At 30.1% G+C, this 144,179-nt stretch overlaps 7 protein-coding genes across 7 annotated transcripts; 4 read left to right on the forward strand and 3 right to left on the reverse strand.

Annotated features, from left to right (window-relative positions):
* Nucleotides 1-26,699: 26,699 nt before the first annotated feature.
* On the reverse strand, nt 26,700-28,642 carry Rsph9 (Radial spoke head protein 9). Its single transcript, XM_011502035.1, has 4 exons — nt 28,393-28,642; nt 28,152-28,317; nt 27,566-27,854; nt 26,700-26,879 (listed from the first exon to the last, which is right to left on the reverse strand). Exons 1-4 carry the CDS (start codon nt 28,623-28,625, stop codon nt 26,719-26,721), a joined length of 849 nt encoding a protein of 282 aa, XP_011500337.1. The 5' UTR covers nt 28,626-28,642; the 3' UTR covers nt 26,700-26,718.
* A 303-nt stretch (nt 28,643-28,945) lies between these two features.
* On the reverse strand, nt 28,946-39,357 carry Ltn1 (E3 ubiquitin-protein ligase listerin). Its single transcript, XM_011502131.1, has 21 exons — nt 39,146-39,357; nt 38,722-38,916; nt 38,036-38,302; nt 37,832-37,947; nt 37,204-37,558; nt 36,839-37,026; nt 36,617-36,752; nt 35,445-36,140; nt 34,841-35,042; nt 34,065-34,434; nt 33,759-33,849; nt 32,686-32,840; nt 32,409-32,592; nt 31,567-31,723; nt 31,128-31,491; nt 30,903-31,049; nt 30,707-30,831; nt 30,364-30,575; nt 29,801-29,992; nt 29,135-29,302; nt 28,946-29,059 (listed from the first exon to the last, which is right to left on the reverse strand). Exons 1-21 carry the CDS (start codon nt 39,185-39,187, stop codon nt 28,994-28,996), a joined length of 4,428 nt encoding a protein of 1,475 aa, XP_011500433.1. The 5' UTR covers nt 39,188-39,357; the 3' UTR covers nt 28,946-28,993.
* A 1,219-nt stretch (nt 39,358-40,576) lies between these two features.
* On the forward strand, nt 40,577-46,661 carry MetRS (methionyl-tRNA synthetase 1). The gene is made up of 15 exons (XM_011502036.1): nt 40,577-40,802; nt 41,179-41,333; nt 41,698-41,814; nt 41,910-42,188; nt 42,283-42,398; nt 42,576-42,692; nt 42,761-42,799; nt 42,882-43,046; nt 43,350-43,626; nt 43,710-44,091; nt 44,386-44,599; nt 44,671-44,907; nt 45,135-45,462; nt 45,923-46,150; nt 46,355-46,661. Exons 1-15 carry the CDS (start codon nt 40,697-40,699, stop codon nt 46,517-46,519), a joined length of 2,925 nt encoding a protein of 974 aa, XP_011500338.1. The 5' UTR covers nt 40,577-40,696; the 3' UTR covers nt 46,520-46,661.
* A 600-nt stretch (nt 46,662-47,261) lies between these two features.
* LOC105364166 (pancreatic triacylglycerol lipase) lies at nt 47,262-60,856 on the reverse strand. The gene is made up of 7 exons (XM_011502038.1): nt 60,628-60,856; nt 58,869-58,995; nt 50,753-50,901; nt 48,370-48,615; nt 48,010-48,216; nt 47,546-47,702; nt 47,262-47,443 (listed from the first exon to the last, which is right to left on the reverse strand). Exons 1-7 carry the CDS (start codon nt 60,677-60,679, stop codon nt 47,386-47,388), a joined length of 996 nt encoding a protein of 331 aa, XP_011500340.1. The 5' UTR covers nt 60,680-60,856; the 3' UTR covers nt 47,262-47,385.
* Nucleotides 60,857-67,392: 6,536 nt separating this feature from the next.
* Nucleotides 67,393-74,507, forward strand: LOC105364168 (nodal modulator 3). The gene is made up of 13 exons (XM_011502039.1): nt 67,393-67,593; nt 68,084-68,488; nt 68,723-68,879; nt 69,373-69,781; nt 70,100-70,376; nt 70,442-70,638; nt 70,710-71,172; nt 71,842-72,034; nt 72,199-72,344; nt 72,489-72,618; nt 72,875-73,249; nt 73,528-73,725; nt 73,799-74,507. The coding sequence occupies exons 1-13, from the start codon at nt 67,439-67,441 to the stop codon at nt 74,327-74,329; spliced, it is 3,636 nt and encodes a 1,211-aa protein (XP_011500341.1). The 5' UTR covers nt 67,393-67,438; the 3' UTR covers nt 74,330-74,507.
* Nucleotides 74,508-77,107: 2,600 nt separating this feature from the next.
* LOC105364169 (N-acetylglucosamine-6-sulfatase) lies at nt 77,108-83,276 on the forward strand (the record flags this gene model as incomplete). Its single annotated transcript, XM_011502040.1, has 9 exons — nt 77,108-77,206; nt 77,542-77,601; nt 78,565-78,771; nt 79,102-79,263; nt 80,189-80,359; nt 81,185-81,386; nt 82,020-82,318; nt 82,667-82,783; nt 83,041-83,276. Coding segments are annotated over 9 exons (1,476 nt in total), but the record flags the coding sequence as incomplete, so codon positions are not given.
* Nucleotides 83,277-135,248: 51,972 nt separating this feature from the next.
* On the forward strand, nt 135,249-141,817 carry LOC105364245 (uncharacterized). Its single transcript, XM_011502132.1, has 8 exons — nt 135,249-135,394; nt 136,465-136,690; nt 137,330-137,489; nt 137,927-138,242; nt 138,746-139,126; nt 139,463-139,889; nt 140,201-140,499; nt 140,995-141,817. Exons 1-8 carry the CDS (start codon nt 135,249-135,251, stop codon nt 141,674-141,676), a joined length of 2,637 nt encoding a protein of 878 aa, XP_011500434.1. The 3' UTR covers nt 141,677-141,817.
* Nucleotides 141,818-144,179: the final 2,362 nt, after the last annotated feature.

Raw genomic sequence — 144,179 nt, forward strand, 5'->3', positions numbered from 1 at the left:
ACCAAGTGCATAATTTTTTAAAACTAAAAGAAATTATACGTAATAATTTTTTGTATTACACTCGAATACAAGACTCGAATACAAATATTTCTACATAAATATAAAACTTACAAATTGTCCAAAGTTCATTTATATTTAACGATATCCATTAGATAATTAGGTCGCTAATCAATAAACCATATGTTATTAAACGTAACGATTTCAAATTATTTAATAAAATATTTCAATTTCGTATATAATTAATAATGTCTACATATATATTTGCTGCACTTAATTGTTTAATTTGATTTCGAAAATGAAATTGAAAGTTCATTACAATGTCTGTTACAATTTAAACATTGTCTGAGTAATTACACTAAATAAATAATTGTAATAAAAACTATATTTTCTATATTTGTTTATATTACATGTGATTGTCTATCGGTATGTGTTTCATTCGCCTTTTGCTTTATGCTTAGTAATGTAAATTTGTGTTACATTATTATTCTTTTATTATTAAACACTGTGATACTGTCTATTTAATCAACTACAAAAGAGTATTTAGTTATTTCCGTCTCTATTTCTATGAACATCTCGTTTACTCAAATGCTACTACATTATGATTATAGGTATTTTCTCGACCTACGGCTTCTCGAAATGCATTCGCTCTACAGGATATATAAGTATCCCACGTGATTGCTTTTGAATTTTTGTTTTTATGTAGTTCTTACACTTTCTTAGAATAGTTCATTCTTAAATACTCAAAGAGTAAACTTATTTCAAATTTAAAATATTGTATTTCAGTGACTCGATTATATTAACGTTACATTTACGCTGAATTTCTCAATAATTTAAAATTATTAAATTAAGCTCTATACCTACCCTCTATGCCATTATTCTCAATAGCTTTGTGAAAATAGTTATTTGTATATTTCTAACTAACTAACTTTATTTAATTTAAAAGCCATATCTCAAACTATATATCTTGAGGCAACTTAGAAACATTTTATATATCAGAACTGACCAGAAACTCATTGGAAAATTTTATTGCAGCCATAGATATATTAATAAAACATTTTTAGTATGTTAAAAATATTGAATTAAAAATATAAATTCATAAAATGAAATTTTCATGAAGTTGTATTTTTTTGCAGAATTATTTTATTTATTAAAAATAATCTTCTGAAAATTATATTCTACATTTTATTGAAAATTTTATTAGCTATTATTACATACATATTTTTTATTAACTTATTATTTATTATTTCTTATAATTTTATTAGTTATTAATTATTATATGGCAATTTATTTAAGAATTTAATAGTGATTTCTCGGTATTCATCGATTTATACTTCAAAAAAGAAGAAAAATGCACGTGGCGCCCGCGCGCGCACATAGTTACACACACTACATGCGTGCATCTATATCAATCTAAATTGTTTTCATTCACGCATATAAAAAAAAATACAATTTTAAAACAAATATATATATATATGCATATACGAGATTTTATATTGATTTATAATTGAGCATCTACTGTGGAAAAAATCGGAGCATCGTTTAATGATAAAAATAATTCATATTTTGTAATGGTACTTTAATTTTATTAAATGTATTTTTATTATTGCATCAAGTTCTTTACAGTATATTGTTAATTTGATGGAAAAATTAAAAAATTCATCTTCACATTTTTTATCATACGCTATCTTGTATATAAAATGTACTATAAATCTTCAATCAGCAATGTCGGACATTAATTTTTTACAATCAACATTATTTTTATATTTTTTATTAAAATATTAATAAAGAATAGAATCATTTTTAAAAGTTTTTTCGACATATTATAAAAAAATTTCTTTACAAATACTGTGGCTTCGTTTATAAAATTCTTTAATTTAAATATACATTTAATTGCAAATAATCTAAAGATTTTGTAATGCTTTTATAAAACCTATTTTCAGAAATATATGCACAATATATAAATTATTAATAATTACACATATACAATTTATACGAGATTGTACATTATTAAGAATTCCTTTTTAGTTTTCGCAATCAATATATACTTCAATAGACGTATAATGCGATATATTTCTATTCTTCATAAATTATTGTTTAGCGATAACTGACGTATTCTTTTTTATTTTAAATGCCTTCAATGTCCGATACTTTTTTTAAATTTAACGATTATGAGATTTATTGCAAAAATTTTAGAACGATACGTCGTAAGATTGTCACGAAGTAAGTTTGACCTTTTTTCTAAATATTCACCGCCTCGAAAGAATCAACACAGTTACAAGAAAAAAAAGAGGACCGAAGAAGTAAATCACCAACACGTATAAACGTACTCGTTTGTAGCTTATAAGATTTTATGTGACGCATGCAGGAGCTCCGAGGGCTTGTTTTAAGATTTGTGTTCATTATCATCTCAAAATAGATGGACACTTAGACCCATTATTTATTTATAGTAATAAAGTAAAATAATCGAGTTACAAAGCCTTAAAATTCTTAGAATAATCAATCTTTAAATTCTATCGACAAATTTTTAAATTCATTTATCTTCATTTAGTAGTTTTATTGTATTAGCTTATTATGCTCACTATATCGTTAATGTTGATCGAGCTTAACACAATATGTGTTTTACTTTTAAAAAATAATGACCAAGTTAATGTCTTTTATTTAACTTATTTTGATATAATAAATTAATACACAAACTTTTCAACTCATGTAAGAGCCATTTTATTAGAGGAATAAATTAATTGGATTTTGTTTTGTTTTCACAATATTTTTCTACGAAAATGACTAATCTGTTATAGAAAATAATAAATGGAATGAAAGCATTTTCAATTATATATAAAAGGTCATACATTCCGCGATTGTGTTATAAATACAAAATGTAATATGAAAAATTAAATTATAATTCACAAAAGATAACATGATTAATAGAAATATATTGTAAATCAAAAATAATAAGTATGAAGTGAAAAAAAAATCAATACCCAGCTTTAAAAGAAGCTCGGGATAGGTAATCATAATAACTTTATATTATCATTAACAATTATCATTGTACTAAAATTATTTTATTATGAGAATATAGAACTGAAAACTATTTCTAATGGAAAAAGATTTATATATAACGTTTTCAATGAAAGTAATCGAGGATACGTGAATATTCAGTATTCATTGATTTATGTAAAATGCTATTTACAATATGCAAACACACTATCTAAATACAATATTCGAAATATTGTTCAAACAAAATCGTGTTATTTATTAAAAACATAGTTTGTTATCTATAGAATTTAGATTATATTTATCCGAGAAAAAAATTTCCAAATTGAAAGCACAACATAAATAATGTAATTTACAACATAAAGCACGTTATACCATCAGATATGTTTCAATTTTTTTTAAAATTTTTTGATAATTTATTATTTATAAGTTATTTAGGACTAAAATCGTAGCATTTAGTGTTAAGAATTAAAAGCACTATTTTCATTTAAAATAAAGATTTTTATTATATTAGTCGAAAAATTATTATTATTTATATTATCTTAAAGCTTTCTACGTGCATATTCTTAAGATATTCTTTGATATAATTTTTTCAAATATATAAAATTTATAATTTTAGTAAAATATTACGAATGTGAATGGCGGTAAATTATCATACTTCTCAAATATCTAATAATGGAACATATAAGCCGTATTCATTACATATTTTACGTTAATTAAATGTAAAATATAATTATAATATTCATTACACTCGTTTATAATTTATCTGTAAAATATGATTTTTCTATTACTCGTATTTATTTATAAAAGCCATAAAAAAGTGTAAGTCAAGATAAAGCGTAAAAAAATAATCTATATTATAGTTTACTTATCAAAGAACTAAAAGCAAATTGCAGATTGAAAATATGGTACAATTCTAATAAATAATTCAATAAAAGTATAGAAGCATTATTTATCGAATAACAAAACAGAATAATGAAAGACATAGAAGTAAAGAAGTTTATACAATAAGAGAAGAAGCAGTAATAAAGAATGTAATAAGTGTTATGATTATAGGTAAAATCCACGTTGCTTTGGAACATAAGAATTAAGGAAAAATAAATATGACACGGAAGATAAATAAAAGTAAGAATAATACTTTCTTATAATGGAATATAAAAGCTTTTTTGAAATTAGTTACAGATTATGTAAATTAATAGTAAAACTTGGATAAAGTGAACGCACCAAAGAGTCGCTCGATACATTTGTTAAAGCATTTACATTGACAAACGGTAAAAGAAAATTAAATAAGTTAAGTATCATAAAAATAAAATAGTTTATTTGACTAAAGGCATATATAATTATTAACAGGGTCAGAATCATGAAGTTTCATAGTTTGATGAATTAACGATAAAATTAATCTAATTATATATTTCATTCTTTTTACTGGCTAAAAAAGCTGATAAGAAAATGAAATTATTATAAAGAAAATTTAAAAGAAAATAGCAAATAATATTATGAAAATTAAATACCATATTTTTTTTAAACAAATTAAATGGTTCGATATAAACTTTCGCTACGGGAATTGGTATCTCTTATAAGAGAGATATTTTTAAAATGATTATATATATATATATATATATATATATATATATATATATATACAACTAAATATATATATATATATTCATAGTTTTCCGAAATAGCCTAAAAATTATAAGATAGTGCAACAAGCTACGGAGGCAAAATATGTAAAGCTTAATTAGGATTGAGATTGTAAATAAATTGAATCAAATAAAGACAATTAAAATAATATAAATGACGTGAATTAACAGCTATGACAATATATTCTACTAGAAATAATTAAAATTAATCTTAAATGAACAGAATGACTACGAGTCTAGTCTAGTCTACTACGCTGGTAGTTGGGTAGAAATAGGTTGGTTTTAAGGGTGATGGATTGGTAAAGATTAATGTTGGAAATTCTTTTGTCTACTTGTCTATTTGTCAATGATTTACTATTAATTATTATAATCATATTGATCATAATTAATATAATTGATTAAATGAATGATCCCACATAAAAGTAGTTGAGATTTAGAAAAGAATATCAAGTATTTCTTTCGTGTGAGTAAAATCGAAGAAAATGGCAAGTCAATGTACGACTCGTATTTCACGGGATAATGTACGAGCGACCGTCGTCGATTACTCTCGTAGCTAATTACTTTCGCACGTGCGAGCGCAGGGAGTTTTCGCGTCTGTAGCGGAATTTTTTCACGCCTTAAACGACATCTAGATATTTAATTAATATCACTCAAGTATGTTAATCGAGTTGAGTGATGCAATCGAGTACGCATCGTTTCGCATTCTTTGTAGCTCTGTAACATAGGCCTACGTCTGCGCTATTACAAAAACATCGTTGATATGATGAGAATTGATAATGGTGATTCCTTCGATTCTAATTTTCATACTAATTTTCATCGTCTCCCGAACTTGGTCGCGCTATTGTTCTTCTTTTCATTAATTTCGCGAATTATTTTCTCGAATACATCGAGGTTTGCCCCTCTTGTTTACGAGCGATCTCTTTTCGCCATTTGATATTTAAGAGCGATGGGCATTATACATAATAGCAGATACAAGAGCTAATGAAGTTGTTGGAGTGTGCAGCAGGCGTGCTTAATGGACTCGGACCATTGATTTGAAAGAAAAAGTAATGTTTTAACGAAAGTGAGGGAAGCATAAACAATTCGAGGCTCTTTTAAAATGATAAAAATTGACGGGATATTTCATGAAACTTCCAATATTCCTTTACTCAGCATTCCATTTCAGATCTATTAACAAACAGTAACATAAAACTTTGTGAAATATTATAAATTTATCAATTAATTAATTACAGCTATCTTTATTGGTATTTTTCGCAATACAACATACGCAAGACGTAAAGTATTTTTAATTTGTTATCAATGACTGTGGTATGCGCTATTCGTGTATTCCATTATCATTATATCTTCAAAGTAATTAAGTATTTTTGCGTTTCAGATTTATTTTTAAATTATCATGTGAAATTTAATGTAAATGTAATTTAATGATTTTGTATTTTACATGTTATATTTTTACACTGCATTGCTAAATTCTACATTTCTTTTACGTTTCATTTTTTAAAATTCCTTTTATATTTTATTTTAAAACATATCTATAATCTTATTTAATTATGATAATTCACTAATAAGTGAAATATACTATAAATCTAATCAATTGCAATAAGAAAATATACTTTATGAGAAAAGAGATATTATACATCTAGTGTATTTAAACTACTAATTACGGCAATCACCTCCCTTCTGTGGTAATATTTATTTGGTATATTTAACGATTAATATATATACATATATATATATATATATTAGAATGTATAATCTTCTTCCATTTAATAAAATGCCATTTATTCGACTGTATAAGGTTGTAGTATACTGACGAATATTATAAAATGAAAGTAAAACTATTACGATCGAAAACTTGACTTTAATTGTCAGTACGTAGTGAAAATCACTTGCATTAATTATAATTTATTGGATTCATTTTCACGTCTATTTCGAAAGAGTTATTAATTAGAACAATTGGCGGCATCGAAGCAATGGCAAACCTCGCCGTCGTTGTAAATCCAAGGAACTTTTGTAAGAAAATAAAATCTCATCCCCGGAGTACAAAAGTGTCGGAGCTTGAGCCCGTTCCACCTTAAACCTGTTTTCACATCGCGAGCTATTGAAAGTTTATGAAATTCCGCGGCACGAAAAGTCAACGCGGGCCGACCTGCGCCTTTGCTAATGCAATTCCCTTAGATTTATATCTCGCTGTAAATTACTAGTCGTAAAAGAAAAGAAAAGAAAAAAAAAAAAAAAACTTATCGCCGTCTCTCCAAACATCTGGTAGGCAAATAAACACCGAAACCTCGACGAGGAATTCCATAACCCACTTGTGTCTAGCTCGATGAGGAGTTTTCCATTCATTTCGTTAGTACATCCGCGACCAGCCCCACGGGCTTTGATGTTCGTCCTATTGGCTGCGCACGCGCCACTTCATTCGCTTTATTTTTAAACGCGGAAGTAAATCCTGGATGACGTTTGGTGTATGATGACCTTGTAGATAAGAGGAAGCAGTGGCTGTATAGTGTGGCTATTTTCGTGACAAGCTGGATGTTTAGATGTAGCTTACGGTCACGGTTTCGTCCAATAGGATCTGATGATGGGCGTAATAAATTCCGTTCACTACGTTTTTACTCATTATCGTGCGAATCTTAAGCTTGCATTTTGATATCTTAATTTGATTCTCATTCCATACACGAGACGATCTTCATTTACACTGTATGCATAGTCAAATAAAATGTGCACAGTATGTGGAAAGGGCAAATATTTCGATAAATTTCTTTAGTTTGTGGTATAGCCTAATTTATGTATGTGTAACAATTATTTTATATACCATACATAATATATTGCTATATTATAAATTTATATAAAAATCAATACAATTTTTTTGTATTTTGAGTACAATAGGCTACCGTCACTTTTATATAAGATATAAACAAATGTTATCTAACAGCTGTTGTTTGGATTATATTACAGTTTATCACATATAATTTACTAGCACACGTCAAATTTGTAAACGTAAACTGTTTTCCCAAAAATCATATTTTACTGTCTAATTTTGTCCTTCTTTCATTGATATTTAACAAATATAATTATTTATTTGTTATCTTATAATTTTATATAACTATTTTTTTATTTTTTTATTTACATATTCTGGTAAATAAAACACATGGTATATTTAATGAAAAATATATATTTATATTTGCTAAATAAATTAATAATTTTCATTTTTATTTAACGCACATATTTAGACACAAACTATAAACATTGAATTTAGTGAATTTTTTCAAAACTCTATTAAATAATTATTATCATCATTATTATCGATGCTTAACATATAATAATCTTTGATTTCATTTCATTTTGATAAAATATTATGTTATATTTGATTATGAATAAAAACTGCAGCTCGTAAATAATAATTCTCTGTAATTCAGTATAATAATTCAAAATAAGCAATTCTAAATAATTTAGTAATGGTAATAATAATAATTCAAAATAAGCAATTCTAAATAATTTAGTAATGGTAATGTTATAATGTGGAAAATTTTAAGTTTATGAAAATATAAAAGTTATCACTGCTTAATCTTGGATTTCCGAGATGTTATAAATATAATACAGTCATTGTGGTAATTACCGAGAAGTATTTCTCATAAAGGATAAAAAAATTGAAATATAGTTTCAGCCACTCGGAGATTTTCTCACGATATCATGACACGATGGTTTTAAAGAAAAATGCGAGATTGCAACGAGCATTCAATCAGTGATTTTTTAACGATAAATGTCGGCATTGTGCTTGAAATTAAGTTGTCATTAAGTGATATTCCCATATTGTAGACGATTATATTGTTGTTGTAATTTTTTTAAAATGTCCGAATCACTGCTCTGCTATATTTTATTAATAATTCGACAAACAAAATGTTATTTTGAAAGTGTATTTTTAAATAAATCACTAAATTATAATTTTTTTAAGTTTCTTTAAAAATATGTTTAAAGCTTAACCAAAGCATAATTATTCAATTATACTAATCAATCTATGAATCATTGACTTTAATATACGTAGTTGCAACTTGAGAAAGCTCGTACACGAAGAATACGTCCGCACATGCGTCTGACAGTTTTTGACGCGAGAGATATTTAGAATGGTTTCAAGAACCAATAAATCCAACTCATAGAGAGAATTTGTTAGGCACTCTTTAGCTTTTTCTGCTCCGCTCTATGTATATTATACGTCCCGCATAATGGAAATAAAATCGGCTGACGCAGTGAGATTTCATTACATTAATTTAGCCAGCCACTAAACTTTCATTATTGAAATAAAATAGAAGATCTAATTGAAATTCAGAGGTTTTGCCGTTTTTGAGTAAACGGTGCAAGTAAACCAATTTAACATATATATTGGATCTATTTAAGTATCTATTTATTTAAAGAGTTAGTAGTATGGACCATTGAAAATGAAAAATCAATTATTGTAATGGTTATAAAGTTAGATTAATTTGAAATTGGAGTCACCTAAATTATGATATATATTTTTTTATCGCCGATAAATTGTACATATATATATTACGTATAATGTAACCTAACGTATAAAATAAGAAAAAAAAATTTTAAATAAAGAGGTTTCATATAATATTAGAATAAAAATGAGAAATGCATTTAACTTTCGCTGGAAAACTTTAACGTTAAGAACTATCATTTACATAAATGAATATTCCAATTCTCCATGGAGGCATAAGTTTCAAATTTTTAATGGAAATCCCTCGGAAATTCTTTGTACTGCCTACCAAATTGGAATCGATAGAGATTCATTGGTTGATCGAGAGGAGCAATGAGAGTTTTACGGGCACAAGCGAATTTTCCGTAGCGCCGTCTTCTCGTTAAAATAATAGGCAATGGAAGAAAAAGAAATGTACAGAGTAAAATTGAAGGAAGGAAAATTATACCATTGATTGAAATGCAAATAGAAGCTTGCCTCGGACGGTTCAGGTACGACAGCTGCTGGGGGCATCGCACGTGGCCCCATAGCCCTTATGGCAGTCAACCACCGCCACCGCCGTTTCGCAGACGGCGGAGAACGAAGTGAGCCACCCTCGCTCGTTCGATCTGCGCTTCTCCTCCAGCCTCGTCCACGGGGAAATGCCCGGGAGATGCTGCTAGTCAGAGTCTTTATCATCCGTGTCTCTATCTTCCATTGAATAAATCGAGCGCCTCCTGATTGACGTGACTGTGAATTAACTGACGATGCACCCCGAAGATTTACGAGATGAAAGATAAATGATAAAAGGATCACAGACTCGACGCTGTTAATGTATATGAGCGTATATGAAAAATATTTGCAATACTAAAAATGATTATCACGACGGATAAAAAATATTTAACGAATTAATAAATACAATGAGAACTGCATATATTACAGCTAAGTAGAAGCTGCTCTCATTACATTACACACGAATAGAAAATGTTAATTATGCATGTTCACTTGAACTGCTTAGCAAAGATCCCTCCTATGTTCGCTGGACCCGCATATATCGTGCGAACGGCCGGCCCTTAAAACCTTCAATAAATATCGTTCGTTTCCCCTTCATTTTCTGTTACATTGTATTCAATCCAAAAATTTCTAAATATTTCCATGACTCATCAAACTGGGTTATTTATCTTAATCTATGTCTCCAGGAAATTACTTTCTGTATATGTCATTTATTAATCCATCTTATTTTTAATGATGACAAATTTTTCTTTCAATCTAATTTTACTGTACGACTAAAATATTATTTGCATGGTTTCTATACAAATTATTATCATTAATATTGTAAAAGTATTATTTTAACGTTCGTTACCTTAATATTATCAAATGCTTATTCTTGACATTTAACATTGTACTTTCGAAATATATTTCTCATGCTTAATTAAATTATGAATTATAGTAAGGCAATTTTTATAATTATTTTATATTGCAGTAATATCTGTTTAAAAAAAAAATAAAAACGATGATACTATTATTTTATTAACTGAGATGTAATAACCTTATTAATTAATGTTTTAGTTACGATTCTTTGATGTTGTAATGGTAAAATTTTTAATCTTTTTATAATCGGTAATACCTTGACAGATCACAGATAGTAAAGAAGTCTTTTAAATTATTTTATTACTTTAGTTATGAGATTTGAGATATTAATAATTGAATGGATATGCAGCCTATAATTAATGAAGAACTTCGTTATTCACGATTCTTTTTATGATCATTTAATAAAAGGTACAAGTAAAGAATAAAATACTCTGGTATTATTATATGAAGCTTTTAATATAACCTTTCACAAGTCAAATACAAATTAACTTTCTAAGCATTCTAAAAAAAGCTTATATGAAATAATTAACTTCATAACTTTTCTTCTACATTGAAGTAAATGGATAATGTATTCAAGTTCAATATTTCGTCGTTTAGAGGAACATTGACATTTACGTTAAATCGACGACTTTAAAAAGGTGAATCAGAAATAAAGGCGCAGAAGAAATATAGGAGAATAAAGAGGAAAAGAAGAATGAAATCGATTAAATGAGGAGAGAGTGAAAAGCAAGGCGCTGGAAGTTAAAATATGTGTTCAAAGAAAGAAAAAGGTGGAATACACGAGACCTTGGAGCAGTTCAACTTACAGTGACAGTGGAACGATGTAATAGCGATTGATAAAAGCTATCCTCAGCTTTTTCGTACTAATGAAAAAGTAGAAGAGAACGGCTGAGAAAAAGAAAGAGTAGAAAGCTCCGTTGACAAAGAAAGAAGCAAATAAACATTGAAACAAGAGTCATGAAAAGATAAAATTTCTTTAAAAGTATAAGCAACAACTTGAGAAAAAATTCCTTTCATATAAAATAAGAAGAAATTCGTTCAAACACGTTGATACTCTAAATTATACTGCATTTGAAAATATAAATAATTTCTTACAAATTGGCCTTTACACTTCAATTTATTATTTGTACAGTAACACACCTACAATAAATATTTATTTATTTTTTACATCAATGATATAATATAAAAAGTAGAGTACTTTCAACTGATATATATTACGGATAAATTGAACTCCAATTTATTTCAATAATCAATAGAAATTAATCTTTTTTTTTATGCATTGACTTACATGTAATCCAAAACTTTTTATGGCAATGGTAAAAATATAAAAATTAATGCAGCATTGCTTACACAAATAATATAAAACAAATATCACTGTATACACAAACCTGAGAATTTTTTATCGATAAATTTTATAAGAAATCATTTTAATTGTTTAATCGTAAGATATTTAATCATCGAAAATTTTTGTATTTAATTAATTTCTTAATACAAACCGCTCGAAGAACGTAAATTATATTTTTTTATTCGTTAAAGTGTCCGTGCACCCACATACGTCCCCACCCACACCCACACACGTATACGTTAAAAAGAAAGAAAGAAAGAAAGAGAGAGAGAGAGAGAGAGAGAGAGAGAGAGAGCGAGAAATGGATTAAAATTTTTTTGTTATAAAGATACGAATCAAAGATTATTTTGATTTTATAATAGTATTAAAATAAATAAATTGAAAATACTCTCATTATTAATACCATATTATGTCCCTAAAAGTATTTTTAATTTATAAAAACTTTATTTTTCTTTAACAGTTAACTGTTATTCTCATACTTAGATTAAATAATTATCTATACGGTTACGAAATATTCAATAAAAAAATCCTTTTATATGAAAATTAAGTCAATTAACAAAGTTTAATTTATCTGATTGTGATTTGTAAAATATTTGTAAATTTTACTGTATAGTTAATAAAGCCAAATCGATCGAAATAAAATTATTTTATTTTATTATCATTAATGTCATATTTTGACACCTTCAACATCGTAGTCTCATATTGATATGACATCTTTTAAATCGATTTCGTATCATTTTAAAACATTAATATTTTTAGTTATGACACTGTGAAAGTATTATTTTACATTATGTTGTAAATATAAACAAAATCTACATTTTTTCAAATAAATATTCGTTTTATAAAAACTTGTATAGCTTCTTATTACGTCTATAAGACTTGTATAAAGTATGTATATATATATATGCATGGCAAATGAACAATTATTTGAATAATAATAATAAATTTCAACAGATAATATTATTATTCATTTGAAACATTATACGATTATTTTCATGAAAAGAAGTACGTTCAGACAGTTATATGTTTTTTAGATACATCATTCGATATGATATATTTGCAATTTTATTACTGTATATTGCAATTTTACGTAACCTATGGTAAAATTAATTTTTTTCTCGATTTATATTTCGATAAATATATTGGAATTCTCACTAATAAAGTATCGATTGAATAGTGAATAGTCGCTATTCAAATCTCTAATTTATTCACTTACTCATACATAAACTGCAATATTTTTCTTAATTATAATATTATATTTCAAAAACTTATTTCTAAATGTGCATTGAGTATTAGTTAGCATATTAGTGTCCAACTATTTGATAATTAAATTATCTAATTAAAAGAATAAACGAACATTAAAGAATTGTGTACCAGAGATGAAATATGCTCTAAAATTATCATTCATAATCATATCTTCTTTTAAAGACGCATAAAAATTAATGCATCTACTTACTCAGTTATTATGCTCATAACTCCAAGTCCCGATGTAAGATTTATTGATTATTCTGAGGGAGAAACACGAGGCGGGGTGTTTTTATATTTTCAAGTGATTTTTAAAGAGAAGGGTCGTAGTGTAGTAAGGAATATTTGCAGTAAAAGCGCGAGTAAAGAGTAAGATCGAGTGAGGGATAGATAGATAGACAGATATATAGAGTGAAATAGAGAGAGAGAGAGAGAGAGAGAGAGAGAGAGAGAGAAGTAAAAGCAAGGAAGGTAGGAACGTGTAGCGTTGTTTTTTTCCCGGGTAAATGGCCAGCGCATCACCATGTAACACAAGAAGTTATTGTTCGTTCTTGACAGCGAAGTAAAGAGGCAGTCGTCAACGCACATACCGACGCCACGAAAGCGGACACCCCCGGGTACTTGGTGATATTGGCTATAGCCGTTTATTATATGTATATTTTGACGGCGCATTCCCGAGCCGCGTGGATGAAGAGCTGATTCGAGGAGGATAATGACGAGTGGACGACAGACCGGCCACACTTTACGCGTTCTCATATTCAATTTACAATTTACTATCGTCGTAATTTACGAGCAGTAAGCTATGGATTTAGATTGAGCTTATCCTCATTTTTTTTATATTCAGGCTGATCTTTCGCTCGATTACTTATTCGGTAATATAGTTTCTCGAATCAATGACCTAAATGGTCTCACTCCCATTTAACCGTACAATTCACTTTAATGTATTTACTTTAATTCTCTTATTTTTTCAGCAAGGATTCAGTACAAGACTACTTTAAAGAATTAAAAAGGAAACATCCTTTATTGTCTAGCGATTAATTTAAATCCATTGGATGCGCTAATTAACTCGAGAATGTGAAGGTACATGATGCATTGGATAAAATGAAGATTATTAATTAATTGATACTTATTAGTACGTCAAAATGCCAAAGTCATGATAAAACTGTTAATACGGTTAATGATAGCAATGGCAATTTCATACAAATGCAGTCGAAAATATAGTACTGAGAGACGATGTATCTTTATGGCTAATACTTTCCAGCATCAGATTAGTTTAAGGGTTAAAATAAGTACTTGAAATATAACATTGTAGCTTATACTTTATTATTGTTGCACTTTAAGTTGTAACAATTGCTCGTTACAATGAACGATAATATGATTTAAGTAATACCAAAAGAAAATTATGTTTATTTATAGTAATAGCAAATTTTTTATAACTTGATACTATTATTCAATTGATACCAATAACTCATTTTTCACAGAAATGCCAGATGTATGAAATATTTCTCGATCTGGAGAATTTCACATTTTAATTACAATATCAATATTGATTCCTAATGAAGTCATCATTGTAAATGTATATATATATATATATATATATATATATCAATTTCATCATTAGCATATATTTCGTTCGATTCATAAATATCAAATCTTAAAAAAAAAAATCCTATGTATCATTCGGTAGAAATATATCTCCTATGTAGTTCTGGCATTATTATCAATTAAATTAGTTAATATATTACAATGCCATTGATATAATCAGACTTTATTAATGATTTTAGTCATTTAAATTGATAAAAAATAATAATTTCTGTCGTCGCTCGTATATCTATTCAAATAAAAATATATTTACGTTGCCAAAAAAAATGGTTTGTACAAAAACCGTATTTAAAAACGCAGATAAATATAGTAAATGAGTTTGAAATTATTTTTATAAATTCTTATAGTAAATGCGATTTTCTTAAAACAAATAAATTTAAACATCGGTTATAAATATTAATTGTTAATATTTTGTATTTGAGCAAAAAGAAAATTTAAAATCGTTTTAGCGATATTAGCTATATAGAATATAAAATGCAAAAATGATCATCGAATTATATTAATTATTGAAGTTTCCAAGATTAAAATTCTTACATCATCAGATTCGTAGGAAATTACGAATACGAATAATACGTGTTTTCGCGATTAAAAGTTTCCTCAATAAACTAAGGTGGTGTTAAGTCATTAATGAAATTATATTTTATTGAAACGACTGTTGACGCATACGTGATTTAATTATTTGTATACACAAATTTTTAATATATTTTCTTAAAATGCTTTATATTCACTTCAATTTAAATTAAATTTCAATATATGTTTTCAACACGCATTTATAGCTGTTCTTGATTTGTATTTGTATATATTTAATTATAAACTTTATAATTACACTATTGCATATATTTTTAAATATATCAGTAATATTAGGAAAATGTAGTTTAAATGTCGTTCATAAGTTCATAAGTCATTCTAAATACACATAATAGGAAAATTTCAGGTAATTAATATGGCAAATGAATTTCTCATGAAATTGTTTAAATTAAAATTATTATATTTATTAAATATTCATAACTTTAATGTGATTAAAATAATTATTTATAAGAGTTTGTCCGGGTTATCTTTATGTATTAGTTAAATTCCTTATGAGAGGAGTAAAGTAGAATTTAATATTGCACGACGAGTCTTTTATTATTTTCATGCTAGTGGTAAAAATTTATTAAATTAAAAGTTTGATTATATCGTAAAATCATAATTAAGGATGAAAAATTAATACCATTGATAGCGAAACAAAATTTTAAGACTTACGAACATCGATGTTAAATTTTTTATTAAATTTCTTAGTGATTTCAAATTTGAAAATGTTAATAATGAAAGTGGCTTTGATAATTCAAATATTGTCATTGATATTAAAAATTTCGATATATTTTTACAAAACAAAGACTGAAATTAGAATGTATTGATTATTATTTAATTAATCGTATGAAAATACTTAGTAATACAAATAAATAGAAATTTATCGTACTCGTGACAGACAGTAAATGTTGATTCGAATATTAAACTAAACGACATAGTGAATACTCAATAAATTTATTTCACGTTTATATTTAAAAGAAAAATTTCCCTCTTAGTAATTATATTATGTTTGGAAAGTAATACTAAAGATCGATGTAATAATTATAATAGTTGTGAATTATTAGCAATTACGTTGGACTAGCGTAATCAAATTTTACTTAAGTAAGGAAATAGTAGAATAACTCACGGATACGATGTAAGGAGAAATAAAAATCCTGAGGATGCAATTTTATTTAGAAATGATTTTAAAAATAAAAAAAAAAAAAAAAGTTTATACTGCAGTCTGGAATTAAATTGAAAAATTTGTTCCGTTGCATCGAATTTGTTAAACGAATTAACCATTAATTAATGAAAGATGGAGATGCCGAGTGTAGATTGCATTGTCTAGATATTTTCTATTTTGATAGTTAATCCACCAATATTTCGGCTTTTAGTATCGAATAAGTTTGAAAATCGCGTGAAAATCACGTGCGGGCGCTGTGGGCAAGGAGGGCGGGCACGCGCATAGTGTGACCAATTGCGTGACGACGGTTATTAATTTTCGTATCGGACTCGGAGCGTTCTCAAACGTAATTATTCTTTCGGGGCAATCGGTCGTCGTCTCGCGCTCGCTATTACCGACCGAGTAGCCGGCCGGAGTCAATCGATACGTGTCTCGCGCACTACCAGCGGACAAAAAGGCTGGCGTAGGGAGTGGTGGGAGGGGACGGAGTCGGGGCGCAGACGCGCGCGTGGCACAATAGCAGGGATATGCGTTTCGTAATTCCACCTGCGTGGACTGTGCCTCGCGAGGCCGACACGCAGCGTCGACTCCGGGGATCTTGGTGATGGGACGAAGAGCCTCGCCGTATAACCAGTTTTTGCGTTAAATACGTTTCTTCACGGCGGCTAAGGTCGCCGTGGACGGACTCGTGAGAGGCTTCGCACTATCCTCGACCATTTCTCGCCTAAGACTCTTTAATTCCACCGCGTTCACTGGTAACTGGATTGCGACTTGGCTGTTGCACGTTCCTAAGGGAACCGGCTCCCTGTTCGCGTCTCTCTCTCTCTCTCTCTCTCTCTCTCTCTCTCTCTCTCTCTCTCCATCACTATCTCTTTCGCAACAATTTACCCGACATTCCATTCCATTTTTATGCCCATTATAGTTGTGACACCGGGTTACGTGAACCCATTACTTTAAGACTATTAAGCGGAGCTTACGCATCCGTCTCGCTGTCGAACTGAATAATTGGTTTTAACTTCCTATAGCGTATCGACCCCGCGAAACTATTTGCTTATTCCGCCGCAAGACAGTCTAAGATTTCTAAGATTAAATGTTCGCTATCTTCATTCCAACGATCATAAATTTTGGAATATTAGACTTATGTTACGTAAGCAATATCATTTAATAATCTATTAAAAATTTTATATCAAATCAAGCATAATAATTCCATGCCATCGAATCATCAGCCGACGATTATCAGTATCGAACAAATTTAGTGTCAATTTTAAATTTCCTTTACATTCTTTAATATTTTATTTTATCGGGTTATTAGCAAAAGAAAAACTATATTTTCATAAAAGGAGCTTTGCCTTATTATTATTATTATTATTATTTACTTCATACGAAAGATTCACACGTGTGGGCGCGTGCGCGCGCGCACACACATTGAAAAAAGTCAAACAGACAGTAAGTGAGAGGATATTTTTAAGCTGCAAATTCTAGCGATATGTTTGATACAAAAAATTAATTAAATTCTGATAATATTGAGCTGATGATAAGAATTTTCGACGTATTTAAAAAGGAAATTTTTCTTTATGCTTTGACCGATTAAAAAAAAAACATAGATATTATTAAGAGATCTAGGATTTAATAGATGATAAATTTATACAGGCTAGATGAATAAATTCACATGATAATTCGTCACATATATTAATGTCGTTAATTACCTCGTGTATGTATCATGCAAGATTTTGATCTTAAGATGCTGCGTTTGTTTTAAAGAATACAATACGCCACTACGAGTACTAGAAATATCGTGGACAACAAGTAATAATAAAGCAAGCAAATAATTTTTTTTTTTTAACTACAAGCGACTGCTCGTATTCGGAAATAAACCATTAAAATACCAGTAAAGTGGCGTGAAAACAAACGCTTGTCAAGGGTCGACGTTGACCCACATTACATCTTGCTTTCTCCTACCTATTATCTCGCTCTCGCGTTCTCCCCTTGACTGCTGCTCGAACTAAAGCAAAATATTTTATTGCGCGTAGTATAGCATCTCCGTCGCTACGCGCAATGTTTATAAATGTCAAAATTTTCATTGGCAGTCGAGGCTCGTTGAATTCGCGTAGGGCAGAAGTTGCGGACATTGACCGAACGTTAGTAAAGGGAACGATGAAGAAATCCGAGCGAAGAAACACGGCTTGTCGGTCGGTCTAACTGAAAAAATTGTTGTTAGCAATCCCAACGGCAGGGGTGGGTACTGCGCGACACCATCGACACAGCGTAAATATCAAATACACGGAATGGGTGGTGGAGTGTGGAGGTAGGGCGGTAGACTTGGTAGGTGGGTGGGGGAGGGGGTAAGAAACATGATTTGGGATTAATAGGATATGCGGACTGAGTCGGATGCTAGGGGATGGAGGTGGAACGACGAGGGTAGAGAGAAACACCGAGACCTATAATGCGATCCTCTTTTCGCGTTTGGGGATAGTCGAAAGTTTGAGTCGAAAGGTTGGTAGCTCCGCGATAATCCTTTCCCCATCTCTCCCCCTCACCCCAACCACCGCCACCGCCACCACCACCACCACCACCACCACCACCACCACCACCACCACCACCACCACCACCACCACCACCACCACCACCACCACCACCACCACCACCACCACCACCACCACCACCACCACCACCACCACCACCACCACCACCACCACCACCACCACCACCACCACCACCACCACCACCACCACCACCACCACCACCACCACCACCACCACCACCACCACCACGACCAACCAATCATCATTCCATCTAGCCGCGCTTGCATAGAATATACTGGTAGCGCGCGTGTGGTAAGTGCGCGTGTAGAGGAGCTCGTACGTATAGGATTCCATCGCGGCACTGATGCGGAATTGCCCCTCGTTCACAAAAAAGCACTGCACGCGCTCTCGTGTTGTCTTCGTTCATCTCGCGAATGCCGTTGCGCGACGCTTTGGATCTCGCCGATGGCACAATTGCAATTGCCAGGCCAAAGGCTTTTAGAATCTCGCAGCACACGGCAATCCCCATACGTTCTCGAGCGCTTTGTATCTCTGTATAATTTCAAAACGTCCCGTTTCGAGCTCCTCGCAGTTTAACGGTTTAACGGCTGTTTTACTTACTTTCGGGCCCCATTCCTTTTCCTTATTTTTCGTTGAACTTATAATACTAAGAAGAGCGCCCGATGTCTATGCTAAACTCCCACCACAATTCTAAAAATGGTAATGGATGAGCGAAAAAAATGCAAAAAAAAAGAAAAAAAAAAAAAGAGAAAAAAAAATATGATAACGTTCGCTCACGTGACTAATTGTTTCTTTCAAGCACGGAACATTCTCGAAATCATCTATGCAACAATGAGTTAAGAAATAGCAACGTAAGCATTTTTTCATTATTTTTTTTTTTCTTTTCGTTTTTTTTTCTTCATTTTTCTTTTTTTGTGGCCAAACTCCACTCTGTACTCATGTAAACGGAATTCAGTTGTAAAATCGACATTCGATCTTATTTATCTAGGAAAAAAATCATCAATATCTTATTTATATTGCAGGTGAGCATCATGGAAATTCCTGGAAATTCCTGGAAATCGACAAAGTGTTTTGGTCGTCTAGCATTCGATTAGGCTTAACGTCAATGCGGACATTGGAGTATCTTAAATGAAACATTCTGCAGTACCTTAACAGCGATTGATTATAACATTAAAAAATCTTACACAGTGTCGAAATATTGTATCCATCGTAATTATTCTCGTCCCAGTCCCAGATCGAGTCATCATCACTTTCGTCCCACATTTTGCTCCTCTTGATACACAAAGTCGGACCTCCCCTTTCGCTATGACAGGATTTTAGAGCTTTTGAGTGCAACGAGTGCAAAAACAAAGGAACTACAATTGTCGTCCCACTCTCGTTGTTTCACGCTCTACTCTAGATTCCGTTAGGTGGCGGAATTACTTTCTTAGGGTGGAGCGAGGGAGAACGTAGTCGCGCCGTAGTGGTGTGCGTAATGACAAAAGCCTTGTAATTACGGGGGACTGATTGCGGCTCTCGGTCAATGGCCTTTCGACTCGCCACCACTCTTTCTCGTTCTTTCTATAGACGTGCCGACCCCAGAAAAGAGAAACCAATAGATTGAGCGCCGCGGGGCTACCGGAGCTAAACGAAAAACACGCAAAAAAGCAATGGGACGCGTCGAACAGGCATTTTTACAGATCGTAGAGCCCGAGTGCAGGCGGAGGAGATGTTTGTAGAAAGGAGCGCCTCTACGGTTAATTGGAGGCTTCCAATTGCAAGGACGTACTATTCGTGGTGCTCACCTAACCTAATTCGGGCCAAGCACGCGCGATTGCGACTGGTAGTACGAAGGGGCGATTGTACGTTCTTCTCAATAAATTCTTCATTTTTTCTTTTTTTTCTTTTTTTCTTTTTTTTTCTTTTTTTCTTTTTTTCTTTTTTTTTTTTACCCACGCGTGGCTCGTGGCTAACTAATCGTATTTCTTCTTGTTCGTAATACGACGGCTCATATGTGGTTTACTTTAACATTTTGTGTCTGACATATTTGAAGGAAGCCGCACGAGCATACACCATTTATCGTCTAAGAGCTCCAGTCATTTTTTAATCTCTTTTCAAGAAACTTATACAAGGATCAAAATTTTGAATACGACGATTTCTAAAAGTTAATTTAATATATTTAATATTATAATGATCACTTAACTAACGATGCACAATACCAAGTGTAAACAAAGAAAATAGATATATATTGTTCTAAATAATGAGACAGCGTTTAAATTGTTCATTTTTATTTATATTTTGATGAGGTTGTGATATGTAAATATAGAGAGGCCTTGATAATAGGAAATTTATTCAAATTTTATCCGATGAAGCATGTAATATTTTCAATTTCATAAATATTTATATATATAATTAAAATAATCGTGTCTTTTAATAAGAAACCGACTGTATTCTAATTTCAATTAAAAACATTCTATTTCAATAAATATAATATTAAACAATTGGAAATTTCGTATTAATAATTAGTAATATTAGGGATTAAAAATTGAGCTATGATTGTGTTTGTAAAGAGAGAAAAAATTAATTTCGATACACGCACGCTTACAGATGATAAATAATATAGAAATATTATTTAATATTATTCTGAAATTTTTAAATTAAATTGTCATTCCCTTTTACGGAATTATTTATGATTATATAGTTTTATGTATATAATAATAAAACTTTTTTACACATATTTCATTTGGTTATGCAAATAAAGTATATTAAGCAGAATTGTTGATAAACTAAATCAAATAAATTATTTTTCCTTTTTTCGTTTGCCTTTTAATTTCTGTATCAATATGTCAAAGAGTTAAAAAAAAGAAATGACCATAGAAGAAGAATAGTTCATAGCAAATCCCTTCATAGAAACTTCAGCGGAGGAAGTAGATTGCAAATTATTTTGCTTGGATTGAAGCGAATTGTAAAATTGCATAAGGCTCGATGATTATGTTAGTAAGCCACAGCTACGTTTGCGAAAAGCTCGTCTTGTGGTCATACAAAGCGTGTCACAGAATTGATAGAAAAGAATTTGAATATGAAAATTACATTATTGAAAAGATATCACGTTATTCATATTTCAAATAAAAGTTTTATGAAAAAAATTTTCTAAATATTATAATGGCATCGATGTTACGAGACATAATCATTTTAAATAAAATTGCACATCAAAGTATAAAAGTTTCGATTCATTTTAAAATTTTCAAAATCATCTCTAGTTTTAAGGATTTACATTTCGATTGACTGCTCAATTCTGTTATTCAATTTACTGAATTCATAAAAAAAATCTTTATAAGCTGAAACCATTACTAAGACTTTATTATAACTTACGAGATAAGTAAAATATAATTTTTTATTAAAGTAATTTTTAGTTATAATTACCATATTTCAATAAAACAAATGCATAAAATTGGAATATATAGTTTAATCTTGTTCTTAAAAATATTTATCTTACAGTTTATAAAATGTTGTATTAAAACATAATGAATGCTTTTACAAATAATAACGAGTAATATATAACGAGAAGTAACTGCTCTATGTTTTTCATTATACTTATTTAATGGAAATAACGAGACCTTTTTTTTTTTTTATTATTATTATATTCGAAGATAATTCGACGATAAAAATGAATTTAAACCAAAAATTATATTGTTTTTTAAAATATATACGTTTTATCATTATTATTATTTTTCTTTTTTCTTTTTTTTCATTATTAAATTACTTTCGTTTTAAACTGTAGCATTGATTTAAAAAAGAAGAGCTTTGAGCGATTAGATTGATTGATTTATAAATTGTCTAGTTTAAATCAATCATTTTACATGTAAATAAATATCAGATCAATGAAGATATAATAGATATAATGAAAAGTAAAATATAATAAACGAGCATTTTGAATATGACTTAAATGTATCTTAAATATCTTAAATTATGCCGGAGAAAACAAATCAAGTAAATTAAATTTCCAAGTTTCGTAGAAAAGAACGATCAAAACAGGGGGTAAAAATAAAACAATACGAATGACAAAGGCAGCAGACAAGGATAAATTGTAAACTGAGAAAATGCAAAAGATATGAGAGAAGAAAAGCGACAACGAAGGATATGTTCTATTGAATAGGAACCGGAACCCAAATGTCCGTGAATGGAATATTGACACGGACGAGTGCATGCGTAAATGCCCGCGCGCGCGCGCGCGCGCGCATATGAAGCAGACGTATAAGTGTGTAGTGAAAATCGCCTCGTCGCCAAGGCTTTAACTTTTACATCTTTTTCAAAGTATCTTTAGACGAGTTTGCATAATATGTAATGATAAACTAATAATATACAAGAAAAATGTATACTCTTATCAAAGACACAATCATCCATAGGTAAAGCAAAATTTAATAAAAGCACAATTGCGCAATCGCAGTCATTGATTGGGTGGCTCGTTGTTGCATATTATATGAAATGTCAACAATAGCCAAGTATGTAATAGGATAAATCAAAGTATAAAATTTAAATTCCAATTTAATACAGCCATTTTTCAATTACGTAATTAATTTTGTATTTTGGGTATATTTGCAATTAGGTGGCAAAAAATTTAAAACGTTTGCTAATCTGTATTTTTCATGTCATATATATTAACGCTAAAGATGCTTTATATTTCAAAGTTTGTATATGAAAAGTAAATTATTTTAATGTGAATTTAATGGCTTATTAAAGTTAGTATCGATAATTAATCTTATTGAATATCGTACGCTAATAATTCTTAAATGTATTTAATAATTTTTTTCATTTATTATACACAATATTATTATATATAATGATATTATATTATATTTTATAAATTTATGCAATATGCAAATCTGTTTTCTTGTTAATTTGGCTTAGTATTTTCTGTTTTATCAAATATTTTTGTAAAAACTTATAAAAAGTGTTGCTTATTATGCTTCTGAGTATAAATGAAATAAATGCACGTTCCTAAACTATTTTTGGAAAAAGAAAAGAGAATCATAAAGATATTCCGTGTAATTGGAAGGGATTAAGTATCGTATAAAATATCTATTGATACGTATAAGCTAATACTACGCCAGATTCAGTACTTATGCATTTTGAAAAATGTACATTGCAACAAAAGGAAAAAGGCTTTTAAGTATTGTCAATTATTAGAAAATAACCATATTGCAAATAAGAGCATGTAATGAGTGTATCTTTACGTAATAAGTTTTCTTAGTGATGAGCGCATGAGGTAGGCAGATCGCGTATTCATAAAATAGTTGCGTAGAGGAATGTAGTACGATTCGCTTGTAAACGAACTTTGTGCAAGTAATTGTCGATCAATAAAAGTAATCGATCGTAATTCCCTCCTAGGGCTTACTCCCGTACCAGCGTCTCCCTTCTTTTCCCGGCTACCCTGAGGCGAGGAGATCGGCTACCTGGGCGCGAGCAGGAATCCTCGCGGTTGCTGCACACCGTCATTCAATTTGCCCTTATGCGCCGATCACGGCGTAGATCGACGGCGCAGATCATTTCGCTCGCGGGTGTATAGTCACTTTGTCGATGTAAACGTATATCGTTCGACCAACGCACATGACGTCTCCCACTACTCGATGGTGTTCTGCTCCCTTCTCTCAACCGCATTTCAGAGGGCTAATGAAAATTTCATTTATTTCTTTTACACATCTCCATAACGTAATAATTATCCATAATGATCCACGGTTATAGAATGTATTTATTAAAATAAAATGAAAACAAGGAAGGAAAAGACGTTATCAAAAGAAAAAGCCTTTAATCGATAAGACTGATTTACATTAGAATGTGAACTTATAAACTAGAGATTTAGAAATCAGCATCTAGCCGTAGGCATTATTTTTATTATCATATTACATTATTATTTTGTAAAGATTGAAAAATACCGTATGCGTTTGATTAATTTTCACAACAGAAAAATAAATAATTTAGTAGCGAGAATATTATGCACGTGAAAACCATACGAACCAAGTTTGTAAATTTACATTTTTATAAATTTAATTTTAGTATGTTGATATTTTAAAAGCAAAATCACTCACAATTTCGATATTTTCTGTTTTTAATACAAATGTAATAAATTGAATTGCAAATATAATTGATTTTTTTTTTTTTCTGAAACAATTGTGAAAATCCACAAAATCCAACTATTGGTTAGAAAGTTTTTTTCGACTACATATAATCAAACGTTTAATTTATTTCTGAAATAAAACAATATTTTTCATATTAAATATTTGTTTATTTTAGTTAATACTTATTTTTAAATGTTGTAAAAAATATATCTTTTATTGTTTTTAAATAATCAATTTGGTAAAGTTATTCATTACAAAGAATTACAGATAATTAATAATATAATTATAGAATAATGAAGAATATATGTTTAGTCATTTATAGAATGCTTAAATTTCATTTTGATCTTTCCACATATGTTTTCTCAATGTTATAAAATTGTTAATTGTAATGTAAAATTATAATTTAAAATTGTATAATTTTTATTCAATTAAAACTAAAAGTTCATCAAAGCTATTTAATAGATCTTGTAGGAATCGTTTTAATTAAAATAATTATTGTAAAATATTTCCTCGATGTATTTAAATAAAATTTATTTTTTATCTTTTCTTTTTTAACAGTATATATTATTATTATAATAATAATAATAATAATTATTATTATTATTATATATAAACGTCCTTGACGTATACATATTTCTAAAATCAGATATACAAACGATATTCAAAATAAATGCCTTTAGGATGCAAAATTGCACTGTAATTTTTATTTATCAATTATTCTATTTTAAACATACGTACAAGATTATTTAAATGCTTTATTGAACTTATACTTATAAATAGTTAACTAATTAATTTGGAACGTTCGGAGTGATTGAATATTGAAAAAATTTATTTATAAATATTACAAAGAGTCTTTTAATTATAAACATTTACACAAAATATTACAAAACTATTAAGTAAATAAAATTTCCTTAAATATATTATATTTAAATATATATTGTATGTAAGAAAATCTTTTTTCATATGTAAATATTTTTATTTCAATCCATATATATATTATTAAGTCAAACGCCTTATATTTCCGTTCTACCACCATACAATGTTGAACAATGAAAGTTCCCTAATGAATGATGTTATGAATTTGAATAAAAATTCATTATTTATTTAGGAATAGAATGTAATTAATTTCGGCAATTTTCAAATTTTAAGGAAAAATACGGGAAACTGATATTAATTGCAGAATAAAATGTTTGTCAAAGAATATAGAAAAAATTTTTGCTCACATAATTTGTTGTTTCTTTCATATTATTGATTGGACTTCTAATATAAATATACACATATAATTCTTGGTTATTTTCTTTTAATTCTTCAAATTAATTTTATTTATGTTTTTATTGAATTCTACGTAATTATGATAATTTATTTTAATTTCACCAATGATTATTATTATTGTTATTTGACAATATGTTTATTTTGTTGTAGTAAAAGAAACGAATAAATATGTTAAGGTATAATAGAAGAAACTTCTAAACTGGTGGTGCTAACAAATGATCGTCTTCAATAAATAAATCTATTAAAAATTATGAAAATATAATCTATACGTAGTTTTATATTTATAAAGTTTATTATTTTATTTAATTTTATTTAAGAGAGATATTTTTAAATAATTAAAAATGTAATAGATCAATAATAATTTTATTTTATTGTACAATATTATGTTATCGATTTAATTTTGCCATTCATTCAATATATTGTTATTTATAACATAAATGGGATATCTATATTTTTCTTTCCATTTCCAATATATAGAAAGCCGTAATGGGGTGTATTTGCTTTATGGAAAAACGTCATACCCGGCCAATACATACTATGTAATAAAATTAAACGTCCACTTTGCTTAAATTGTAGACTCCAACACTCTAAAATGGAAAATGTAATGTGAATATTATTATAACGAGAATTGATTAATTTTTGTTTCATTGCGACATTTTAAAGCATTCGTTAATGCACATTTGTACGATCAAATTATTACATTACATCTGATGAATCTAATTAAAAAATATATCATTATAAAAATAAAAATTATTAAAATATAATTCATATTTTACATTATATTATTATTATATATTATTCTTATATTAATTATATCATACAATTTTCGGTTTTAATAAATATTACCAATTGAAAGAAAAATAAATATAATTTTATATTTTATTACGTAAATTGTACCCAAAATTTCAATATAACATTAGAAACATTACATTAATTCAGTATTACAATTTAGCAAAACATGTTTGTATAGTGTGATTTAATTAATTCATTGACTCAAACACGAAAATTTTCAGATGCATAAAGTTTCTTTTTTGAATTTAATTATTGATTTTTATTAAGTTTTAATTTTAGTAATATTTAATCTCATCATTATATTATAAAAATTTCTATTTACATATAATTATGCTAAAGCTACTGCAGTAAATGTTTGAAAATTTAAATGTCATTAACATAACCAATATGTCTTTATAAGTGCTATCTCGTAAACAATTAGAAATTTTTAATATAAATATTTTATTCCCAATACCGTTCAATAACAAAGGAAAATTTATACCTGAAGGAACATCTTCATCGAGAGTATCCAAAAAGTCCAAAGCATAATCATAATCTTGTCTTGAAAGTAAATTAGTGTTCCAAGTATTTTGTGGCAGTCTTGCGTGCAAGTATGATTTCAATTGCGACGTTTCATTTGATTCTAAACCGCAAAAACTTGAATTTTCAATTATTTGTCCGTCTATAGTTTTAAGCCAACTTCCTCGGGGAACTACAGCAGCATCGTTGTTAATTAAATAAACTGTAGCAGCCAAACGATCTTCTTCCATCAAATATTTTTTCACCGATTCCTTTCGTGGATTCATGAAAGTATGTAAATATTAAAATTTGTATTTCTCCCGCTTACTCTAATTATATCAAATAATTATAAAAAAAAAAAAAAAAAAAAAAAAAAATTGATTAGCGACCATTGGAATTAAATTTGGAAAAATTTAAATATACTATTGGCAATTTTGAAAATGAATAAATATTAAAAAAAAAAAAAATCATTTACAATTATTACATTTTTTTTTTTTTTAATCATTCAATCTTAATTCTAAACGCACTTTACAACGAATACACTACAAAATAAGAATATTCAAACTTACATCACGAAAATGTTGAGGATTTTCATGCGGTGGATATGGAGGATTGGCATCATAAGCATTTACACTTACAGACGGATCCCCTTGAAAATCAGAAACAGTTAGAGAAGTTAATAAAATAGCACATTTACTTGGCTCTGGCATCAATAACCAATTTAAGCAGTCGATACTATGATAAAGAAATTGTTACTGTATAAAGCATAATATTATATATCATATAATCGCGAACAATATATCTCTATACCTGTAAAAGTAGGTTTGTCCTTCTAAACATTCTTTTTTATATCCATAAGCTATATAATAATCATTATTAATCCCATTAATTCTTCCCCAATAATAACATTTTTGAAAATGATTTTCTTGCTGCAGTATGATCAGAGAATTTTGCAAAAGCTGACATCGTTCTATTCCTATACAAAACCCAGCATGACCAAAAATATCTAAGCTTTCCAAGAGCTTAAAACAATCCATTAACATTTACAAGATTTAATCAATATTTGTATTAAACAGTATCTATTACTTATTTCATAACATTAATTTCATGCTTGTAAATATATGCACTTATATTACTAACCTGAAGTTTGTATTTAATAATCGAATTAAACAATGGAAAATTAGAATAATTAAGTTCACAGTGTTGAATTAGGTTTAAAGGTTGATATATTTTCATAACAACATAATAATAATATTAAAATCTAAGATTATTTCTATATTAACAAATAATTTTCTAAAGCTAATAATCTAGATATTATGAATTTATTATATAAAAACGATTCACAATAAGGATTTTGTACATATAATACTTTCTTTATCTAAAAATATAAATAAAATGTAGGGAATCCGCATTAAAGTGGAAATATATCTCTACATAGAGGACACGTCGATTTGAAACTTTTATTAAACCATTTATACTGTAAATAAATAATAATAATAATGTGGTAAATCATTATAATTTTTTAAATAGAATAATATCAGTGGGCACTTACTAAACAAGATGGATGATACTTTTTGCGACAAGTACCACAGGAAAGTTTTGGTATTTGATAAGTACTCGTGTGAAATATATTGAAACAGATGTAACATTCTTCCATACTCGCAAATTTTTTATCAAGATTTCTTTTCCATAACATGAGACCATCGCAAATTGTACCATTCTAAATTCATGTAAATTTTGTTTGAAAGTATGCTTCAACGTATATTTCAAAAGTATATTTCAATATTTCAAAGTATATTTCAAGAAAGTATATTTCAACTAATATTTATATTGATTACTTTAGATTTTTTTCTTATGCGCTTTAAATTTTTAATTTATATTAAAATTGTGATAATTTGATTTGTTACATTAAAAATGTTTACATACATAAGAGGATTTTAAGACTAAATAAACAATGAAATTAACTTTTTGGAAGTTTCAATTTCGACTATAGAAAATTTTCATTATTCATTCTCTGCTATTTCCAATTTAACATATTTTTTTTTAAGCATGTATTTAAGTTATATAAAATCAATTTAACATAAATATTCATAGCCGAAATTTAAACTGTAAATATAATTTGTTGATTGTTAAATTTTTGTAACACTAAAAAATGTATACATTTACATTAAACAATAAAATAGTTATTTTGAATATATTTTTAAAACTAAATACACACCTGGTGTTCCAAGAAAATTGATAATTGCATGTGAGAATTTCGTTGGTTTGGGATTCCACTGAGATGTGGTTTCGGTTGGACCGTTACCGAGGAAAGTGGATAATTCGTTGGAAAAGTTATGTCAATTTCAAATTTTGTATCTTCAATATAATATAATACTATAATTTCTCGGGTATAGGGATGTTTTTCTATCTGAAAAATGAATTATTTATCAACTGCTTATACATCATATATATAAATTAAATTAAAAACATATTATTTTAATAACAATTTTTTATATTAAATTACATCTAATAGTACTTTATGAATTACTTATTTAAAAATCAAATAGAAATATTATTTTTAATGCAAAATTAGAAGTATGCATTGGATAATAAAAATTGTATTTCAAAGATGATCAAGCTATTTATAAATTAATTAATCAAATTTAGTACCGAGATGCGAGAAATATTAAAGAAAGGAAAAGTTGTTAATATATTTTTTATTAAAAAATGTAACATGTCAATATACATTTTTTCATTAAACTTAATAAATTTTTTATAATCATATGTGTAGTTTAATACCTGCATGTTATCGATACTTTTAAGCTTATCGTATTCAAGTTCTTCTTCCAGTAATAGCGGACTAACATAAATTTCTGTAGTTCCATTTACCATAGTCTGTACTCGTTTTTCCATCGTACTCAACCATTGTCTTACTAGAACTGGTAAGTATTTAAGGGACATCATATATAAATAGCAAACCAAATGTACAATTCTCTCTTCAATTTGATTATCTGCAATTGTAGACGTATTAATATTTATAATACTTTCTTATATTTTATTTAATATTCTAAATAATTATTTAAAAATTTATGATATAGTATAAATATTATTAAATAAATAAGTTATTTCAATTATAGCTCACCAATAAAATTATAAGTAGGGGGGCTACTAAAGAATTTTTTGAAATTATAAGTTTTCCTTTGTATACTTATTTCTATTGGCATTAAACGGAATATATTAGTTAACAAGTTTGCGAATAAATCTTCCCTGTAAAATCAATGTTATTACTTCTTTTTTAATTATATCTTTATCAATTATATAAATCTTTAAGTTCGTACTTTAATATTTCTGCATATTGATAACGTAAATCTGTAGTTGCCTTAGCACACATATTTAATACGATAACCCATGTAAATAAATAACTAATGGTGTATGTATAAGAATCAGTGTTAGGTTGAATTATACAATTTGTAAAATCACAAGGTCTAAAAAGGAAAATTATATTATATATATAATTATAAAAGTTAACATTATCAAGAAAAAAACATTGATAGAAAACCTACTTAAACTCCATTAACATAGCATTAACAATAGTTTGTGTTATATTAAGAACTTGTGTAAATTTATAAATATTTAAGGATTGTGGATTAAAATTTTTTATCTCAATATCATCTTTATCTAATTGAACCAATGTGTCTATTATATTGTTTAAAGCAATGTAAGTTCCTATTTGTAAGCTTTGCACTGGAGAATATAGCAGCTTTAATAACAATTGCATCATCTGATCATTTAATTTATTTTGATTATCTTTATTTTGTGATGTATCATTATTTATTATGGGCCTATCAAAATATGTTAACGATATTCCCAAATACTTTAATGGTACATCGGCAATAATGGGCAAATCCTTTTTGTCGTGATATAAGTCTAAAAACCAATATAAAAATTAATTTCAAATTTAAAGTTTATTTATTAAGAGATTATTTTACACGTATAATCTACCTGCAAATTTCATCCATATTTCAAAAATATCAGCTTGTATATTAGAGGCGAATAAATCTTCCCATTCATTTAACAAAGATGATTGTAAGGTTTTTTTATTTATCACACTTTGAATAGAGACGTATAACTTATTAACACCAATAACAAATGATTTTACCTAAATGCGATAATAAATCAAATGAAATAATCTCTTATAAATATGTGTTTTAATTTAATGTTAATATGTTTATTTAATTTATTGTTAATATTTTTGTTAATAATTTAATAGTAAAATTTTATTTTATAAAAATATATTTATGAGAACCTGCCATTGTCATAAATTAACTTTATATAATTATATCTATATAACTTATATTTTTACAATCACTTATTAAGGAAAAATATGTATATTGCAAATATATTTTGAAAAATATAAATACAGTTTTCTCAAACTAACTTTTAAATTATAAAAACAATGACTATTATTAATGCAATTGATACTTTTTTTTTTTAAATCGATTTATTTAGTATTATCATAGTTAGTTACTTTTATATGTTTTATAGATAAAAAAAAATCAATGAAAAATGTACAAAATTTTAAACCTTTTTTGTTTAAATATATATTACTAATTTTTCTTTATGATATCGATTAGTTATATTTAACACAAAAGCGAAATAGTCGATTGTTAGTAATATTAATATGTTCTCGAGATAATTTCAATGAAATAAAAAATTTTTTAATTCAGTTTAAACAATTGTTTTTGCAACGGAAAATTAAAAAAAAAAATGGTTATCTTATGGAGTGTAAAAGTAAGAAATCGTCTTGGATATAGAACAATTATTATAAAAATATAAATTTTCACCTTAAAATCATCATGATAATTTATAGATTTTTTAATAGAAAGATTCCACAATTTTATGCAAATTTCTATAAGATACCACTGTTTTAGTGTAAGCTTTTCAGAAATTGTATTCATGCATTTGGTAAGAAAAGACATAACTTCGATGGGTACAGTAAATTGTGCCCATGTCATTTCATGGATATCACTGTAATTGTAATATTAATTAATAATAATTAAGTCAATATAAATTAATGAAATATTCATTCATTATTCAATATAACATGTTGTTATTAATTACCAGTCTAAGAGTAAAGTCAATGATTCTTTTTTTTGTAAATTTACTATTCTTTCAAAAATGTTTTCTAACAATTCTTCGTTCTGATCAAGTTGATTTCTTGCTAAGAAAATTGTATACAAATCATTTTCATAGAAAATCTTTTTATTTAAAGATAAAGTATTTTTCAAATTCATATATATTTCGCAGTCCCATAATATCTAAAATAATAAATTAGTTAAATATCTATCTACATATGAAATGATAATGAAAAATTTTTTATTGAACAATATGTTTATAGTCAATAAAACCAATATTTCAAAAACAAACCTGCATGGATTGCAAGAAAATTTGATCATAATTAGATTTTTCCATCGAAGATAAATATTCTTTAATAACTAAATCATATTCTTTGATATTATCTTTAAAGGTGGAGTAATAAAATTTTAAAAGATATTGGTAAATACCACCGTATGATAGCAGTAACCTAAAAGAAGTTTATTACAGTAATTTATAAATTAAATTTATAAAATTTATTAATATTAGGAAAGACTTACTGTATTATATTAGATATAACTTTAACGTGAAAATTATCAGATAATTTCAGTCCCAAATGTTTTAAGAAACCTTTAAGACTTTGACATAAAATAGAAACTTCATTAGAATGTTTGGTCTTAAAAAATAAAAATATTGCATTTGAAGAATAAATTTTTAATTTAATTATGATTTGATATCTAATTAAATTTATATTCTACTTACAAAAATATTATGTTCAACGCAAAGTTCACCTAATACGAGTACATAAGATATATTAATAAAAATTTCAGATATTGAATCTGAATTTTCAGGTAAATGATTTAAGCATTTATATAGAATCTTTGAACTGTACAAGGCCCACTTTAAACATTTTTCAATATTATCTTCAATATTATTTAAACAAATATCGCATAAATCGATATCAAATACTTCCTTAAATACACATCCTTTTATCATCAATTTAGAAACATATAATTTGCCAATGATATGCTAGATAAGCATTTCATCCAATATTTTATTTCCAACTCCATTATAAAATTTTCAATATATTCATTCGATTTCGTTTGATTCATTTTAATATGTGCATCAATAAAATCTTTTGATAGATCGATTAGTGGCTCCTTGCTGTTTGATGAATCGCTAGTATAATTTCTAAAAATAACATACATAGTTAATAGTAAAGGAAATTGTTTATAATTTACTAATATTATTTTAATAACGATTATTTATTAATAAATTAAGCGTTTAATAATTTAAATACAGTTTATAGTAAGCTTCAATTAACAAATAATTTGTATTTGTATTATAAGTTTGTTTATGATAAAATATTTGATAAATGATGAAATTGGAATTTTGTCTTAACTTACTGTAATAACATTTTCTCCCAGATTATTGATGTAAAATATTTAACAGTTTCATCGAAAACATCGGCAGACATTCTTCTCTTTATTTCATGAAGACCTTTAATCCAGTTTTCTTGCATTATGCTCCTTATAGATGAATTAACATCAACTTCAGATTGTTTTATATTATCATTAATAAGTAAGTCGAATAATGCTTTGAACAATTTAATTACACTACTATCGATCTCTTTATGAGTCCATGATAAATTTAATAATTGAAATGAAAGATTAACAATTCGTTTAGTTTGGTTTTCATCATTCCACGACAATCTATTAACTATTAAACAGAATAATGATAAAATTCCGCATACAGCTTCATTTCTGACTATTAATTCTGAAAATAATATTAATCATATTAATAAGTTAATACAAAATTTTATAAATATATTTAAAAGTTTTATTTTTTATATAATTGAAGCTAAATAAATTAATATTAATTGTTAATTATTAATTGTCGTTTCGTATATTACTTTCTTTTTTATTCAATTATTGTTTATTCGCTTTATGAATGTTCTAATAAGAAGCATTTTTTACACGACATAATCATATAGTTTTGCCCAAATATTTAAATTTTAATCACAGAATCGTATAAATATAATTATCCACATCACGTGGCTTTTAATTATAAATAAATAGAGATTTATTTGAAAATTGTATGTATAAGTTTTGTTATGAATACCTGTATTTAGCTTAAAATATTTATTATTCCTTAAACTAACATTATTAATAAATTAAATTACCTCCATCCAGTGCAGGTTCGAATGCTTTTAGAAAAAGTTTCTGATCAAAATCTGTTAATTCTAAAGTAGATAAGATATCTTGAGCTGTAAGCACTAATGTATTAGTTATAACTTTTTGTCTGTGCCATTTACGTATTACGGCATCTTCCCTATACCAATCCATTAATGCATATTGAACTGCAATTTTTAATGTTTTTACATTATCGACCTTGAAAGAAAATAATAATAAGATTTATTTAATAAAAATTACTTATAATTTTATAAGGAAGTTAAAAACAAAAAGAAAAAATCTTAACAACTCTTAATTTAGGCAGACATGGTTTATGTAACTAATAAAAATTTGTTCTTTGTTCATTTTGTACTCATATCATATATTTAATAATTGAAAATATTTAAAAATTGACAAATTTAAAAAATGACAAATTGACAAAAAAAAAAAAAAAAAAAAAAAAGAAATATGCACCAATATTCTTATTTCCCAATTGTTAATGTTCTCAAATATATAATACTATCCAATTATTATCAAATTATAAATGAAATTATCTTAAAAATTTACCTTTTAAATAAAAATGGCAACCTTATCTTTAAAATAAAAATCTTTTACCTCCACGAATGACTGCAGGATCGCCTCTTTTTCTAAATCTTCGGCATATGACATTAAAATAAATATGAATTTGATCAACTCATCGATATTTACATCTTGGCTAGTCAATAATATTCTTAAATTCTGATTATAAAAATCTAATAGGTTGGCATTTTCATTGTTCGTATTTACCAGTGCAATAAGTAATTCCTTGCTTTTGTAAATTTGTATGATTTTTACAAGGTCAACGATCTTGGTTCTATCTGTGATCCTCTTAAAGTAACTGACACACAATTTTATGATGAATTGCTCGACTTGTTTCACGAATAAGTCATTATCTTTATCAGCTTCCACCGTCGTCTCTTGAACAGAAGTGTTCTTGGAGGGTTCGGAAGATTCTGCTTGCGAATCCCAGAATGTGATTTTCATATGACGCCGGTTGTCGCTGGGCTCTTTATTCAGATGCTCTAATAGCTCTAACATTGAGCCAATAATAAAGTTTGTCGTAATATCGTGATTTTCGTTGGAATTATCGATGAAACGATTGAAAATTGCCATTAGTTCAAACCAGAAAATCTTCAACACTTTTGCATAGGCTGAGTATTCGGGATTGTCGCTATTTTTACTCCAATATCTTATTAAACTATTCAGTTTAGGAAAGAAAATCGACCTCATCGATAGATCTTTGTTGATACATAATTCTATCATGGACATTAGCTGTAAAAAAAAGTAAATTCATTGAATTAAAATGAGTAGTGAGTAAAATTGTTGATTATTTTATCAGTAAAAAATAAACATTAAAAAATAATTTATGATAATATATTGAAAATATTTTTACAATCTTAATGTGTTGCCATTGATTTTTTTTTTCTTTTCAATTGTATTCATGAATTCATTAAGAATTAACAGATTATTTAGCACCAATTAACTTTTATCATTTGAGCTAAAATTGCATCGTAAAAGTAGGCCTACCAAACCAAATATGTAATTAACCCTGTTATTATATGGCAATTATATAATTGCTCGATCAACATATGGATTACAAAGTTATGATTAACTAATCAAATCAATCGTATACCTAAAATTACATTGTTATTTCATCTAAACTGCTTTGTTTAAGAATGAATAGAAAAATCACACGAATATCGATAAAATAGAAATATTATCAATAAAGGGATAAAATTTGATATTACCTGATCTTTGAGTAAATCTTTACAAACTTCTTCATTATTGCTATTAATTAGAACAGCGTACCTAAAGCACTCGAAGTATGAAGTTACTACCGTAGTTGTTTCGGATCGACTGAGCTTTACACTTCTTGCTGAAAATCTAAAATTTATAAAATTATCTATGTATTTTTAACTATCAAATTGGATGAATTATATTGTTTTCAGCTATTAATTCGGGCAACTTACCCTTGGCGCATATTTTCAAAGAAGTTGGTAAATAATGCAGTCTTATTAATTTCAAGCTTCGTAAATTGACTAAGAAATGGCAATAAATGTGGATAAACAATAGTTGCACGATTTTGTCCGCCACTTTTTAATATGCGCCATAATTTAGGTAATACTAATTTTTCTAGACTTACAATTTTATGCCAATCCTAAGGAAAACAAATTTGATTATAAGATTATTTTTAATTATTGAAAAATATATAAATAGGATAAGCGACTTAAGAAATTTCTGTTATCATAAAAATCATATGAATTAAAAGGGATGGAGCAGTTGATAATTAATTTAATTTATCGATAAAAATTTTTTAATTTTGTAAATGACAAACCTCTATTTTATTTATAGCTATAAGAAGGCATTCCCAAACTGAAATAAGAAGCGCTGGATCTGTTTCGTCTAAACTATTCATAATTGTAGTCAGAATTTTTTTTTTCACCTCGCATATAATGCCATGAGCATGACAAATTAACGCTGACAATGTACCAAAGCATACTGTTCTAATCGAAGGAATTTCATTTTTAGCAAACTTCCAGAATCTAGGATCGCTTATTAATTTTTTGTGATACTCTATTGTTTTTTCGATATCCGAAGGCTTGACAGTTTTTAAATAAAAAATATAGGCTTGTAAGCTAGACGTAACCAATCTTTGATATTGCGTTTCTAATTCTCCAGCTATCGATGGGCTACGAATGGGCACATTTTAAAACATTTAAGTTTTTAATAAAATATATAATATTTTGTTTAATAAGGATTAAACCGAAATTAATTAAAACGTTAAAACATCATTATTGAACAATATTTAAATATAATGGAGCTTAAATAAAATATTATAAAGCCATTTTGGCCAAAATTAATTATTTTGATGATGATTTAATTTGATCATTCTGTAATTAATAATTTATGTGATTTTTTGTATTAAGTAAAATAGAAATTTGAGAGCAAGGATTAAAACGTACTTATTCGTAGAAAGTGATTCGGGAGTTACAACGGTCACGTTATCGCAAATATAATTAAGAATTTCATGCTGACAATGAACAATTGCAAGTACAGATTTTTGTTGAGGAAAAGTAGTCTAAAAACGAATAAAGATGATGCGATTAATAAATTTATCGGAGGATTTGATTTTTCATTAATAATTAAAAATTAAGTATGCATATTACGTTAAAACTGTTAGTGGCTGCTGAAGCTACAGGTGGATACGAATCATATTGCGAGACAAACCAAGGACCAGCAAATTCCTTTAAATGTACGGCTATTGTCTTCCCAACTCGATTCAAAATAGTTGCATGGGCTATTTGAGTTGCCTCTCTCACTCTGTGATTTACATCAATACTAAGGAAACAGTAAAAACGAGGCCAAAATATTAACATGTTTTCTATGTCCGTCAAATTTGCATTTGTACAGAAATTTGTCAGTTCTTGTAATGCCTATAAAAATATATGATTTTTTATTAATTTAACGATGATTTACTATTTTATGCTGGTAATGGTAGTTAAAATAGTGATAATGAAATTAATGTAAGTTTTTTCTTACATAAGGGATAAGACATTTATGAAAATAAATAAATTATTATAAAATCGATCTATCGCATATAAAGGATATATCGTATCGAAACATTCGAAATCTCCCAACTCGTACCCAATTACCAAAAATACTAATTAAATTTTATTTAGACAAATCGTTGGATGAAATATACAGATAATTGATATAAATTTACAGCAATTTAAATAGAGTTTAAAATAAGTTTTCTTAACTCTTGGCAACTAAGTAGAATTTTAAATTACTACTATAACTAACTGATGTCTTATCAATGCTCTTAAATATCTTCTCTTCTTATAAAATGTACCTTGTACTTTGTCGTCGCATTTTTCTTGTTCAATTTCTTAAAAACTATATGAAAATTAGGGGGCACATCAACTTTAACCGCTATGGAAAAGCCTGGTGACACAGGAGTATATTCTTCATCATTAGCAGGTTTAAAACCAATGAAACTGGGCGCAGATGTTCCAAGAAGTTCCGCACTACGGCTGCTATTCGACGGCTACTCATATATAAATACAAATACAATTATACAATGCATGTAAATACACACATATTTATGTGTACACACACACACACACACATATATATATATATATATATATATATATATATATATATATATATATAGAAAGGAAAGAAAGAAAGAAAAAAGAAAGGGTAGTAACATTTTTTCAGGTTATTCCTCTAATACAATAAATAACATCTACAACGCTTTTAAAAAGACTTACGCGAGCATTATTTTTCGTACGCTGTGCTTTATTTTTCCCCATGTCTATTAATAAGCCCAATCAAGGAATTATCGATACTAATATTAATTCTGTGCATTAAATTATAACTGAGACGTTCAATCCTCCCTTTTACCAGCACAATTCTGCGGAAATCCAAATTCCCAAGCAGTTGACTAGATTCTCTAGATCAGCGCCAGCTGGATTTCATCGATTCTGCGCACTTCCGCGACTTTGGACTTCGGACTTCGGACTTTGGACTTCGAACTTCCGACTCCCTGTATGCACTGTGCACCCGCGACCCAGCACACCCGGCAACCCCTCGTACGCTGCGTCCCGACAAGTCATCGGCAATACGGATAATCAACCTTAACGGGGTGGCGAGAAAACCTCAGCGCGCCTCTGGCAAATGGCATATTAGCATTCAGCCGAGCATTTTAAGACATAAGGTTGTAGATGCGTTGTTAATTGCTGTATTATTCGTTGTTCGTATTCATGCAATTGATGTATGCTTAAGATGGGCCGAGGTAAGGATAAGGCTAAATGTTAAAGTGACGGATAAAATTCCCGACACTATGAGACTATATTCTATTCCATCCTTATTTATGGTTATAGATCGATTATACTCGTGGGAGGATGCAATTGTCTTTTCTTCAAACGCACGATAAATAAATAAATGGTATAGGCGCGCGAAATCTAAGCGAGCTCAATTTAGCATTTACGATCTCATTATTTTGTCTATTGACTATGCCAAGAGTGTAAAAGTAAGCGATGATATTCGTAATGCAGCAGCAGCAGCAGCTGTAATATAATAAGAAAATTAAAGCGTACCTTCGACACAAATTAAAATAGAAATATCTATAATTGACGATTTATGAAAAAATGGATAATTAAGTTGATTATGTTGATTGAAGTAACAAATCTAATGTACATTTAAAAACGTATTTATTCGTTCATTATTTTATGAATTTATTTGCTATTATTTGTAGTATTAATGCGATGGTACGAGCGTAAAGTAAGAATATTTAACACCATTATGCATTGTAGTCGTTGGCAGCAAATGATATTGTTAAACCTTTTTCGCTTAGAAATTCACATCTGCAATTCTTATCAGTGTACATAATAAATAAGCATAGAATGAAAAATAAAAATTAAAAATAAAAAATACTGATTATTTAGGTCTAGCGTTATAGATAATGGGTGGATCGTTATTACTTGTTGAAAATTACCACTACTATGCAATATAATCAATAATCCAGTGCAGATTGTCATTTTCTGTAAACGCCCGTTTACACTTATTTCAGTTAATAAAGTAGTCTGCTATAAATGACTCAATTATATTTAATGTCGGAGTATGAATTACTTCATTAATTATTATGAACGATTGCTATTTACTCTAATATTCTCCTGACACGACATACGTGATATTATAGTACAATGTAACGTTCATCCGAGATTTCTTTGGCGCTGCATATTAGATCGCTCACATGTGTCCGTTGTGAAGCGAACATATTTTAATATTTATTACGCGTATTTATTAATTTATTAGTGAAAATGAACGTGACATCGAATCCGAATAATCCCAATGCCTTGAAGCTAATAGTGGCGGCAGAAATAAGTAAAAAGGAGCTTGCAATTGAATTCACAAGTGATCCAAAACGTAAGATACCTAACCTCCTTTCAGATACAATTGTATTCTGCTACGTCAATTCTCCAATATTTTGCCTTAAAACTCCTTTAATTCTATTCCACAGTCATAATGAGTAATTCGCTTATTTAAGAAAAATAATATCCTATACCGTTACAAAAAACATGTTACTTCCTTCTATTGTTGTTGTTGTTGTTGTTGTTGTTGTTGTCGTTGTCGTTGTCGTTGTTGTTGTTGTTATTATTATTATTATTATTATTATTATTATTATTATTATTATTCTTTTACTATATCCTTTTTTTCTTCTTCTTTTTCTCTCTCTCTTTTTTTTTTCTTTCATTTATGTCGTAAATATTTTTAAAATTCTTATTTTTATGTGTTACGTTAGAGTGTTCATTAAATCGTCTACCGACGCTAAAAATAGATTCGTCAAGAAAAGAATTGTTTAGCGTTAATGCAGCTGTGCAATATATTTCACCAATAAGTAACAAAGATGTAATTGTTGCAAACAGATGGCTGGAATGGGATGTTTCACAATTGCAGGTAAATACAATTTCATTGAATATTTTTGTTGCAATAAGCGCATAATTAAATTGCATGAATTTGTATAGAAAATAAGTGCCTTAAGTAGAAAAGACAAATAACCCTTATATACTATATTTTTTTTTGCGTTAAATTCAATAATTTGTATTTTCATTTATTTTACTACATTTTTTTTCATAAATATTTTCCTCTCGATCGCTACATTTGCTTACATGATAAAATATATTATTTCCTACAACCGTTAATTTTCAATGTATCAGTGACGATTAGAGTCACATTATTACTTTACAACTTTAGGATAAATGAAAAGAAATATTTTGCAAATTGTTAGATAAATCGCCAGTATTTATGAATTTAATTACAGCCAGCAATAGTTTCTTATGGTGGATCTGGAAAATTAGATGTATCTCACAAGCCTCGAATATGGTCCCTTATAAAAGAATTAAATGCATCCTTGAAAAATAAAGAGTACTTAATTAAGGTATAATATTTTATTTCAACAATTACTGATCTTTTTTTTTATTTGAAAAATTATCACGTTCTCTCTATTATGTTAAAATGCATATTTTATATTAGGATAAGGACAATATAACCATAGTCGATGCATCTATTTGGGTAACATTATGGTCTACGGTAGTTGTTACTGATATGGGAGAAGTAATACGTAAAGAATTTCCTAATGTCGATAGATGGTTAAAACATATCGAAAGTCTACCCATTATTAAAAAATGTTTAGAAAAAATGAATTTAGAACGAGGTATTCAAGCTATTATGTCTATGAACGCGGCATCTTGGTTTCCTCTCAATTCGTATACTGGTGTTGCAAATTCACAGATTATATCCGCAGAAAAGAATGTAAGTTTCATGTTTTTATTTTAAAGGTAAATAATTTAATAATCTTAATAAACAACAAAAATATTTTGCTTATTATATTTAACATCTATTTTAGAATAATAATTTAGAAGATAAAGAGATTAAAGCAATTACAGATGAAGAAATTAATCTTGTGAAGAACAGTTGGACATCCGTGGTTTATCCTTCCGTTAAGGAAATTCCTTACCCTGTGTATGTCATACTTATCTTCTATGCATAAGTGGTTGTTACATATAATTTAAAATATAATAAATAAATATATCAATATTTTAAATTACTGCAACTACAACCACCGCTACCGCTACTACTACTTATTCTTATTATTACATTAAACATACAAATAAAAGAATTTCTTAATAATGTTAATAGATTGCCTAAAAAAGGAGAAAAAAATATTTTGGTGACGTCAGCTCTTCCATACGTAAATAATGTACCTCATTTAGGAAATATTATTGGTTGTGTACTTTCAGCAGATATTTTTGCACGGTTTGTTATTCATTTATTTTTATAAAGAAAATATAGTTTAACTTGTTAATAAAAATTGCTTTTTACAGCTATTGTCGACAGAGAAATTATAATACACTATATATAAGGTCAATATAATTTATAATCAATATGAATGATATGAATTACATTTATTTAATTTTGATTTTCACTAAGCGTATTATATTATAGTGGAACCGATGAATATGGCACTGCAACCGAAGCTAAAGCACTAGAGGAAAAAGTGACCCCTCAGCAAATATGCGATAAATTTTTCGATATTCATAATGACATTTACAGGTGGTTCAGTATTGGCTTTGATTATTTTGGTCGTACAACAACGTCGGAACAAACTGAGTAAGATATTGGATTGCCATTATACACGATGAAAAAAAAACATGAATAGTCACGTGTAATTACGCCGAGTTTAATATTTCCTTGTTTATTTATACAAGTTAATTAACTATGTAAAAATTTATTGTTAAATTTACACAAAATTAAGCCAAATTTACTTAAAGTTTAGTATGAAGTATAAAATAGTAATTATAGTTCTAAATAATTTATAAATGCTTGTGAAACAGTTGTTTATTTTTTTCTTTTAATACATATATATTGGCAGTTTATATTAATACATAGCGTTGTCAAAATTATTATTTTCAGAATTGTTCAAGCAATGTTTCTAAGAATCAAAGATAAAGGTTATGTTTTAACAAATATAATCGATCAGCTCCTTTGTGAAAATTGTGATAGGTTCTTGGCCGACAGATTTGTCGAAGGAACTTGTCCTAGATGTAAATACGAAGATGCAAGAGGCGATCAATGCGACGGATGTGGTCATCTCGTCAATGCTACAGAGTTAATTAATCCAAGATGTAAAGTATGCAGCAACAAACCAGTAATCAAAGCTTCGACTCAATTTTTCTTAGATTTACCAAAGGTAATGTTCAATTGCTCATAATACATTTGTTATTATTGTATTTGTTTATCTTGAAAATGATAATGTGATATATTATATGATAGATTCAAGAAAATTTAAAGCAATGGGCGAGTAAGGTAGAAGACGGCTGGTCACTAGTGGCCAAAACTGTTACAAAGCCTTGGTTGAGAGACGGCTTGAAAGCTCGTTGCATTACAAGAGATTTAAAATGGGGTATTCCAGTACCATTGGATGGCTATCGAGATAAGGTCTTTTACGTTTGGTTCGATGCCCCTCTTGGGTATCTCAGTATTACAAAAAAATATACTAAGGAGTATGAAAAATGGTGGAAACCCAATAACGTTGATGTTAATCTATACCAATTTATGGCTAAGGATAATGTTCCATTTCATGCTATTATGTTCCCTGCAACTCTTTTAGCTGCTAACGAGGATCATATATTAGTAAAACATATAATGGCGACTGGTAAATATTTGTTTCAAGTATTTTATAATGGAAGGAATAAATTTGCTATTCATTAGCAGTCAATCAGAATATCAATAAATAGTCGAGTTGTTTGAAAGTAACCTTTGTGCAATAATGTAATAACAAAATGTGCAAATTAAAAATTTAACTCCTATTCCTCATCACAGTCTTCATATAAAATTACTCTTAATTCGCGTAATTTTTAACTTTTAACGTGTAATGAAAAATTCGTTAGATTCAATAAAATTCACATCACTATATTGTTGCTTATCTGGAATAATTATTTGTATTTAGAATATTTGAATTACGAGGATACGAAATTTTCAAAATCCAGAGGAATCGGTGTATTTGGTACGGATGCCAGAGAAACTGGCATATCTGCCGATGTTTGGCGTTTTTATCTTGCTTACATTAGGCCCGAAAGTATGGACTCAAATTTTAATTGGGTAGACCTAGCAACAAAAAATAACAGCGAATTATTGAATAACCTTGGGAATTTTATAAATAGGTTGGTAGCAATCAAATAATGATGTAATTGTATTAATGTTATCCTTTCGTTATATTGAATATGTCATTTAGAGCTCTTATGTTTGTGGAGAAAAATTTTAATTCCAAAATTCCACAAATGGAGCTATCCGATGAAGATATGCATGTGCTTGCACTGGTACAACGTGAATTGACGAACTATATATCCTTTTTGGAACAAGCGAAATTACGAGACGGATTGAAACATGTTCTAGCTATTTCAAAACATGGAAATCAGTACATGCAATATCAGCAGCCATGGGTTAAAATTAAAGGAACGGAAGAAGAAAAGTAAGTTTTGTCCGAAAAAAGCATTAAAGTACACAAAATATTGTTTTCTATCCTGCGAAATTTTACAAACAAACTCGATATTACTATTAAACTCGATCGTAATTAACTCTCTCAACGATATAAAAATTTAAAAAATGTCAGTGTCACAACGAATCATCTTTATCTACAACAATTTATCTCCACGTGTAGACTAATCGATCGATTAATATATAATTATTGTTGCACAGGAAAAAGGGAGCAACTGTTATTGGCGTATGCTGCAATATCTCCTGTCTTATCTCAGCATTGCTGGCTCCGTTTATGCCAAACACAGCCCGAGAGATAAGGGTTCAATTGGGATTATCAAAACAGAATTATGGCTATATCCCCGAAATTCTTTCAATTATGCTCCCAGCTGGACACAGTATTGGTAAACCCTCTCCACTATTTTCCAAAATCGAAGAGAAGCAAGTCGAAGAATTAAGACACAAATATGGTGGAAAGCAATCTGTATCGGTAGAAAACTCACAAGATTCTACTAATTTAGCGTCGTTGGAAAAAGCAGTGGCAAATCAAGTACGTAAATAGATAAATATCAATACCGCTTTACATAACGTCTCCTTACTAATTTACAACTTACTTTAACAAGCTTATAATTAATTATCTGGAAAAATTATTTATGGGAAAGCTGTTGTTTTATCACCAATTCTTATGATCATCGTCGATGATTCGCTTAATCGATCCTTTTAATTGAAAATCGTTGTTTTTGTTTTATCGCATAATCCTTTATAATTCACAATTGATAGAGTTATGGATAGTGTGAGAATGGCGGATGATTTAAAAATACTTACATTTAAGATATTAATTTCATTATAAATTATATCAGGGCATACAAATAGCCAACTTGAACTCCGTTATTTCATTATATAATCAACTCGTATAATGATTAACATTTTCTGGTTTTTTTGTTTTTGTTTTTTTTTTATTTTTTTTTTTTTTTATTTATTTTTTTTATTTTATTCTTTTTATTTTTTAGGCTCAGCTGGTGAGGGATTTAAAAGCCAAACAAGGTAAAGATGTTTGGCAACCGCAAGTACAAATTCTACTAGATTTAAAGAAAAAGTTGGCTGAGTTCCAAGTTAATAGCAATGTATCGGGACAAGCGACTGCGAAGAGTAAAAGTTCTTCCACTGCAGCTGCTCCCGAGCAAAACGGTAACGTTACCGCGGAAATAACCGAACTAGAAGCAGCAGTATTAAAACAAGTTAGTATACACACAATAAAAATTCCAATTAAAATGTGATTCATACATGAAAGCGTGATTTCTTATCACTAGAATGTGAAATTTCAATAAGAAATAATTAATTAACAGTGATTGTATTGAACTGTTGATCCTCAAATTTAATGCGTATAATGGTAATATATTTTTGAAGTGTTCGATTACATAGAAAAATGTTATTGTTAATAGGGTAATCTCGTGAGAGAACTAAAAGCTAAGAATGAAAAGAGCGTGTGGCAACCACAGGTGGAAGTTCTTCTGCAATTGAAACAAAAATTGAGCGCATTAACCGGTGCAGTGCATTCACCACCACCTGGGGATAAAAAATCGAAGAAGAAAAAAATTAATTCTTGAAGATAAGATGCCTGAAACTACCATAAATGATTAATGTTTTAAAACTGATTGTTTCGAAGCAAATTTTAACTCATCTTTTTGTGGGTGTAAAATGTGGAACTGTATTATGTGAGCGATTATAAATTATCATTATTATTAATTTTTAATTACAACTATAAGTAAAACAGTAATAACTATTTTGATACATTGTTTTCTTATTATTATTATTATTATTAGAATTTTTTTTTTTTTTTTTTTTTTTTTTTTTTTGTATCCAAATTTAATAGTTTAAATAAATTGATAAAAATGCCATTTCTTCAATAACAAATGACTGTTTAGATTATTTATTTTGTACAATACTCAAATCTAAATATAATTCGGTCATGAAACTTTTTATTGATTAACAATAATTCGAACAATAATAACGATCGAATAATATAAAATCTTATATAAATTAAGCAACTAATTTTATTATAAATAATAAATATATAAAAATATATTTTCTAAAATATATAATTCTTAGTGTAGATCTCTCGAAGGTATTGCCATTTTAGTTTAAAATAATTTAAGTCACATTGAAGTTCAATTATTCAACAATTGAATAATTAAAAATTATTCAAAATTTTATTATCTTTATGAATAAATAAGTATAACTAGGTCGTTAAATTTATTCTTTAAATGGTGCGCCTATGATGTTTTTTTTTTTTTTTTTTTTTTTTTTAAAAAAAAAGAAAAATTCCGTTGTTTTCACAACCAAAAGTAAAATAATAATAAGTGTGAACTAATGTAACATGATTTATAAATACAATGTCGGAGAAATGACTAGTTGAAAGCGTTACATTCAAAATTGTAAAGTGAGATTTACAAACGTAATTAATATGAATGTCTCAATCGATGGCAAAAGGAGGTGCATATTTAGTCGTTAAGTAGAACTTGCCTCGTAACCTATAGCAACAAGATGTATAATAATAATATTAGAAAGAAATTCAGATACTTTCGATATAATGATTAAAAAAATTATTGATAATCAGGCTCGTGAGTACTCACGATGTCGACGCGTATTCGCCCATCAAGACAATTGGATTGTGATCGCACTGGCCATCCTTATATTTTTCCCAGCTTTCACAATTTTTCGACTTGAAACCAGATGTACTTCCGATACTTTCCGTCATTAATTGATAAGCTCGCGTATGACTGCAGTACGCTGTACAAAAAAAAAAAAAAACAAACAAACACTTAAGCTACGATACTAATGAAAACATTTTTTTAATACATTTCTGAAAATATTGTTTATTCTTTATCATAATAGATAGAGCTCGAAAGATTGGATTATTCAATTATTAGAGTGGAAGAAATTAAAATAAGGCATGATGGATTTTGGGATTTAAAAACTTTTAGAAAAATTTATTATTTAATGCAGAAATATCGAAAAACATTGAAAGTATAATTTATAATATTATATTGTGCTTAACGTAATATAATAGCGTAATTCGCTAAATGAACAATCTTACTATTCGTGGGTGCAAAATTGCAGCCAGGTTGAGGAAATTTTCCACTGTTTGGATAAAAATCAACGTGACCGATTGCTGCGAGGAATCCAAACGCAGTTCCGCTAGTGTGAATAACGTCGACGAATTGGGCGTCGGTTGGATCAAGACGATAGTCCGGATCCACAACACCGGAGGGTGTTTCGAACAGTGGACTGGCCGGATCTAAGCCTTAAAAAATAACATTTTCACAAATTATGTACTATTTTCATAATTATGAACATTGTGCGGAGTGTAGCTGTGAAATCCATAGCAATAGCAAATCCAAGGTGATCCAGCTTACGAGTTATTGCAATGTGTGTCAAAGAAAAGCGTGCTGCATACCAGTAATTCTACCAATTCTCCCATCTAAGAATGCCCCGGCAAATCCAGCAACGTGTGATCCGAGACTGTGCCCGCACATATGTACGTCCTTGTACTCGAGGTTAGACTCGCGCGACAGGAACTCCAAAAAAACACCAAGATACTCGCCTACTCGGCGCGTATTGTTCGCCGCCGTGGGATACGGATCCGCGGCGAGGATGCCCCAACCAACTACGATCACATTTACATCTTGGTACTTCAAATAGGCTAGAAGTACATTAAGATTTATATTAATTTTGATTTTTTAATTTTTTTTTTATTTTTCTATTTTATTTTTTTTTTATTTTTTTTTTTTCTACCGACGAGTACGTAATATTGATTGTGCTGTAAAGGAATAACGCCGGTTAAAGAAATCCGTACGAACTCGAGGCATTTGGACACTATATAATTAATAATGTTTGTGAAATTCAAAATAGAGGTTTCAGTTTTAATAGTACAGTGTATTTTATATATTATAAATTTATTGTAACCACTCGGAAATTCAACAATATAATAATAAACTAAATAATAGATGAGATTTCAATGTAGCAAAAAATTCTTATTAATAAATGCCTTGTTTATATTGTTTTGATTAATAGTGACAGCAAAATTATTGTAATTATACCACGAAATTATATCACATTGCCATTACATTACAAATCTAGAATTTTTTAATCACCATTTATTATTAAGACGGACGAGTGATAAATAAATAAAAGATTGCGATTGATTTTAAGATAGTTTATAAAATTAAAAAATTATAGTACATTAGTAATACAAGTAACATGATAAAACGAAAAGTATCCCTAAAAATATATTAAATAATTGCTGTTTACCATCTGTCTAGAGGAAATATAATTGATTGATGCTCATTGAAATTCAAAGTCATTATTTACATTTATTTGAAATAAGATCATAATTGTTTAATAATACACATTAGTAATTATGTACTATAGTTTTTTATTTTCTACTTTGATTTAATAATTTTTCACCATTCTCACAATTAAAATATTACACATTGATTATGATCATTATCAGAGAAATCATTGATTAAAATCTTTCGATTATTTATCAAATTGTATTATAATATTTAGATTCAGAATAGTTTTATATGAAAAATATTTAACATTTAAAATTACTTTTCTATAAAGTCGTATAACAATGATAAAACACAGTGTCACACTTTCATCATAGATTTATAATAAATAAAATATTAAATGTCTATTTTTTATTCTATATGTTAAAAAAGATTCGCTTCTATTTCTCAATTAAAATTCTTAGATAATAAATTATAAGCATTATCGGGAATTTTATTTTCATGTTATAAAAAATCTTTATTTATACTTTAAAAAATTTTGAACCTGTTAAATTACAGATGTATCATATTTTTTATAAATTATTAAAGAATTGATAAATTTTAATAAGCAATATGAAAAATTGTCATTTAGAAACGATGTTGTAATTAAATTTTATTTTTAATTAATAAAAAATTGTTAAGAAAGATATTAGCTCTTATTGAGATTTAATTATTTTATAAGAATAACTTTTAGTATCTTTTTGTTGCTCGTGCACGTTACTATAAAAATTTGTTCTTCTCTATTTTCTACATAAATTTTGCCGTAGGTGTACATAATTATATAATTTGATATAAAAATTAAAGAATATTCCTGAAAATCTATATACCAGCAATTGATTTTGATCAAACGATAATAAATCTTTACGGATAATCTTTATAAATTTAATCTAAGTACTCTTAATCTAAATAAAAATAACAAATATTTGTGTAAATTATATTATTTGAATTTATTAATATATTATGAAAATTAAAATAATCTTGTAAGACAATTATTTATCAAGTAATGAATAGTAAAACAGAACGTTACAAAATATTTTGCGAATATGAAATTTTGAAATATGAAAAAAAATTTTTTACTTAAAAGAGTAGTTTAATGTGGCTTCAAAGAGTAAGTAAAATTTGTCTAATTGCAATCCAAAGAACGAACGTAACATTAAACTTTAAACTTAGCTTAAAAAATTTTTCATTATAAAAAATGATGTCATATTTTAGAAATAGAAAATAGCGTAAGAATTTTTGCAAAGATTTTTCCACCAGAAAATTATAAGAAAAATTGAATTCAAACAAGTTCACTTGAGGTTATCATTGCGATGATGTGCAACAATGTCGACACTCAGTTTTTTTTTCCGACGATAAAAGTTTCTCCCATAGTCTACACTTAGTTTTGATCAAATAATGTATAGATCAACTAGAGCATTTATTTGGTAGTCTTCATTTGTAATAATGTTAATATTAATAATATTTCATATTCTGTGTTAATTTAATTTAAATTAGCAAATTTGCACTTACCATCGATCAGTCCTCGAATCCATACTTCTTTTCCCGTATCACTAAAGCCATGAATAATAAGTTTGGTTGGTCGACTTTCGTTAAAATGCGAAGCATATAGAATTTCGGTATTGTTTAGCAATAATTGCTCTTCACCAAAAGGATTTTCTCTAAAAAATAATTAAGAATATTAATTAGAGAATTTATTACTTTGTCAATTAGAAAGTGATTGTATAGAAAATTAAATATATTACACCAATGAAATAAAATTGTGTTCACAATTGCGTTGTATTTTTTAAAAAATTATAACATATATGTGTGTTGGTGCGTGTGCGTTTGCTAACGCATACATTATTCTGAATTATAATATTAAGAATTTAAATTTAATATAATGACGTTTAATATAATAATTACTAAATGACATTCCGTATAAAATAATTGTGTACAATTATATACATAAAAACTTGATATTCACTTGGCATGCTAAAACAGGTTTTACATTTATAAAACAAAAATTGTTTATAGAAAATTTATATTTATAAATCAAGAATTACATTAAGTAAATAAATACATAAATCTTGACTTTCTTGTAAAAAATCCAAAAAAATTTGTCTGTACATGTTTAAAACTATAAAATTAATACTATATGACCGACGTTATTTAATGGTGCTTAATTAAGATAATTTTTTAATTTTAAATTATAAAATTAATTTTCTTTTAATAATATTTATATAATTAACCAATTTGATAATACAATGTTATATGCGCGAGAATAAATACATTATTTATAATTAATTAAAATAATTAATATTTACAAAATATATGATTTTTTTTAACATCTTCCTATTAATTTTTATGAAAAAATATATAAATATTTCACAGTTATTTTTCTACTCATATATTTTTTTTTTTATTGAAAATATAAATAATTTTGATATGACTAAGATTAATATTTAACGATAATTTATTTCATATTTCTTATATATATATATATATATATATTATCGTCTTAGTTAAGGAAGATACATGGAAATGAAAAGAACGTGGTTTTTAAGAAAATAGTTTTAGAAAGATAAAATAATTAAATTTATTAAATTTTATATTAAATATTAATGTTAATAATAATTATATCAAATAAAACTTTAATATTTAATATCATGTGCTAATTTAAGAATGTATATAATACAAATATTGAGAATACAAATTTATACAGAAATATTCTGTTGTAAACAATTTCATAGAGAATGTTATTGGCAATATCAGTGTAATTAAAGAATTTATTATTAATTTTAAATTATTCAATTTTATATAAACGTAAATTTTAATAAATTTTTAATATCATAACTAATGATATATTCATTATCTATGAGGGCATTAAATAATTAGAACTAAAAGTAATTATAGAAAATTTTTTCCAATAATTTCTAATATATTAATGTTAATTGGTCAATTTCATACAATAAATAATGATTCACAAACACACACACACACACACACATTCATAGTTATTCAATGATATTTTGTTTAATCAATTATATTTTAATAGATTTACTCATAAAGTATTCTTATAATAAACTTAAAAAATGATTGTACAAATTATCTGCCAATCTGTTGAATTAAGCACTGGTCAATTATAATAATTATAATAACATACTTTTGTAATATCTTAAAAAATTAAAACTATAAAGACTAAGGAAAAAATATTTTGCACATCGAAATTATTAAGCATAATTTAATCAAATCATTTTAAATTACGAGGATCACATTTTATTTTAATAATACAATTAATAATTTGAAGAATTTTAAATGCAATTTTCATCAAGAGATAAATATCAAATATAATATCAAGATTCATATTTTATCGTATAATAAGCAATGTAATCGTCTTCAAATATAAATTTACAAACGAGACAGGAGATAAGGTAAAAAAAATCAATGCTATTCAATGATAAGTTAAAGTAATAAGTCAGTCGCGTACTTCGCACCAACGGTCGATTGCCAAAACCAAGGGTATACCACTTTGACGAAGCCATCCTCTTAATTTCCAATCGATCCCTCTGTCTTTTTTTACTCTCTCTCTCTCTCTCTCTCTCTCTATTATCCTCCCCTTCTCTCGCCACCACGTGCTTTTATCGGCACGGCGATGATATTCACGGCTGGTCGGTGGCACAAGTCGAGCATCAGCGCTGAGAATAGAATATTCATGCCGTATTCATCACACGCGAATAGGCGTATCGCGAAGAGCAAAAAAGCGAAGGAAATGAAAAAACAAACGACGACGTAGACGTCGGCACCAATGTGCTCATCGCTTAGGCGCCACATAAAAAAATGATACATTTATTAGTGCGAAGCTCGCTGGCATTTCCTGCATGCGCCAACTGCCTGACGGGCCACGACAGATGAGAATCGACGATCGGCGAACGAGCGAATCGTTCTCCTTGAATTCACGCCTCGAGACGCGCCATTAGCGAGCGCTTACGAGTGCTAACTGGTTTTTTGAAGGCGCCGACTATCGTGGATTAAAGAATGAGAATATTGATCGATGTGTAGGGTAATAGGGTGAGACAGCATAGTGGTCGATATTAAAGTCGACGATAGTAAATCGTTCGGCACAATCTTATTCATATTTTATTCATAATGTAATTCATCATTCTTTATTAATATGCATAGTTCCAAAGTTCCTTAAAATAAAGTGTCACTGTCTGTCGCTCTGATTTCTAATCAAAATAGCAGGCAAAAAGATACTGCCGAACACAGACTTAATGCGTGCTCGAAAGCTAGTGAAACTTAATTCGAATAGCTTGGGCATAAAATGTCAAATTAACGTGGCTGTACTCTCATTGGATTTAAATTGAAATTTGAATTTAGAACATTTAATTAGATTTATTTTTAATTTAGATTGCTTCAGTATCGACAGTACTTGAGAAAGAAATCCGACTAAATGACTAAAAGTTTTTCGTAATACATTGTTGTACCATATATGACATTCTAATAATTATATAACAAAATAGTTAATTTATATATAAATGGTTTTTCTTTTTTCTCTTTTATAAATTACATCTTTTATAATTACAAATATTATTTTTAAATCATTTAAATTATTCGATAATACGTTGTTACATATATGTTAATGGATGTTACGGATAACCAATGCATTAGATATGAATTTGATATAACGAATTGATTATTCATTTACACATGCATTCATTTTATGAAATAATTGTTGTATTCGTTTTATACATAGTCGGTTTGTAGAAATTCATAAGAGTAGAAAGTGATTCCAAAGAATATAAAAAAAAAAAGAAAAAAATCCAATTGAAAACGAAATATAATGAAAACACATTTTTGAAAAATCTCTTTCATTTAATTTTACATAACTTTAAAACGTATAAAAAATCACTGCAGTATGTATGACAATTTTTTACTAACAATTTATTCTGTGCAATTATTGCGCTTGCAGCTTTTTGCATTATTAATTATTAATTAGAATATGAACTATAAATATGGAACGGAATGTAATATGATACACTCGACTATCTTGGAACTGAAAAATCGTACATATGTAGTACTGTTTGGGTTTTATCACAACTTGCAGCACTGTAAGCTCTCATCAATTTATCAATGCTAAACTATCAAAGGATACACTGAACAGTATGTCAGAATTAATTGTTAAAAATAGCTTCTTTAATAGGCAATTGTAATTTTAATTTTAATGCAGACATAATGCAAAAATATATTTTTAAAATAAGCATTCTCAACTTTGATAATTAAATTTTTTTTAATCGAAAGAAATATTTAAAAATTTCATAGCACTGATATTAGCATTTTAAACTATTATCTATATTTATTTCTATAATATAAAATTAAATTAGAAAAATATTTCGTCATCTAATGTTACTATTATACACATTTTTTTCAAGAGCAATGAAAAAAAAATCTCTAAAAGTATCTGTTAATTATTATAATATTACGATTATATATAAAATATTACTTCTTAATGTTGAAATACCTTTTGAAAGATTTCAAGTATAAATCATTAATGATCGTAAAAATATTTTTATCTTAAAGATACCACATATACGGCAGATGATTATGTGGATTGAAATAGAGATATTATTGAAAATATCAGTCATATGATTATATCCAGTTCTTAAAAATAAAATTATTTACGCTACAAAATCCACTTCATACAATAAATATTCATATAGTTAATTTATATTAAGATAAATAATTAAGTTCGAAATTAAATAATAACATAAGAAATCTATTTTTATTACAGTAATAGACAATTTAATATAATTATTTCAATTAAAATATACCCATGGTTGCAAAAACTTTAATTTCTATTTTAAGTTCAATTTTTTATTATATTTTTATTCTTTAATATTCTAATTAATAATATTTATATTTTTAAATCGAAGTATGATCATAAATATCTTAAAATAAATTTTAAGATAAATATATATATAGGTGTGTGTGTGTGTGTGTGTGTGTGTGTGTGTATGCGTGTGTGTAATATATATATATAATATATATAATTATATAATGAATTCAATCATATCTCTAAAATATTACATCGTCTATTTATTTTATTTATAAATTAGAAAAAAAACTAAATTTGCAACAAGAGTAGTCTTTCTTAAACACACATATAAATACATACATACATACACATACACTCGCGCGCGCGCGCGCACACACACACACACACACGCGCGCGCACATGAATTAAATAAGTATACTTGTTCAAATAAAATGTAACAATGTTTATAGGAATTTGAGAATTTAATTTTTTATAATTTTCACAAGTCAAATTAATTAATACAATATCTATTGGAGTAAAATGATACAAAATAACCAATATTTATAAATACATTAAAATATAGAAATATATTTTGAAGTCGAAAATCTCAATAGCTATTCAAATTTTTTTATATACATGTCTCTATGTGTGTATATTTCTATGCTTACTTGTATAACTAAAAACTTACTATTAATCTATTTGTCTTAATATTATGAAATCGTAAATTTATATGAACTTAAAATTCACGAATCTATAAATTAGAATTTTTTAAAAATTCAATGTTATTTAAAATGCGAATATTTTAAAAATATATTTAAAATTATTTGGATTTTGTAATGGGTACGACAAATATTTATAAAGATTATGATTCAACTAAAAATAACGAGTCAAAACGTTGCAATGAACATTCATTTAAAATAGAGAAAATTATTTTTTAATATGAAACATGGTGATAGATTTGAAAATGTTTTCTACACGCGTAATAAAATTACAAATATATTAAATAGTACTTAAACTGACTAAAAATATAATAATTAGATATAAATTAGAGATATATTCACAATTTTCTAAATAATCTAAATTGAGTTTATTTGAATTATTTTTAAATTCATTAATTTATTATATAATATTTAAATGGTGTATTTACTAAATATCTGTTCAAATATACAATATGCTGAATAGATATTTATCATTTTATAATAATTATTTAAATTGAATTTAAAATAAAATTGTGATTTCAAATGTCCCGGATTTGTTTAATGCTCAACTGAAGAAAACTTATCTACCAACTCAGATTGTATCTATCGTTTGAAAATATTTGAATTCCATTTATTAAAAATACGAAGCTCATTGTTAATAGATGATTCATCAGATACTTAAATTTGGCTATTGATCAAACGGATCTACTTTTCCAAAAGTTATAGTATAAAATTTTTGGAAAAATGTATTTATTCAGCAAAATAATTAAGAATTGAAAAAGAGATAAAAGTAAATGTATCCTACAAAAATTGAAAATTGTGTAATAATAATTATGATATAATTTTTTTTTAATATTTGCATTACCGATTTAATTATATTGACTCTGTCTAAAAATAAGTAAGTTAAATTTCCAAATCTTTCATACACTGTTGATTCTAATGAGCATCATTGGATTTTTTTTCTTGAACGATATGAAATTTTGCAATATTCTTCGTTTACATAAAACTTAGATTTTAATTATAATAATCATGAATTTAAATTTTACAATTATTTTTGCATTACTTTTTTAAAAATATCATTAATCAACATAAATAGAAATAGGTTAAATTGATCTAATTATAAAAACTATTCGCATGCTAAATATATAGGTAAGACTCCACAATATTTGCATTGGTTCAAGTAGAATTAGGTTATAAAGAATTTAAAGAAACGTACGAAATACTTCTTTTAAAACAACTAATATTTTTAAAGAAATTGTTCCATATACCGTGAAGAAATTATGATTAATTAAAAATTATTTTAGTTGCTTCAAAGAAATACAAATATTTCCATAAAATATTAATTTATTGAATATTCAAATTTAACTTTTAAAGAAGATATAGAGAGTTAATTTTTGATAAAATTTAAAAGGAAAAAGAAAAAGAAGTCTTAACAAATTTTTTATTTAAAAATTCTTCAAATAGTCAATACATGAATATATATTTGGATGATCGTATGAAATTGAATTAACTAACATCATTAGGTCATTGAAAAATTGAATTTAACGTTGCTTATGCATTCAGAATAATATTGGATCAATCAATCAATCAATCAGATGAATGTAATTATTATTCAACAGTATCGGATACATTTTTATATATAAAGTAATTCAAACAATCACATATTATTGCAAATAACAATTTATATTTAAATAGCTAATATCGTATATTTTGCTATATAGTAAATATATATATATTTTAATTTAATATAAAAGAGCATTTTGTTAAGCCATTTTAAAAAAATTTTGTGAATAATTTATTAATATTCAAGAAATACATTTACAAGGCAGTTATTGCTTTATTTACAATATCAACAACAATATTTTAAATATAAAATTAAGTAAGATTTATATATTCGATAAATTCATAATTATGATCATTTTATTGTAAAAATATTCACGCAAATTTTATTTGAAGAATATAAATTGCCTCACTTTTTTGTAAGTAATTAAGAAAATATGGAGGTAAATGATTCTTTTACTATAATACTTAATTAATTGAAAATAATATGTTGAGATGATCGAAAGATCAATCGATGATCTGTTATGAGATTATTATTAATTATAAAGTTTAAACTATTATTCGACCATTGTGTTATTATTTTTAAGAAATTATATTCTACGAGTTGATAACCTCTACTAATTTATTATAAAAAAAAAAAAATAAAAAAAAAATATTACGATTGGAAAAATTGATTCCGAATAGTAAATTAAAAATCTATCATATATTTGTAAACGTTGTAACAGAATAAACAATTGTTGTATTTATTAATTGTGAATTTGAATGTATTTTTTTATTCATACTGATATTGCTTTTGAAACGAATTAATTAAATTAATTATTGTATTAAATATTGAATTAAAATAGTTGTCTATTACTTTTAATGTATCATATAAATATTCACTCATAATAATAATAATAATAATAATAATAATAATAACAACAACAACAACAACAACAACAACAACAACAACAACAACAACAACAACAACAACAACAACAACAACAACAACAACAACAACAACAACAACAACAACAACAACAACAACAACAACAACAACAACAACAACAACAACAACAACAACAACAACAACAACAACAACAACAACAACAACAACAACAACAACAACAACAACAACAACAACAACAACAACAACAACAACAACAACAACAACAACAACAACAACAACAACAACAACAACAACAACAACAACAACAACAACAACAACAACAACAACAACAACAACAACAACAACAACAACAACAACAACAACAACAACAACAACAACAACAACAACAACAACAACAACAACAACAACAACAACAACAACAACAACAACAACAACAACAACAACAACAACAACAACAACAACAACAACAACAACAACAACAACAACAACAACAACAACAACAACAACAACAACAACAACAACAACATTATGAATAATAAATGGTGAGTTTGAATTATTTAAAATTATATATAAATATAAGATAATCAACGATATTATGAATAAAAATATGCTATTTAATAAAAAAAAAAAAGAGTCTAACATTGAAATATATAACTCAACTACATTCTTAGTTATTTTTATCTTTACCTGGTATACAGTTTGAATGTTGCTGGTTCGTGAATTAATTTAATAGCAGTGTTTATCATCATTTCCACTTCATTTAACAAAGAATTTTGTGGAGATACCTCTTTTGTATCGATGATGATTAATTTGCCTAAAAAAATGTTTTATTTTTAGAAATAATTAATCAAGTATTTCATAGCTATGGGTCACAGTTCATAATTTTGAAAATCACCAAATTCGTTTACAAATGGCTTATCTGACTTAGCGATTATATTTATTTTTATTGATTATACAAATTTACGATCAATAATTAAGTCAATAATTATAAATAATAGTAAAGTAAGGATGTTATTGATTAGCGTTTTGTATTCATTGGATTTTTAGGAGGTATTGAAGTATAATAATTGCCGTATGCATTACGCTTTTTCTTTATATCAATACGAAAGTTAATTATTGATTAATTATTAAGTATTAATTATTCATAGTTTATCAATAATAATGTTATTTGCATTCAAAGAAAATATGCACGAAATAATAAAAGTTTAGGAAGTTTCGTAAATTGAAGAAATAACAATTAAATATCGTTGTCCTTTAAATTGTCCAAATTAATAGATATTCGGGTAGTTTGTTAATTTCACAATGATATTCAAGTTTTAGATAAAATTAGCAAGTGTTATGTTTTTCGAATGAAACGAATCGACTAAAGGATATAAATTACTTTAACACATAGCGGTGTCCCTCTGTAAATATTAAATAAAGTATATATCATATTATTCATAAAGATTGTCTTGAATTGAGAATTTGTTGAAATAAGATGAGAAATAAGCCAATTACTGCAATATTAGATTTGATAGCATAACATTTAAGAATTGTCAAATAGTTTCGTCTAATTGAGCGAATTAAGCGCGTGCTTTAATTCATTTAATCGCTCGATTATAGACAGAATAAATTTTTAAGGAGAAACAGCATGAAATTTATAAATGTATAATAATTTGCCAAAGTAAAGTGGAAAAAGCTCAAGAGGTCAAAGTCGTTGCAGCGGCAACGCTTAAATAATGAAAGATTTGGAATGCCATTAAAATACGCTTGCGTGTGCGTTGGCGTGGGTTTGTGTGTGTGGGGGGGGGGGGAGGATAGTCGCGACGAGGGCAGGTGTAAGTAGTGTATGGTGAAAGATGAGAAGTCGGGGAGAAGCATCGGATGGGCAAAATTAAGCGCGGTAATGGCGATATCGATAAAGTCAACTTACGCCTGTAATACGCATTACATTCTTTTGGGCACGGAGCTTTTCTTAGGATAGAGAGGGTGCGTATTGGTCGGGAAAGCAGAGGAGCATATAAAAATAGTTTGTCGGGGCGCAGCAGGATAGAACCGGGCCTCGTCCTCGGGTCGAGCGGCGCGAGGAGGTAAAGCTAGACCGGGGCCGGGAACACGCGCTCTCTCTCTCTCTCTCTCTCTCTCTCTCTCTCTCTCTCTATCTATCTATCTATCTATCTTTCTTTTGGGCACGGAGCTTTTCTTAGGATAGAGAGGGTGCGTATTGGTCGGGAAAGCAGAGGAGCATATAAAAATAGTTTGTCGGGGCGCAGCAGGATAGAACCGGGCCTCGTCCTCGGGTCGAGCGGCGCGAGGAGGTAAAGCTAGACCGGGGCCGGGAACACGCGCTCTCTCTCTCTCTCTCTCTCTCTCTCTCTCTCTATTTATCTATCTATCTATCTATCTCTATCTATCTATCTCTCTCTCTATCTATCTATCTCTCTATCTCTATCTCTCTATCTCTCACCTGCGAGGATTAAAAGGGCGAAGGTCAGGAGGCGCGGGGCGTGCGACCTCATCCTACCGCTCGTGGACCCGCGGTTATACGGTTAATCTCCACTCGGTCCACTCGGTGAGCCAGGCCGAACTGCAGCGCGAATTTTCAGTGTCGCGGGTGATATGAGCGCGCCTCTAGAGGCGCCATTCACGTCGTCGTCCTCGGCGGCGGCGCGACTTTCTCGCGATAGCGGCGATACTTATAAGCGCCGCCTAGCCTAAGACGACACATCGGCTCGCTTATGCTATTACCAAGAATACACGAGAATACGCTGAGAGCGAGAGGCGCCCGACACATGTACGCTAAATGACGTGTTTTATATTTCGTATCTCCCCGGGCGAGAGGACACCCGTCCGCGTGTGAGTAAGAGCGCGCTGGCGCGCGCTTATGTATGCGCGTGTGCGCGTCTCTCCGTGAACGATTATTGCGTACGCACTTGTGGCGCCCGATAAATCCTATATGGGCTATTCCGAGTGGCTGGCGGTCGCTCGAAAATCTTATATCGCTCTGACTTTTTTGAACTTGAAACGCCGTCGCTTCTTTTTCGATATTACTCGCTTCCCTCTTTATGGCTTATGGGCTTACTGTAACTAGTGATTACATAGATTTTTCCCAGCCTCTCTTATTACATTACCTAGTTCCACTTGCTTATTTCCCTCCTCATTAATAATCTTCGTATTTTCTTTTTTCTTTATTTAAGTGCAATAGAACAACCTGTCCTTAGGCATTATAACTTCTTAAATGTTAGTTCGTTCCCTAAGTAGTCATTTATTTATATGAAAATTAATGTAAACAAGTTTTTTGTTTATTTTCCAAGCTTACACCGATATGTATATATATATATATATATATATATATATATATATATATATATATATATTTTTTTTTTTTTTTTGTTTTGGTTCACAAGATTTTCATAAATATTGTACATAATAATCAAAGAGATTTTTTCAGAGAGTCACTATAATGTGAGGTATTCACGTTTTTATTAATATATTTTATACGAGTAATACAATTATAGAAAATTATGAGCATTTTTGAGAAATTTATTTCATTTATTTTAAGGCTCGTTTGTTGCAAGTGCCATACGTTTACAAATTTTTTAAACTACTTTCTAAACATAATTAAAGCCTTTATTTGATGTAATCATATTACATGATTTGAAATGTAATGTATTTCTTAACACACAGATAAATTTTTTCAATTTAGACATATTTTACAAGGAATCATCATAGTATGTCAAAAAACTTGTGCACATTATACAATATTTGAAAGTTTTTTAGCTTGAAGATTTTGTATTATAAAAAAAGCTCTTTGCATTTTGTTATCGTAAAACAATTTAATGAAATAAATCAGTTTAGTTAAGAAATAAAAATTTCTTACAGTTTATCAATGCCATTTAATATTAGGATTCTTGTTTTTTTGTGTGTGTGTGTTTGTGTTTTTTTTTTGTTCTTTTTATTATTGTTTGTATCATGTTTATCCGCCTGGATGAGATGTATGAATAAGATCATATAATAATATCTCTGTCATCCGAGGGGATTTTTATTGTACATTCTGTTGCACACTGTGTGATGTAGTCTATTGTCTTTGCGATGCATAAGTATGAGTTGATGTAAAAATGGCAATGTTTATAACTAGTTCTCTCTCTCTCTCTCTCTCTCTCTCTCTCTCTTATTCTCTATTTATTGTAACAATTGAGACAAAATACTCGGGGAAAAATTATTTTATTAGCAGCGATAAGTATATCATTATTGTCTTTTATAAATAACGCAGCATGTATGTCTTTTTTTAAACGTAAACAAGTTATTCGAATGATAATTATTTACATACTTATACTTACTATATTTGTATTTACATACGCGTAAGATTATTATTTATTTATAGCTTGGTATTTTATGTGAGAAATACCGTGGATAGTAAGAAAAATGTTCACAAAATAAATAAAAGTTGCAGCAATATTTTTTAATTTGTTATACTTTGTTCAATGTATTTGTGTAAGTATTTGCATCTAAAAAATAGTAAATGATTTATAAAAAATAGTATATATATATATATAATTCATATTCTATTCAAATCTATCAGTATATCTTTAGATGAAATTATCATTCGCTTATATAATGTGAAAAAAAAAATGATATTATGATTTTCTTTTATACTTATTGAAACGGTAAAGACGATATTTCTACTCATATTTTCTTTTATCCGATTTTGAATGGTATGAGACTTTTCATAATGGAGATTTTAATCAATTTAATTTAATTAAATTCAACTAAAATATCCATTCCCTTTTAATATACCGTTGAAATGACTAATTTCGATAATTCTATTTTACTCGAAATATCCAAGTTCTTTCAAAATTTTATATATAATTTTGAAACATAAGTAAATTTGTGTTAAATTAATTCTCGATCAATGATCTTAAATTATATTACTTATTACTTATTCCGAGTGTATTAAATACAATTTAATGTAATCATTATACATTATTCGTTACGTATAAATTATTTGCAATTTTTCACAATAATCACATATGAATATTCAAGCGATTATTTTAAGTTTGAATAAGTTTTAAAATTGTAAAAGATTTTTTTCATCGACAAAATTCTAAATACACGAGAATGAGTGTATAATTAGCCAAATTCTATTTTATTATATTGTTAAATATTGGCTAAAGTAGAGACTCGCTTATTTATTGGCTACATACAATTATTGGCTTCGCAATTGTTCATACAAATCGTCTAAAATGAAAATCTCTGTTCTTGATATTTCACTCTGAGATATTTATAACATTATTTTTAGCAGTTTTTTTTTTCAAATGTAAATTGAGATTTTTTTTTTTTTTTTTTTTAATTTTCATTTTTTAATTTATGGTCATAATTTACTATTGTAAGTATGAATAATATTAATAGGGAAATAATATTATTAGAAAATAAATTTAAATAAATAAATAAAAAATACTAAATTATACTTATACTACAATACCCCTTATATGTTTACACGATAATATTACTTTTCGTCAAATCTGTGGCTTTATTATTAATAAATTACCCATTATTTTTGGTCTTGAATTATTCTTTCAGTTATACTAACCCAATAGTTGTCAATCTATCGAATGAATAATTTTTCAAAATGTTCTTAAATCTCAACGTATTCACTTCGTTTTCTATCATTAATAACATATAGCTTACATTTTTTTAATTTATCTTAACCGTTAATCATATAATAGATATGATGTAATCTTTGGTATTAATTTGAAAATTTGTTTTAATCATCAGCATTTTAATAATAATATTGCATTGAAAACAATTCACAGAAACTCAGCTGTTTCATTTTTTATTATGAAAGAAAAGTATTTTAAACTCAAATATGTCGATAAGACTTCGAATATTGTCAAATGATATAACACACAATTAGATAATCTTTAATCCAAAAGAGATGCTGGCATGCGTGTCATATTTGCACTTAATCTGAATATGAGATGGCGCGCGCTTTAAATTCTAATAAAAATCATTTTTCCTAGCTTTTAATAAAATATCTAATCATTCTCATTGTCAAGTCGTAGAGTAGCTTCTTCTCTATTTGACACGGAAAAATACAAGTTAATCGCGAATAGACGTTCATGGATATTGTACTAAGAATATAGAGGCTGATCTGCACTTTCGAATTTCTCTCATTTAAAATATATTATCTGAGAGACCTTGATCGACATCTATTTCATTACGAATCTTTCTTTATGGAAATACCAAATGATCAATTGTAGCTATATGCTGTAATTATAATTACCTGTACATCTTGATATTTCTATTCGAAATCTGATAGTTAATTAATAAAGAATAATTAAAAAGGGAGTCAAATCAATGTAGCCAATAATTTGAAATTGAATAAAAGTAGCAATGGCGAAAATAATATTAATTTTATCTCGCGGCAAGTATAATAAAATTATAATAAAAAGTATGTGATAATTAACGTAATAGTAAAAAGGTGTATTATTAAATTAAATATAATTAAAAATAAAAATAGTAAATGTTGTATTATTAAATGTGTGAATCAAATGTTCAGAGATGAAACATGAGAATAATAATTTATAATATTTTAACTGTATGTAACTGAGTGTATTGAATGAAATTAGATGTAATCAATATTTTAAACAACCTGGTATGTGTGTGCATGTGTGCGAGCGCGCGTGTATGTTAATCGCGGGCTGTGCTAATCGGTTATTTAACGTCTATACCCTGTGAGAAAGAATTAAGAACACATCAAAGTTTCACGAAAACAGCGGTGATAAGAAAATCTTTAACTATGCGAAAAGACAATATTCGGTAGAAATTGCAATGTATTGATAAAAAAAGCTTTCAGTCAATTCAAAGCGTCAGATTCAATAACGAAAATACAGGAAAAAGTTGTGCCAGACGCGTGCAGATTCACCTATTTACATTGAACGCGGAAATTCTCAAGGGAATTTCAATTGCGTGCAAAGATGTAGATTTTAAAGTCGAACTTAAAACTCATTAAATACTCGTAATAATATTTTCTTCTAAAATGTGGTTGAAGTCATAAAAATGGGTCACGCTACTATGTATACAAATGATTACGAACATTATTACAATTACATTTATTTGCAAATGTATATTAGAAAGAAATATGTAGATTGAAATTGATGTAATAAAAAATGTCTAATTTATAAATATGCAAAAGTTGTTTGAATTGTTATTTAAAAAATTAATGTGTTACATAAATTGTAATTCTACAAATTATCAACAATTTTCTTTCTTATAACATCTTATGTTATATATTTATAAGTAGATAACTAAAAAAAAAAAAAAGGTGTAAAATTAACGAAACTTTAAGTGAATATACTAGTTAATTTCATAAGAAAATAAAGTTTTATTAAAATAACTGAAATTTATAAACCATTCGTTGTATTAAAAATTGATCCATTCAAAATCATTATCCATAAAATATGTGTATCGTTTAGAGCGATGTAAATACTATAAAAAATTAACAAGATATCATTACAAAAGATACGATTGGTGTTTAAAAAAAAATATTTAAACGTATCTGTTTATTGCCGAAGTCTTATATTTTTCAAAATTTCTTCTATATTACGTACCATACGTGCGTACTTATTATTACAAACAGTTGTTTTATTTTTGATCTTATTTAAGAGAATAAATAAATCTACATTGAAATTTTAGGCTAAATATGCTATATAAAAATGTCCTCTAATAAAACGAAAGAAAAGATATAAGTTAACTAATAAAGTACAAACTTAGCAAACTTAGAAAGATCTATTCTGTCTTTCCACTCTCTTACTCTTTTTAATTCGTTGGCTTAGCCTATGCGCATTTCCTTTCTCTTTCCCACTTTTCATCTTTTCATTAATTTTCGAATTGTCGTGGGAGAAGCTGGTAACAATATTACGAGTACAAGAGGAATCAGGATCGATTGGCTTCGATCGTCAAGCTTGACAGTTCCCGTCATCATCTCTCTGATTCCTACGGCTACAAATATTTGATAAATAAATACCAATCTTCAACAATAAATAATATATGCTTATTTTATTAATTGAAGAATATTTTGATAATGATAATATAAAATAAAAAAAAAAAAAAAAAAAAAGAAAGAAAGAATAAATAAAATCTTATAGATGATTGCACATATGAGATTCTAATACTAATTCTGTATTTTATTTAACATTATAAAAGTAATTAAATAAAACGATTCGAGAATTTAAATTGTATTATTATTGAATTACGTAATATGGATTTTTTATTAAAACAATATCTACATTTTAGTTGTAATCATGTATAAAAAAGAGGCTTTAAAAACATAAAAAGTTATTTTAAAAAATAATACATAAATTAGAAAAAAATTATATCATGTATTTTTTCAATTAGCCTTTTGATCATAAAATATCAAATAGAACGATGAAATAAGATGTATTATTCATACAAATGTAATAGCATAACAGGTATTCTTAATATAACATATAGCATTATAAACGGTATAGTTGGCAACACATTTACTAATTAGCAATTAATTATATCATTAAAAATTTTATATGTGAACTGCTACATTCGCATTTTATAGTTTGGTTGCTTTTTTCTAGTAGTACAATTGATTCTTTTTTAGATAAGTTTTTTTGTAACTTGTCAACTATTTGTATATTTATTATCGACATATAACGATACAATACATTTTTATAAATAGGTGAAATTGCATGTGTGCATGCATATGCATGTAAGCGCGCGCTCAATCACATGCGCACACGCACGCGCGCACACACGTTTTGATATTTATATAATATATATATATATATTACTTTAAAAATATATGTAAGATCTACGATATTATGAATCTTTCATGCACATAATAATAATAATAATAATAATAATAATAATAATAATAATCATAATGATAATAATGATAATAATAATGATAATAATAAAGCTAAAGGGTTGTAAATTTATGTGAATATAAGTATGGATAATTGAATATATACGATCAATTTGCAATCGTAAGCTCAAAACATACTACCTTTGAATAAATTAACCAAGTCTATTGAAAATTTTAGGTATAAAACAATGATAAGCAGTGATATTGATTGTATTGATGCAGGGATATAATTTTTTTCAGGCAATCCAGCATTAATTATTTCCTCTATTAGCATCCAAAAAACAAAAATGCGGTATTATGTACTATATAGTTGGGTTATTAGATTGGCTGAAGTCCCGTGCCAATGAGTGTTGGATTCATTGTTATAAATTGGAGTTAAAGCATGTCTTTTTTTACCAGTCTTTTATTTTCCAAGCTCGGTCTCGTGCTAATCGTGTTTTTACTTGTGCAAAGATGTAGAACCGATGAAATTCTTGGATGCGGTGGTTTTATGAAAAGTCATGCCGACATCGATTTCAGTCAAATCACTGTCAAATTGTAAGTTTTTCATTCCTAACCTAAATTTCTTTCCCATTGCTTACAATGATTTCATTGAATTTTGTGAATGTAATGATTATTTTATTATTTACACGTCAAGCTAATATAATGCACTTAATTTAATGTATCTCGTAAAATGAAGGTTTAAAGGAAGCTTGAAATTATTATAGTTTTAGAGTTGATTATTGTGTTTGAGAGATAACCAAAATTGCTTGCGTTTTGAATGAAAATTTTAATTGAAATTATAGTAGAATGTTTCTTAACAATCAATGACAAGGAATGCATCATTTTGTTGCTAAATATCTAATGTTTTAAAATATCATAAGCTTTATTACAATAAATCATAATTAATTCAAATAATGAAATAGTACTAAATAATAATAGGGTAATTTAAACATTTTTGTAACTTATTTTTGTTATTTGTATTTTTATGTATAAACGTTATAAGCCTGTACAAACATAATTTTTTTGTAAACAAATTTTTGTCTAGATATACGAAGAGTGGCAGTTTGAAAGATCAAACCGAATGTGCTCCTAATACGGGTTATTATTTTTTGCCTGTATACGATAAAGGAGAATATCTTTTAAAACTTGAACCACCAAGAGGTTGGAGTTTTGAACCAACCAAAGTTATACTTAATATCGATGGCTCTAATTCAGATCTTTGTAGTCAAGGGAAGGATATTAACTTTATCTTCAAAGGATTTGGTATTACTGGCAAAGTTATTACTGCCGCGTCATCAAAGACGATACAATATCCTAAAGGAATATCCATTTTGTTATATGATAAAAGTAATAAAACGCTTCTTGCATCAACTGTTACATTAGAAGGTGGCACATTTTCATTTACTCCTGTTCAGCCTGGGAAATATGTACTCGTTGCTAGTCATCCAACGTAAGATGTAACTTTTCATATGTAACAAATATGTAAAATAATAAATATGTAAAATTATAACTTATCATCTTAAATGTTCGCTTCAACAAGTATAAAAGTAAATACCTCATTTGAATATATATGCATTTTATATATAAAACAGTAGAAATAATATTTAAATATTTTCATTGTAAGAAAATAGTAAAATAATATTAATGGAAGGAAAATTTATTAATTACATGCTGTATTTATCAGATGGCTTATGGACAAACATTCCACAACCGTTACTGTAAGAGAAGGCAATACAGAATTAAAAGATGGAGAATTGAGTGTATTTGGCTTTGATGTTAGTGGACGTGTGACGACTATAGACGGAGAACCAGTTGGCAGAGTATCATTTCTTCTATTTGGAGTAAGTAATTCCATGCATTAAAATAACGTAATATAGTATTTTAATATAATTGAGTTTCCAAATAAATGTAAGATTTGTGCTAGTGGCAAATTATTTTTATATCTTATGTAAATTTAATTACATATAGATTAATTTGTATGGTTTAACAATATATTTGCAAGAATCAAACCGAACAAAATATTTGAAATAATCTTTTAATTATAATTTAATATGTGCTAGTAATAAAAAGTCGAATGTTATTTATTATGTAGCAATTTTAATTTCTTCCTTTTTTTTTTTTTGATATTTTTTTTTCTTCTTCTTTTTTTAATATAATTTTTAATCGTATGAAATTTACAATAAAGCATCGGTAAGTTATCAAAGTCATATATACTGCCTAAATATTTTCAGGCTATTAAAGTTGCTCGAATATATTTTTAATAAAATATTATAATTTTTCTTATTAATTACAAGTTACTACTATTTTATATTATATTATATAATTTCATTGCAGAATGGACGAGGGAAAAATTGTGCTACAAGTTCAGTAGAAGGCTTTGATTCGAAAAAGAAACCATTGTGTCACGTTACATCCGATGAAACAGGCAGATTCTTGTTTCCTGCACTTTCACCTGGCGATTATATATTGATACCTTACTATGCTGGATCAAGGACGAAATTCGATGTGAAACCGTCAGAGCTTCCGTTTACCGTTAATCAAGACAGTTTAATTTTGTCCCAAGAGTTCAAAGTGACCGGGTTTACGATCAGTGGCAAAGTTATGGCATCGATTAACCCGCTAATTCCTTTAGCTGGAGCAAAAGTATATTTATCTAATAAACAAATTGCAATTACGGATAATAATGGAGCATATAAAACTGACAATGTGAAAGCCAAACAGTACATGCTACATGCAGAAGCAAGTGAGTAATTCATAGAATTTGTTGGTATTTAATATTCATAATATTTTTTCCTTAATTTGTCCATGTAAATTATTCTTCTTGCATTTAGAGGCTTATTTTTTTTAGCATTTCATTTTGATGAATATAAAAAACTGTTAAAATATAATTTATAATTTGAAAAAAAAATTGTTATAGAAATGAAATTAATGAGAGAAAGTATAACTTTGTAGATAAATATGTATTTGAAAAACATCATTTACATTTGAAATGTCTATTAGTAGTTGTATGAATCAATAACTCGTTAGTTTAAAATTTATTCTAAGTAAATAATTTCTACAGATGATATGCAGTTTGAGGAAAAACTGATAAAAATCTCTCCGTCTAATCCTGAATTACCTGTAATAACTCCAATAGCTTATAAAGTTTTTGGGAAAGTATCTTCAACGACCAAAGAGAACATAGAAAATAGAAAAATTTTAATAAAAAATATGTCTTCCAATAATCGACAAGAAGTAGAAATTGATTCAAATACTGGCGAATGGACTGTTTACCTCCCACCTGCTAAATACCAATTAAACGTTATTGTTAACGATGAAGAAAAAACTAAAGGATTACAGTATGTAGCAAATATTATATATTAAAAGGTTATTTGATAAATTTAAATAAAAAAGATTCCTTTAGGTTTTTTCCTCTTCAACGTGTAATCGATTTAGTTTTTGCACCATTAAAAGATGTCAATTTCTTACAACTTAAGGCGACTTTAAAAGGTGCCATAATCTGCCTACCAAATAAAGATTCCATCGACGAATGCACTCAGACTCAAATAACCTTAAAAATGGTCGACGGTATTGTCGAGACAAAAACAGTCAAAGCCAAGGGTATGTTTACGTCATTTAATTAAACAGTCTATCATAAGTCTATTTAAAATGGTTTAATATACTTTTCCCAGCTGGTGAATATATCTTTGAAGATGTCCTACCAGGCCAATACGAAGTTATAGTGGATACTGATATATTCTGTTGGGATAAGTCAAGTCATCAAATAGTTATTGCATCTGAGAAACCAGTAAACGAACCAGTATTCTGGCAGACGGGATTCTCTGTCACATTTATCTCATCTCATGATACGAAGTTAGCGTATTCAGTCCCTAATCAACCCAATAAAAAAATGTACTTCCAGCTTGTGAAAGGAAGTACAAGACATTGTATTCCAGTATCTGGTAAATATGATTTCCATCCCAAAGGATGCCATAAATATTCCAAATCTGTATACACTTGGAATACAAATGAACGAACACCTATTATACTTTCATCGACCGAACATTTACAAAAGGGAATTATATTAAGCCCCATTGCTATTGATGGTGTTTCGGTTAGAATTGAAGCAGAATCCGAAGCGCAAATACCAATAGTGTAAGTATTTTAAGTATAATTCAATACATTTTCTTGGATCTTTTAAATATCAATTGTAATATTAAATAATAAAATTGAGTGAAAAAATTTCAAAATTAAATTTAAATTAATTAAGTTTTTTTTTTTTTTTTTTTTTTTTGGATAAAATGAAAATGCAATAAAATAAGATTGTTAATTATTAATTAATAGTTAAATTTTTAATTTAACTTACATTACAAATTTAAATTTATAAGCACATAAGATTTTTGAACGTAATGAAATTACATTTATCGATAGTATAATAATCATTCAAGGGAAATGTTGTAGCTGTCGTGTAATTATTTTAAAATCTGCTAGAACTCATTGTATTTAGAAAAATTTATTGGTGTGAAATAATGAGTTTTTTAAATCATTAAAAATATAATAATTTAATTTGTCCTTTATGACAAAACTGTACAATTCGAATATGCGTTATTATCGCTAAGTTTATTTTATCCAAATATGGCAAAACTTAATTTTCACAATTATCAAATAAATCATTGGTAATGTTCAATAAATGTGTTATACAATAATGATAGTATGACAAAATTAACTAATTTGTTAAAAAGTATTGTCATATTTGCTGAAATTTTTAATTTAACTGTGAACATTGCGCGAACGATTTCATGTATAATTTGTGTCTCTTTTTAGGCTTTCGGATCTGAAACCGATTCGAGAAGGTCAGCTTTATAAATATATTTTCTCGTTTAATGCCATTAGTGGTGAAAAGTATGTGATTTCTCCATCCTCTGAAGTCTTATTATTTGATCCGTCCTCCCTTAAAATTACTGGCCCTGATGACTGTGAAAATGATATAACAATTTTTCGAGCGGAACAAGGCAAAGTAAGTTTATTAAGTTAACACTTTGACATTAATAATAAATAAATCAATTGTAGAACTGTAATATTACATATTACTTTTATAGGACTTAAAATTTGAGAATTTATAAGACAGTTAAACAATATCATTAAAGCATTATTGGACTTGAACTGTATTTTTTGTTTTAGATTATCAGTGGTTTTATACATCCTTTATTGGAAGGTGTAGCGATAAAGATTTTTGGAAATGATAAAGAAGTTCCCATTCATACGTTAGTTACGCAGCAAGATGGGACTTTTAAAGTTGGCCCACTAGATGGGAGAATAGATTACAGGTATAACGATTATTATTAATTGTCATTGATATAGTTGAAATTATTCAGCTTTTACATTTAAGCAAAAATTACAATCTAAAAGTCGAATTATTTAAAAATATTCGAAAGAATAAATTAATATCTAAAAGTATTTCTTACTTGCAGTATTACAGCGGAGAAGGAGGGCTTTATTTTAACGCGTGATCATAAATTACAGGATTATAAATTTCTTGCTCGTAAATTAGCTGAAATCAATGTTAAAGTTATCGATGCATCCGAATCTATTCCTTTACAAGTATGTACAATGAAAAAGTGATCTATTTTAAAATAAGAACGCTATTCCGTCATTTCTAAATGGATAAAGCTCGAATGAAGCGAACATTACGTTTCTTTAAAAAAACATTTGAAACATCCACGCACGCACGCACGCACGCACGCACGCACGCACGCACGCACACGCACACACACACACACACACACACACACACACACACATATATATATATATATTTATAGAGTAATTGTAATCAGTGCGTTTTATTTGTTTTTAGGGCGTCTTGCTATCATTATCCGGAGGTGGCGGCGGACCAAATAGTTATCGCAAAAATATTATGACTGGAGAAGAAGGTACGCAAATATTTAATTCCCTTTCTCCTGGCGACTATTATCTTCGACCGACAATGAAGGAATATCGTTTTGAATCGTCCTCGAAAATGATTCGAGTCGAAGAAGGTAAAACCGTTTCTGTAACTTTCATCGGCCGACGAGTTGCATTCAGTGCTTATGGCGTGGTCACGTGCTTAAATGGAGAACCCGAGGCTGGTTTACTCGTCGAAGCACGTGGTCAGAACGATTGCGCGGATCTGCAGGAGGAAGCAACTACCAAGGATGATGGAACGTGGAGAATTCGCGGTCTTGAGCCCAAGGTAAAAACATTTCTTCGAAATATCAATTTTGTGCGCCATTTAAACAATAGGATAGATAGCGGTAACTTTTTACAATTTTAATATTTTTGTTTTTAATTTTTGAATTTTTCTCCTTTTTTTTTTAAATTTATTAATCAATAATAATTGATATCAATATTGGGCAATGATATAAAAATTTTATGATAATATTAATGTAACATATTCAATGAATATGATAGTTTTTAAGTAACATAGTGATACGTCACATTACCGAACATATCGATATATTAATTTTTCAGTGCATATATGCCATTCGGCTAAAGTTAAACGAACAAAATTCAAATAGTCGAAATTTGAGAGCCATACCTAGTTCTATTGCCGTTCAAGCCACTCAGGATATTCACGATATCAAACTTATGGCTTTGCAGCCGGTATCCCGTACAGATGTGTCCATTAGGATCATTTCCAATCAGCTAGAGAATTATCGCACACTAAAGGTAATTTTAATTAGAAAAGTACATAATTGTAAATATGTTTTTTCTTTTCTTCAATTTGCATTTGATTTTGTAGGTAAAACTTTGTCGCGAAGATATACCAGATTCACCGATTCACATTGCGAAAATTGAAAGCCAATACTTTGGAAAAATGAACAATGCCGGCTTTCTTCTTCATTTTCCTCCTCTTCAAGCCGATGGCAAGAAATATTTCATCCAGCTCGAATCATCTCTTTCCAAGCTAACCCACGAGTACAAGATTTTTCCAGTTTACTTCGAGGCCAATTCATCCTTTAAATTTGTAGATTTGCGCTTTGACGCTGTGCGTAAACACGAACAGGGCGATGCGAACCAAATCACATTCGTGCCTCTTCCACTTATCATTCTTGTGACCATTGCGTTCTTTCATCGCGAAGCTCTCTGCGGCTGGCTAAATACTACTATTGAAAAATGGTACAAACGACCTTCGTCGTCGTTAAATAGAAACTCTCAAGGTGTTCCGAATCTATTAGCAGCAACTGACTCAAGGGCGGACGATATTATCGTAGAGCAGATAAAAAATATCAATAGCAAGAGTAGCAAAAAACTCAAACCTCGAAAAACGTAGTAGTAAAGTTATTGTTTAAAATGTTAATAAATTCGATTGCTGATCGTGTAGTGCGACTTGTATCATTATATTTAGGCGAAGAACCATGTTTCTATTCGTTCTATTTTCTCAATATTTATCAGTCTTGTCTTTGAAAAAATCGTATTTCATGTTTTTTTTTATTAATCAAAATTTTTTATTTGTTTGCTAGTATAGTTTCAAGCAATGATATTATTACTACAATGAACGCTCACTTGATATTGTTTGCATGTAAACGAATATAAATCTAGCTAATGTAAACGTATCGATGATATTTAACATAGAAATTTTCAATTTTGTATTTTTTGTTTAATTTCATTATGTACAGCATTTAATGCGTTAATTATGAAAATCCATTGACACAGTCAGTTATAACTTTACAATACTTTTGCTGAATAACGAATATGGTTTTAAGACAGTTGCATTGTTTTGACTTTCACAACGTTTCGTACGTTGCTTTGTTATTGTTTCGAAAAGAATAGAGAAAGAAAACTTATGAGATTTTTGAAGAATTTAAACAAAATTTATCTAATTTATATCTTAATAAATATCGGGATTCAGTTGACTTTGGAGCTTCGACGTACAAATTGGGAGAAAATTTTGGAGCCCACAATTATAATACAAAATAAAACATTAAAAGTAAGATATAATTCATGAATATTGTTATTGTCACTGAAGTATGAATATTCAGAAATCACACATATCTTCATATACAATTTTAAGTCAATAGGTGACAATTTTTTACATATTACTTTAAAAATTTTGCAGTTTATGTTTATTTTAATTAACAAATTATAATTCATAATACTTTTTACTAATGTTTCAAATTTATTTATCATAGTTTTTAATATTGTAAATAATATAATTTAAATTGGGGTTGTTATGTTATTAAGTTTTTTGAACTGTTTAAAATTTTTTTGTATATACCAACATTCAGCTTCATGTTTATTTGCTTCACCTTAAATTTCTTTTGACCAACAGAACTTTTAATTTAAATATATTAACATCATTAATAATAACTGTATTATTATTTTTTATTTTATTTTATTTTATTTTTTTTATAATATTTGGATATTAGTATGAAAATATCTAATGAGGATACTTAATTATAATTGAAGTCTATTGTTCTATGTAGAAAATTTATAAAATGTGTGTAATTAAAGTGGGTTTGATAATAAATTTAATTATAATTGATATATATATATATGATTTTATACTCATTATTTTAACATATACATTATTATAAAATATTAAATGTACAAATTTATATATAGAATTTTTGGTAAATATTTATAAACAATTTAAATTTAGTTAATACGAAGTGTTTGTATTAATAAATTTTTATTAAATCTTCATATTATTTATAAAGACTTATAATTCATTGCTATTTAAATAAATTATTATTGATCTTATTTAATTACCACATGTATTTAATTGTTCTTTAATGTATATATATATATATATACACACACACACACACACACCTGTAAAGTGATTTCAATGCTTGTAATAATACACATAAGTGTAAAAATTATCGTAAGTACCGACTTCTAATGGTATTTCATCCAAACTAATGTGATATAAATATTACACTTTTAATTTAAGCAGTCATTCCTAATTTATTATAAACAATTACGAAATGCAATAAATATTTTGATTTAATTATAGTGTTTGTTTCTAAAATTCTGATACACTCCATAAATACGTAGTTTAATAATAACTATATAAACTTTATACATACATACATATATATATATATATATATATATATATATATATATATGAGTACTTAAATATTACAATTGATTAGTGAAAGTGACAGGAAAGATGGGGACGTTACTTTTTAAAACGAGTTTCAAAAACGAGTCGACAGAGCTATTTGTCAACATTCGGCAGTCGTTCGATTCTCTTTTGGCCACACCGTTGGTAGCAATCGTTTGCGCATCCTCGGATCAGGATGTAACGATTTTTACGTATAACAAATAAATATAAGTTTAAATGCAAATCGAGAAAAAAATTTCAGTTCGATCTTTGAATAATGTTCTATTTATTGGTTTGTTTTGTTGATTCAATATTGTTACGTTATACTGAGTTGAACAAATAATGTTCAGAAATTTATTCTGGTAATTATTGGTCGCGAATGAATGATTATTGGATACAATATAACATAATTTAAGTTAAATGGGACGGTACTCAATATTTTCCAAATATTAAATTTAATATCTGTAATGTTAGTAATGCGCATGTGAACTTACGTACTATTTACGTATTATTGTATATTCAATTAGTAGTAGTCATTATATTTAAAGAAATTCGAAATTAAAATTTATATATATATATAATTTATTTTTGTTAGTTATAAAACTTTTATTATTATATTTTATTATACGTTTATTATTATGTTATTATAAAACATTACGTATTTTATTTGAATTAAGAGTTAGTTGAAAAAAAAAAGAACCATTACATTTGAAATATCCCTTCTATCTTATATTAGTGAATAAATTAAGTTACCAGCTCGTAGACGCTTCCCCTGCTTTTATCAAGACCATTACGAGTATTATTGGGTGGGGAGAGTTATTTTTACATTTGGGATTCAAGACTCAACTCAAAAATTGAGAGAAGAGTCCTATAAGTGGCAGAACTTCTGTTAGTGTTGGTGTTTTTATATAAGTGACGATAAGCAAATCAAAATATTTATCTAGCCAAGTTTTTGGATTTGACAAATTTTATGCTATAATTATGTATTTGCTTTTATCGAGGCTTTTCTTCTTTTTTATCAGTGTCATACTTACATGTACCGGCAAAAATATTATTCTAATCGTTACGGATGATTTGGATTTGATTCTCGATGGAATGGTAAGGTTTTATAAACAAAATTTTACGGCTTATAAAAGAATTCTTTTATAATTCTATGTTATAAATTATTTTTTTTACTTTAGGTATTTGGTTTGTTTAGAAAAAAAAAAAAAAAATAAAAATAAATAAATATTCGTTATTACAAATGTATTATAATTTTTATTCGCATAGAAATTAGAAAATACTTGTTAATTAATTTTTCAAAACTTTTCGTTTTAATGATTAATATAAATTATTATTGTTGTTTATTATTATTATTATTATTATTATTATTTTTGCATTATATGCAATTTTTTTTTTTTTTTTTTTTTTTTTTTTTTTTATTGATATCTTAGACACCATTGAAATCAACAACAAAATTAATCAGATCCGAAGGAGTTGTTTTTCAGAATGCCGTAAGTTCACAAACTATACTTAGTTTTTAATAATATTTAATATATACAGAAGATAAATAAATAAAATGTAAAAATTTTAAATATCTATGTTAATTTATCTATAAAAGTTTGAAGAATAAACATTTATTAATTGAAGTAAACATATTACTTGAATTATTGAACATGTTTATCATTGTATTATTTTCATTCAAATATTATTTTTATCTATGCAATTATGTATATTTGACATTAACTACTTGACGATTTATTCATTATCATTCTTTATCTATATTTTCTTACAGAAATATTATATAAGATATGGCATTTTTTCATATGTCATTTGCATTTGTTTTGTCATTGCAAGATTTTATTTATACGCTTAATATTTAAAATTCACTAATATTACGATAGGATGGAAAAAAAAAATAAAATTTAAATGTATGTAAAATTTTCAATTCTTATAATGCATACAGATTGTTCTTAGTTAATATGTATTTTATTTTTAATTTTACTATAATATATATATATATATATATATATATATATATATATATATATATATATATATATATATATATAAACAAAAAAAACGATTTTATATATATATAAATATAAACGAAAAATACGATTTTACGCACACTACACTCGTTAAATAAAAATCTTGTAGTATAAAAATTCACTGATAAAATGAGCATTCTTGTGGCAGTATGAAAAAAGTCAGAGATTAAGAATGGATGTAAATTTATAACCTTGACATTATCATTCGTGCACACATGTTATACATCGTAAAGAATATCTTAACAGTAATATTTCAGCTAACAAAATCATTAATGCTTTTAAAAACGATAGTATTGAGTTTATATACATACACTACTATCTCTTCGCTTATTGTTTAATTCCAATATAACAATAGCAAGAAATATCTCATACGAATACAATTTTTGTAATGATAAAAGATTGTTATAGTAAAATGCCTTCAAATAGTTTGCCGCAGTCCCCGTATGTTGCCCAAATCGTGCATCGATCTTAACAGGCAAATACCAGCATAATCATAGAGCATTAAATAATTCTTTGGAAGGTGGTTGTAACAGTCCGAAATGGCAACAAACACATGGCAATACAACTTTCGCCGCTATCTTAAATAACGAACTTAATTATAAAACATTTTACGCTGGAAAATACTTAAACAAGGTGATACAAGTTTACTATTGTTATATTAAGATAGATTTTGCGTACATAATGATTTTAAACATATTTTGTCATATCATTGAATAATCATTGAATAATGTTGTTATAATTTATAATAAGAATAATTTACGCGCATAATATATTAAATTCACTTCAATTAATAATATTATAAGAAATTAAATTTTATGATTTAATCAGAAAGTTACTGTTTTTCATTCAAACATTTTAGTCGATAAAAGCTAATAAATTTAGTGCTAGATAATCAATTTTTTCTGACAAAATTTTCGTATCAATTTGAGAGACTAATGTGATGTTTTTTTTTTTTTTTCGTAGTATGGGCACAAAAACGCTGGAGGAGTAGCTTATGTTCCACCTGGATGGGACAAATGGTATGGATTAGTTGGCAATTCAAAATATTACGACTATTCTTTGTCCATAAATGGCGTTGAGAAAAAGTACGGATCAAAACCGAACAATTATTTGACCGACGTTATTGTTAGTACAACAACTATTAGTTTCATATTTAATTCGTAAGGTTTTTTAATAATGAAAAATAATTTTTTTTTTTTTTTTTTTTTTTTTTTATATATATATATATATATATTAATTTTTGGTTTATTGCAAAATCGAACGTTAAACGTATTACCGTAGGATTTTAAACTAAACATATTTACAAGAAAGAATAGACATCGGCAATTCGTCGATTAAATCAAATGGTAAAAGTATATTCACATTATTAATGTACATTGGATTTGAGAAAAATTGAAGCTTTGCTTATCCGATGAATTAAATAAAAATATTAACAACTATTTTTATAATTATCTAAATAAATAAATTCGATTGAATTTAATAATTATTTGTGATAAATAATCAACCAATGTATTAATTTACATTATTTTACTAGTTTACTACGACACAATTTATTGATCGTTCTACTTTCGCTTTACTATGCATTAATAACTAATGATTAATAATTAATAAAGTACGCTTGGTTAATATGCCTGGCTATTTAAAAGATTGTAAGACTCGATTGAAGATTGAACAGCACGTCTCACCTTGTTATATGGAATAAAATTTTTTCTATTTCTTTCTGCTCCTATGTAAATACAATTTACATGCAAATATAATCGCTTTTAGAAGAATACTAAAGCAATTACTATAATAATTTGTACTTTTACGAATTACTCTATCATAAGAATAAGAAAATAATAATTATTATTAAAAAATCTTCTCTATAATAAAATTAATTTCATGCGTATGTATTTGTTGCTGTTTATGCAATTTTTCTTACGGTAATATGCAGTGTATTTATACATTTTACTGTAATACATTTTACTATGTTGGATCGAATGATTCACGCATTACAAATCCATCGTGTCTAATTTAAAATTATTTGCTTCTCAGTCATTTAATTTTGCAGAAAAAATTTTCCAACGACTTTATTAAATCTCAGAATAAGAAAGAGCCGTTTTTAATGATGCTTGCACCACCAGCACCTCATGAGCCATTTACCGCTGCACCGAGACACAAGGATAAATTTGAAGGCGTTAGAGCTAAGAGAACGAAGAACTTCAATATATCACCTGGAAAGGTTATAAGTATTTTAAAATTGAAATAAGCTGACTTTCATGCAAATTGATAAATTTTCAAACAAATTATCATATAAAATGGTGCAAGACGATAAAATAAATGCTTATAAGATGTCATTAATGTACTTGCATAAAGAATTTATTTTTTAATTTTTATCATTTGTTTAGTAAAGTGTTTATAATTATTTAATTCTCTGCATTAAAATATATAGTTTTGCTTATAAATAATCGCGTTTCAAGTGATAAACTTTGAAAATATCGAAATTTGCATAATTTTCTCAGTATTTATTATTTTTTTAGTTAAAATTTCAGTATTAAGATTATGTTTTAAATTCAATTTGTAATTCAAATTACTCTTTATCTATCTAGAATTGTATTTAATCAATTATTTAAAATTGAATAAATAACAAAATTCATTTTGAAATTCAATGGCAAATTTTGTATGTTTAATATACTCTATAATATCATTCATCAGTCAATTTCAAAGATTCGTTTCCCAGATGTAATAATGACCACTATTGGAAAAAAAAAAGAAAAAAAAAAAAAGAAACCCCTATTCGTTAATGATGATAATATAACATCATAAATAATTCAAAGATTATACGGCTCTCAGTTGAGAAAGAGACGTTTTACTCTGAAGTATTAAACAAATGTTTAATATTTGACTAGAAGTGAAAACTTTTTTTATAACATAATTGGAAGTATCGTTTGTCATCAATGATATTATTTGACATAATCAGTGATAATAATATAATCAAATTATATTGAAAATATTTGACATAAATTAAATTGTACACAATGATTATTACTATTTTTTTAATATTTAGGGAAAGCATTGGCTTGTTAGAATGGGCCTTTCACCGCTGCCTCTCGATATTGTCAAGAGTATCGATGAAATTTATAGAAAACGTTGGCAGACACTTTTGGCCGTTGACGAATTAGTGGAATCTGTGTATATGCAATTAAAATCTCAGGATTTGCTAGATAATACATATATCATTTTTACATCTGACAATGGATTTCACGTTGGTAAATACATTGGCCTTAATATCATACGATAACATAATATTTTCCTATATAACTACATACAATTAGTTTATTACAATTATCTAGAAAATCATTTTTATCCATTTCTACAAAAAGCTTATAGAATAAATTAACATTTGACAATACAATCTTATACAACTCGAATAAAAATGTCTACATATAATTCCTTTTATTGCTCATATAAAGTAGTAATAATATAATGTTAATGTTAGTAAAATAATAATAAATAATTAAAAATACTCGCAATCATACTTATCACGTTCATTAAATATTAAATTACTTACTAGATTTCTGATATTTTTCATATATCTCTTATTTGTTGATATTAATTAATATCCGTGTAAAAGCAGACAAAAATATCTTCGAATGATACAATACATTTTATCATAATATACGTTCAATGTGATCGTAATTATTTAACGATGTGTCAGATTTGCCAAGACACTTGCCAAGCCTGAATTAAAATGTCAGCATAATCGGATTTATGTAGCGCGCGTAGCCAATAAAGACGAGAAATTCCAATGAAAGTAACATTTATAAATAGCCGAGGACGAGTCAATTGACTCCTTCAAATTACAATAATTTATATGCCCATTGTATGATATTTTTGAACAGGTCAATTCAGTATGCCATATGATAAGAGACAACCTTATGAGACAGACATACGTGTGCCGCTTCTCATTAGAGGCCCAGGCATTAGTCCCAATTCCGAAGTCCAATCGGCCGTAAGCAGTGTCGATTTGTTTGCCACAATTATGGACATCGCCGGTCTTCAGAAGCCCTCTGACGGTACATCTCTATTAAAAAGTGCAATCAAGGATAGAACTGTCCTTATTGAGTACAAAGGCGAAAGGTCAGAGGGCATTCCTCAGTCTGGCTGTGAAACCGACAGCGATCGCAATCTCAATGTTAGTGTTTTCTACTATTTTTCATATTATTTTTCATACTTATTTCACTACTTAGTGACGGCGAATTGGAAAGTAAATTTGCGCAGTTTTTCATTTTGCGTGCTTGAATAATAATAAGGTCTTTTTGGCCGATGAAAACTGTGATATCATTTGGCGTCACGATTTTAAAATAATTAATAAATACCAAAATGAGAATATTAATCCGATGTAAAAAAAAAAAGCGTAGAGAAGTTAATTTTTGTCGATTAAGCATAATAAAACCGAGTAAATTATTCCTCCCCGCGTAAAAAATTATATAATCCTTATTATGTAAATTATAATTACCTAGGATTTTTGTGTTAATTTTCTCAATAGCTGTGCAAGAAAGACTTTGCCTGCAAATGCCAAGACTCAATAAACAATACATATACTTGTATACGACGAGTCGCGGACGATGTCAATAATATATTTTGCCGATTTTACGATAACGAGGTAATCGACGCCAATATTATTTCCATAATTTTAATCCTTTTTAGCAGGCTTGAGAGAAAGCAAGGAATAAGATTTCATTTTAAGAAAGACAGTACTTTAATAATGTTATTGGCATTGTTTAATGATTTTAGTAGTTATACATAATTTCTTTTTCGTCATTCTTGAATGTAATTTTCACTCGTTTTAATTCAACTGACGAATTATATAATAATAAGCTTATTATAAAATTTGCTTAACCCATTATCGTTTGTTCTCAGAAATTTATAGAATTTTACGATCTATCGAAAGACGAATTTCAACTAGATAATTTAAGCGCAACGTTGAATAATAACAAACGACATAGATTTAGAAAACGACTTGAAAATATGTCGCTTTGTCAAAACCAGAATTGCATCAAGACTGGAAAGAAGAACTGAGGATCAAAGTCATTTTTACCTGCGAATAAAACTTATACGCTAAATATATCAATACAGACTTATTCATTTTATAAAGAAAAAAAAATTAAAAATAACTATTGTAATTATTAATGTGTGATAAAAGGTGATGTTACTCTGTAATAGCTTTCTTCCTATCTTTCTTTTTTTCTTTGTTTTGTTTTGTTATTAACGATATTTTATCTATTATTTACATAAACATCGTGCATTGTAAACAACATGTGAAGAGACTCGATTTTTATACTCATTAAACGAAATGGAACGTTGAAATTTTGTAAGCATACTTGGGTTCGTAATCGGTTCAACCTAACTAATCGAGAATCACATAAATTGCTCTATTTGCTACAAAATCTACCTCCCTTTATCGAAATATTTATTTAAAAATGAATCGTAGTGCATGAATTACGTTGACGTGAAATTCACCGATAGTGGATAATAGCAACAAAATATTTTCGGTATATGCTCAAGAAGGCACGCGAATCTCTAAGAATCGCGTGGAGAACATAATTTTCCACTACCTAATGCATTTCAAGCTTTTCGAGCTTCAAGCGCACAAAAGCGCGAAATTCCGAATGCACTTTGCTTGTAAGCAAAACTCGTAACGAGCGATATAAGTGTCAGTTCGCTGACCCAAAAAAAAAAAAAAAAAAAAAAAAAAAAGTCTAGAATCCCGGCAGATATAAGAATACGTCGAAGAATTAAATTTTCCGAGTCCCGATTGCCCACGGCTCTCCCTCCGTATCACTTCATCGTATCTCCCCGCGCATTGCTTGCCCAATGACGCGCGGCCCAGCTGTTTTCATAGCAAATATTTTTATTGAGATCCCCGACGACGGCATTTGAATACATCTGAATAGCGATCCAGGCGGTGGCGGGAAAGAAGGTCCGCGCGAAAGGATCTCGACGAGCCCGTAGTTTACTCTCGGCTGGCAATTCAATGCGACGAAATGATTGAGCGAATAATGCGATGTGAATGAGACAGAAAGAGGTAGAGAAGGGAATGCCTGTTGTTAAATGTTCGTGGCACTACTTTGAGCTCATTTACGTTCGATTATTCACGTCCACTGGGCCCATCTATCGACCTTACATTTTCAATTCTCTATTATTATCTTTTGTTTTGTTGTGCTTGCTTCTACCGAGAGTGTTAATTCGGGGTCTCTCGAAGGTAATCGCGAGGCGTTACGATGTACGAGTGGGACGAGCAGAAGAGTGGGAGGGGCAGAAGCGATGAGCATAAAATATCCTCTGTACCATCTGACAAGTCAATCGCCAATACTTGGCCGTCGCGCGATCATTACGCAAATCTTTGCTGATTTGATTGGTGGCGCGGCCACCTTCGATGCCTAGCTATCGCCATTATTCGGGCACTCGGCGTCTCCTCCCTCGAAACGTAAAAGCCCAAGGACCCGAGGATCCGAGGACCCGAGGACCCGAGGACCCTGACGGACACGCTCATGTACGCAACAAGGAACGACTGTGTTGTCGCAAGGTTCTCCTTCCATTCGTAGGCGCAATTCCATTCGTATAATCCAGCCGTGCGGACATGCATAATGACGCCTTCATCAGGGCGGATTTTAAGTTTAGCCACGCGGGGTCCATCGTGGGCCCGGTGGCCAATCCGCAGCATCTGCGCAAACGATTAAACAGATCCTCCGAGTGTACAAACATTGCCGACACGTCAATGGGCCTCTCTCACGCTAACTTGGGCATTAAAAAGAGCGCACGCGGACTGCGATTTGTACCCTCGTATACCTTTATAAAGCGCGATTATAAAGAGCTTGGCCCTGCCCCGGAGTTAAGGAGCCTCGATTCCTTCGGCCTATAATAAGTGCTTGAGGTTGCGAGGGGCCGACGACGATGAGCGGAGTGCGCGATACGGTGCTGCCGGCCGCTCATGCTGATTTGACGGTGAATTTATGGCTTTCGGAGAATCGAGGCTTGGGTGCCGAAGACATGTTTGCTTTTCGTTTGGTATTAGCTGGGCTGGCAAACCCGTGGCTTGGTTATTCGGATCGTTTTCCATTGTTCTTTGCGGTGCGCGCGATCCTAAGTTTTTCGGTTGCGTAATGAGCCAGGACGAGTCCTGCGTAACGGAACATCATTATCACGGGACAATATGTAGATTATGCGGGCCATAATCGAGGTAATACTTTAAGTTGAAATGAATTCGTTGGATAATGGGCCGACGAATGTTTTATTAGTATTATTTGGTTGACTTGGGGTGTATGTGTGTGAAAGTGTCGGTAATAGGCGCCGAGGCTTTGGTATTAAAAATTTTCAGCTTGATATTTTTCACGAGTTTTACCTGCGAATAATCCAGGGAATAGCGCGAATGAATTTCATGCGCGCCTACGTCGTTCGTAACAGCCAACGATCGTTAAAAAAAAAAAAACGCTTCTCCGTAATTATGACATATACATATACAATTACGAACACTAGCTACGGTTATATCAACGTGTTGATGATTGATTGATGCGGGGTATGATGTATGTACCCGATGAATGGTAAAATTGGTAGAATGGCGTAGAAAGGCAATTTGTTGAAATAACTTTGTGACAAATAAAGATTTATTTATTAATTAATCGTTATGAAGAGACGATTAACAATTTTCCTCCATTAAATCGTATGTGTTTAAATTTGGTTTGTGGCCAACCAGTATATTATATTCGCACTAAGTAAGAAAGACCTTTATCTGTATTGTAATTCGGCATGTACACAAGAAGCAATTACAATGGAAAAACGATTGGGAGAAAAGGTATCGAGCATTTTACGTCGAGTCCACGTCCGGATTTTTCGGGCACTGCTTCGGTAAATGGCATTAACGCTGGATCGATCGATTGTAGGAGGATTAAAGGTTGTGGCCTGATATTTCTATACATGTGTATATATTTTTAAACATCGACACAGAGTCGAATAGCCGTCGGGCAAAGACTCTTTACAATTGCTCGTTAGAGCGCGAGATCGTCTCCCTTTCATATTTATTTTCCTTCCGTGCGCGCGCATTATCCGATGCCGTTTCGATTTTTCCTGCAAAATTAGTTACGAAAAAGCGCCGACCTAGGATCTTTCGGAAGCTGCGTCTTAAAAACCTTTCTACTGTAAAAACGTGCTTTCAAATTGCAAAAAATAAGAAGCTTTTAATGTTTCGCTTCGTCGATACGATTATTTAACGTTTTCTCTCTTTTTCTTCTTTTTTCTCAGTTGCAACGAGCTTTATACAATATATATATATATATATATATATATGCTCGTAATAATTCGTTTCGGCGATAGATTATTCTTTTAGGTATATTTTTCGTATTTTAGTATTTTAAAAATAATAAAGACACACATTGCTCGAGCATTCGTGCAAAAGTATACCGATAAATCTCTTTATAATAAGATGCTGCCTATTCAGAATTTGTCAAACTGCCAAGATGATTTTTACTCAAATATACATTTCTAAGAGATTCTTGAACAACTATAATCTAACACTGTCGAATGAAATGCTTCTACAAATAAAAATAACAAGATTATAAAAGTTACAGATATTGTCGAATTATAAAAAGAGAAATATAGGCTCTCTCTCTCTCTCTCTCTCTCTCTCTCTCTCTCTCAATATGACTATTAACGTCTTGGCAGTATTTGCCACTTATAGAAGATATCTTGAGAGGTAATTCAAGATTTAGACATTGGAAAGTAAGGGTCGCAATAACGATAGTTTCACTCAATTACGAGATAAGCGTTGTTATGACACTCTCGTTTGAGCAGTCAAGTTAACTATTTCGCCATTTTTAAATCAATAGCTTGAGATTTGACGGTAGTATATAGCGTATAAATATATCTATAGAATATTAATGTTTTTGCATTCGAGTCGGGAACTAGAACACCGATGACCAAATCGAAATTCCCACTTCCTTATGTTGGCTTATACGGGGAGAAAGCGTGAAGGAAGCGTCGAGGAAGCGCAGCCAAGTTGATAGCGCGCCATCTCTGGGCTTGCGTAGGTTCGAGAGCAAAGCTCGAAATCCACAAGATCATCCCCCTCGAGCGTAGCCAGACAGAAAACTCCTCCTACGGTGATTTCATAAAAGGGAGAGGCGGCGTTACGACTTTGTCATTTGCGAGTGAAGATGGCTCCCTTCACTTGTCACCCCTCCACGTCCTTCTTCGTTCCACCCCCGCCATTCACTTATTATTATTATTGTTATTAGCATTATTATTGTTATCGTTGCTATTGTCGTTACGTTATCGTTGTTGTTGTTGTTGTTGTTGCCGTTGTTGTTGTTGTTGTTGTTATTATTATCGTAATGCTTATTATTATTGTTGTTATTGTTATTGTTATTGGGACTATGACTTTGTAGGGCGTTCTCTCGGCGGGCCGGAAAATGCGAATACCGGATCATTTAGCCGAACAGGAAATAACGAGGCGAAGCTGCCTGACGCCTTCTTTGATTAAAAGCTTCGCACGACGTAATGCAACGGGCGAGCCCCGAGTCTATGAAGATTTTTCAGCGGGAAAGAGACAGCAGAGTATGAAACGAAATGCACGAAGATAGAGGATACGAATAGTTATGAAAATTGAAGTGGGACATATTACGAGCGAAATAATTACAATAGTTCGCCTTTATCTGGATAAATTAACGTAAAATTGTTTAACCTCATCGACATTGAACGAAATCCATGAAGAATATACAATCATGCACGAATATACAATTCTTTCGCCTAAACATTAATTGTTTACTATCATTGCCATAAATAAAAATTATTCTTGTTATTATTGCTTATTTGACATACAATATATTTATAAATTATCATTTTAATATTTTTACCTTTTCAATGATTTATAATGCGTGCTTGAACGCGTACACCTTTTCGCTATCTATGGTTTTAGGTATTTACATGGTAATATTAGTATTAATTTTTAATTTAAATTTCACAATTACCTAACTATTTTTAACTTGCATAATAGTTAATTAGATTTTGGCATTTTGTTTAAATTGAATAATTTTAACTTACAAACAGATTTTTAATAAATTAATAAAAACTGTATTTTCATTAATTAAAAAGCTCCTCTGTATTATTTATTTAGCTTAGTAAGTATCAATGAAATTACATTAATGTATCTATTTTCGGAATAAAACTTTAGTAAGAACAATATTTAATATACTGCGAACGGAACTTAATATACTAATATGTACGTAACTTTGTTTATAAATGAGTCCATGTATGTATAAGCAATAGCGAAAGTTATTTTAATCTTTGTAGAAGTTTTGTTCCTCTAAAAGATTTAAGGCCTACTAAAATGAGATAATCATATTGCGATTATCTCGTCTCTATCAAAAGTACATTTAAGTATATTGAATAATAAGTATTTTATATTTAAAAATATATATATATATATACACACGGTTGTTTCTAATTTATTATTATACGATTTAGCCGGAGATTGGTGAAATAGTGGATAATTCTATACGTATTGTATTAGTAAAAGCGTTGAACATTTAAACGTGTGTCGAGTTATGTTTCTTCTACTTGCATTGTCCACGTGAACGTCTGTCTGACTGCGCATAACGCTTGTATACGTATACGATAATATTATTATAAAAATGTACAAAATTAATTTTCGGTTAATTTTCTGAAAATTTTCTAAAAAAAGTGGGCTAAGCGTTTTGCAAAACTATAAATGCACGCAATCGTGTGATTATACGCACTAGCGGCGGAAGACGTGTGTACACATAATATATAATAGCAAGATTTGAAAAGAGGCGCGCAATGTAGAGAAAGCGATAATTTCTCGTATTACAAGACTTAACATAACGTCGCATCACTTTCCCTCCCTTAACCCCCCGTCGTCGCTCTCCCTCCCCCATACCGCCCGTCAATGCGATTCCATGCCTCACGCAATGGCGGGCAAAAGTGCCGACCTAAAACAATATTGGCAAGAGCGCGGAAGTACGAGGAGAAGGTAGTAGTAGTAGTATATGGATCGAGGGAAAATCATAGCATCGGGGGAATTATTTATTTTGAGTGGTAGTGTGCACGTAGGGAAATATCGAGTCCGTTGCCGATGTTGAGAAAGAGACGAGGGTCGCGAGAGCGAGAGAGTCCGTGGAAATTCGCTACGAGCGCGGCTATAGAACGAACGAGACGAAATTGAAGTAAAAATTTTCAGATTTGTATGAGCTGGGATTGTTTGCGCAGCACCACGGCAAAGTTGTGAGCCGTGTTTTCCTACGTACTGCAATAAAAATTACGTTGAATGAAATTATATGAATATCGACGTTTTATTTACCGAATTATGCGAGTGATGCGCTTTTTTGTTTGGCTTAATGTTCGGCATAAAATGTCTCGTGATCACCTAGTGCGCGATTGAGACAACGCAATTTGCCTTTAGGTTTTTAAAAGGATTTATTATTTATTTGATAAACATGTGTGAGCATTTTAAAATTATGTATGCGTAGTCGGTCTCATGGCATAATCAGGATATAATCAGGATAGAAAACTTACATAAGTGAAATTAAATTACAAATTTAAATGCTCATAATTTACTTATTCATTTAACCAAGGTCGCAGTAAAATGTCAATAACTTTTACATTGACTAAAGTAAATCCAACGAGCTTGACATAAGAAAAGCAGAGAGAGAGAGAGAGAGAGAGAGAGAGAGAGAGAGAGATAGAGAGAGATAGAGATAGAGAGATAGAGAGAGAGATAGAGATAGAGATAGAGATAGAGATAGAGATAGAGATAGAGAGAGAGAGTTTCGGGTACTTTTTATTTAAATGATTTTATGCTGTAGGATTACATACCGACAAATATGCGCGAGCATGAAAGGTATCGTTTATTTATATAACCATTCATGAATAACCATGAGCCTACGTTAATACACGTAATCTGAGATATATAATTTGATCCATCTTTAAGAAATTCATATTATTTAAACAAATTTTCTCAATTATCGTTAAGAGTTTAGCATAGAATTAAGCTACGTAAAAGTAGTAAGTAAGTAAGTAAGGTTATCCGATAGTTTCGTCCAATTTTTCATCTAATTTCCGTATCTCAACCAACTAACCGGCTAATCGAACAATGCTTTACGTTAAAATTTAAACGAACGATGCAATGTCGCTTAGAATATTTGTAGTCCGTCGTTGTAGCAACAAACAGGTAAACCGGCGGCGGTCAACTTACGGAGCAGAGATGACGAAAAACGGTGGTGGGGTCCGCGAGCGCGGGAGGGGAAATCGAGAGAAATAAAGACGTCTCGGACGTGAAAGTGGACGAACTCGAGTACTCGTAAAGTCACGGTAATATTGTTGACCCAGTTAATAGCCTCGTGTTTGATTTATTTGACTACTGTTGTTCCGTTGTGGGCAAAGCCGGTGGCGGTTAATAGCGTAACACGAGATCCCAGTCGGCGGCTTTATATCGCGGCCCACAATACGCTTGCTTCCTTAATTAATGAATAAATACATAGCCGCGTAGCTGACGGGTTTTGTACATTAGCGCAGTCGAGCAAACAATAGGAGCAGAGAGAATCGCGGATGATGTCTAATGCGCGGATAATCATAATATTAACGTGAAATTAATAAGTACAGATAATTGTTTGTGAGCGTCGTCAGGGGGGCAGGAGGGACATTGTCTGATGCGATGTTGACGGTGTCGTGTTAAATAATATAATGTCTTGGACTTGGAGTTGTAAGTGCCTAGTAGAGCGACGATAAAAGTTCGATCGGAGGAGAATATAAATTACGAATGTCGTCGTAATTTAGTCGGCTAAATGGAATGACGAGGAGCGATCGTGACGCCCCAATTTTAAGTAATTAATTAGTGCTTCGTTACAATTTTAAGATTATTCAAGCGAATACCACTCGTATCAAAATACATTTGGAATAATTTCAAATTACGAATTTCAATTGTTTATTATAATTTATTGTTTATTAGAATTGTAAAATACAAAAAATTCGATATTCATGAATTAACAATTGGCGATAGTTAAAGGCGTGCAGTTAAAATCGTACGATTAATTAATTATTAATTGTGTAGCTTAATAGGATCGTAAGCTTCATGAAATTTTATAAAAATTTCTCCTCCCCCGATAGTCATTGATTTATAATCGAAAAATCTTAATTTTTCTATTCTCTAATTTAATTTCTTTAATTTACAACATTTTCAAACCAATAATTATCCTCCTGCCGACGTTTAACATTATAATGCAATATTATCATATCGAATGGTTTATTTTAACACGTGAAAGCGAATAAGAGTCGAGATTTTCTAAAATCTTTTAAAGATAGTCCAGATGTAAGTCGAAAGCTCAATGAATCCTTGAAAGAACAATAAGAGCTAACGATGCTATCTTCAACAACAAAAAATTGATAATGATGAAGATGCTCCTGTTTGCTTATTTATCGAACAATTAATAATTATCATTAGGCAGTCGGAATTACAAGAAGTACTTGAACGAAGCTTGAAATATATCGCGTGATATATTTGAAAAGAGAATCATCGAGATAATTGGAATGAAAGAAGTATGTAATTTTTAACGCCGTACAAAAGAATTCACGTCTCTTTGAGCTATTAAGCTTTGATGAAAGATAAAGATACAGAATTATACGAAAATGGGAATAGCTTCTTCGAGATTTCTCATGGTAAGCAGCAAATTTCAATTACGTTTGAAAATGTAGAGTGTACAACGAGAGGGCGTAATTTATAGTAATGATGATAAATAATAAGTGAAGGCTTAGCGACGAAATAAGTAAGAATGACAAGGAAACAAAAATCGAGAAATATTTACAAATATATTGCGGTCGCGTTATAATTTATTCTCAGTGTTAATTTATTCTAATTTTTACTTTTTGGAAAATAAATCGACTGGAAAATGGTATCGCACTCGGAAGTTTGTCATGAAGATTTAGTGCAAAATGATAATGCGACAAGACTGAAGACGACTGCAGGTATCACCTTGGTACGAAGGCGTGGGGAAAGGGGAAGGGGAAGGGGGGGATATAGAGGGAAGATAGAGTTAATTAATTATTATAGCGACAAATGCTCAAAGAGCCAAGGTGCAGTCGGTGCAGAGTAGCTCGACTTTCCGACTGCTGAGCAACTGTATCGGCGCTGAGTGTAAGACAAGGAAAAGCGAATGCTAAGTCACATGATTATAGAACACATATAATGGGTGAGACAATTGTTGCGCATAAACGACCTCTTTATGTAATATTCTTTTTAATGTGAAGAGAAATGGAGATTTGTGAAATTATTTTAAAAAAAAAAAAATACGAAAATTAATTAATTATGAAGACGTATACAAAAGTTATGTGTAGAAAGTTTTGTATTTAAATGTATACGCCCGCCACATACGACATATACAACGATATATCGAGGATATACGTAATTTAAATTATCAGAGTAAAAATAATTCGAAGATTTACGTTAGTGATAACGTATATTAGATGGCTTGTCACATTGTGAAAAATAGTTGCAAATTATTGGTTAAAAAGTTGAATTACTAGTAATAAAAAGCAAAAGATTGTATCACAAGGGGGATTGATTGTGACTTCGATGGCATAAATGTGCTACAGCTAGTAAAAGGAGATATTTGACATAAGATTTTTAGAGAAATCCATTTCAAATTATAGACATCATCATTTCGCAGACAGAGATGCTTGGTTTGTATACAATTTTTGCGCAATGAATAAAACTGTGAAAGCGAAACTGTTTAGTATCTATTTTTTCTAATAAAATCCCTCTTAATATAATAGGAGAATGTGAGTTTAAACATTTTTTTTTTTACCGTCTTAACTATAACAATTAAAGACAAAATTGTAAATATGCACAATCTTGAAGAATTTCTCTCCCATACGTCAACTCGCAAATTATATGGTCTGTGGTATTCCCACTCGTGGAAAATTCGAATATTGATCATTGCATTGAATTTTTTTATTTTTTCGATATTCCCTTCAATTGATGTTAAGCAATCGAAGATGCCGATGAATTAATCGTGATGGACTTAAATGCGCAAAATCTAATGTCTAATGTCGTTAGAATAGTACCGAACATCTGATCTTACATTAACAATTAATGATCTATCTTCATTTATTGCCTGAGTCCATATTTATAAATGAATCTCATTGCATTTGATGATTCCGAGTAGAAGCGAAACGATTGCACATATATTAAACATTCGACCACCACATTCGTTAAAATACATAAATTATAAAATAATCCAGTAAAGCACATCATCACATCACTACACTTGTATGTCTGATATTAAGCGCCGAACCTTTAGCTTTTATTCAATTTTATACTATAAAGTGGTTACTTTATGCTATTTAATTAATGTGTATTTATTTATTTACCTCATCGAAGTCGAATAAAATAAATCAATTAAAAACTATAGATTATCCCCACCCTTTGTCTATTTATGGGGAACATATCAATAGAAGAACAAATAATAAAACAAAAGGAAATTTAAGTCACTTTTCAAGTGACAATATTAATGCAATGTCATTAAGATTATCTATGCGTCCTTTTGGCCTCATTGGCAGAAGTCCAATATAATTTGACGATGCGAAAACTTTGCATTAACTGGAATATCCTTGGAGTTTAAAAAAATCCATTTTACTCTAATAACACATTGAGCTATTTCTTCTTTGTGCTCGTGTTATCCGCAAAAGTAAATCCTCTTAAAACCTTTTTCTTCCCTCCCTTATCACGCGTGCGCGCATCCAGCGAGAAAATACAACAAGTATCGGCACAGAGCCAAAACCAATACGTACTCAGAATGTGTAACTCGCGCAACAACGAGTTTATTTTCATGCAAAACAAATTAAGCCGAGTGGGCGCAGATGTAAGTCCCGACTGCGAGTCCCATACCTTAGATTTCTCGAAGCCATTAGCAGGTATTATTTCAGGACTGATCCGAGTGTGTCGGCTGATGTGAACAATGGCGCCATCGCAGGGAAGTCGAGTGGCGTCGATAACATAGGCTATCAAATGGCTTGGGAAGGCTGGTGAAGGTTGACGATGAGGTGGCGCGGGAGGGTGGGAGGGAGGAAGGGAGATAGGAGAGAACGGGAGCGAGCATTGATATTTCACTCAAGCCGATTTTAATTTCCCGCACCCCATAGCCATAATACGCGAACGATTACCCGGGCATCCGCAATCTTCAATTAATGTCATGCACATAATGGTGTGCGAGAAAGAGAGACATTAATACTAAATAAGCTTCCCTTTTATTTGATGTGAAATTGTATTTTTAGCCATCTAAGTGTTAGGCACAACAAAATACATTAACTAAGAATTATCTTTTAAGCTTAAATGGAAGATATCGGAATTTAGAGATGTGATTGTAAGTGTTTTGTAAACATGATCATTTATAAAAATTCAACATTTTATTTTTCATAACTAATGTTCCAGGAAAAGTAGTAAAATAATTCTACTTAATTATCATCTTACAAAGCATCTTAAACAATCTTATACGTTTAAACATCTTTATGTATATTATATAATATATATATATATATATATATATATATATATATAAATCATATAAATGGAATTTATCGTCGAATAATTAATTTTTATAAGATTATTGTGATATCGTCGGGGATAAAATAGATCGCTGGTAATGTGTATAAACTGTATGTATTGGCGAGGGAATCGTTTACATCGACTAAGAAATTCTGTAACTCGAAATCTGAGAAAATACATTTTTTCACGAGATTACTAAATAGTAGCGTAATTTTTTTCTTTGTATATATTATGATTGAAGTCTAAATAATCTTTTACCGTTTCTAATAATTATAAAAAATGTTATGAATTTTACAACTTTTATGTTTTAATATTTATATATGATTGTCGTATTTATAATTTAATTATTGTTGAAGAGAAATTTGAATTGTGTTTGAACGAAGTCGCAGATAGTTTCATAGATAAGATCCAGTTAAGTAAATTTGACATTAATTATTTGAATATAAAAGATTTAAAAATTGATTTCATTATGTTCAATATATCTGTCAAGATGAACAATCGAGTGAAGAGTCTCGTATATTCATAAACTTACATAAAAATGAAATGAACCCACTCAGTTGGGCAACTGCAATCACAATTACAGCATAATTATGAAAATCTTGAGGATAAAATTAACGATTATTTTCATAACGATAAAGTAGATCGAACATTTTAAATTCATATATATAATATAGACTTTTTTTTTGTTTTTAACTTTTATCATTAACTATCTATCTACTGAATTTTAAAAGTACATTCAATAATACGTTGGCTAATAAATTACTCGTTGGAGTACTTTAATTAGAAAATTCATGTCGCTTGGACTGGAGCCGAATTTTCAAAGTGCCCGCTCGCTTACACTCGTCAAGCTAATCGGATAATTTAACAAATGTTTCAATCGGTAAAATCAATCACCGACGCCCTACCATCTCGAGTGGAATAATCGCCCCAACGGTAAATGATGACGCTCGACGCTCGAAGGAATTAAAAAAAAAAGTAAAAAAAAAAGCTCCCTAATTATGCATACGCAATGCTCATCCGTGCTATGGTAAATAGCGGTTTACGAGACGAGGGTGGGGTATGCCACGCTGAAACAACACGAATTCAATTCGACAATCCCCCTTGTTCACCCCCAACTCCACCTAGGAGCAAGGATTCGCCACCGTGGGTCGGAGGCTGTAAGCGAGTAGAGCTCGACGACCCGTCGGAGACAATCCAAACATGCGCGGCTCGTCCTTACAGCCGTGGGGCGCCCGCTAACGGGCTAATTACCAATGACAACAATTACTCGGCTATTGCACCGAGGCCACATTCGATTCAATCCTATTTTTCAAGCTCGCGAATCGCTCGCTCTCCTTTTAGCTACTATAACGTGCTCGACTACTCCCGTAGGTGTCCTTGCATAACGAGCCGAGCTCTATTTAAGCCATTTAATATGCTCGGTGGTAAGCAGCTGTGTTTGCGTTTTAAAAGGGAGCGTCCGTCGAGGAAATTTCTCTGTGCACGCTATCAGAGCCAACGTCAACAAATGCTTTTCACTTACGAAATTACTCGATTTGCTGAAAATCCAAACATCGATGACATACATTTCACGATGATTTCCTAACACTGTAGAGCCTTTTTATTTATTTAATGCACTTGAGATAAAGGGCGTTCGTGTGCGAGACTAGATGTACTATTATGAGAAAGTATTGTTAAATATAGCAATTTCTATCGGTTTGCTTTAGAAGTGTAAAAGAAAGAGGGGAAATCCATTTAATAAGGATTCAATTTCAATGAGCCTTCCAAAGCTTACCGCTATTCGTCAAATATTTAATATTCGAAGGATAATTATTCCTCATTGTACCCCGCTTTATTCACCGAGTAATCGCCGGGAAGGCAAAAAAAAAAAAAAAAAAAAAAAAAAACAATACCAGGGCCTTACGAAGAGCCGTAAAAAGTAATCTAAGTTCACTTCGACAGGGCAAGGCCATGCCGTGTAGTCTGCAACCGTAAAGGGCAATTTTAAACCTTAGCACCTGACGAGGTGCCCAAACCAGTCCAGACTCCTCCTTCTTCTCCTTCCCTTACTCCTCCTTCTTCTCCTTCCCTTACTCCTCCTTCTCCTCCTCCTCCTTCTCCTCCTCCTCCTCCTCCAGTCAGATCCTTTAGTCAACGATACAATTCCATCGTAATTATTCTTTGACAATGCTCGCATTATCGCATGAGACGCTAAGCCATCGATGATGTGGGTGGCGGCCGACGCTTACCCTGGACCCGGAGCGCCCAACCCAGGATCACGATATGAGCCTCGGCCCGGGAACACTGGCGCTGACAGGGCAATTATCTCGTTGCTTCATGGCCTGGCGACCCCCACTGGTGACGTTACGCGCCAACTCCTCGTTGCCCTTTGACTCGCGCGCACACGCCGGGATGGGATTAGTAAAGGCGTCGCGTTTCTGCCGAAACCCGTGGCTTTTGTCTCGTAACCGAGCCGATCATTCGATCTCGGCACTTTTATCGACCTTTTGTGCGAGTCAACGAGGTAGCTGTGGACGTACGCACGCTTGGGCACTCGAGATCCAAATCGCCTAGCGTGCGCTCGTTTGGAAATTATAGAAGGAGAGGCCGATGGCACCGATACTATTATCTACCTACCGCAATCTGTCTCTTACACTATCCACATGTCCAATTGCGTTGGATAGAGGCAAAAGCAATACCTATTGAGTTTAGAATAATTCTCACTCTATATGCGCGCTCATTGTAATCAAATATATTAACGAGAGACTATTAAAAAATATCTAGAGAGATGATAGAATTTGGACATTCAATAAAATGACATAGAATTTTTTTTTACATTTGGAATTCTCCTGTACTTCAAATCGCACGAAATAATGATATTCGGAAAACTTTTCTTTGAATAATCGTATCTGTGTTTGTATTTTACATACGCACACGAGCACGAACACGAGCACGCACACAACTCACGCATTTTCAGATGAGCGCGCGTCGCACGTTGACGTACAATCTTTTTCTCCGGCTGTTGTTACGTCATATGGGGAAAGGATGCGCGATACCAAGTGAACTGACAGCCAATAAAACGAGAGGACTGGACGGAGAGCCCAGACGATTGTCGGACACTCGTCTAATCATTTTTACGATCGGGAAAACCAGTTGGGATCCGAAGTCAAACAAAAAACTCTCGAAGGAAAGCAGCCGCCTTGAAGAATTATCTTACAGAGTCGTATTTTCGAGAAGGCTAAAGATATACTTTGCTCAAGCTTTCGGAAGCATTTTGAAAACTCGTAAAGTTTGGTACTTTGGAGAATATACGCGCGTGTTGGCCTTAAGTAAGTAAGTAAGTGATAAGTGTGCGAAATCTCTGCTATTCTGTCTAATCCAAATTTAATCTCATCAAACTGTATTAAACGTCGCCAAAAATTAAAGCGACGGATCAATCATTATTATTTCGCTACTAAAAGCTATAAATGGGGACATGCATGGTCATTAAATTAAATAGTCACGTTACGTAGGTATTGGCATTGGTGAAAATCAGTATTAACGGATATTTGTTAATTAATTTCAATGCATTACCCCATCGAGAGACTTAATAGTTTAAATAATTCTATCAGTTGTACGACATTTGTATTCAAGTTTTTGAGGGAAATCGTGCATTTTTTTATAATTAGCGGAAAATATTTATTACTAGAGCATATATTAATGGGAAAATCTCGTTTAATAATAATAATAATAATAATAATAATAATAATAATAATAATATTAAGTTTTATTATTGTTTATTTATTGTTAAATTATGGACTATTATCCCCACTTATTTAAAGTGTCGAAAATAATGTATCTTCAAGCCTTAAATATTCTGTCTTTCAAATAGTATTGCATATCAATAGCGAGTTATATTAACAAATTTATCTTTTTTTCAAATGTATATATTTAATTAAAAATTTGCAATTTCATTGGAAAGGCTAATTTACAATACATGCATTTAAATTAATTGTAGATTACCGTTATTATTATTCATTATTATTATTATTATTATTATTATTATTATTATTATCATTATTATTATTATTATTATTATTATTATTATTATTATTATTATCATTATTATTATTATTATTATTATTATTATTATTATTATTATTATCATTATTATTATTATTATTATTATTATTATTATTATTATTATTATCATTATTATTATTATTATTATTATTATTATTATTATTATTATTATCATTATTATTATTATTATTATTATTATTATTATTATTATTATTATCATTATTATTATTATTATTATTATTATTATTATTATTATTATTATCATTATTATTATTATTATTATTATTATTATTATTATTATTATTATCATTATTATTATTATTATTATTATTATTATTATTATTATTATTATCATTATTATTATTATTATTATTATTATTATTATTATTATTATTATCATTATTATTATTATTATTATTATTATTATTATTATTATTATTATCATTATTATTATTATTATTATTATTATTATTATTATTATTATTATCATTATTATTATTATTATTATTATTATTATTATTATTATTATTATCATTATTATTATTATTATTATTATTATTATTATTATTATTATTATCATTATTATTATTATTATTATTATTATTATTATTATTATTATTATCATTATTATTATTATTATTATTATTATTATTATTATTATTATTATCATCATTATTATTATTATTATGCAAGTATATTACATTTATTTATTTATTTGCATGGGGCTTTTTTTCTCTTATTTTAAATCATCGTAATTCTCAACAAAATGTTAATTATCAAAGAAATGACTTATCAAAATTTTTCTCTATTACGCTCTGCAAAGAAGTAAGGCAAAAGAAAACTTTTGAAATATAAGAATGTTATGAACATCAGGGATAAAGAGCAGTTGAATTAATGAAAGTAAAGTTGCAATGGACGGAATACTATGGGAATCAATGTTTAATATTCAGACAATAAGACAGGAATAAAATTCAATTTTCATAATAAATTCACTTACTCACAAAATTGACAATTATTTATTGGCTGCATTTTATATTGAAATAATAATAAATTAAGTGATGATTTTTTGAAAAATATCAAAATAAAGCACCGATATATTAATGTAGTTAATATAGTCGGTGTAAAGATTTCATTTTCCGTAATGTAAGGAAAGTCATTGAATATAAACATATTTACAATGTCAACATTAGATGTATTTTTAATAGATAATAAAAATTCAATGACCGAAAATGAAAATTACAACTTTTAACAATTAGATTTGCCAGAAAATTGGACTTGTTTTCTATTGGACTCATATAACTATGTAATAGCTTGAAATTTCGTATGTATGTTTTAAAAAGTAATTGTCATTTGGCATCTATCGTTAATCATCTTTATGGCTCTTGTCGCTGTACTTATGATTATGATAAGTGGGGGAGACTGGCGTTCTCTCCGCAGCGGCAAAAATCCATTGCACAACAGGACAGACGAATAATCGTGCAAGCTAGAAAATGATAATTAAGTAAGCGGAGGGCAATTATAATTGAATATTATTGTATATAAAAGAATGAAATATCCTCAGCTACGAATATGAATCTCCACTTTTCTTATTACATAATGCATCGGAGGCTCGCGAAAAGCGAATGAATTCTCTCTGGTTAATATATACAGGCATCGCCGGAGGTTGTTACTTTAATTAGGTGGCAGTTTATGACCTTAGGCGGCGATTTGGGGAAGCGTAAAAGCCCGCGCGCAGTCGTAATAAGGATCAGCCCCTCGAGGCCAGATCAAACGGCCCTCGGTTATATATGCACATTTTGTGTGCCTGTGTTTGGGCTTTGGGTGCGCGGCAGTTGTCGGCAAAGCCGAAAACGAGACACCTGTCAGGTTAAAATATAATCGAGAAAATCAAAGGAAGGTGCGCTTGGGCGAGAGATTTCGCGCCCCTAAAAGCCCTGGGTTGCGGAGAGCCGGAGATAAGAGAAAAATGCCGTGGCGAGGAAATATTGTAAACCGAGAGAGTAATCACGTGAGCGGCTGTACTATATGGTCGGCCGGCTTATACTTGCTCATACCAACACGAGTTAACGAAATATTTATTGAGTTTGAATTTTATTTTGGATGTTTATTCCCTTGTCCCTTTAAACCCTTTACAAACAGCATAAACAAAAAACAAAGACAAAAGGCAAAAAAAAAAACAAAACAAACAAAAAAAAAAATTTCAAGCCCGATTGGAAGAAATGCATTTATAAATATAAAAATATATAAACAACATGGATATTTGATTTTTTTTATCCTTAATACTTTGCATTTTTATTTTATATTGTGCGTTGTTTTTGCGTAAATAATGCGATCGATTTAAGAAATTTTTCATACCTTTTTCGAAATATTTCACAATTATCTCATTTGTCAGTAATTGTGATATTATTTTTACGTAATGTTATTAAAAATATTTATCTTTTTAATGTATTGTACAGTAGTGATACCTTTGTGCGACGTATTCGAATTTTCGACTAGTTATTTTCTATAAAATTTTTATTTCGCTACTTCTTCGTCTTATCCTTATTTAATTAAATATACAATATTTGTAAATTAAGTCCAAGGACAACGCTGATTTTTCAAATATTCAATATTAATTAAAAATCCTTATGTATTGAATGCTCAACTGGCAAAATATTAATTTTACCATTGGCGAATTAATCTTATTTTAAATATTATATTCAGTAGTGTTAATAGGTATTAATTAAAGGAATCATTATCTCTTAAATTGTATTAAAAAAAAAAAAAAAATCAAAATTTTCTTACAAAAATATTGATAGCTTTAAATATTGATTAAATTAACGAATAAAGAAATGAAAAATTCCCATAAAAAGCCATCCTTATATTCTTCGATCGTTTACTTTTACATAAAACATATCTTGTTATACATACTTTATGATAATTAGAAAGGAATTGCAGATTTGAGTGTTAAAGTTAGGCTCTTTTGTATGAGTATATTTCTTATCGTTTCACAGTCGACATATAATTAGTTATGCGGTTATTTTACGCAAGAATTCGATTTTTAATAATTTATGTCAAAAAGTACCGAATGAATTTGCTTGTGAAGTTTTTATTTAAATTTATTCTCATGGTTGTATGTCAGGTCGATCAGAGTTGAAGAAACTGATGATCAAACGATATAAATACTTGCAAGTTAAGCAACATCAGCGTGAGGGAGGGAGAGAGTGAGAGAGATGATTGGAACATGGGAAGATATACCGGGAGCCCTTAGACGTTTTCGTCGCTTAAAATATATTGAACGAACGCGGCGCTTCGTGCATTACCTAAAGTGACAGTTTGAACATCACTATTAGGGTGTTACTAAGCAGGAAGCCACGCCAGGATTTCGCTCTCCTGCTCCTTTTGATTAAAAGGCGCACCACTCGGGACACGAGCGAGAAGCGCAAAGCTACTAAAGCTACATTATCATTTTCTCGCTATACGTGCGAATAGTTTTAATCGAAAGAAACTTGGAAGCATCAAAATTGTAAAGCGTAATAAAAAAAGCCCTTTTTTCCAATAGTTTTTTCATTAAAAGTCTTCGTATTGAATTCGATGTTCTCAGATTGTTGCTATTTTTAATTTTGTTTAAACAAAAATGCATGCCTATTGTTCATTATTATTATTATTATTATTATTATTTTTTTTTTTAATTAAATGGCTGTAATGGCCGTAAAGAAAATAATATGGTTCAAAGTTTATTTACATATATGTAATCGTAACTTTACCAGAAAAGCGTATCATTTATGATCATTTATTCATACGAGCATTCAAAATGATGTATATTGAATGTTCGTAGATTTAAGATTTAAATGAACAATTATGTTGTTACTTTGAGTAGAATTAGTTTCAACATGAACAAATTAAATTAAGATTAATAAAAAAAGAAAAAAGAAAAAAAAAAAAATACTCTGCTCGATAACTTTCTAGTCGTTGAAATATTGCAACTAAATAATAAAAACATGATAAAAAGAATGTGAAAACAGAAATAAACATTATTCGAAGAAGAACAAGCGAACGATATAACAATTTACGCGCAAAAAGACAATACAAAGGACTATCCACATAAAGGGCGCAATATTTCGAATGGTCGATTCGCGGCGTATACACGTATATTCATCATCCGGATAAAAAAATTCGCGGTGCAGCGAAACGTGAGACGGGCGGAAAAGGACAATCGGTGGGATATAGGACGCGGGGGGAGCAACGAAATAGGTAGGAGAGACGTCACCCCTCCAATACACGCACGCACGCACGCACGCACACACACACATATATATATATATATACACGCACGCACACACACACTCACATATATATATATACACGCACACCCCACCCCTCAACCTCGTCATCATACTCCAGCCGCTCCTGCTTCTGCTCCCGCTCTTACTCCCGTTCACCTGCCCCTCTCGCTTCCCCATCCCACCCGGAGTCGCGCCGTGACAGTGAGTCCATGGAAGGTCGCGAAGCGCACAGCAATTGGCGGAAGCGAGAGGGGAAAGGGCAACGCCAAGGGCGTGGCACGAGGTAACGCGCACCTCATCTCCCCAATCCTTTTTCCTACAATCGTCGATTCCCCTCCCGAACGCGTGTATCGCGCTTACCCCTCCGCGTTGCGCATCGATCACTCTTCTTTCACCTTTTTATGTCTATAAATGCAAGTACCACCGCATCACATTTTGCCCGTCCATTGTAAGCGTTAATGCTACGCCTCTTTTACCTCAATAATGCCGATGCGACCTTTCATTTAAGCACCTAATATTTTAATTTCACTGATACGATGATCATCTTAGCGAGAGTATAGATTCGGGGCTACGCCGCGGTTGCTTAAAAAAACTCTCTGGCTCCCGTTCATATATAATCGAATATTTCCATCAGTTTTTTACATTAACATTTTTGCATTAAAATTAACAGTTAGCCGCCGCATTACTTGTACCGATGGAATAAATACTTTCCTATCATATTTACAATATTATCAATGCATCAAATTATATATATATATATATATATATATATAAACTTATAAATTGAATTAATTCTAATATACTCTTCTTATAATCCGATCTCTTTTTATCATAAATAAAAAATATAGTACAAAAAGTAATCATATAGAAGCTAGAATCTTTAGGGATTACGATTAATTATTTGATTGATAGTTATACGATTTTATATATTTCAATACCGAAAAGATGACCTCTAATCTATACGATGAAAAAACATTCAATAAAATGACATAGAATTTTTTTTTTCATTCTCCTGGACGTGTTTACAAAATTAAAAAATTTCAATCTAACTATTTACATTATTGCCAAAACGAAATCTTATAAATATTAAACAATATTTATGTTATATTTCGGAAATAATAGTAGCGCATTAAAAATATCAATTACTTAAAAGACTGTCGATTATGTAGTGAAATTAAATAAACGTCATTTCCAAATATCGATAAAATCTCGTTGAAATTCCTTAGGAAAAGAAATATTATTAATATTTATAAGAGTGACCGAACGGACAATCTAACTAAACTATGGTTGACTATTATTGCGCAAAGTATCCACTCATCAGCTTCAACTCGAGCTAACATGCTTCGTGACCTTTCGAACATTGGCTGCAACGTTAATTACCATGTTTCTTTAATGTTTTTGTTAAGCGCTCGCATACCAATGCACACCAATGTAGTCTATATAACAAGGATGGCAAAGTATTATCACCAAACAGCAATGTATTAACGAAACCTCATGGCTCTCTTGTCTTACTCCAACAGTCGTCATTATTCTTCATCGTGAAACGGTAAAAGCGGGATTCGATTGTTGGTGATTGCGGAGCGATTGGCGGACCATAAGGAAGATATATATATATATATATATATATATATATATATAGAGAGAGAGAGAGAGAGAGAGAGAGAGAGAGAGGGTGACGCGAAAGGGTGAAAGGAACTATGCGAGTACTCGTTGGTTAGTGATGGTTAATCGCCTCTCCCATTAATGCCGTGTTGCTGCTCTTGTCTCGGTTAGAACTTTGATGTGACGAATTACATATACGCGAGGGGATGCGCAAGGCGACGACATATTCGCATCTCGGCGCGGAAATTCCCTGGCTATTCATATCCAATGTCGGTTAGGAGTTGCATTTGACATTAGAGCAAAGTAATCGAAAGCGACGGACGTACGCGGATTCGGGGATCGATGGCTTTCGTCTCTTCTTACCGTCGATCGTCGACTCTACCTGACGACTCCTATTGGTTGTCCATTCCACCTTGACGCCTTATGTTACTGGCTTTCCCGGACGTTCTGGTTTTGTACTTGAAAATCCAGCCTCTGCGATTTACGATTATCCTTTTATTTTCAATATTACCACACAAACTGATTATATTAATTAATCATGATTTTTAAGGGATGATTTTTTGCTGACGAGCAGCTTGTCAAGTAAGCCTTAATTTTTGTATTCGCGATATATTATTTTATTTTTTATCTTATGTAGAATCAACGTTTACGCGCTAATAACATTTTATTGTTCTGAGTAGTTTAAAGAGAAGGCAGTAAGTGTGTGCGTAGGCACCTTTAACGTTCGGAAATTTTCCAAGCAACGCTTTTTATTATAAGCTGTAATTCCTCTCAATGCCTGAAAATATTATATTTTGCGTTAATTATTAGGAGGGTGGGTGGATTGGGGTTGGGGGGGGGGGAGATCTTTTAATTATCACTTCATAGATATAATCGTGGAAAGTAAAATATGTTTTTATATGGAAAATGAGCTTTTTCTCGGTGAGACGCAAAAGTGAGTTTGATTTTTTTTTTTTTTTTTTTTTGTTTTTTTTTTTTTTTTAGAATCATTACATTGAACGCATTACAGAAACATTACATTCAACACATTACATTATTAGATGACAACTGCATAAAAATAGCAACTAATGATTCAAATAAAACTTGTTATTTCCAATTATATAGATTAGATGAAAATAAATATTAGATTGCTTATCAGTGGGCGAAAGTCGTGTAAAAGCCTCGGTGCTTTTCCGCTCAACTCAAAGAATTAAATCACTCTTAGCCCGTCGAATTTTCAGCTCGGCAAGTGCGGCGGTAAATGTAATCCCTCCGCATCTTTTACGGCTGTTTGCACGAGACATCCGTCATCGCTGCCCGTGCCATAAATCATCGACCGCGGCGGATTTGTATAATTTCGTTACTATGCAAAGACGGATAACGCACGTATCGTAAGTGCGGCGCGAGAGGAACGGGGAACACGAGAGGAAAAACCTGTGAATGGATAGGTACACAGGAATTTATCGCCATGACCCTTTGGCAGAATCGTTGCCGACAGTCGACTAAATAAACCGCGGAACAAAACGGAATATGATGTCGGGAAGAAGGAGGAGGGCGGAGGGCGGAGGGCGGAGGGCGAGGAGCGGCGAGGAGCGGCGAGAAGGGCGGGAAGGACGGGAAGGGAGGGAGGGGGAGGAGGAGGATGAGGAGGTGGAGGAGGATGAGGAGGTGGAGGAGGGGGGGGGGGGGCAGTGGAGAAAAAAGCATGGTCATTATGTTTTTCCAGGGTTTCAGCCTGCTCTGCCGCAATAAAGGTCAGGTACATTTTAGTGGATTAGTGCGCTGTTACGGCGGAAATAAATGTTCCGAAGGATTTTTAGTTGTTAGAAAACGAATGTAAAACATACACAATACCATAGATTATTTAAGCCTATATTCCACTTGTAGTCATGAGAATCGTAAATGAAATAAATCAATATGAATGTGACGTCGCAATTATTTGCCTAGAAAAACCATATTTAACACAACTAATAGCAAGGGCCAATCAGATTAATATCAAAATTGCAAATGCAGCAGTTAAATTACTTCAATCATTAATTATAGAAAATTATTAAGCATTTAGTCGAACGTAACAATTTAAATATTTTAAAACATTTTATATTTACAAGTGTACTTATTATGAAATTCCTACATCGAGCGACGAAGGAAAGATTATTATAATATTTTCTCACTAAACGTAATTTCCTTACTAATTATATCTCCTTTGCTGACATTAATTATTAATTGGTATAATAATAAATTTATTACCCTATTTACGTAATTTTATTCATTAATTCTTTTTAATAAAAAGTTTAATATACATTGTTTGACAGTCTAGTTGATATAAAAAGGATATAAAATTCATATTTTGTTTATTTAAGTTCAACAAAATATACTAAAACAACGTTAAAATAATAAATATACTTAAACTTGAACGACAGTGACATAACTAATGAAAGAAGATAAATTTTAAATTATAATTTTGCCATTTCTTAAACACGTATTTTTATTTGATTATCTATTTTACTTAAACAATCCATATATTCATATTATGTTTCATTCGCTATGAGCTTCCATTGACAAATTTTTTAAATGTAGCAAATTTTTTTTTTGTAAAAAATCTTAAAACTCATAATAATCTTTACTCTACCCGTCGAATTCTAATATATTGAAGAAAAAAGTCAGTCTCAAACAGTTTGATCAACAATGCGTTGATAAGTATAAAATAAAGATTTCGCAAAATACAATGTTTGTATTGAGATTATGATATTATTGAACCTTTGTTACGATTTCTACCATCAAAGATTTAAGTAAACCTTATCGTATTCTCTTTTAGCCAGAAAGCGGACTAAACATACACTACTGAAAACAATTGCATTCTTTTACTTCACAATACTAAAAATAAAAGCGTAAGAAATATTTAAAAGCTTTAAATGAATTTCTCAATAATTTTGAAAAGCATACGTAAATACACTTTATTTTTATAATAGATAAGAGAATAGATCTTAGGGTATATATTTCATATTTACATAGGCAAAACAAATATGAATTCTTTATGTTTTTCCATAATTTCTGTGCTAACTGTTGTGAACAATATCTTATTTACAAGTGCCTGAATAATAAAGAATTTTATTATGTTATTGGGTCTTAAGTCATCATATTTTCCTTACACTTCAAAATTTTTCTAAAAATATAATATTTATATATGTGTGTGTGTGTGTGTGTGTGTGTGTATGTGTGTGTTTGTGTGTGTGTTTGTGTGTGTGTCTGTGTTTGTGTGTGTGTGTGTGCGCGCGCGTGCGTCCGTGTGTGTAACAGAAAGGTAGTAGTAACTGTTTTCTATCATACTAATTTTTTTTTAGATATTTACTTTAATTAAAAACAAATGAATTTTCTATTTGCGAAAGATTACTTTATATAATTATTACAGTGCATTGAAACATTGAATCAATTACACAAATTCATCATAAGAATTTTTTTTTTTTTTTTAACTAATTATTATTTTTATTTCATTAATTAAATGCTTTAAAAATATAATTACATATGTATAATATATTGTGGTTTAGAAACTAACGATAGAAGAATTCATCGGAGCATGACATTTATAATAATCGGTTATATTTGTTGCGTTGTTACAGTTTATATAATTTAACTTGTAGATTATTATTTCGTTGTGCATGAGTGGATAAATACAAATTTAAGTTAAGAATTTCGTTAAGAAAATTCTTCCTACTAATGCTAATTGCATTAATACTACACCTGTAATATAAGAAATATAAGCGCATGTATTTTGTGCTCAAAAGATAAGATTGAATCTCTAGTTTAATTGCATTTAATACTGTGAATTAATTGTACTTAAATATACAATAAGGAAAACTTTTAATATATAATATTTTTTAGTAAATTATTTATATATAATTTAAGGTATACCGGACTATGATATGTAACGGAATCTTATTTTTTATCCTTTAAGAAAATAAATATGTTCAGATCCACGCGCAAGCACATACACAGATATATATATATATATATATATATATATATATATATATATGTGTGTGTGTGTGAGAGAGAGAGAGAGAGAGAGAGAGAGAGAGAGAGAGAGAGTGAGAGAGAGAGAGAGAGAGAGAGAGAGAGAGTGGGCGCGAGTGAGAGAGCATGGGGGAGGGGGGCAGAGAATATTTATTTACAATTATAATTTTTATAATTTTTTAGAAATATCAAAGAGTATAAAAACATTTACTCAACGACATTTGTAGATGGGAGCTTTTAAAACGTCGATGTCGGCTTTTACTGCATAAATATCTATATAAATGTATTGAAATTGAGCTATTGCGATTTTAATATTTTTACTCTACCAATCACATTGAAATGTAATATTTGTCAATATTATTCAAAAAGAAATTTATGCCAGCAAAACAAATCTTAATACTTAATGTCCTTTCGTGGTGAGTTTAATATTATTTGGTTGCTGGTAACAATCGACGAGCCGATCTTTCGTATTTCCATGATTCCTACATGATTAATTTTATTGATTGAAACAACGTTATTTAGATAAACGTGCTACGATCGTTTATACAGAGTATAAATAGAAGTTGGATCAACTTGCTTCGAAATGTCTTTACAACCCTATGTTATGCTGATTATTACAATAATTACTTGCATTATTGTTTACCTATTTGATGATGTCACAACGATCTCACTTTATATTGTATGTAAAATGAAAGTGCACGTTGAATGGAAGTAATGAAAATACAGGTGAGTTTCCAAAGAGGAGGGAATCATTAGTATTGATGACAGATGAGCGCAGAAGAATGAAGAATGTGAGAAATTATAATGACTCGTAGGTAATGAGAAATCGATGTTTATTAATTACTATTTGGAAAATAATATAATCAATTGTTAATGTGAGTGGTTTTTCCATATTGAGAATAAATTCTGTCAGAATAGTAGCTATAACATGAACGAGTATAGTTTCTAAAAGACGTTCACTAGTTTTTAAAAAATCATTACAATTATTTCAAATATAAAAATCCAATATTTATGTTATTAGTCATCGTTTTTTCATTTTCATACAAATTTTTTATTATATAATTGACAATAACCTCTTCTTATTACAATCTTTTAACATTATTTAACAAAAATTTTCCTTTTTTTATATTAATATTTTATCAAGATTGAAATTTAGTTAAATTTCAAATAACTTTGGATAATTTCAGATATTCTGTATATTTTTTTCTTTTATATGAAAATTATGCGTAAACGCTAACGTCCACGAACGAAGATAGAAAATTAAATAAGAACAGTGTATAATCTAAACAGTTGCCTCTTAAGATATACTTTAGCGTATGTAAGAATTATTATGACGGGAAGTCTGAAATTCATTTTCGATTAATGATACTTTGATTTAATTAAGCAAGTTAAGAGTTTAACTTTTAAATAGTTCTACATCATAAACTGTATTTGCCGTGATTGCGCATAGCCAGACTTTCTCAATTAATGAAAATGCCGCGACGTTTCTAACCGGAGGGCAAATTAATCTTAAAACCAATGGCTTAACGGTATCGAGTAAAAATCCACGACAAGACAGTCTCGGCGTCAAGTCGAATTGTAATCGAGAGATGGACAGGCGTGGAATCAGAAGCGGAACATTGTTAACGAAGGCCATATCGTCGTCTCTTCATCTCACCACCATCATCTTATCTCTAGTCCCGCCATTGCCACTTTCGCACAAAGGACGTGTAATGCGAGAACACCTCCCCCGCATTTGTTCACGAATCACGCCGCTGTAAAATACAAAGAGAGGCGCGCACTCGAGTTGTTGAAGGATCGTGTGCGGCTGACGGGTCAATTATCCTGGCGTGTTGCGGGTCCGTTGGAATAGAGGATGAGATGGCGCCGGGCGGGAAAGGATTGTGCGGAGGCCTGGATCGAGAATAAGAGCGAAGAACGGGGAGAGTAGATTTTTCACAATATATTAGATTACGAGGGAAATGCGCATGATAATGAAGCAGCGATATGCCTTATGATTTCAATTCGATGAGTTCCTTTGTTAAAAATAATACGAATTTATCATACGTTTTACCTGCACACGTTACGCTTATGCGTTTTATCAGCTTGAGTAAAATACGTCTACTCGCAGTTATGTCAAGTGCATGCTAATTTCAATTATTTATGTTCACTTTAACCCTTGCATTAATTAGCACACGACATTACTTTATAGAGTAATTAGTAGCTATCGGTGCGCCACATTACAAATTACAAATAGGCGTTCGGGCTTGGTATTTGCATTTTTATTTGCTATTGCATTTAATTTTCATGAACTAATTATGATTGACAATGTAAGATTTTGACGTATTACGACGTTACATTTGACTCGTTAAGGAGAATGAAATACGTTTATATCGGGCTCGAGTTGACATTAGAAAACATACGTGTGCCCATATTTTTCTTCGCCAATTCAAGTTTAAGAACTTTTAATTAAATTTGGAAATATTAATTAAAGCGAGGGAAGGTTATTAAGAAAGACTGGACAGTTTTTATCGTGAAAGAGTATCTGAAGCATATCTGCATCTGGAGTATGTCGGCATAAATGGAATTTTCATCATACATTAAATTTATCATATCATAATGAAAATAATATTAATATGAATTATTCGCGTGATAATTTCATATAATACATTTCCTCGAATTACTTTCGGTTTTCACGATACTTCTAAGAAATTTTATCGACATTTGATAATTCGCTAAGCGAAAGGGGCGTCATTGTTCGATAAAGCGATAAAACAACGTCGGAATCGAGGGAATACCGATTTCGAGGAAACTCGGTGTAATGTCTCGGGTGTGTTGTTGGTGTGTCACCCAAGAGGTTTAAACACCTGTCGATCGCCAACATCGATTGCGAATTATCAGCCAAAAGCGTTCGAGGCAAGTTGCACCGAGGCTGGTCAGGTCCAATGCCCTGCTCGACTTCATCTCTCGCCCGAGGTGGCAGCAACGTTACCAGCACCAAAATTTTTATACTATTCGCAAACATACTGTTTCAGTTAAAAATCAACTTTTATTTCATTTTTACGAATAATCATGATAGTAAAGAATCGACTTTTTTCACACTTTTTCATTACTATTTATTATACGAGCAAACATAATTGGCTAATTAACAATCGATATTGATTGAATGGGAGCTTCGGTATTTATTATTTTGTAAGCTTAAAAACGTTTGATCTTTCTTATTTTATACTAGAATCAAATGTACAACATTCGAATAATACATTTTGAAAAACTGAGCTGTTTTAGTTGTTCGTTCCATCAAACTAAACGCTCATAATAAGTATTTAGTCGACTGTTTTGAAAAAAGTATTTTATGTTTTATTCGGCCTGTCGAGCATTTTCTATCGCTTTCTTTTCAACCTATATAAATTTGATTGGTGCGTTTGAAAAAATATTTTTATTAAAATTTCACGACAATGGATTTACTACAAATTATAAATTAGAAAATATTACGCTACTTTTTTCGATTATGACAAGCCGACCTCAAAATATTTACCTCGTTTTTTCTTTCTTTGTAGTTTCCTGTGTTTTGGGACACTCAAATAAAAGCGAAATCCTATTTACATAAATTTACGAATAACAACAAGGCTTATTGAGATGAATTCTAACATTACAAAAACCTAAGGTGTATGGAAAAAAAAAAAAAAAAAAAAAAGTCAGAGAATGAAAGCTGAGCGGTGGGATAAAAGTGATCGAGATGGCGAGCAAAAAGCAAAACACAATGGCAAGAAAAAAGGGAGAGATGGAAGAGGACAGGCAGATCCTCTTCATGAACGAGAACGAAAAGAATCCGATCCTCGTGCACCCTATAATACACGTCCTTGTTTTCGAGTGTATCGTCATCTTTTCCCCACAACCAACCATTGTCCAAAGGGCTATTAACTCGCGGTTCTTTTCGACTCCATATGTATCGGAGAGACAATCCCAGCCATTTTATCAATGTGTTGTGGACGCGAGGGATGTGTGCGTTGTCCAAACAATACAAGCAGCCACTACACTCAATTTACCCATGACGCCACGACCTGGCTAAATCGTCCATTTCAACTTAATGTCGCTATGCTACAATGAATCTACAGACGCTGGTTTTAGATTAACGAATCGGCGATACGTTCTCTTCTTCCTCTTTGAATCACACTTTATTTCATACATTTCTTCATCAATTTGCATGACAACGATGACCGAGATCGAGCAATTGATCACCTAATTAAACTCGATTAGACCATATTAAGCGATACAAATCTAATTTACTCAATCAAAGCATGAATTACAAAATAGACTATATATATGACAGAGTATTAGACATTTAGAAAATTAATTGAACAAGCATCGTAGCAAGTTATTCATATCGAGAAAATTTAAGTTACATTAAATGTATTGTCCCGAATTTGTAAAATATCGATTGAAATCTTGTAAACAAATATATATATATATATATATATATATATATATATATATATATATATTTCGACTTGCTTAGCTTCAGACATTCAGACATAAAATTTCAAATTTTCGCTTATAAAATTTATAGCCAACGAAACGTAACTTTGTTTGCCTATTTCGGTAATACTTTAGCTAAGGTTCACTTTCGACCGAGAAGTTCAATTTAAGTATATTTTTATCAATCAGTGGCAAAAACTTGAAGCACTCTAACACTAAGCAATGATCACTATGTATTGTAATGTTCAATATGTGCATATATATCTCAGAAAAAATTCTATAAAATTCGGTAATTTCCTTAGTAAAATATAGAGCCTCATAAATGTAATTGTAACGTACTTTATTATCATAAAACAATGTACGTATTTAACTAAACGTGTAGTAAAAAACTTTTATTCCACTTAGCCGTTGAATTTCTTCCGTGCTTAAATCTTCATAGTAGGTGAATACATCGTTATTAATGTACTAATAAATATAAAACGTTAAGGTACTGGTAATACGGTTAATACTGCTTATTTAAGTAATTACAGGCCGCAAGATGTGGGCCGTCTCTAGCGCAAAGAAGAATTTTCAAAGTTGAAAAATAAACAAAGAGGCGCGGCTAGCAAAAGTTTTTCAGTTGTTGTATGTATATCCATCACGAAACCTCACAGAAGCCAAGCCCTTGCATATTGTCATATACATGAACGCACCACGCGATGAGTGTGTGAGTCAATTTTCGGCAGTCGGTCAACGCTTAAGTTAAGTAACTCGGGAGAGTATCGAGCTCCTCGACTTTCTTCATCTTCTTTGTCTCTACCTCTGTATTCGTATCCATAAGGCGAAGCTTCTCCATTGTTCCAACACCTGTGCACACGGCTTATACCCCCGAGTCGGTAACCGGCCAAACTCTCGGCAAACTATCGCGTTACGCCCCGCGCAGTCGCGCAACTTGGGCACGTCTCCTTCACCAACTTTGCACGACGCGCTATAACGCCCACGCAATTCGTGTGCCTAGCCCGTGTTTGCCCTGCGGGGTCTGCACCACCGTTACAAGGTCTCGATAGCCTAGAGTCCCGGGAGCCCCTTCACCCCACCCCAAACCCGCCGAGGGCTGCAATATTTATCGTTGCACAGTAGCGTGCTTAGTCGCAACGGAGCCGAAACTCTAACGTGTTGGATTATTCAAGAATTACAATTATCGGTCTATTTCGTTTAATTTCATAGTTAAACGCGCGTGCGCGTGCACGTGTATATGCTAATGTCGAAGGAATTTGGTTGAAAAAAAAATTAATATCTGTTCATTTTACATATATATATATAGTATGTTTTTTTATTTAATGCACTGGAGTTTTTGCGACTGAGAATTATGTTAATATTTTTCGTTTAGTTTTGCAGAATTCAAAAGTTGTAGAGAAATTCATGTAAAAATTTGTTGACAACAGAACAAATCTATGTATAATAAATGTAAATTTTTCAATTGAAAAAGACAAAAATTTATGAATTATTTGTCAGGAAGAAATAAACACTATTTCCTCAACTAATTATTACTCATAATCATCGATAAAGCTTTTATAAAATCACACACACACACACACACACACACACACACACACATATCTGATAAATAAATTTAATATGAATAAAAAATATTCAATTCTAAATGCAAAGACAATAAGATTTGATAAGAATAAATTTGATGCTGAATAAAAAGCTCGTATTGAAAACATGACGGTTTTGGAATTTCATCGATCAATCGAACAAATAATATTTGACAATTGTGCGTAAAATAATTGTTAAAAAATTTTAATTTTGTTAATTACAGTTTTTATCGAGTACATATCAGCATATACTAAAACATGCTTGTTTTAATTCATATATGCAAGCAAAATTACGTGACGAAAAGTTTCCTTTGTTCGTGTAGGCTATTTTTATGTTGATTAAAATAAAAGAAGATAGTTTATGCATATAATATTTGAAATTACTTTCATGACTTGGACAAAAGTTGTTACCGCTGCATTAATTATAGAGTGTAGTGGATAAAGTGGTGTTTTCATAACATCTATCGATGAAATATTGCCAATAGCTCCATTTCCTTTATCGGTATCTGCAAAATTGCTTTATGCAAAATACAAATGTAAAATACATGTTTAGCGTGGATAAAGTAAGCATGGGTTATAATTGAATCAATGATTGTATAAACATAGAAACTTTTTAATCAAATTCTTGTAAGCTAATCTTGAGATTGTTTTGCGATAATCGTTAAAAATAGAAAGAAAAAAACTAAAGTAAGTATATGAAAATGTAAATTCTAACTATAATTGCTTTGAAGCTGGGTTAAGAAATATATTTTTTTTCCAAATTTTCTGTTCACTTTTTAATTAAAATATTTGACAATTTTGTCAATCAAATAACGCCATGGTTTTATTATTGTTATTTATTTTTTTTTTTGTATTAAAGTTTACTACATCTTTAACAGTTTGAGTATAAATTTATTTTACAATAATTTTTTATCATTATATATATATATATATATATTTGTTTCAGATTTTAAACTTTTATAAAAATACCTTTTTGTTTTCAAATTTTACAATAATAAAAATAATTATTTCTTTTTTTTTTTATAACTTATGGAAGTGAAGATTAGATCCAACATATAAACCGATCTATGAACCATTAATACTAACAAATCAAGCACTGGAAATGAAAAATATACATTGGTTAATCAATGTTCTTAAATCTCTATCAAGAGGAATATAAAAACGGATTATAGTTTATCAGTGATATTACTTGTTAATGTAATATAATATTAATAATCTTTAGATCTAAATCAATAGTTTATCTATAAATTCTGTAAGTATTATTTAAGTATATATAAATGGGAGTATGAGTAAATAATTTTTTTGACTTTCAACTTCTATTTAATGACCGACTAGGTTAATTAAATCTTAAAATAAAATGTAAATTATTAGTTAGAGTGCAAATTTGGTGAGCTTACACGCTGATCAAGTTACCAGAAAATGTGTGTCTATGTTATCAAAATCACCATGAGTATCGGATAATTTCAGAAAATTAATGTATATGAATAATTGGGAAAAATGATACAATGTATTAAATTCGCGTAATTAGTGAAATAAATTATTCGAATGATTTTGCGACTAAACTTTATGCACGCATATGTAAATTTATTTCAAATGCCGAAAATTCGCAATAAGTTAAAGCGAAAATAAATTAAATAATAGAACCCTTTACAATTATATGTAATTATTATCATTGCAGCCTCGTTCGTTCCCGAACAATAATAAGTCATTTTTGCAAGTTTATATAGATAAGGTAGACGATGTACACTTAATTCTTTTCTATTTTAACAATACATTAAAGATTGCTAATTTATAATTTTGTTACGACATAGTTACAACAGTATATCATGTTCCTTCGTTTGTAAAACAAAATAAAATTAAAAAAAAATGAATGCAATGAGAAACAGCTATGACACAATATAAAAAGAATTTTATCAATTTTTTTTTAATGTTTAGTACGATCTTTTAGAAGTTTATACGAATAATCGATGACTTTGAATAATACTTGTATACAAAATTCCCTAGCAACAGCTCACGGCGTTCAATATTCTTCAAGACTCCATTAACAACTGCGCCAACAATAACTTTCTCGAATAACATAAAACCATACGACACAAGCGAATGTTTCACCAATAAGATCATTAATTATTAAGCATTTATGATCTTACATTTTGTTTTCATACGAGTTTGTATAGATGTATTAATAATAAAGCGTAAATAAAATTTCAATGGAAAATTGTTAAGAGTTGAATTAAGCAGTTTGGAAATAACGATATGAACATCTGAGTGAGAAACTTCTTAAACGGAAGCTTCTGTAAGAAAAGCGTAGTTGAGAAAATCGATGGGCAATAATTAACTGCTTAATTAAGTTGTCGAGAAACTGAAGGAAGCAGAAGAACCTCATAATAGAGAAAAGCTTTATAAAGCGTACGCTATACCTCAATCAAGGATAATAATGAATTTCACGAATACTTTTGTTAATACGCTCAGAAGTTAATCAAAAGAACTATAATTAAATTATTAAAATTAATTACATAATGTAGGAACATAATGTTGGACTAATATATAAACAATATAATTTTTTAGCCATTACGTATCTATAATAATAGTCATTTATTCAAATTGCTTTAATAAAATTAATTATCAACATTAATTTTGTCTTTCCTTTTTTACGGTTAATTAATGCATTTTCATGTACTTTTATTATACGTTTTTAAATATCTAAGGAGATCATATAAATTACTGTTTGTATCAAGCTTTCAATAAACTTTAGCTGAAAATGTGCAGTAATGTTATTGTCATTTATAGAGACATTTTAATAAATGATGCATTTTACTAAATTCTATGGTAAAATATTTGATAAATAAAATTTGGAGATTATTGTAAAAGCTTGCGGATTACTTATTTCTTTAGAAGTAACGGTAGCTGTTATTGAAAAAATATCAAAAAATTAGAAACATTGAATTTTAATTATTATATCGTTCATTTAAGCGTTACCATCAATGGTTAATTTTTACAACGAATATTTGACGACGAAAGTAAAAGTTTTAATAATATGTATGGATACATGTTTATGTACATATATATATATACTTTGTTATTATACAAATTTATTAATATATTATAAAACTACCTATTTATTTTATATTTATAATTTTATATATATTTTTTTTTAAATTCATTCTAGTTTGCAGTGAATTTTGCAATTAAAGTTTATAAGTGCAATCGTGTAATGGTTATGTATATTTGAATAGTCAATCAATTAATTCTTCGGCAGTTAACAATAGCTTTTTTTTTTTTAATTAAAAAATACGTATTTTTGTTATAATAAGAAGATATATAGATTGTACGTTATATTTTATTAAATAATTCATGACAATTGGAGATTCTTTATATGATAAAAAAAATATGAATAAAATTGATAATAAAAATACTGAAAAATAATTCACACTTGATTGAGTTGAATAAAATTTGAATAATAAAGTAAATAATTAATATATATATATATATATAATGTCATCGTTATATGAAAAATATATAAATTTTGCAAATATCTGTTTATCTGGATGCACGTTATACTTTTATTGATTTACACATGATGTTAAGCTATAATAAAATATTTGACAATACACATACAACGTATTATTGTCTATTTGTGCATTAATTAACGATTAATTTGAATAAAATACAGAATTATAAAACAATCAAATGTTATAAAATTGAGCATGATTTTTCCATTTGTCCAATTAAGGATGTTTCATTTGACTATAATTATTAAACACACCTTGGACAAAAAATTTTTGAAATATGCCAAAAAAAAAAAAAAAAAAAAAAAAAAAAAAAAAAAAAAAAAAACACAGAAAAAAAGGAAAAGATTTGCACAAAATGTGCAAATACTGAAAAGAGTAATTCTTATTTAATGCATCTTTTCTAAAAATTGAATGCAAAATAAGTTACAATGAGACGACAAAAATCATTATTTGTTTGCTCTTTTTACTCTCCGTTCTAACACTCTAAGCACGACGACTCTAAGCTTTCTCAGTACTTAAAGACTATACAGTGTCCGGATGGTAAGCCAAATTTCCGCAGATTCAGGGAACAATGCAACAAACTTTCGGAGGTAGAAATACCTCGGAGAGGAAGTTCTGAATGGTTCGGTTCATCCGACGCAAACAACTGTCCGATAAAAGCGCAAGGAAACGTATAATGTACATAAGCTAAAAGTGCACAATAATACTTTGAATAGCCGAGGGAAAAATCTGAAAACTCATGGAATATTGCAAGCAACATGTCAAGAGGAAGTCCTCCTCCATGGGCTCAATCGTCTATGAAACCTGCGCTAATTCTGCCCTGGCAACGAGCGCGCGAACAACCCTTTTTGACCCTCTCAACGAGTGATCCGGATTAGAGTGTAAAATTTACCCCGACAACCGATAGCTCCGATCCTTCGGCTATTATGCTCCTTGGGCGGATGGAGCGAGCTCCGACTTGCTGTCCATTTTGCCCCCGGGGAGTTAACGTGGCCGTGGCTTTTGACATAATGCAGCTATTTTTCACGCCGGGTCTGTCGCGTTTAATGAGATATCGTTTTGGCCCAGGCAGCGTCGTAAAGCTGGACGGGGAATACGCCATTTACCGCCACGTCCTCTTATCGTGCTGCTGCTCTCATTTTTCTTAGATTTTTAAGATTAGCAGAGAGCTGGAAGAGCCTTCCCTTGCTATTTTATGTCATAGGAAACGATTGGTATCGTTCAAGATTGCTCGTATTGACAATTAATTGTTCGATTTTTACGAGCATACAGGAGATGGTGAAATTCCTAACACATTTCCTCCCAACTTGCAAGAACGTCAGGCCTGTTTATTCAACAAATTCAATAAACCTATAAACGTCATTATATATCATTATCAGAAGGTTCATTGCTTTTAATGAGCCGTATGGATTGATTATTAAATTTTTACGTTAAATGATTGGTCTAGCTTGCAGTTTGTAGCGGATGAAATTGAAATAAATCAGTGCATAAATCGAGCATTTTTCAGGCTTTGATCAATCCTCAAGATTTTCTATTTAATGCTCAACGTCTAATGTATCATTTACATTTCAAGCGCAAAGAGAACGAGCCCTGAAATCATAAACTATTTAATAAAGAACGAGCATTCGATATACGCCGAGTATATATGCGCGGAAGAGTACGAAAGAAGGGCTAGTTTGCGTGCGAAAATTGAAGGCTGAAGTAATTTTACAGCGAATCCCAAGCGTGCATCCCGACTCGCGCGTGCTTCATATTTTTCGCATATATTCTACTTCTCCCGCCCCCGCCGATTCCGCGCGCACACGCTGTGCGCACCCCGCAACACCTCGCCCAACGCCCCACGCACACCTACGGCCCCCGATACCGCTATTCCCTCACATATTACCGCCAACCGCCGTTTCGATCTCCGTTCTGCAACGAGAAACAAAGGTCGGAAGTATATAAGCAGACGCGCTCTGTAAAAGAGAAGAAACGAATAGGAGAGGGAAAAGCGCAGCGTTAGTAGCGCGCGATGCAGAGAGGCGAAACACGAGCCTGGAAAATAAAAAACCCTTTGAATACCTCCTATTTTTTCCATGGGCTCGTCAGCTCGACGTTCATTTTATGCACCAGCGATTCCGACCTGGGCGAGAAGATGCGCGATCTGGCAAACGGGAGTCGTACGCCGGGAGGCGCCAAAGCATAGACAAAGAAATTCAATTTTCCCGAACGGCGTGATGCATTTTTGGAAAGCGGAGACACGCAATTTTCCCGATTCTACATTGTATTTTACATGCCTCGACGCGCGTCCAGCAAGAGGTGAAAAATGTTATATTTTTAAAAATTTCATCCTTTTGTTGAAATTTTTACTTGCCATTTTTCATTGGCAATTGTCGAATCAGATGTGTTTAGATGCTTTGAGGCAAAATGCAATTTCGTAATTTTTGCTTAGATTAGGTAACTTGGTATGGAAAATCGTCCACTAGGGTGGTACTACTACTACTATATCGGAAAATTATAAAATATTAATACGAATGAGCTATTTTCTCCTAACGTTTACTACCCTCCAACCAAATGAATAACATGTATTTTTCCATTTCATTACATTTGCAATGACTTCTCATTCTATTGAACAATGACCGTATCGAACAAGATGTAATTAGAGCATCCAATACATATAAATAAATCATATTGTTGTAAATATCACTGTATTATTTTATTTTAAATATCTTTTTTTTTAATATTATATTATACTTACCTTGTAATCCGTTATCCCATAATATTTCACGAAAATACAATTTATTTAACATATCCGTAAAATATTTGCAATTTATTTCTCGAATCGGAAGTTTTAAAATACGCCTTTCAAAGTGGTCATATTTTTTCAATTACAGTGAATAGAGTTGAATATTATAATATTAGGAATTGCGAATAAATTAAGTCGCGACATAAATGGAAGAAATGTGAACGGAAATTTTAGATACTTTATATGCACTAAAATTGTTTTACTCAACTCAATCGTTATAATTATCGATTATACATAAAATATTCTTATAAATAATCATATTAACCAAGTATAAAGCAATTAACATTTATTAAATGCAAAATTTGATTAAATATCATATGTAATTTAAAGAATTGATTTTGAAATAAATATTAAATCATATGAAACATTTGGATAATTAATTAATTGAAACTAAAATATTTAATTATATTAGAATAATGTTTTAAATTTAAGATATATATATATATATATATATATATATACAATTAAGTTTAATTGTATTATAATATTATGATGGAAGTGAAAAAGTAAGTTTTTATCTGTTACAATTATTTTGTAATTGATACTGAATGTTTAGTTTAGAGGATATTTATACAAAGATTATTAATTTTGATTTTTTACAATATATAATTATTGATTTTATTACAAAGTATCTAATATTTACGACTAACTTTATGGATATTCAGTATCTTTAAACTAAATTAAATAGCCAATAATATGAATGAAGCTATAGAAAAAGTAAAAAAACTTGTATTATTTTTAAGAGCTAAAACTAAATTTTTTTTTAATGCATTTCTAAAAGTAGATTGCTTCACCAAGTAAAATGTGGAATAAAATTATTATGAAATTTCAATTTACAATGTTACTTTCATTGATTGGTAATATTTCGTTTTACGTTATAGAAATTATTGTTTTTTTTTTTTTTTTTTTTTTTAATAAAGTCTCCTTATTAAAAATGATTTATTATTGAGAAAAACTAATTTTATTATACGCTCCACAGTATCATTAATATAAGTAAAATATGGTAACGAGCGGTAATTGTGTTGGATATTGGTTAAAATCTATATGGTTGAACAGGATCGATTAATTTCCTAAAGTGTGTACTTAGGCTTCGTTGATTACGTTTCAAATGTAAAGTAATATTTTTTATTTTAACAATTATTTATCATGTCATGTGTCATATAGATCATCAAATAGATGTGTCATGAAATGTAATTTTGAGGTACGAATAAGAATATCTTGGAATACAATATGTCCACTAAACATAGAATTTTGTATTAGTGAAAGTGCTCGTTTAAAGTCTTTTAAAGTAATAATAAATTTTTCGTAGACAATTTTTTAATAACCCTAACAAAAAATCTTCTGCTTTGTATGCTTGAAAATATACAAATATATTTGTAAATACTATTAATAGATACAAATTTTTTCCTGAAACATTCTTCGCTGTGTATTAATTTTGATTGCAATCGCAACAATTTTATTAGATTTATATATATAAAAAAAAAATTGTGGAGTCATATATCGTATACATGGCGTCCTCTATTAAAAATTCTCGTTTAAAATACATTTTTTTTTTATTTGTTATTACTTAAATTTTAAATATGAATAAAACGAATAGGAATATTAGTAAATTATTTGTTTAATTGTGAAGTTAAAAATATTAGTTACAATAAATAGTCTATTTTCATACGGTGAGTAGATTAATTACATATAAATTGATTGTATTTTATGCGTACTAATATCCATTACAAAATTACTATTTGAAAAATTTCATATTATTTCTCTTGAAAGAGATTGTTACCATTATCTACTATATCGAAACTCTTGCAATATTATCTGAAAAAAATGGGCGTAACGCATATCTCGAAAGGCTATACTTTTTGAACGAAGAAGCCCTAGAAATTGCAACTCTAGGTTTTATAATATATACATGTGAAAATATTGAAAAGTTTTACTGCTTTAGTTATCTTTTTTCTCACAAATATATTTGCCAACGATATTTTATTTAGAATTTTCTGAAATATTTAATACTACATTATTATATATTATATATTATATGTATATTTTGAATTAACTTAATGGTGACTTAGTTCTTTTTCAATGTAAATGCCGTATTTAATTTCACATTCTATGAGAATATTCCGGCATGTGGAATATAAACAATATACGTTGCAAATATTATTTTGTTTTAAAACTAGAAACAGAGAGACAAAGAAAGTAATTGTGAAGAAGAAGAAGATATATAGTAATATTTACATTTGTACAATGTACAATTTTTTCAATCAATATAACACAATAGCAAAGGGTTATTTAAAATTTATATTATTTTTTTATCTTATAAGTAAATATAAGACTTTGTATATATATATATATATATATATATACACACTTATCAGATCAATACTATTAATGTATTAGACATTACATAATAAATTTAAAAAATAAAAACAAGTATATTTTATTATTGTAATTTTGTCTTTTTCTCGAAGAAATCTTTATCCAGAAAATATTAATTCTATTCTTTTATTAAAATTCAGTTTGTTTGTTTTTTCATATTTAATAACTTAATTTCTATTCTTTAAACAGGTTACTGAATAAATTCTAACATTGAAAATGGAGTTCCGCTGAAAAAATTTAACTCTATTCTAGAATTTGTATTAATTATTCGATGTAACTAGAATTTTCATAAAAATCTCGTAGTTAATTATATTTACATCACCGTTAGCGTGACAAATTGTTGTAAATAATTATAAAGGATCAATCAAAATATGTAAAATTAATTACATTATAAATCTTTATAATATACGGCTCTATTATCTTTTAAAAATCGTTTGTCTAAAAAAAAAATTTGCTTAATAGCATATATTATGAGAAAGGGTACGTAATGTACGAACCTGTCGAATTACAGTATTTTCCATGTGTTTCTTAGGAAATCGTCGAAAGCGAATAAAGCAAACGAACAGAGAAAACCGAAGTGCGGAGGAGTGAGATGGCATAGGAAAAGAATCAAACGAAGGGAAAGCGAGAGCGAGAGAGATAGATAGATATATAGAGATAGGTAGGTAGGTAGGTAGGTAGGTAGGTAGAGAGAGAGAGAGAGAGAGAGAGAGAGAGAGAGAGATGAAGAAAGAGGGAAGAAAAGTTGAAATCCGTACTAGTGCGACTAGGGGGTTAACGGGCGGAATAGTGGGAGGGGGTTTCATCTCTCGCTCTCTCTATACCCGCGGGTTATATCCCCGGAATCAGCTGCCAGATTATTCTATTACCGCGTATCAACATGGGGCTTGTTTGGTCTGAAAACACGGTCTCGCCACATTGTTTCAGGGAGATAAAGAATTTAACGTCGGGGATAATTAAAAGGTCGCTAGCTCTCCTCCAGCCCCTGCGCAGCCTCCGCCACATCGATGTCAGAGACGCCATCAAGTGTTATTCTTTCAACTTAAAAAACTTGGACCTCTTTACTTATCCGTGGCGTTCTCTCTCGCGACCCATTTATGAAGCCAACCGCCGCGATGTAAAAATCTTTCTCCTGGGGACGTTTTGTCGCTCGACTCTGTATTATACGCATATTATCGTTTCGAATCGGGGAAAGTTTGCATGGCAAAGGACAGCTACGAGTTTAAGTTTCCTGAGCTTCCCGAGCGCGGAGTATTTATTTTGACGGCGAGCTGCACTTCTTGAATGGGGGATGAAGTAACGTTGAATATAAGATGATGATGAAAGTCGAAGTAAGATTTACTCGAATGAAGAATATTTAAGTAACTGTATTTTTTCTTCTTATTCGGTATATTTATTCGCTTCGCTCTCTTCGAGTTTTGCGAGAGCATTAAAAAATGCTAAAATAATGATATCCTTTATAAATATTGATCAGTTCGTGTTACCCATAATATCAATAACTTTTTTTTATTAATATTCAATATCAACATACGTTGAGCAAACTTAACGTTTAATACTTACGATAATACTTCTTGTTCATCCGTTTCTTTTTCTTTATTTCTCTCTTTCGTTCATTTTCTTTCTTTTTTTTCTTTCTATAATGGCCTCTGTTTAAGGACGTAAATAAAAATAAAATCAAAATAAAAAAAAAATAAAAAAAAGTTAAAACCCAGCATATCATCAATCTCGATTAATAATGTATTCAATGTCAATTAAATGTGCGCTTAATGATGGAGAAGAATTTTTAAATATTCTTCAATATATAAAATTACATTAATATTTAATGAGCATTTTATGCAATAAATTTTAGCAATGCTAAATTCCTTTTGACTAATATATTTGATCGGAAAAGCAATACGGCCACTTTATGCATGATTTCACATTTTTGCTTCTTCAATAAAACATGATTATTTATGTATTTAATAGCAATAAATGTATACATTTATCAGAAAGAATTGTTGGATGCTTTCAAGCAAATAACTTTATTATTGTAATTAACTATTTTTTAAGAAATTGACAATTTTAAAACCTTTTGAAATAACATAAAAATTTGCCAAAATTAATCAATATTTAAACAAAATACTACAATAAATTGCTCATATATTTAGCTGTACTTTATGTTTGTGGCAACTAATAAAAAAAAAAAAAAAAAAAAAAAAAAAAACAAACAAAACAAAACAAAAGATGCCGTGTAATTATAATAAAAATTCTCTTCGAAAAAATTATTCTACTGGCTAAACGATCGTGTGTCAAGTACTTTTAATGAATATTAGAATCTAGAATTAGTTTTTTTCGATACATTGGCAAATATTATTATGCACACAAGGCGAATTAAATGGAATAGTATGAAAGCTTCTTGCATTAAGTTTTATCATTTGCGAAATATGCGATATAAAATTCGAAAGCCGTTTATTAGCATATAAAATGTAATGATAATTAATAAAACAATAATTTTCAAAGTAATTGTGAATCTAATACATGATTTATTAGGATAATAACGCGGCTATTTTATCTCAATAATTTTCTGTATTGATATAGTAAGTTACAGAGCTCCTTCATTTTGACCATAAATTATATATAATTAATCATTGATCATTGATCAAATAATATCGACACAATTGTATGATTATATCATCATGGTAATTGTCGTTAAATAATATTCTAGACAATGTTGATGCTTAATACGATCAATCAATCAATCAAGCAGACGATCTTTTTGATTCGAAATCACTTACGTCGAGATTAGTCGTCAATCATAAGTGTACATGCATTATGACGTATAAGCATTCGATATAAATGTTTATAATAACTAATGTCAACCTCCAATTATCAAATACATAATTTAAGAAAGAAAGGGGAAAAAAAGTACCAACTCGAACAAAAGGAAAATATAAATATCAAGACACAAGTTTTATCTCGGCGCGAGGATAAGTGTGACGGTTGATGAAGGGTGGGGGACATCGGAGTGGGGGAAGCCCGCGCCCTTTCCTTCAACTGCTTGTCGCCCTTGGATGTATCAATGTACTGCTGCGGCGCCATCTACCTCGAATTTCGTTTTGATAAATTCCTCTTACATCGTGCAACGAAATCCGAGTCTCTCCCACCCACTCGCCTAATACTTCATTTTATTCCCTATGACTTGTTGTTCCAGTTGTTGTCTTTCTCAATTTCCGTGAAGTTCCGTGAAAGCAACGAGAGCAATCGATGCCTCGGCTCTTATATTATAAATTGATATTATGGGTTTTTTTTTTTTTTTTTTTTTTTTTTGTTCATGAAACATCCTCGTCAATAGTTATATATTATTAGTCGAAAAATAAACTTTATTCGTGTTGTTGACGAATCCGCCCATATCCCATATGTAATTGATAATGAATGGGTATTGCGGCTAATGGGTTTAAAGGGCGGCTTTTACAGACTAAGAATAAATCAACGGTTAAGCTCGAAGGAGCCAAAGCGTTTTCTCAGGAATTTAATGAAAAACGAGTGACAAGCTGCTTATGCCAATATTTATTATCCTTGTGATAAATATTTGGCCAATTGGCCGATCACTAAGTTTTTCAAATTTGAAATTCCACAATCCCTCTTCACTGCAAATGAGAGGCACTGGGGTTATAATGGCCCGATAAAAGCCCTACCATCCTCGTTCAATAAGTAACTGGTCCATCGCAGTTTTCCGATTTCCTCGCTGCTAAAGAGCCGTACGTATGGTAATCCAAAGTTGCGGCTTGACTCTTGGAGGACGTCGAGTCGTTGCGAAGACCTATGAAACGTCGTCGTTGGCGGCGAGGGCCGCAGCTCGCGGCCCGTAAAAACAATAACAGACGCGTGCCGTTGCGGCCAATTAAAGTAAAATTAATTGGATTGGTCGGGGCGCCGCGGCCCCGGGTGTATCGATAGGCAAGCGCGGGACGCCAGCCGCCGTGGGCTACGGTTTTCTGCCTTGATGCTCATGTAATGCACTGTTTACTCTCCGCACACACACACACACACACACACACTCTCTCTCTCTCTCTCTCTCTATCTCTCTCTCAGACACAGCGATTATTCATAAAGCAGGGTGTGTGTGCCTGGCCATATTATCTTCCCAACTAATATTTCAATCGGAGGCCAAAGTTTTCGAGATGCGCGTGCTCTCGCTCGCTTTGGGGTCGCCTATTCATCAATTATGGCCTCCGTGTGTTATTTTCTGCTAGCATTGCCGTGATGATTGACCTATCTAAATACGCGGATAATTACATATGACTATTATCGGCGCTAATGATCATCGCGATCATGGCAATTACCAATTCATAACAAAAACAAAGCTCACCCGCTTCGATAAATGGTTTATGGCTAGTGGACCAACGTTCTTGTTACATTAGGTAGAAGAAAATTCGTATTGATGGTAGAGGTTAGTCGCGACGATGGTGATCCAAACATTAATAGTCCATTGTAACGCGGCACGGCTTTAAACAATAAAAAAACTTATTGAAGTTCAAATTGAAATATTGTAGGGGCTTGTGTTTATCGAGACAATGGGGCTTCCGAACGAATATATCGGGAGGTTTGTGGCACGTTGGAAGATTTAAAAATCTCGCTATATTTTGACAAATGCTCCGGTAGATTGGCAATAGGCTTGATAAATTGTATTGGTACTACAGATGAGTAATGCTCATTAGACGTTAGCGTAGCCATTGAAATAATCATCCCATACGAATGTCTCCCTAATAATCGATTCGCCATTTTATAATAAACCATTCCTTATCTATAAATAATATTGCATTATTTTTTGAGTATTTAAACAAATAGAGCAAAACGAGCGATGCACTTCAAATTAACCGGTTAAAAAAATATGTGCTTGAATTTACTAATTAAAATTGATATAACGTAAAATGTCAAAGCAGAGATATTTATCGTTTATTTACAACGAATGAAAAAATATAATAAAATAATAATAATAATAATAATAATAATAATAATATTAATAATAACAACAATAACAATAACAATAACAATAACAATAACAATAGTAATAATAGTAATAATAATAATAATTAAAAAAAAAAGTAGAAATGGAGAAAAATTAATTAAAGCCTGGAGTTTGCGCTTATGAGTCAATCAAGAAAAAAAACCACGATAATAATGAACGGTTATTAATCAATTTTCTATGATATTCTGTATTGGCAAAAAGAGTATCTATCACAGGCAACAATAATACAATGAAAATTAATTTATCACTTCTTTTACGCCCCCCCCCCTCCCTCTCTCCCTACCCCAAATCTATATATATATATTATAGGAAATTCAAAACATTTCTTTACTGTAATTATTTTTTAAAAAGAACAGTAGCGAGATATAAATTACCATTAACGACGAATATTTTTACTATTTTTATTTTTAAATTCTTATTTGACGGTTGAATTTTCCATTTCTTCTAAATAATAATGAATTCTTAATTTTCGGAAAATTATTATTAATGACACTTGAAAGCTATTTTAATACAGACAATATCATTTTCTCTATAGGTCATATTATCTCTATAAATAATCTCTCTCTCTCGTTGTAATCATGTCGAGTAAAATTATTACTATTAGTGTGTTCAACGACTTTCTTTAAAACCAATGAAAAACATAAGTATAAAATAATTCTAAAGATGTAATAATGCAATTACTTTTATTTAACTTACACATAAAAAAAAAAAGTACATTTCCGTATGTGCGTGTATTTATGAAGCTCTCAAATAATAATTAAATAATTAACATAATTAATAAATTTTAATCTCTCATTCGCAAACGTAAGTATGTCAATAAAAATTAAAATTCCAAATGGACAATAGAGAGCCCTAAAATAATGAAAGAAACTTCTTCCATAGATAAAGCCAAATATAGGAGATAAATGCCAAAGGGATCCAATTGTTTATTCATGCTGCTTAGATTTACCGTCCTTCTTCAATGGAAAACAAAATTCGGCCAGTAATCACGTACTATCTGACCTTTCCTAGGTAACTATTTCATTAAGATTTCAGTGACTTTTATAAGCACTTGTGCTCTATTCATTGATTTCCTTTCATCTTGTTATGGCTGAGGTAAGTTTGCTGACTGGTTACTACTACTTACTCAATTTTGCTAAAAGTTTTTCTTGCAAATTTTCAGCTTTAACTATCTGTTATTACTTAGTAAAGTATACAAATAGGCTAATTGATGTATTGCTGTTTCATTATAGTATTATTAGTTACATATATTTTAATTTAAAACCAGCCTACCGATCGTTAATCTAAATGGAAAGGCCAAATGTGAATATTTGAATTTCTAACCATAAAACAAAAACCATAAAAAATTAATTACAATACTAATTTGCACGTAATGTGTTTAGTCATTATACATAATGAATTTAAAGAAGACATTAAATCAAATAAATGAGAGTGCTTCGATTAATAATATTTTTTTTTAAATAGTCTAAAATTTACCATTACACAGTGTAATAATTTCCAATTTTTATTGTCTATATACATTGGATATCCATTACTTTTATCAATATCAAATAATAAATATGTTGTTGTTGTTGTTGTTGTTGTTGTTGTTGTTGTTGACATTTTTATTCAATTGATATATTTTTAATAAAGACTCAATTCATATTTTAATGAAATTTTTAACTAACATAATTAAATATAATTTTGACATTTTAATTTTTTTTCTCTACATTATTATTTAATGGTTTATTACAATTTTTTTTTTATCATAATAAAAATGTATGAAAACATTAAAATTGATCCAACATTAAAAAATTGATGTAATTTACGATGTTTTGGAGCCGATCTTGGGAAACAGCTCATTATGTTGGATTAAATATTCATATATAAAAGAGCTGAAATAAAACATCATTCAAGCTATAAGTATAAGTAATCATACGGTTTTTGTTGAATATGAAGGATTGAACTTTTTCTAGGAATGTAGAGTTGTTTGATGCGGTTCTCGAACGCGAAATCAAAGCTCAGAGCCTGAGAGGTCAATGAGGAGACGAACTTGTGCGTTAGTAGTTTTCGACCGTTTTATGGCCATGGCAGTGGCAAGCAATGATATGGTGGAATGAACATGTATGTCGATGGTTGCATCATCAATCCCATCTGGATGACGGGGTTTCAACTACTGGCTTGAGTGGATTCTGCTTTGTTGTTTTCTTCGTGAAGCAGAGTCCGTAGTTATTTGTCAGATAGTGTCCCTCTAACACTGACATTATCTTGAATTTTGTGTTTTTTTTTTACACATTGTAACGTGATGTTTTTTTGGAGGAGCATTTGCGCGCAAGTGACTCGCATTATCCAGATGATTTAATTACCTGAGGATTTTTCACTATGACTATGAGAATTGTGCCTTATTGCGACTCTAGGTTCATCTGCTATTGACTCAATCTGTTTTAGCATCCTCAGCCGAGACGTTAGAGATACGACATAATCGAGCCGTTCAGAGACCAGGTATACAGAGATGTAACTCCCGAGCTCTTCAATGACTCCCAATGCCTTTAGCTGTTTCATTGCTTGTCCGGTGATGTTGATGAGTTTTTTCAAATCGGCTGTGCCTCCAGTAATTGGGTTTAAATTGGTGAAGGCTCGAAAGGCTGAAACATGCTTCGATTTTTAACAGTTTGCTGTCGTAATGCGCTGTTAGCAGCTCCCAAGCTGTGACAAGAGATTCTTTTGTCAGTGAGAGTTCATAAATTCAATGCACTGCTGGACCTTGTATTGCGACACAGAGGTGATAGAGCTTTACGAGCTCGTTAATGTTATCGTTGTCTATAATCAATGAATTGAAGAGATCGCGAAACTCGTTCCAGTCCTCTTGCTTTCCTAAAAACTTGGGAATTCTCTCTTGGAGGCTTGGCGAAGTTTAGTGATAATTTTTCGTGTCCTCTTGTATTCTACGAATTCCTTTTTTCACGGACATTCTTCATAAAGTACGCGCATGTGCGCATGATCCTTGTGACAGACCTTGTGCAGCTCCTCGACTTGTGACAATGCATCATTAAGTTTATCTAGTGAGATGTCGCATTCTGATGACTCATATTCCTTAGCCAATTCCTTCATTAATGCGATGCGAAACCATTGAGTTTTTGCCTTTTCCTTAAGATCATCGGGTAAATCTGTTGGTTCGGCACTCTCCTGAATTCTGGATTTTCTAGGATTTTTAGTGTCCTTACCTTTCATGTTATCCTTCGATGCCATGATATTGTTGGCTCGCACTGCAGAAAGATGGCAGAGGTTATAAATATCCGGATGCTCCTTATGTTATTGCGACCTGTTGCATAGTATGCAGTGATGAAAATGTAACCGTTGAATTTTCGAAGTAGCGCGTGTGCACGGTACTGGTGCGATGCACTACCTTCCACGATCCGGCTCGAAGGACCAAATGTTCGGAAATGCTTGATTTTCTGGCTCCGACTGTCAATATTTCGATAGATTTATAATAATTTACCGTCCATCCTAGCGGATGCTTGGGAATGACATTAGTGGAAGGGATTTAGTTTAATGCTTGTTTGCGCTTCTTCATTAAATATGGTTTAATTACAATTACAGTATCATAGATGTGTTGGATTTATGTGATGGAAGGGTATAACACTATATTCAATCGCGACGATTTAGTTGCTACGAACTGATACTGATGTGTTATACTCACAGACATACAGCAGCCTTGACCTGATCCTGTGGTGAATGGTTTACCATCGCGAATACTACTTGTTGATGGTGACGATGTTGTCGCTGAGTTTACAAGGATCAGCTATGAATCGTGCATACTCCTTGATATGAGTATGCGATGTTATGTTGATTGTACTCTGTCATTTTCTTGATACGAAGGAGATAGTGTCAACACCTTTATCTTGCAGCGCAGGACAATTGACGCGTCTTCCCTCTACGGTGGCGGTACCTTGAGAGTGTGTGATGAGTAGTTTACTGTCTCAGTAGCCCCTGATGGATGAATAGCATGACTGACTGCGTCAATGATTGAAAACCGACTGACTCGTCTCGTGATTTGCTTGCTTTAAATATCCACGCGGCAGCTAAGTTAGCTGGCAACAATGCATAGCTGTTGCTATGCGGAAAACATTGCAGAACGTTTGAGAATATAACTTTGGAAGTTTCGAGAATTTCGGGAATCAAGTGTTTATAAAAATTCGAGAACTAGGAGGATTATAAATTTCCGAGAGCCAGAGGTCTTGGAAAATGCTCCTATTACGAACGTAGTCATATCACTCGATATAATATTAATTTAACGATAATACTATCTTCTTCTACTACACGTATCTACTTGTTATATAATAATAATAATAATAATAATAATAATAATAATAAAGTTTGTTTTATTTTGTAATTGCTCACTATAATTTATTGTTGTAATTTGTTGCTGTAAGCTTTATTATAATTTATAATAATATATTATATATAATAAAATATAATAATGTAACATTATGGGGGGTATTATAGGATTTACAAAAATTTCGCAATTAACACTATATTATATAATGTGTATGTGTATTTTGTAATTATATTTGCATTTTGTAAAACGTATTCCAATGAAGCTTTTAAATAAATTTATCCATTACTGCTCAAGAAATATTATTTATTGGGAAATGTGTAAAAGTATTTGCTTCCTTAAACTTAAGAGTATAGTTAGACGTTCATGTTGACAAGCGACAATTAATGAATTATTTCTATTAAATCGTAAAGGCTCATACTTATCAAACTTCTTGAAGAGTTTGGTAGATAGAAATTTTTTAAACAAAAGGGAATAATTTTGATTTTACTTTGACATTCTATGATTTAAAATTGTTATTGTCATATAATGAAATAATATATACTAAATATAGGTAATTCGTTTCTAATCTGAATTCCATTGAAAAAATGAAATTGTAGTTTATAACTAGAATAAATTTCTTAAACTTTCTCCTTATAGATATTTTTTTAACGCATTGAATACGTCTTAATATAAAAATACAATTATTATATCGACTAGTTTAGTATAATCAACGATCCAAATAGTATTTATTATGTCTTCACTATTTTAACGAAATATTGAATGAAGTATGAAAAGAAATATTCTATTTCTATTTCAATAAAAAATCATGATTTTGTTTTCGGTTCATCAATAAAACGAGTTATCTAATATCATTAAAAAAAAAAAAAAAAAAAAAAAAAAAAAAACAAGTAATAAGATCATATGTAATAAACGGAAATATAATTTTTTTCGCCAATATATTATATATGATAAATTGTTGAAATAAATATTTCTTACTAAATTTGATAAATGTTAATTAATTCCCTTAATTTTCGTGATATTTCAAATTGATTCCCTTATTATAAATAACAATAATACTTTGATAATCACGTTAAAGGTTAGAATATAGAAATGTATTCATTTTTAAATAACGAGGGGACTCTAAGTGCATTAATGTTGGTAATTTATGTATCTTATCTTAATAAATCATTACAATGGCATTAAATAGAATTCATTTGAAATCGACCAGAAACCAATAAATACTTCCGAATGTCTAACCACTACATTATTACGTTAAACTCACTGTCTAATTGTATCCGAACTCTCTACTTAGTTTCCAAATAGAAAAGACAAGAAGAGAAAGGAGATTACTATGCGTTTAAAAACTACAATGTCTCAATCACCATACTATATTAACTTACGCTCTCGTTCAAAATTGTGCGGAACAACATGCTTACAGCTAATTCGAATACACACCCCAAATTTCATGATTTGAGCGTCAGAAGAACAGGCCCTCTTGATTTTATCAACGCCGCGTGCACTAACTGGATTCCCAAATCCAATAATGATTTGAATGCCCAGAGTGCTGGGGAGGGAGAACAAAAAACGACCTTCTCTATCCTTTTCTCGGTCATGCTCTCTCTCTCTCTCTCTCTCTCTCTCTCTCTTTCACTCTCTCGCTCGCTCGCTCGCTCACGAATGGGGCTTCACATTATTTCCATCGTGAATCGCTGTAATTTTATAAACACTTTGAAAATCTTGCGTCACTCGGGGGCTTCGCTCGTGGAGCCGAGATTGCCTGGACATTTACGGCTTCGCTCACTACCTAACCACTGGAAAATAATTAGAAAATCGCAAGGCACCCCGCAACGACAGCTCCACGGTCTGTACTTTTCTCCTCCACCTCCTCCACCTCCTCCACCTCCTCCACCTCCTCCTCCTACCCTGCCCCGGCGCCCCTTCTTCATTCACCGGTCGCCGTACCCCGGTCACCGCCGACGTTGTCTGCCACCCACCGACCCAACTCTTCCCGTACATCAGACACCTCCTGAGCACTCATCGCTCTTTTATACGTGAGACATTCGATGTTTTGCAGCCCGGCCTAGAGAAATTTTCTTAAGCTTTCACCGTCAAAATGAACGAAACTAATAATTCAGTAACGCTACTAAGTAGCAACCTCATCTTACAATTACAATAACAATATATATATATATATATATATATATATATATATATATATATATTCACTTACCTTCAGAATTAATATTCGTATGGTGTAAGTACGTTTTAAATATTTAATTGCAAAATAAACCACAAGATTATTGTGATTACGAAACTCATAATGGTAAATTGAAAATAATATTATAATTAATTTTTTGTAATTATTACATTATATAATTTTTAATTTAATTTTTATAAAAACTAGGGTATAAAAGTCATTTGTTTTATATTTAAAACATTTCGGTAACCTAAAAAATATAAACTTTGGATCTTACCAACAACAACAATAACAAAAAATAAAAAATGTAAACATTTTCAGTTACAATTTTAATTTCAAATTTTAAAGTGAAAATTTAAGTTCAAAAGCTCACTTATTACTCGATAAATATCTTTGAAGAAAAATTAGCGCACAATGAGTTTTGAAGAAGAGGATCAAGAATATTTTAGTAGCGAAGACTACGATTGCGATGAATGTAATTATTCCAAACCCAAAATCTTCGTAAAGCCACCAAAGTGGATTTGTAAGAAGAAACCACTATGGCAGATATATATGAAAAAGTAAATGGAATAATATTTGTTTAATAATGTAATTATTAAATGATTATGTTTGGATATAAATACAAGGTATTGGTTAGGTTACGTTAGGAAGCACGTATAGTCAAAATAGCTTTTCTCTTTCTTCTTTCTTTGAATGAAAATTTACAACTATTCGAAGAATTCAAATTAATTTAAGTCATTTATTTAAACATAATATTTATTTATATAAATTATTTATAACATAGTATTATATACTAGTTATTTTTTGTGCATAAATATATTAGTGAAGCAATAAACATTCTTACCTTTATTACCATTCTATTAATTATTACATTTAATTATATATATGCTTCAGTTGAAAGAAAAATTTATATATAAATAGAGTCTATTTATAAAACAGAAAAATATTAAGAATAAAGTTACACGGTTGATAAAATTCTTAATTCTTTATACAAAAACTCAAAAAATTCATCATAACGCACTTTATTATTAAATACTTTACTGGCTCACTCACTCTTACCATGTATTTTCATACTTCGTGTAAACATTCATTTGAAACACTTGAAATTCTATTTAAAATGTTTACTTTTTAAAAATATTATATTATCATTTAAAAATATTTTTAAATTATTCAATTGAAAAGAAACCGTAAAAAATATCTCTGTTAAAATTATTCTATAGGGAATTCCTGAATTGAAAAATACTGTTTTTCTAAAATATTAAATTATCCCATATTACGAGTATAATTTTTGTTTACTCGTTTTGCTGAAATTCTTTAAATTAAAATTATATACGATTAAATTATTATAGAAATCTAAATATTATAAAATCTTTTCATAACAACAATGGCCTGCGAGTGTAAAAGTCTCAGTATTTGGATTATGTGTAGCACGTATTGGAATAACGAATTTAATTATAATATCTTAATTAATTTAATTATAATAGCATATTTATGTACGAATATGTCTGCATTACGACTACAATGGTCTTTACAACAATTGCATAAATATATTGTGTTAATATTAAAATTAAATTTTTTTCGTTCGATATTTACGAAATTATGGATTCTGGATTCGATGGAAATTTTATAGATTTATCGACGAGGCAAAAAGAAGGGCAGATGATGAAAGGGAAACATATGGCGAGTTTTATCACATGATGCAAAAAGACAAGAATTCATTATCGCTGTCCCAAATGGAAATACCGGCAATGTCGAAATGTCTTAAGTTGAATTTACTTAATGAAAAGGGTAAGCGGTATTCCGAAAGCAGAATGCCAAGAACGAGAATATGGGATGACATACGTGGTTTTCACAAGGTTTGATATCTATGCGTCTTACCCCCTACTTTACTAAACACATTTTCCATTCAATTATACCGTTCTTTTAAATAACAAATTTTTTGTTTCCTAAAGAAATATTTTTAAAGTGGCAGAAAGCTCCATTTCATTAAAATAAAAATGACTATCGATTCCTGGGTAACGAATGGATTTTCCATTTTACGTTTAACTAATCAGTTTTCTACAAATTGTATTATACGTAAATTTTTTAAAACGTTTCTTTTCCATTTTAACTATTCAGTATTTATAAATAAAATCTCGTATTACACGAAGAAGAAAAAAAAAAGGAAATTTTGGAGTATCTAGAGTATCATCTAGAAAAAATCAATACTAATAATTTATATTCATAATATAATAAATTTCATTAACATTGTTATGCTCGGTAAGAATTACTTTTTTATAATTCATTAGTGACTTATCAGTTATTTGATATAAAAATACTTAATAAACAAACAAATCCATTGCTATTTATTTTTATCGAACATTTTATTATATCTAAGGATTGTAAGAAGGCTATATTAGTAAAGGCCAGCCTTTACTAATCATTTGCAAGTCTTATCTAAATCAACAAACGTATGTCCTTTAATTGTTTTTTACTGAATTGTAGTTGTATTGCAGTACAATGATTGCACTCCACATCCTCCGCCTTTCGAGTGGCCGAAAATTGCACCATGTTTAGTACGCGACGTGGTGAAAGAAAAGAAGATTCAAGAACGGAAATTAAAGATGAAAAAGATTGGAGCTACACCGTGTGAAATTGAGGCAATCCAATCACCTGGTTGGAACAAATCGTTATAGCACATATTATAATTATTATTACATAGGATCGATATTGAGTATTATAAGGAATTTTTCTATTATTTCTTAAATTAATAATTGAAATCCTATTTATTTAATTTATTTCATAGCTTATTTCTCATAATTATTCTCAATGTTTCTCTCTGCAAAACAACTACTTTAGTACTAATAATATGTTTTAGCATCGTTCATTGAGATTTCCATAGCGAGTAGACTTACGTGAGACTTGAAATATAAATATTTTAATGTTTCATAATATCAATAATAATCCTACGCTCATGTAATATATTAATATTCAAATGTACCGAATGATAATGAATCAATGGGGGGGGGGGCGGTGTAATTTTCAATTAGAATTCGACTTCTTATGCTTACATTAACGTTTCCTACCCATTGTCCATTGCCATGCTTGATTAGAATCCAGCGAGGACGAAAAATTGGAAGAATTGGCGCATAAGAAGGAGCTGATCCACGCAAGAATACCAACTACTCGTGTAACATCGTATGATCCGGTAATGATCGATCGGGCCTGCGGCGAACGCATCGCCTTGGTCGACGGTGATTGTATAGTTTACGAATTAGATTGCGGCGAGATGAATCGGTCTTATGCTAATCTCTGCTTGCGAGGAATGGTTGGGATGCATTTGGAAGAGTTACAACGAGTCCGCGCGAGAACTTGGAAATTTTGCTTATTTCAAAATATCGTTGCCTTGCTGGTGAAGACGCAGCTGAGGTAAATAATACTTATCGCACTTGGAGAAATTTGAGCAATAAGAATTATTTGTCGGTGGAATTGATAATTCACTCCGTACTCGATATTACATAGTGACGATAATTTTTCATTCAATCAGATGAATGTTGTTAAATAATTAATAATGAAATAGGTCGGGCATAGAGTAATTTTGTTATTGCATAAGCTGCGAAATAATTTGTTGTTTTTCTTTCTTTCTTTCTTTTTTTTTTTTTTCATAATTACGCGAAATTCAATCGTTCGTTATATAATAATAATACTAATAATAATAATAATAATAATCAATAACCCAATAATCAATAATCAATAATCAATAATCAATAATAATAATAATAATAATCAATAATCAACAACAATAATAATAATAATAATAATAATAATAATAATAATAATAATAATATTTAAGAATTTTATGTTAATTGCCATATTATCTTTGAAATCTATAATAATGAAATAAAATCGATTACCCAACGATATTCTCTTAGGTATAAGTATGTTTGGAGTGCAAACATCGATTATATTTACGATCATGCTTGGAAGATGTTTGTTTATACCGGTTACCTCAATACCAAGCCAAATCAGAGATTCGATGATATTCTCGTTTATAATTATATGTACGACGTGGAAATCCAATTAGTTCACGAGATCAAAGACATCCCCATTATCCGAGATGTAACGTTTGATTACTTTGAGGAATCGTTAGTGAAGAAGGAAATAATTCAAAGGCATAAAACGACCTTAATGAAGTGTAAATTTGGCAGCGAAACCATTAAGGATAATCTCAAAGTGCCGGTGCATAAACATACTAGAAGGCTCGAACAGTGGTTTGATAAATTGGATGATCACTATACCAATTGTATCCTAAAGTAAGCTACTTGGTTTTCTCTATTTTTTGCTTTTGTTTTTATTATTTATTTATTTATTTATTGATTTATTATTATTTTTTTTTTTACACGTGGACTTGAAAAAGTTTGCTTTGTTATTACACTGCTCTGTCGGTAAATATGTGCGTTTCTATATAAACGTGGAGATTTATCAAAAAGAATAATTAATATTGCTTTATGAAATTCATATTTTTATCATTGTCATTAATAATTATAAATTTCATATGGAAAAATTTCATATGGAAGAACATATATTTCGATATGTTGAACAATCTTTATAATAGAGTGGTGACTTAATGGAATTACAATGAATTTAAGGACAACGAGGTTCTCGGTGGCTTTTTGGCAGGACGGCTTGTTTTGGTATCTTTATAATTCCTATTGTTGCGATAAATATGGATTATGGAGCGATGACGGCTATGCGAGCATAATGAAATTTTGCACAAAAGATGCTCTCAAAAGGCATATAATGATTTTAATTGTACGAGCTTACGCTTATAAATTGGAAGACTTGGACATGTGCGCGCGGGAATACAATTACTTCTCGGTTCAAATTTACCAATTGATTTATCATTCTTGTAAAATTTATAATATCAAGCTATACTTACGTGGACCGGATAAGCCGAAACCCCATTTCGTGGAGAAAAAGAAAAGTGACGCGTGCTTATTCGAACCTTATAAAGAATTGTCGTCCAAACCCTGTGATAATTCATTAGAGTCGAGCATCGATCAGCGAGCACAAGAGGTAAAAATTTAATGAAAAAGTAAATTTCGATAGATTTTAATTTCACGTTCAAAATTTCACATCATTTAATGTTAATTTTTATGCAAATTCTGTATTATTCGAGAGCCTTGTACATATATATATATATATATATATATATATATATATCTGCCCCCTTTGCTCATATTATTCAAATAAAAGTCAATAAGTTTGTTATTATCTATCGATGAATTTAAAAATTTCGTCATTACCGTTTGATAATAGATCGAACTAAAATTGAAATATTTTCCAAAGCTCAAGTATTATTCCTAAAATTACATTTTATTATTTAGTTTGTTGATAAAATTGAAAAGCCACGATGGCTCCAAGATATGAAGATTGTTTGGCTGAATGTCACGGGTTCGAAAAGTGCGTGCAAAAAGCGCAAGTGGCATGAATTTGAAGTGCTCGAACCTCGTCGGCTTTACGTACTTTGGAGTAACATCCACATTACGGATGAACTGTTTGATTCGGAAAATCGTAATAAGCAGTCGAGGGCTTGTTACGTCGTCTGTGCCGGAATGAGCTTGATAAACGCTCCGGAGTACTGGTCCGCTGATTCCTTAAAGGCCATTTTAATTTGGGGTGATAGGTAAGCATCGTTTATAGCGATCTATCGATTTTATAGAATTAAGTTCCTTTTAATAGCGAATTAGACGAGCGAGCAGCTAAAGATAAATGCGTTATTAAATCGTCTGGTGTACCTTGCAGAGATTGGAAATTTTTATTTTAACAAACTCATTGTTGTATAAATGATTATCACAATGGGTGAGCTTCGAGTTGGTATATTGGCCTTTACTATTGTTAATGCACGTAAATTTGTGCAATTTTAATCTTTTTTCATCACACTCATTGATAATTCTCATATATTGATAATTCGGTTAGTCATCCCATCATTATCGTCAGCTAATACGTTCGCATTGCCTTAACTCGACCAATCGGCGTCCCACAATACGTAGAATAAATAAATGTCCCAATTCTTCGGAAAGAGCACGTTCTACGAGTGCACGAGTGCACGAGTGCAAGATGATCGAGTTTGATCGGGCGCTAAGCGTATCGACATCGAGCATATTTTTTTGGCTTTCAGATTCTACGGCAAACGACGAGAGCAAATATCGAAACTAGCCAAGAGACATAAAAATGTCGATGACGATGACGACGAAGACAACAGTAACGACGAGGATGCGTGGAAGGAGATGCCGACGGATCAGTTCCAGATCGGCGCCATCCTCTTTGACGTGAACGTACTGATGCCGAAACGCGGCCGATTATACAGCAACATGAACCAGTGCCTGTGGCACTTGCTCGAGCTGCTCTTTCAGCGGCATAACTTCGTCATCCTCGACTGCGAGGACACGAACCTCGGGGTGTTCAAGCACTGCGGTGCGTACTACATCTTCGACGCGTATAGCAGGGGTCCGCCGGTATTCAAGTGCGGTAACGGTAAGGCCTATCTTCTGAGGGCGGCTTGCTTCCGGGACCTCGTCAGCAGCCTCGTCCTCGTCATCGGCTCGGTCGAGTGCAGCCCCTTCTCACTGCGGCCCATCGAGATCGTCAACGTCGTCGACACGAGCAAGATGGACGAGTGCTCGAGGTGGGAGATCGGCAACAAGGTCAACTGCAATTACGGGGCCATTAAGCCCAAGCCCGCTTGCCCCGGTGATAAAGAGAGGAGGAGATTGAGCAAACGAGGCGGAAAGTCGCCATTCTCGCTGGACGAGAACAAGGACAAGATAAAAACCATTTGCGTGCTGCCGAAGGAGGATTAGTCGGGCGTTGACTTTCGGCGACTCGTCGCGACCAGAAAGTAGTTAGAAAAGAGGATAGTCACCGTTGTCCTGGATCCGCAAGATTTTTGCGCTGTCGAGTGATTTCCGTCCGAGGTAGAAGATTTGCAATTTAAGCTCGCAATTTAAATTTAAGCTCGCAATTTAAGGACGATCGTTTATCGTAATCGAACAGTTCATTGCACCTCCCACTACTTATGAATCTCATTGGTCAAATGATACGTTGTACATAAGCGCAGAACAATTCGTGTTCGTACAGCATTATTCAACATGTAATTTTATTGAATTAGGCGGGACTAATATTAGAATATAATTGGCCGCGGAATCATCGTGCTCGGATAAATTATGATGTAATTATGTAATTATAGGGTCAGAAAACCAATTCGACATAGTCCATTTAAAATTGAGTTAATAAATTTTTTCGCTGTACTCCACTGATTTATAATAAAATGTTGTCACAATGTAGAATGCGAAATTTACTTGGACTATCTATAATCATCCGTTATGTAAAAAAATTAATTTTTTCTCCACCAGATTTAGGTATATTGACTATGTGCTTTTATCCAATTGGCGCATAATGAGCCTTAGATTAACATTTGACCGTCTCACTCACTTAATAGGCCGGTAAAGCCAGCAAGTAAATTGTCAAAGAGAGTACTGATTATACATAAGTAAAGTAATAATGACCGTTGCGCTGCCAATGGCTTTCGCATAATCCATTGGCAAACAATAGGAAGCGATGATCCGTAGTTGGGCTTGGGATTCGGTAGGGAAGAGAAGTGAGAACGCGGCAAGCGTCGTTTAAGGGCAAAATCTGAAGTGCTTGCGGGGTAGGTTCGGTAGCCACCGCTCACGAGCTAAGACGAAAAGCCCCTCGGTTCTATTAAAAAGTGCAAGGATATTAGCGGTAGGAGGTGGCGGTGATGTTAGAGGATGATGAGGTGGAGGGGTATGGGAGGAAGCGCGTACTCGAGGCAATTCAAAAAGGAAGCAGAGCGTCCTTTGTTCGGCCGCTAAACGCTCGCGTCTTCGTCGCAGGTACGCGAGCCTCTTTGGCCCTTAAGGAAATTAGCCGCGGCCCCTCGCACCTCATTGAGCGACAATGACTTCTGGCGGCAAATGCGTAATCCACTTTGGCGGGACGAGGACCGAATGCCGCCAAAGCCGGAAGCTCGAGCTCCGGGGGGCTCCGTTATGCTCTTGACGGGTGGGCGCGCGCGTGCCGACGCCCACGAGGATCTCCGGCTCTCGACTCCATGGATGCCCTCGCGGGTCTAAGCCCCGGACGAAGGGGTTGTCGTGGCTAGTCGAGCGCAGACTGTCCCGTGCCCGAAGGTGGATGAGCGCCCGTCTTTTGCGCTTTAGCTATTAGCGGGACGATGGGCCAGGCTTGGCTCGACGTAGGATTTGAGATGCTGGAGGAGCCAGGAGGCCCGATCTCACTCGGTGACTCGTGGGAAGTAGCCAGGTTAATGTCACTTTCGGGGGGATTTGGATTGCTTTCACCATTTCACCAGGTGGCGGCCCAGTGCTTTGTCGTCTTTGAAAATCCCGCTGTCGAGTTCCACGCTCGGTGCGTCCAATGCCAAGATGGCAGCTTAGGAAATCCAGAATATTGACACGAAAGTGCCGAGTGTCGTTCCATAAGAGCAGTTACCACTGGAAATGGTGGATAAATTTTCATTGACATTATCGGATATGCTACGCAATATATGATTATTTAAGCGAAATTGTTGGATGTTTGCTGATGGATGGAGAGGTAAGTGCAAGTAAGACATGGGTATTTGATAAATAAAGTCATTGTGGAATTTGGTTCGATTTATTAAATACATCTTTTTCATTGAAATATACTTGAAAGAGAAGCTGTACTTTTCACTGATCTTGCTTCATACACCTTTTTCAAATAATTCTCCACTGGTTCCATAAGAAAATCAACACCACGTGTGTGGTAGTAGCTCACGCGCGCTATAACTTACTCTTTTATACACATTCAGCATCGATTGTATTTACAAAAATTATTTACAATCTAATTCGTATTTACATGGTCAGGATGACTCGATCGAACGAAAATTGCACATCGATAAAAATCTTTAATTCAACAGTTTCGCAATCCTTGTAGTTATTATATAGTACAAAAACAACTTATATAGTACAAACAGCATATTGCATCTTTGATATACTTAATTAGTCTAAAATAAACGTTGTCGCTTAATACAGGTTGAAAACATGTTCTTTCCATAATTTTTGCAAAAATGGCCGATTGTCGAATTTAACGAATTTCTTTCGCTGTGCTCGTACTAATCCTACAACTTTCTATTCTTTTATTATAAACAAGAGATCATATTCATGCAGAGGGAACAGCATAACTAGCATCAAAACACTACGCACATTTGCCCTTAAAAATGCCGTAAATCGAAACCGCTTGACAAACGTTTAATTTAAAATAAAAAAAAATAAAAAAAAAGACAATAAAAAAAAAAAAAGA

Source organism: Ceratosolen solmsi, unplaced genomic scaffold, assembly GCF_000503995.2.
Source record: "Ceratosolen solmsi marchali unplaced genomic scaffold, CerSol_1.0 scaffold43, whole genome shotgun sequence".
Lineage (NCBI taxonomy): Eukaryota > Metazoa > Arthropoda > Insecta > Hymenoptera > Agaonidae > Ceratosolen > Ceratosolen solmsi.

Coding starts and splice junctions, on each gene's coding strand:
- MetRS (XM_011502036.1), top strand. CDS start 40,697: ATGAACGTGACATCGAATCCGAATAATCCCAATGCCTTGAAGCTAATA. Junction 42,693..42,760: donor TCAGCAGATATTTTTGCACG/GTTTGTTATTCA, acceptor TGCTTTTTACAG/CTATTGTCGACAGAGAAATT. Junction 44,908..45,134: donor AAAGGAACGGAAGAAGAAAA/GTAAGTTTTGTC, acceptor ATTGTTGCACAG/GAAAAAGGGAGCAACTGTTA.
- Ltn1 (XM_011502131.1), bottom strand. CDS start 39,187: ATGGGGAAAAATAAAGCACAGCGTACGAAAAATAATGCTCGC. Junction 36,141..36,616: donor AAGATTTACTCAAAGATCAG/GTAATATCAAAT, acceptor TTTTTTTTACAG/CTAATGTCCATGATAGAATT. Junction 29,993..30,363: donor AAAGTATCGATAACATGCAG/GTATTAAACTAC, acceptor TTCATTTTTCAG/ATAGAAAAACATCCCTATAC.
- LOC105364166 (XM_011502038.1), bottom strand. CDS start 60,679: ATGAGGTCGCACGCCCCGCGCCTCCTGACCTTCGCCCTTTTAATCCTC. Junction 48,217..48,369: donor GAGAATTGGTAGAATTACTG/GTATGCAGCACG, acceptor TTATTTTTTAAG/GCTTAGATCCGGCCAGTCCA. Junction 47,703..48,009: donor CAATTTTGCACCCACGAATA/GTAAGATTGTTC, acceptor TTTTTTGTACAG/CGTACTGCAGTCATACGCGA.
- Rsph9 (XM_011502035.1), bottom strand. CDS start 28,625: ATGTTAATGGATTGTTTTAAGCTCTTGGAAAGCTTAGATATTTTTGGT. Junction 28,318..28,392: donor GGACAAACCTACTTTTACAG/GTATAGAGATAT, acceptor TCTTTATCATAG/TATCGACTGCTTAAATTGGT. Junction 27,855..28,151: donor ATCCTCAACATTTTCGTGAT/GTAAGTTTGAAT, acceptor AATCCACGAAAG/GAATCGGTGAAAAAATATTT.
- LOC105364245 (XM_011502132.1), top strand. CDS start 135,249: ATGAGTTTTGAAGAAGAGGATCAAGAATATTTTAGTAGCGAAGACTAC. Junction 135,395..136,464: donor TGGCAGATATATATGAAAAA/GTAAATGGAATA, acceptor GAAATTTTATAG/ATTTATCGACGAGGCAAAAA. Junction 137,490..137,926: donor TGAGGCAATCCAATCACCTG/GTTGGAACAAAT, acceptor ATGCTTGATTAG/AATCCAGCGAGGACGAAAAA.
- LOC105364168 (XM_011502039.1), top strand. CDS start 67,439: ATGTCTTTTTTTACCAGTCTTTTATTTTCCAAGCTCGGTCTCGTGCTA. Junction 72,345..72,488: donor GATGGGAGAATAGATTACAG/GTATAACGATTA, acceptor TCTTACTTGCAG/TATTACAGCGGAGAAGGAGG. Junction 73,726..73,798: donor AGAATTATCGCACACTAAAG/GTAATTTTAATT, acceptor TTGATTTTGTAG/GTAAAACTTTGTCGCGAAGA.